Source organism: Lissotriton helveticus, chromosome 1_1, assembly GCF_964261635.1.
Source record: "Lissotriton helveticus chromosome 1_1, aLisHel1.1, whole genome shotgun sequence".
Lineage (NCBI taxonomy): Eukaryota > Metazoa > Chordata > Amphibia > Caudata > Salamandridae > Lissotriton > Lissotriton helveticus.
Window position 1 is genome coordinate 1,383,745,923 of NC_136057.1, and position 144,179 is coordinate 1,383,890,101.

The 144,179-nt window shown below is 47.5% G+C and overlaps 1 protein-coding gene across 4 annotated transcripts; it reads left to right on the plus strand.

Moving 5' to 3' along the window:
- The first annotated feature begins 26,925 nt into the window (after positions 1-26,925).
- On the plus strand, positions 26,926-101,512 carry CDC42EP1 (CDC42 effector protein 1). Of its 4 annotated transcripts, none has more exons than XM_078684027.1 (3): positions 26,926-26,958; positions 41,425-42,649; positions 95,522-101,512. In XM_078684027.1, exons 2-3 carry the CDS (start codon positions 42,205-42,207, stop codon positions 96,418-96,420), a joined length of 1,344 nt encoding a protein of 447 aa, XP_078540153.1. In that variant the 5' UTR covers positions 26,926-26,958; positions 41,425-42,204; the 3' UTR covers positions 96,421-101,512. The 4 variants fall into 4 exon arrangements, with proteins under 4 accessions (XP_078540153.1, XP_078540141.1, XP_078540135.1 ...); XM_078684015.1 differs by having other exon boundaries at positions 26,937-27,040; XM_078684009.1 differs by lacking the exon at positions 26,926-26,958 and adding an exon at positions 28,033-28,183.
- Positions 101,513-144,179: the final 42,667 nt, after the last annotated feature.

A 144,179-nucleotide genomic window follows, 5' to 3' on the forward strand; every position in this document is an offset into this window, starting at 1 on the left:
CTTTTCCAGATGGATAGAGGCTTACCCCCTAAAGGATAATACTGCCTTGTCTATAGCCAAGGTTTTTCTCAAAGAGTATTTCCCCAGATTTGGTTTGCCGAGAATTGTATGGTCGGACAATGGGAGTGAATTCGTGGGTCAAATCATGAAGAAAGTATGCATTGGTTTGGGTATCAGGCAGAAGTTCCACGCAGCGAATCACCCCCAGTCTGCTGGACTTGTTGAATGTTACAATGGTACCTTGAAGCTGAAATTAGCTAAGGTACAAGCGAGCACTGGTCTTACATGGCCAGATGCCTTGCCGTTGGCTCTTTTGTCAACAAGGACGACAGTGCATTCTCGTGTGGGACTTATCCCATACTAAATAGTTTTTGGTCGTCCAACGAATGTTTGGGGTGTGCCTCGTCCAAAAGAATACAGCAGTATTGAGAACCCTATGTTGGTGGATTACTTACATGACTTGACTGCTAAATTACGTGTTCTCCACCAACAGGTCTATGACAGTTTGCCGACAGCTACTGCAGATCCAGGCCATACGATTCAACCTGGAAACTATATTCTGACCAAGAATTTTCAGCGCACCAAGAATTTGGAACCAAGATGGACTGGTCCCTACTTAGTTCTTCTGGTCACTAGAACTGCTGTTAGAGTAGCTGGCAAAAAGAACTGGGTGCATGCCACCCACTGTAAAAAAGTTCCTTTGCCCTTACCGTATGATCAGTGGGTGAGGGATGGAATAGCTGACTTAGATTGTGAGAGAGTTCCTAGATTTGTGCCTTTTAGTGATGCTCATTTGACATGGACACGATCAGAGCGCGAGGATGATGATGTTCTGCAAGCTGCTGTGCCTCCTCATCTAAAGATCGACACCACCAATCCAGAACTTTTATTTAAGGATCCAACTGTACCTGGTAAAGAACGCTACGATTTGAGGCCAAGAAAGCCTATTGCTATGGACAAATAAAGATTGGAATTTTTTATGTAGTGAATTACACCTTGTCAGATCAAGAGACTTTTTTACTTTTTCCTTTTTCGAGTCACCATCCGACTCAGCTGCAGGGTCGCGGTACAGCCGTAAGGGGTGAGCCGCGTATTGACACAAGGTCTGTGGTTCAGGATCGTTAGTGCGATCTTGGCGCACACTTAAGTGAAGAAGGTAATAGCCGTGAGCAGCACGTTAGAGGATGGAGTCTTTTGAGTCCGACAAGGGTGTTAAAAGAGTTAATTTTAGAGCAAAAATGTGTACATTGATCCGCAACAAATGTTTTTTAATACTGTGTTTTCTAATGCTTTTGAATGTTACGTTAGCGTGTGTGGGTTGGATTTTCTATGTCACACAACAGACACTTGCATCTACCTCCCAACCTACTCTTTCTTTTTCTACTGTTTCTCCACACGAGTTTCATACGTTGCCTGAACATGAACAGACACGAAGATCAGAATTTGTAAACAATTCGTTCATACAGATGTTGCATCAGCATCAGCTAGTCATAAATACCACGAATTGTTGGGTTTGTGGTCTTATGCCACATACGACAGTGAGGTTCTGTGATTTTGCGTGCTTTTAAAGTGCACGACTTTCTTTTCTAAACATGGGTTTTTGCCATGCGTCGTGACTGCCATCTGGTGTTGCCTTTTACGTAGGACTCAGAAGTTAGTCTGCGAGCAAAGCAGTCTGACCTTTTGTGGGTCATGTGTACATTAACTAAGGTTTCCTTCGTGCGCTGGAGTTAATTTCAGAAGCTGGCCTTTCACCTGGAATTGACCCTGCCAAGCCAATTTCCCTGCTAGATCGTTATCCACTTTCCCAATCACCATTCAAGACATTTATTAATTTTTAAGTTTCTTTACGTTTCTGTTATCTTGCACATTATCTGAAACTACTTTTCTTTACTGTTTCTTCATTTCATGGGTTACGCTTTCAATTAAGGGTTCGTCCGGGCCTTCCAGATTATTATTTAGATATGCCTAAATATTAACTTGTGGGTTGGGACACTGTAAAATGAGCTTTACTATATGATGCTGTGTGATGTCATGTATTTTCTATTGGTTGAATTTTGGTGCAGGGGCGTGCATTTTAAATGTACCTTTTTATGTATAAATAGGGATGTCTCGCCTTAGTAAAATTGAGCAGTTTCTTGAGTTGTACACCGTGTTGTGTTACTGGGATTTCTGCTACTAGCTGCAGCTAATAAATTTGATCTCTGATGCCACCTAGAAGTATTCCGTGTCTCTGTATACCAAGGCAAGGGAACCCAGAGGACTTTGGGCGTGTCCCTGGCGCCGCTGGGTACTTGAAAACGCAGTTCTTCAGTTGGCGCGGCCAATGTGGGACGACTTCAGTGGTACCGGTCCATGCCCGAAGATTGCGAGGAGCCACGTGAGGAAATTCTGGAGGAGGGCCCCCACTTCATCGACCCCTGCATGTCGACGTGGACCAAAGGTCTTTTCTGCGAGGCTTCCCGCTTTCCAACGGCTATGAAGGACTGCTGCCCTGACTGTCGCCTTGTCTTGGACCCTCCAATTGATGTTTGTAAAGCGAGACGATAGCGTGACAGATATTTGGTTAAGTATAAGTGGGTCGCTCCCACGACTTTGTTTGTTTTCTTGGTATTGATTTGGTTGCTGCAGTACCCAAAGCCGAAGGGCTTGTATATTTACGAGTGTATCATTTTTTTTTATTCCCTTTGAAACCAGACTAGTGAGCAAGATGCCTGGTCTTGGTAAATTTGGTAATTGGTTTGTTTGTGGTAGTAACAGGGATTCCCGATTGGAGGATTCATGTCCGATACCTCCGGTTGGAACTCCGACTTATGAGCTCTATTCAAAACACGGAGTGGTGCCTATTACTTATAATGAAGTATGGGTCCACTACACTAAAAAGGATGGTGTTATGCAATGGCCCCACATGGTAGTTTTGAAACAGAGATTTTAGACAATCTAGAAGTTAAGCTATTTAAGAAGAAAGCCCGGCCGGCAATGTTTGACTCTTTCCGCCTTTGGCGTAAGGAAGCCAAACAGAGAGAAATTAAACAAGCAAAGAGAGATAGGAAAGATAAGAATATGTCAGTACTACAAGCTGCTAGACAGTTTAAGGAAGATGGAGAAGAGCGTGCGAGTGAAGTTTTAGATAGACAGCGTTGTATGGCCATAGATAAATGTTATCCGGCCTTGCCGTCTTCTCCTCCAAAAGTGATTGAAGACCTTGAAAAAGATCCTTTGATCTCTCATTTACTGAGATTGCCACCTCCCTATGTGCAGGGTGCTACTGCGCCTCTATTACCCCCGGTTGTTCTACCCTTTGTTGTTCAACCTCCTGCTGTTGTTCAGCACCCGGTGCTCCACAGATGGTTTTGCTTCCTCCTGCGCAACCCATTCTAGGGTCGCCAGCCTTGCTACCAGCTTTGCCTCAAACTCCATTGCCTTCTGCTTCTGCATCTTCGATTTCTACTGTTCTTGTCCCTACACCTTCCTTGTCTCAGAATACTTATTCTCCTGTTCTTATGTCTGCTTCTTCTCCTTCTGCTCGAAAACGTATGACTGAGACTGTTGCTAGTCTTTTGTCACCATTGTTTGGGTCACTGAATATGACCCCTGTTTCGGAGCGTAAGCAGAGTCGTAGTCAGCTTCCTGGTTCTGAGGAACGGGCTGTGTTGGATTTGTTGGCTCGAAAATGGATTATAAATGCCTCAAGTTATAGTTTGCCAACGGTTATGGATGTTTTCTTTCAGTGGGAGGCGCCTAAGCAAAGGTATGTTTTTAATATGATGTGTATGTTTTTGCGTCAGGAATGGGAAGATAATGACTTGGGTTTGATCCCGCAGGAACTACTTGATGTTCAGTCGGATTTTGCTAAAGGGATGATAGTAGAATCTGATATTACAGATGCCGTAGAGACGATACTGGCTTTTAGATCTAGCCTTCCGCCTCAGACATTGTACGAACCTGATTCTTCTGTTAGAAGAAAAGCGAGACAGTATCCAATGAGAGAAGTTCCCCCAATTTGGAAGGAAGGGGACCCAAACGCCAATCCAGTTATTCTGCCGCATTTTCAGCGAATATGGGTACATGTCCCTTGGAAGAGAGCAGAGGTCTTGGCTCTTAAGCAGACCTTACCTGACCCTTGTAAGAATCCTGCTGGTTATTACAAGGAGTTGTCCCAGACAGTTGAAGCTTGTATTATGAATTTGGCTGACATCGATATGTTGATGGGTAATGTAGTCCCCCAACCTTTGTGGGCGAAGATACGTCAAGAGAATCATGCTGCTGAATTAGGTGATACCTGGGCGAATATTGTTGCCGCAGATGGTAGACAGGAGGGAGGTGCTAAACCTGAACCTCTCGTTTCAGAATTACCAGGTAGAATTATTAATCTTATGAAAACGCTGATGCCTGCTTTACGAGTAAATTGGGATAAGTTAGCAGCATGTAAGCAGAAGAGAGACGAGAGTGTATCTGATTTCTTCACTAGGTTTGAAGAGACGTTTATTGATCATAGTGGTCAGGATATGAGTACGGAGGGTGGTCAAAGGTTGTTTGTGGATAAATTTGTCTTTAATTTGCTTCCCGAACGTTCTAATAAGTTAAAGGACCCTGAGAGTTCATGGGCTGTCTCTTCGTCGGCCCAGATATTGGCTACTGCACAATATTACGAGAATAGGGATAAAGATGAGAAGGATAAAGTGGAGAAGAAAACTAAAGAGTAAAAGACGAAAGTTCTTTTGCAGCAAGCTTATCCGCCTCGTCAGAATCAGCCTCAGTTTCAGCAACCTCCACAATTTCAGAGATTGTTACAGAAGCCTGAGCCTTATGTTCAGCGATTCTTTCCTGGCCCTAATCAGTGTGCTTATTGCAGAGAGGAAGGTCATTACAAGAATAGTTGCCCGGCTTTGTTACAGCGTGCGAATGGTGTATCTGGTCAGAGAGGTCGTGGTAGTTTTCAGCAAGCTCCTAGGGGTAGGGGACATGGTGTGTTTCCTCAGAATAAGCGTTCCTCTTCCCTACAGAATTCTGCGAATTATTTTGACAGACAGAATGTTCCGAGCGGTCAGTCTGCCCAGTACTATGTTGAGGATTACTGTGTTGAAGGTGAGAGTGCTGGTTATAATGATAACTAGGACAGCCAAGGACAAAGAGAGGGAGTAGTGTCAGTTCCAGTAGACCAGAGTGGACCTTATGTTGAAGTGTTTACATCAGGTGTGGTAGAACCTTTTCTTTTGGATACTGGTGCGATGAAGAGTTCTATCATGCACTCTAAACTTCCTGGCGCACCTTTGTCTGGCTTGACCAATCTTTCAGTAGGATTTTCAGGCGCCCCAGTTCGTAATCCGGTTTCTAGTCCTTTGTCCCTTTCTATTGGCCCTTATGAATTGGAAGCTCCACTTATTTTAACGACTGGTTGTGGTGAGAATCTGTTGGGTTTGGACTTGCTGAAAAGATTGTATGTGACATTACATTGTTCTCCTTCAGGAGTACAACTTACCCTTGGTAAGAAAGTGATTTCCCCAATGTATTTGTCTAAGGATTGTTTGCCACTGGAATTGCGTTCGCTTCCTGATACACTTTGGGCTACAGGTCCAAATGATGTTGGTCTTTTGCAGATTCCTCCGTATGTTGTTACTCTTAAGTCGAATGCTAGGCTACCTCGTATTCCCCAATACAAGATCTCGAGTGATGGTGAGAGAGCTCTTTTAGCGATTGTCTATGATCTGGTTGAGAAGGGTGTAGTTGAGGAAATGAGAGGTAATGTGTGTAACAGTCCTGTTTTGCCTGTCCTTAAACGTACTGATGCTTCTCAGCCACCTGTGTACCGGTTTGTGATCGACCTTCGAGAGGTCAATAAGATAGTCGTGCCACAGTTTCCTGTGGTGCCTGATATCACTGCTTTGTTGACTGTGATTCCTGCTTTGGCAGCTTGGTTTTCTGTCATCGATTTGAAGAATGCTTTCTTCAGTATTCCTATTGCTGAGGAGAGCAGGGATATTTTTGGCTTCTCATTAGGAGGCCGAAGCTTCCGGTTTAAGAGAGCTCCTCAAGGTTATTGTGAAAGTCCCTCCATTTATAGTCAGGCGTTGAAAACTCAGCTTGACGGTTTTGTGTTACCTGTTGGTGCTACTCTTATTCAGTACGTCGATGATTTGTTGATTACTGCTGATGATGAAAAGATTTGTAAAGAGGCTACTCTTTCTTTGTTGCGGTATTTGTCTGACCTTCATCATAAAGTGTCACCTTCAAAGTTGCAATATTGTCACCAAGAAGTGACCTACTTAGGTCATCTCTTATCGAAGGAGGGAAGGAGATTGACCCCAGAACGAATTCAAGCGATTGCGCAAATGAATGTACCATCCACACAGAGAGAAGTGCGTGCCTTTTTAGGTATTACATCATATTGTAGACAGTGGATCCCCAATTTTTCCTTGCTAGCGAAACCTCTGTTGGCATTGACTCTGAGAGATACTCCGCATCCTCTTCCTTGGTCTGACGAATGTCAGAAAAGTTTTTCTGAACTACGCGATGCATTGTGTTCGGCTCCTGTGTTGGGTACAACAGACTATAGTAAGCCTTTCACATTGTACGTGCACGAGAGAGAAGGTTGTGCGTTGTCAGTGTTGACACAACCATTTGGGGACAAGCAGCGTCCATGCGCGTATTTGTCAGCAACGTTAGACCCAGTTGCTAAGGCGTTTCCGAGTGGTCTGAGAGCTACAGCTGCAGCGGCTGTTTCTATCCGACAGTCTGCTGGTTTGGTATTGGACAATACGTTGATTGTGATGGTCCCACATGCAGTGGATACCTTATTGAACAGGACTAAGACACAGCACCTTACTAGTGCACGTCTGTCAGGTTACAAGTTGACATTGTTGGCTAGTCATGTTCACATTAAATGATGTAATGTGCTGAATCCAGCTACTTTGTTACCGACCTCTACAGAGACGGATCCTCAGGAACAGCATGATTGTTTTCATCGTACAGAGGAAGAAACGAAAGCTAGAGTCGATCTAAGGGATACTCCTCTTACAGATGCTGATGGTACCCTATGGGTAGATGGTTCGTGTTTTAAGCTTCCGAATGGTGAAACGACTGCAGCGTATGCTATTACAACTTTACATACAGTTGTTGAGACAGCACGCATACCACAGAATTCTGCGCAAGCAGCAGAGTTGATTGCATTGACGAGAGCGTGCGTGTTGTCAGAAGGAAAGCGAGTGAATGTTTACACCGACAGCCAGTATGCGTTTGGTGTTGCCCATAGTTTTGGACGTTTGTGGAGAGAGCGTGGGTTCCTTACTTCGCATGGGACAAAAATACAGCATGGGCAGTTGGTGAATGAACTTTTGGAATCTCTCACTCTCCCAAAGCAGATTGCAATTATGAAGTGTAGTGCCCATAAGAAAGTTGTGGACGATGTTGGTCGAGGGAATGCGTTTGCAGATGAAGTTGCGAAGGAAACGGCGAAAGACATGATGAGCCGTATGTATGTTGCAGGCCCAGCTAATTGGGTTATGGCTGGTGGAATGTGTGAAGACACAATAGAAAGTGTGAAAACGATTCAGGCTGAAGCGACTGAGAAAGAAGTGAGTGTTTGGAGAGAAACTACGGGTATGTTGGATTCGACAGGTTGTTGGGTTGAGTTGACAGAACACCAGTGATGGTTGTTGCCTGATGCGTATGTGCTCCCAGTGGTTACAATGGCTCATGGAATGGCTCACATAAGTTCGAAGGGAATATGCAAGTTGTTGGCTCCAGTTTTTCAGAATGTTGGAATTCCGAAATGTGCAGAGAACGTGGTGAAACATTGTATGATTTGTCTGAAATATAATCCTGGTAAGGGAACTCCAACTCCAGCTGGTCATTTTGCTCCTCCAACGTATCCGTTTGAAGTGATACAGTTAGACTACATTCACATGGAGAGATGCAATAATTTGAAGTATGTCCTTGTGGTTGTTTGTGCCTTTTCCAGGTGGATAGAGGCCTACCCCCTAAAAGATAATACTGCCTTGTCTACAGCCAAGGTTTTGCTGAAAGAGTACTTCCCTAGGTATGGTTTGCCGAGAATTGTATGGTCGGACAATGGGAGTGAATTTGTGGGTCAAATCATGAAGAAAGTGTGTGCTGGATTGGGAATAAATCAAACGTTCCATGCAGCGAATCACCCCCAGTCTGCTGGACTTGTTGAATGTTACAATGTTACCTTGAAGCTGAAATTAGCTAAGGTACAAGCGAGCACTGGTCTTACATGGCCAGATGCCTTGCCGTTGGCCCTTTTGTCAATAAGGACGACTGTGCATTCTCGAGGGGGACTTAGTCCGTATGAAATCGTGTTTGGTCGTCCTGCGAATGTTTGGGGTGTGCCTCGTCCTAAAGAATACAGCAGTATTGAGTACCCTAAATTGGTGGATTACTTACATGACTTGACTGCTAAATTACGTGTTCTCCACCAACAGGTCTATGACAGTCTACCGACAGCAACTGCGGATCCAGGACACACAATTCAACCCGGCGATTATATTCTCACGAAGAATTTTCAACGAACAAAAAATTTGGAGCCGAGGTGGACTAGACCACATTTAGTTTTGTTAGTGACTCGAACTGCTGTTAGAGTAGCTGGCAAGAAGAACTGGGTGCATGCCACCCATTGTAAAAAAGTTCCATTGCCCTTACCATATGACAAGTGGGTGAGGGGAGGTATAGCCGATTCTGAACGTGAAAAAACTCTTAGATTTGTTCCATTTAGTGATGCTCATTTGACATGGACACGGTCAGAACGCGAGGATGATGATGTTCTGCAAGCTGCTGTGCCTCCTCATCTAAAGATTGACACCACCAATCCAGAACTTTTATTTAAGGATCCAACTGTACCTAATAAAGAACGCTACGATCTAAGACCGCGAAAGACTGTACATATGGACTGTTATGGTCCGAATCTCGCCTCACTGTGAAGCTGCCGGGGCATGTAACTACATTGCCCAGAATGCTTAGCGGCAGGAGGCGGGGTATATAGGCAACCACTTCCTTGGCCCGGTGTCGGATATCCTGAATCTTGACCCGGATGTTTCTTGTTCGACCTGGTTTCTGCTGAGGAGTCTGGCCATCCCGTTGTTCGTAGTTCATATTCTGGTACCCAGGAGGAGTTGCAGAGGCTTTCGGAGCGCTAACAGAGCAGGCGGTGAGGTAACCGCTACTCCGTGGAGCTATTTACTTTGCATGCAGTCAGGCGCATCATTCCCGTTCCCTCCGTTGGCGAGCCTCTTTCCTCGGCTCTTGCGGAGGGGAATTATTGCTTAAGTGTGCGCGAGGGGAGTCTTCCGTTTCCGTTGGCGAGCCTTATTTCCTCGGCTCATGCGGAAACGGGGTTGTCACTTCACGATTCCCTTACCATTTCCGTTGGCGAGCCTTCTTTCCACGGTTATTGCGGAAGTGGTTCCTTGTTTGTTATCCGTCATAACTGTAACAAATCCTCTGTTGGCGAGCCTTCTTTCCACGGCTATTGCAGAGGGTTTGCATCGTCCGTTTCCATAGGGGAATTGGTCTTGGTGCGGTTAACCAGGCGCCCTCTTTCATCTTTCGGAGGTTTCTGGCAAGAGTCTCCAGACGAAAAGGTACTCGTTTTCTTTTCATTATTTGGGTGACGTAACCCCCACCTCTTTCTGGACTTCTGTTAAGGCATTGTTCCTAGAACCCCATTTTGTGACTTGAAGGGAAGGAACGAAGGGTAGGTGTGTTACAGTTCTAGACTTACTTATGGTAGATGGTAGGGTTCAATGCGCATGTGTACTTACATATTGAATCATTCTTGTTTGTTTCAGAGGGGAAGATTCCGTTAGGCTGCCAAGGCCAGCTCTCAGTAGAAGAGAAGTATCTCCTGAGTATAGCAGCCATTCCTTATTTTCAAGGTAGGGAGAGTATAAAACGACCTTACCTGATAGAGCAGATTATACTTACAAGAAACGTTTCCAACCTCTTGTTCTTTGTCTTACAGCTCTCCCTCCCCGCTGTCCCCTTCCTTCCCTTCCCGTTTATTCCTTCAGCCCTCATCTGATCCTTCCTTAGCCCAAGGCTGTCATAGCACGCTGGGTTTGGATAGATCTGGAGGGGGCCTTTACATCTACACGCTGATCCTGAGGAAGAAGAAGTTAACAGAATATCCGACCCACGGTTACACGTCCTCCCGTTCAGTGTGTAGATATGGCCTCTCTTGATGATGTGTTGGCTGCGTTGATAGCAGTACAGGCTGAGCTGCTATCCTCTAGACAGGAAACCACTGAGTTACGCAATCGGTTAGACACCATCCAGAGAAATCCCTTTAATGCAGGGGCTTCTGGTTCTAACCCTCCCAGTCCAGTGGTAATCGAAATACCGGCCAGCGTCCCACTTGCCAACCCAGAACGGTTTAAGGGGGATGCCGGTACAGTACAAGTGTTTCTGACACAAGTTATGATGCATTTCACGTGCAAGCCGCGCTCCTTTCCCATGAATCAGTCCAAGGTAGCGTTTGTGATATCGTACCTAGTGGGGGATGCGGCTCAATGGGCGGTTCCTCTGATTCAACTGGATGATCCCTTGATACACGACTGGGAGGCTTTTAGGGAAGAGTTCGTCAAGGTGTTTGACAGACGGGCTGACACCTATACAGCAGACAAGGAGTTATTGGAACTCCGACAGGGAAATCAGGACATTTTGACATACCTGAATTCCTTTCGGAGGTTGGTTACGGAGACTAAGTGGCCCGAGGCAAAGCAGGCATCTCTGTTTCATCAGGGGTTAACAGAGGAAATGAAAGATGTTATTGCTCAAATCGATCCCCAGCCTGCGTCCTGTGAAGATTTAATAAATTTGGTGTTACGCTTGGATCACCGACTCAAGAATAGAAAGGGGGATTCCAAGGCCAAGTCCAGAACCATACCAGTATCAGGCCCTACTAGAGCATCGGATAGCCCTCTTGCTACCAACGTAGAACCGATGGATATAGGTGCAGTACGTGCCGCTCTTACACCCGTTGAAAAAGAACAGAGACGCAAACTGGGCCTTTGCTTGTATTGCGGGAAAAAAGGACACTTTGTTAGGGAATGTCCTGTAAAACCCAAGTTCTCCAAGTTCCGATTTGGCAAAGGGGTATCCGCTGCATTGGAAAGACCGGCGGAAAACTGACAGACTCTAGGGTGAATGAAGGGGTTCCTTGGAGTCGCGTTTGTATCCCTTCCATGGTTAACAACGTAGTGGGGGCGCATCATTTGTTCATAAACATCATACTGCTGATCAGCATGGTATAAGTCCCTACTTGTGCAATGGTGGACTCAGGGGCCACTGGTATATTCATGGATAAGGAGGAGTCGGAGAGGATTGGGATTTCTCTTCTTCCTACCGAGAGTTGTGATGCGGTATATGCAGTCGACGGTAGAAAATTGGACTTAGGTCCCGTTTGTTATCGAACAGCTGAAACGGAAATGAGATATGGGAGGCATTGTGAAAGGGTCACTTTCAGCATCATATAAAAGCCCCCCAGTATGGTATAATCATAGGCTTACCCTGGTTAAAGAGGCATAACCCTGAGATCGATTGGGGTAAAGACACTGTATACATGAACTCGGATTATTGTAGGGAACACTGTTTCAGTAATAATCAGAGTCCCTCTTTTTCCCTTGCTAATGGTAATTGTGTGGCCACCGCGGCTGAAAAAGAGGTGGTATTACCTAAAGTCTATAACGAGTACCATGAAGTATTTGACGAGGTGCTGGCGGAAGAACTACCCCCCCATAGACAGTACGACTGTCAGATCGATCTAGTGCCTGGGGCGGTGGTGCCATCAGGACGCCTGTACGCCTTGACCGAACCCGAGAACATCCATCTGAGAAAATACCTGGACAAACTGTTGGAATTGGGGTTCATACGTCCTTCCAAATCACCTGCTGCATCTCCTCTTTTCTTCATTTCAAAAGCGAATGGGGAATTGAGGGCGTGTGTGGATTTTAGGGCCCTCAATGAGATAACTGTCAAGAACCGATACCCGCTACCCTTGATTAATGTGTTGTTGGAACAAGTAAAGAAAGCAAAGATATTCACTAAATTGGACCTAAAAGGGGCGTACCATTTAGTGAGGATGAGGTCGGGAGATGAATGGAAGACGGCATTTAAGACCAGGTATGGGCTATTCGAATACCTGGTCATGCCGTTTGGGCTATGTAACGCCCCTGCAGCGTTCCAGGTTTTTCTCAACGACGTGCTGCGGGAGATTCTCGACCGGTACGTCATAGTGTACATAGATGACATTCTTATCTATTCTGAAACAGAGGCCATGCATGAAATACATGTGAAAGCCGTCTTGACAATTCTGCGTCAACATAGATTGTATTGCAAACTGTCCAAATGTGACTTTCACGTGTCTACCGTAGAGTTTCTGGGGGTCATGCTGAGCCCTCAGGGTCAAGAGATGTCTGAGAGGAAGGTACAGGCGGTGCGTGATTGGCCAGTGCCGAGGAACATTAAGGATATTCAGTGCTTCTTGGGCTTCGCCAACTTTTACCGCCGCTTCATAGATCGGTTCTCTGGAGTGGTGGCACCCCTTACCAGGTTATTGCGTAAGGATCAAGGATTCGTGTGGGATGAGGAAGCTCAAGAGGCCTTCGTAAAGTTGAAACAAGCGTTCGTGTCCGCGCCAGTGTTAATGCACCCTGACCCTGTATTGCTGTTTATCGTTGAGGCAGACGCTTCCGAGGTGGCGATAGGGGCTGTTCTGTCCCAACGGAACGAACAGACAAGGCTCTTGCATCCTGTGGCATACATGTCCCGGAAACTTAATGGGGCGGAACGTAATTACTGTATTGCGGAGAAAGAGCTTTTTGCTATCAAGATCGCCTTCACCGAATGGCGTCACTTTCTGATGGGTGCCAAACATAAAGTAACAGTCTATTCTGACCACAGAAACCTGCAATTTATGTCTGCTGCACGACATTTGTCCCCAAGGCAGCTTCGATGGATGCTTTTCTTTTCAGAATTCAATTTTACCATCACCTTTCGTCCAGGAGTGGATAATCGAAAGGCGAATGCACTCACTCGCCAGTCATCCTCGAAGACCCCCATAAAGGGAATAGACACCTCCATAGTGAATCCAGCTAGGGTGATTGGTGCCATCCAACCTGATGCCTTTCTGCAGGGGATACGCAGGGGCTTCGATTCGGAGCAGTGGAGGAAATGGTTGCAGGTACATCCGGAATGGCAAGTAAGGGATGGATTCCCTGTCAAACAAGGACGGCTGTTGATCCCTACAGAACCTCTTCGAAATCAGTTGTACTTGTGGTGTCATACCTCACCTAGTGCTGGACACATGGGGGTGGAGAAAACGGTTGAACTGATCACTCGCAAATGTTGGTGGCCGTCTGTAGGGTCAGATGTCAAAAGGTGGATATCGTTATGTACCGTTTGTGCCACCGTAAAGGCAGATCATAGGCGTCCCGCTGGTCTTCTTTGTCCCATGCCTACCCCCTCAGTCCGGTGGGAACGCATCTCTTTGGATTTTGTGGTAGGTTTGCCCAGAGATCAGGGATGTACTGCAGTGTTTGTGGTCATTGACTTCTTGACTAAGATGGGTAACTTCATCGCCTGCCCTCAGGTCCCCACAGCAGGTCAGTTGGCACAGTTGCTGATGGTTCATATAGTGCGTTTGCACGGTTTGCCTACAGTCATAGTCTCGGACCGAGGCTCTCAATTCACCGCCAGGTTCTGGAAGTCTTGGTGTTCCTCACTGCATATTGAGACGGCTCTGTCCACAAGCTTCCACTCACAAACTGATGGACAGACCGAGCGGCTCAACCAAACTTTGAAGCAGTATTTGCGGTGCTTTGTATCCCAAGGGAAAGACAACTGGGTGGAATTTTTGTGGTTGGCTGAGGTGGCATACAACAACGCCACGCATTCGGCCATTAAGGTATCCCCTTTCTACTGCACGTACGGCCGTCATCCTAGGTTTCTACCTTTCTTGCAGCCGGTTCGGGATGATTCGGTGCCGGAGGCAGCTATGAGGATTGCAAAGCTAAAAAACATACTGGTGAGAGTCAGGGATGATCTGAAAGCGACCAAGGTGGCGTATAAAGCCTCGGCGGATAAACGACGTCGTCCAGGCCCGCTGTATCAGGTGGGGGACAGAGTGTGGTTGTCGACCAGAAATTTCCGATTTAAAAGATACAGTGTGTTCAATCCTCGTTACATTGGACCTTTTCCTATCGTGCAATGCATTAGTCCGGTGGCCATGAAACTAAGACTGCCTCAACATCTCCGGATTCATCCTGTGTTCCACGTGTCTTTACTGAAGCCTGCAGCTGTTGTCGTACGTCGGCTGCCTCCGCCATTGGTTGTTCCAGATGGGGTGGAGTACGAAGTGAGTGGGATCCTGGACTCAAGGTGGCGTGGAAGGGGTTTGAGTTATCTGGTCGCTTGGAAAGGATACGGGCCCGTGGAGAACTCTTGGGAGCTGGCGTCCGGAGTGCATGCTCCCCGTCTGGTGAACGACTTTCATAAGTTGCATCCATTGCGTCCTGGTCCTGTTCGGCGCTCTAGGTGAAGGGGGATGCACTGTTATGGTCCGAATTGCGCCTCACTGTGAAGCTGCCGGGGCATGAAACTACATTGCCCAGAATGCTTAGCGGCAGGAGGCGGGGTATATAGGCAACCACTTCCTTGGCCCGGTGTCGGATATCCTGAATCTTGACCCGGATGTTTCTTGTTCGACCTGGTTTCTGCTGAGGAGTCTGGCCATCCCGTTGTTCGTAGTTCATATTCTGGTACCCAGGAGGAGTTGCAGAGGCTTTCGGAGCGCTAACAGAGCAGGCGGTGAGGTAACCGCTACTCCGTGGAGCTATTTACTTTGCATGCAGTCAGGCGCATCATTCCCGTTCCCTCCGTTGGCGAGCCTCTTTCCTCGGCTCTTGCGGAGGGGAATTATTGCTTAAGTGTGCGCGAGGGGAGTCTTCCGTTTCCGTTGGCGAGCCTTATTTCCTCGGCTCATGCGGAAACGGGGTTGTCACTTCACGATTCCCTTACCATTTCCGTTGGCGAGCCTTCTTTCCACGGCTATTGCGGAAGTGGTTCCTTGTTTGTTATCCGTCATAACTGTAACAAATCCTCTGTTGGCGAGCCTTCTTTCCACGGCTATTGCAGAGGGTTTGCATCGTCCGTTTCCATAGGGGAATTGGTCTTGGTGAGGTTAACCAGGCGCCCTCTTTCATCTTTCGGAGGTTTCTGGCAAGAGTCTCCAGACGAAAAGGTACTCGTTTTCTTTTCATTATTTGGGTGACGTAACCCCCACCTCTTTCTGGACTTCTGTTAAGGCATTGTTCCTAGAACCCCATTTTGTGACTTGAAGGGAAGGAACGAAGGGTAGGTGTGTTACAGTTCTAGATTTACTTATGGTAGATGGTAGGGTTCAATGCGCATGTGTACTTACATTTTGAATCATAGTGTGTGTTTCAGAGGGGAAGATTCCGTTAGGCTGCCAAGGCCAGCTCTCAGTAGAAGAGAAGTATCTCCTGAGTATAGCAGCCATTCCTTATTTTCAAGGTAGGGAGAGTATAAAACGACCTTACCTGATAGAGCAGATTATACTTACAAGAAACGTTTCCAACCTCTTGTTCTTTGTCTTACAGCTCTCCCTCCCCGCTGTCCCCTTCCTTCCCTTCCCGTTTATTCCTTCAGCCCTCATCTGATCCTTCCTTAGCCCAAGGCTGTCATAGCACGCTGGGTTTGGATAGATCTGGAGGGGGCCTTTATATCTACACGCTGATCCTGAGGAAGAAGAAGTTAACATGGACAAATAAACGTGAAACTGGAATATTTTATAGTGAATTACACCTTGTCAGATGAAGAGACTTTTTTGCTTTTTCCTTTTTCGAGTCACCATCCGGACTCAGCTGCAGGGTCACGGTAGGAAGTTCTTAAGGGGTGAGCCATGTATTGACACAAGGTCTGTGGTTCAGGGTCGTTAGTGCGATCTTGGCGCACACTTAAGTGAAGAAGGAAAATTTCCGTGAGCAGCATGTTAGAGAATGGAGTTTCTTGAGTCTGAAAAATGTATTAGGAAAGTGGATTCTAAAAACCGAATATGTATATTGGTTCGTAGCAAATGTTTTTTAATAATGTGTTTTCTTATGCTTGTGAATATTACGTTAGCTTGTGTGGGTTGGATTTTCTACGTCACACAATTGCCACTTACATCTACCTCCCAACCTACTCTTTCTTTTTCTACTATTTCTCCACAAGAGTTTCATACGTTACCTGAACATGAACAGACACGAAGATCAGAATTTGTGAATAATTTGTTTATACAGATGTTGCATCAGCATCAGCTAGTTATAAATACCACGAATTGTTGGGTGTGTGGTCTTATGCCACATACTACAGATAAGGGAATGCCATATTTGGTTTTGCTTTTTCACCTAATGGGTCCGTTTGGGCACTCCAATCGATGTTTATCTATGCGAATGAAGCCTCTTCTGTACGTTCTGTCAAAGATAATGCAAGTAATAATGCCTTGATACGGGGAATAGTTGATATGATTAGAGATATCGATGCGTATAACGCAATCCCTAGAGATGAGGTACGAGCATATGTCGGTTGGAATAAGACGACATATAGTGTTAGCTTGACGGAGAAAGAAAGGCAGCGAAGGTCTCCTCCTATTTGGATCATACCCCACCAAGGTCATCTTTGTTTGCAAGGTAATGGTCAGAATCCGAGAGCTCAGCTTGGTAAAAGTGTGTGTGTTCACACATACGTTTATACGTCCCAGAAATCTCCTCCGTTCGTGCCAGCTAAAGGCACGTATTTTGTCTGTTATGATAGAGCATACACATGGTTGCCATCTGATTTTTCCGGCACATGTTACGTGGCATTTTTGCTTCCACCTACATACACTGCTGTTTCCGATTACCATAAGACAAGATATGGTAGAGGTGTAATCGATGCGAAAGATACTGTCGCACAGGAAGCTGGAGAATTCTTTAAGGGTTTCCTACCCTTTTGGGGTCCTATGGCTAATAGTATGAATATTCGTCAGCTTACGAGAGTGGTTGAGGCCACTATTAATGAGACTGCAGGTGCCCTTAGCAATATTACAGCTGAGCTTCAAGCGGATCGCCTTATGACATTACAGAACCGTTTTGTTTTAGATATTATACTTGCAGATAGAGGTGGGGTATGCAAATTGATTAGATCTACTTGCTGCGTTTTCATACCAGATAATGCCCCGACAGTGTACCAAGCCATCTCTAGACTACATAAGATCTCTGAGTCTATTCATGTGGACGAAGGAGACTGGTCGTTGATGAGATGGTTATGGGAATTGTTGTCCAAATGGGGATGGAAGATTCTGATGTTCCTTGGTATGGCGTTAGCTATCCTTTTCTCGTGTTGTTTATGCATCCAGTGTGGTCCCGCCATTTGTAGTCTTTGTGCTACGATCTGTGTGAGAAGACCAGTCCCGAGAGAAGTGAAGGATAATAAGATGATGTTACAGCAACACCTTGATGACCTGATGAGAATAGATATAGACCTAGATTCAGATTGACATGAGTTTAGGTTATTGCCTACGTAATGGCAAAAGGAGGGTCTGAGGTTCTGTGATTTTGCGTGCTTTTAAAGTGCACGACTTTCTTTTCTAAACATGGGTTTTTGCCATGCGTCGTGACTGCCATCTGGTGTTGCCTTTTACGTAGGCCTCAGAAGTTAGTTTGCGAGCAAAGCAGTCTGACCTTTTGTGGTTCATGTGTACATTAACTAAGGTTTCCTTCGTGCGCTGGAGTTAATTTCAGAAGCTGGCCTTTCACCTGGAATTGACCCTGCCAAGCCAATTTCCCTGCAAGATCGTTATCCACTTTCCAAATCACCATTCAAGACATTTGTTAACTTTTAAGTTTCTTTACGTTTCTGTTATCTTGCACATTATCTGAAACTACTTTTCTTTACTGTTTCTTCATTTCATGGGTTACGCTTTCAATTAAGGGTTCGTCCGGGCCTTCCAGATTATTATTTAGATATGCCTAAATATTAACTTGTGGGTTGGGACACTGTAAAATGAGCTTTACTATATGATGCTGTGTGATGTCATGTATTTTCTATTGGTTGAATTTTGGTGCAGGGGCGTGCATTTTAAATGTACCTTTTTGTGTATAAATAGGGATGTCTCGCCTTAGTAAAATTGAGCAGTTTCTTGAGTTGTACACCGTGTTGTGTTACTGGGATTTCTGCTACTAGCTGCAGCTAATAAATGTGATCTCTGACGCCACCTAGAAGTATTCCGTGTCTCTGTATACCAAGGCAAGGGAACCCAGAGGACTTTGGGCGTGTCCCTGTCGCCGCTGGGTACTTGAAAACCCAGTTCTTCAACAGATAAGGGAATGCCATATTTGGTTTTGCCTTTTTCGCCTAATGGGTCAGTATGTACACTCCAAGCAATGTTTATCTATGCGAATGAAGCATCTCCTGTACGTTCCGTCAAAGATAATGCGAGTAATAATGCCTTGATACAGGGAATAGTAGATATGATCAGAGATATTGATGCGTATAATGCTAGCCCTAAAGATGAGGTACGGGCATATGTTGGTTGGAACAAGACTGGATATAGTATTAGTCTGATAGAGAAGGAGAGACGAAAAAGGTCTCCTCCTATTTGGATTGTACCCCACCGAGGTCATTTTTGTCTGCAAGGTAATGGTCAGAACCCGCGAGCTCAGCTTGGTAAGAGTGTGTGTGTTCACACCTATGTCTATACATCCCAGAAATCTCCACCGTTCGTGCCAGCTAAAGGCACGTATTTTGTTTGTCACGACAGAGCATATACATGGTTGCCTTCTGATTTTTCAGGCACATGTTATGTGGCATTTTTGCTTCCCCCTACATACACAGCTGCTTTCAATTACCATAAGACAAGATATGGTAGAGGTGTTATCGATGCGAAAGATACTGTCGCACAAGAAGTTGGGGACTTCTTTAAGGGTTTTCTGCCCTTTTGGGGTCCTATGGCTAATGGTAGAAATATTCGTCAGCTTACGAGAGTGGTCGAGGCCACTATAAATGAGACTGCAGGTGCCCTTAGCAATATTACAGCTGAGCTTCAAGCGGATCGCCTTATGACATTACAGAACCGCTTTGTTTTAGATATTATACTTGCAGATAGAGGTGGGGTATGTAAATTGATCGGGTCTAGTTGCTGTGTTTTTATACCAGATAACGCCCCGACAGTGTACCAAGCCATCTTGAGGTTACATAAGTCTGCTGAGTCTATACATGTAGACGAAGGGAACTGGTCGTTGATGGAATGGTTTTGGGAACTGCTGTCCAAATGGGGATGGAAGATTCTGATGTTTCTTGGTATGGCTTTAGCAATCCTTTTCTCGTGTTGCTTATGCATCCCGTGTGGTCCCGCCATTTGTAATCTTTGTGCTACGATCTGTGTGAGAAGACCAGTCCCGAGAGAAGCGAAGGATAATAAGATGATGTTACAGCAACACCTTGACGACCTGATGAGAATAGATATAGACCTGGATTCAGATTGACGTGAGTTTAGGTTATTGCCTACGTAATGGCAAAAGGAGGGTCTGAGGTTCCGTGATTTGGAACCAGACTCCATTTTGTTTGAGTTGTTCAAGATGCCATTTTTGTGTTGCCCTCACGTAGGCCGTGGAGGTAACCGAATGAACAAAGTTGCATGGGCCTCATTGCTCATGTATGCATTAACAGGCCCTTTTCTGACTTGTGAGTGAATTGCAGAGAAACTGACCTCTTCACCTGAAACTGACCTCGCAAAACCAATTTCCCTTAAGTTTGATTCTTGTCTAAAATTGCCAATCGATGTTCAGGATATCGTTAACTTTTAGTTTCCTTGCACATATCTTATCCTAATCAGCATCTGAATTGTTTCTTTCCTTACGACTTTTCATTATATGGGTAGTGCTTTCAATTATGGGTTTGTCCGGCTTGTGCAAATTGAATTTGGGACAGTCCTAATAATTAACTTTTGGGTTGGGTTACTGTAAATTGGGTTTTTGTTAATTTGATACTCAGTTAGAAAATGTGTCCTATTGGTCAGAATTTTTACGCAGTGGGTGTACATTTATAATGAGAATATGGTGTATAAAAAGGGATGTCTTGCTCTATGAAAATTGAGCAGTTTCCTGAGTTGTACACCGTGTTGTATTGATTGATTTACTGTTACTAGCTGCAGCTAATAAATTTGATCTCTGACGCCATCCAGAAGTATTCCGTGTCTCTGTATTCCAAGACAGGAGAATCCGAAGACTTCGGGTGTGTCCCTGGCACCGCTGGGTTCTAAGAAAACCCGGCTCTTCAACCTGACCTTTCATACACTGCATTGCCTGAGGGCCTGACCTTTCATACACTGCATTGCCTGAGGGCCTAACCTTTCATACACTGCATTGCCTGAGGGCCTGACCTTTCATACACTGCATTGCCTGAGGGCCTGCCTGTTCTCCTAGATACCAACATTTGTAAGCCCTGTCCACACATTTAGTAATCTCTGCGTTCCTGTTCCTTCCTCATTAATTTATTTTGAGGATCTGGCCCCGTTTCCTGATGGTGATCTCTAAGTGCATGGACCCCTGCTTTTAGCCTGAACCCAGAGTGTCTGCTCCTCTCTTGGACCGTACACTTCAAGGGTTTCATTAATATTGCATTTATATAGCGGGTATTATCCCTAGCAAGGCGTTGAAGCGCTCTACAGTAAGTAGCACGCTACTTGGAACCAAGTATCGTGGTAAATCCAGTGGTATTGTTGGCTATTGGCATTAGCCATGTGCACTCAAGAAAATAATGCCAGGGTGTTCTAGATTGTAATCTGTTATCTCCTTTTATAGTAAACAGTAATGTTGGAGAATCTAGCCACCTCCTCATAACCTGTAATCTCTGAGGGCCTACCCTCCCTGTTTAGCCACTCCACTTTCTGAGGGTTTGACCGCCCCCTTCCCCGTGCACTGTAATCTTTAAAAGTCTTGTAGATTTCCAATATTTTAGGGCCTGACTCACTCCTCATACAAAGCAACCGCTGAGGGTCGGTCTCTTCTTCCAGACACTAATCTCCGGTATCTTTTCCCCTTCCTCATACATTGTAATCTCTGATGGCCAGGCCCCTCCTCAACACAGTAATCGGGGAGGACCTGTGTCACTCCTCATATTCTGTAATCTCCCACGGTCTGGGTCCAACCCCCTCTTTATACACATTAAACACAAGGGGTCTGGCTCCACTGATAGTAATGTCTCAGGATTGGGCTCCTCCTAATGTACTGTCATCTCCGAAGGTTTTATCCAGGACCCCTGGATTTATGCGGTTTTGCAGGTGCGACATCTTCCGCATAATTATGGATATGTCACTTAACCCATTATATGCTGCATAATTTGCAGATTTTAACAAAAACAATTGTTTCTAGCTCAAACTAATCAGAAATTACTAAAAGTGCAGCAAAATGTGTTTGGGCTGTGAAAGGCCCTTCAAAAAGCTTGACCAGTTATATTTCTATTGCCTACTGCTGTATTTATTAGACTCGTTCTAATGATGTGAACCCTTTTCCCAGATAATGTTAACATGTGTGAAAATAATGACAAAATAATAAGGCAATGCCACAAAACGTGATGCGTTATGCCACATAATTTGACTTTCCGTGACATAATTTAGTCAAACCTGCCACATAATGTGGTTGTCCTCTGCCTCATAATTCCAATGGCCTCAGCACTATAATCTCTGATAGCCTGTCCCTGTTTGTAGGTAGTCATCTCCGAAAATCGACACACCTCCACATCCTCTCAAGTCTTGGAGGGTCTGAAGGAAGACCTTCCATTATAGAAAACTCTACCCTCCATGACTATGGAAGTGCCTTCCCCAGTGTGTTCTTGTGGTTTGAGTGTCTGCCATTTATTGCAGTATGATCCTTCTACCTGTGTTTGGTACTCTTTTGTAACATGCACACGCCACTTTTCTCTTGTAACACACTGTTTGCTACCTCTTACATTTTGTTTGCTTTAGATACTTGCACAAGTGCCACCTTTGCCTACGTAACGTTTGTTCTTGTGTTTGAGTGTCTATCATTTATTGCAGTATTATACCTCTATTTGTACTTTGTACGCTTTTGTAACCTGCACACATATCACTTTTTCCTCCGGTAATGCACCGTTTGCTACCTCTTGTATTTTGTTTGCTCACAATTGTCACTTACCTCATGTAACTTACGTTTGCTTTTGTAATTTGTTCACTTGTAATTTTCTCCTCATGTATCAGTTCTGTTCCTATTGTGAAGCGCTCTGACACCTTCGGGTAACGTCCGCGCTATATAAAAACGCATAATATAAATAAATACATAAATAAATGACCCACCCTCATGCACTGATGCACTGTAACTAACAGCTGAGGGTCTGACCTCCCTCCAGAAGTGTGGTATTTTCGGGTTTCGCACCTGGCCACTCTTTGGACAGTCTTCGCAGAGGGTTTGGTCACTCCTCGTGCACTCTAATCTCGAGTGCTGGCCGCTTGTCATGAACTGTCATCCCTTCGCGTCTGGCCTCCTCCTCCGTCACTGTAATCTCTGCGAGTCGGGCCTGTCTTTTAGCCAACAATCACCGAGGGGTCATACTGTGCGTGTGCGGGCTGACACTGTGCTCCAGGGCACAAATCCTATAGAAAGAAGTGGGGGGACTGTCTGTCTGATAGTATGCAAATGACCTCATGACGTCACGTACTAAACGTGTCCCGGTGTCTGAAATTTACACCGGGACACGTTCAGCATATTTCTGCGGACCCCATCTTCTTGGCAGGGGGGACGGCGTTCACCCTGTGAAAAGAGTGGGGGGACGCCGTCCACCCGCGTGGACCCCTGACTCGAGCCATGGTGTGCTCCCCTCTGGGTAGTGCTTGGAAGCCGATGCTCATCAAAGCCGGCCCTTGCTCGAAAGTGCCAGCGGAAGAGCGCTGGGAGCATGCTCAGAGCTGAATATGCTCACTATAAAGTGAATGTCAACAAAAGCCCCGGTAGCGGCGAGGGTCTGTCTGGCGTTCTCGGCCCGGGCTGTCTTGGTTCATTACCCGGCGCCCTGGGCGGGGTCTCTGCAGTGTTGTGGGTGGAGGAGGGGCGGGTGCACGCCAGACTCGGGGTCACAGCTGGGATAGATTTGTGCTGCATTTTTAAAGCGCTGCCTCTCCCCTCTCCTCTTACAAAGTCTGGAAAAAAGCAGGGATTTGAGGTGTGAGACTGCAGAGGGAGCGGGCGGGGAGACTGCTGGGACGGGGGAGGAGCGTGCTGGCAAGAGCTATGAATGTATGCATCGTGCCAATAAAACACGGGGTTGGCTGAAAGAAAAAGAAAGTGGCATACATAAAGAGAACGAAGGATGAACGTGCGTCGAGTGAAAGAGAGGAGAGGGAGCTAACGACTAAAGGAGAGAGAGAGAGAAGCTGAGGGCATACAGGGAGAGGAATAGATACAAAGAGAGGGAGTGACAGAACAGATAGGGGGTACAAAGGGTTGATGAATGGGGAACGGGTACGGGGAAGACCTTATGACACCATGGAGAAGGATATTGAGCCAAAGTTAAAGTACGGGTAAAGGTAGGGCCACTGGAATTATAGGGCAAGAGAGGATCAAATTATGTGACAGGGTTGACTAAACTATGTGGCACATTTTGCCACAGTCTTCTTTATTGTCATTGTTACCCATGTTTAGACTGTCTTAGCAATGGGTCTGCCTTATTAGTACCAACACAGTACTCTTTCAGGCTTAGAGTGCCACATAAATGAGGCACAAAAAGAAGAAGGGAACTCTGGGTAGTATGCAAGTTTTAGGTAGAGAGTAGCTCCTTTATATGGAACACTACAACACCACCACACCATGCAAAGCTAGGAAAGTGACAAACTCCTTTGTCATTTTTGCAGCAGTCTTTAAGCATAGGATTAGCTAATGTCATCCATGATAGGACAAACTCCTTTTACCACTCCAGGCACAGTATTACAAGCTTTGGCACGTGTTTTGCTCTTATTAGAACTAGATACTGCACACACAAGGGAGCACCCAGTAAGCATCAAAGCAATACCATTTCAAGCTTAAAATGTCACATAAATTAGGGAAAAAAGGAAGGAGGGAACTCTGGGTAGTTCCCAAGTTTAAGGTGGCGAGCTGCTCCTTTGTATGAGACACCCAACACTGACACTCTAAAACTGCTCATCTCAAATGTCAGTTTTTCTAGCTGAATGTTTTTTAAAAAATATATTTTTATTGGCAGTTTGCAATTAACAAAACATGGCATTATTAGCAAAATTTGCAGTTGTGCATACATGCTGTTTCTTTACGGTACTTATCAAGTGCGTGACAGTTAGTTTATTAAATAGGGTACTTAGTGTCCATTCTGGGAAGACAACAGGGGATCTCGACTCTGTACATAACATTTTGTATTAATTACATCAATCACTTGTCTCCAGCTGTAAGTTCATTCATGGGGGTTCACAGATATGCCCACGGTAAGCATTCCACCTGCCCCATATTCAAATCCATTTTTTGGGGCAACCTCTATGGATATACACCGACTTTTCCACAACCATTATGCTGTCCATGTCGCGGCACCATTGAAAGAGGGCAGGGGCCTGTCTGGATCCCCAGTGTTGAGCTATGTTTCGCTTCTCCGTCGTCATACCGAGTGTCACCCATTCCTGAGTCATGTGGTTGAGGTCTGTGGGTTCCCAAATGTTGAGAATACAAATCTTTGGTTCTGGGAGAACTCTGACTTCCGTGACTTGCGAGATTGTACGCATAACCGCCCCCCAATATCTTACAATCTTTGGACATTGCCAGATCGTATGTAAGAATGTGCCTGTTTCACCTCTAGCAGAATTGTTAAGCATAGGATTAGCAAGTGCTAGCCACGCGGAGGTGAAAAGGAGAGTGGAGAGATCGAGCTAAAGACAAAGAAAGGGGGTATATCGTGGGAGGAATACAGAGTAAGAGACAAAACAGAGACAGGAAAAGGAATGGATAGATGAACGTGAAACGGATAAGGGAAAGAGCGTATGACACAGTGGAGAAAGGTACTGAGCCAAAGATAGGTATGGGAGTAGGGCAGGCCACTGGAATTATGCGGTAAGAGAGGCTCAAAATAGGTGGCTGGCAGAGTTGACTAAATTATGCAGCACATTTCGTAACAGTCTTACTTCATTATAGTAATTTTTCTCCAAGTTAACACTGTCTTAGCAAAGGATTCACCTCGTTAGTACCACTTTAACACTCACATGCAGCAATATGCTACTGAAAAGTGACTAATGAACCTTGTGAAGGGCTGCGCTGCAAAACATATCTCTGAGTTTTTAGTAAGGTTTGATCTGTTTGAGCAAGAAACAATTTGGATTTTTTTTCTTAAAGTCTGCAAATGTATATATTTATTTATTTATTTATTTATTTATTTATATAGCGCACTACGACCCGAAGGCAAATGATGCAGCCTTTGATGGATTCTGTGGCAGAATCTTAATTATGAGCAAAAACACCACAACTGCAGAATCACATCCTTCCAGTGGTCCTGGGCGAGGGTGCAGAAGTTGAGAAGGAAGGGGAAGAAGAAGAGAAAGGAAAGGGAAGCAACAGAAAAGGTGGCAGGTGAGAGGAAGGAGGGGAGGTGGAGAGTGCTGAATAATCGTCGCGTGTATTGTATCACTAACCTGTGGTACTCCAATGGCTTTCAAACCTGTTCCTTCTCTCACCCTCGCCTCTCTCCAAAAAACATACAAGCTTCTCTCTGTGGGACCACCTCCTCTCCCATGTCAGTCCTTTAAGTGGGATGAAAAGGTGGTGGGGTCTCCAAAAGGGGCATTGCCATATAGGTGTAATTCGGAAACTTTGGCAAAATTATGGCTGTGGCCTAAACGCACCTAAACACTGCATGCCACCTGACAAGTATTCGAGGCACCTTTATGTGTGTTGTCTGGTAGTGCTTCTAAAACCATCATACATCAGCTCAGACAAACACCTAAAACAGGCCCGATCCATTAGCTGTACCAATGCTTGTTAGCACTGATGTTTATTCTATGTCTCAAAAAGGAGTAACTCACTTTCTTCCTGTCACATCACTCCTGCTGCAGGCCCCCTCTCTCTGTTATTCACGTACACTCATCTTTTGAAGTCTCTCTATCTACATATTTCACACCATCTGCACCACTGTCTTTCCCTCTCTCCAACACATCCTTCCTTTCAACTCCTCCGCGTCAACATCGCCTCTCACACGCCCTGCATTTTCATTTCCATTGGCCCTGTCCCTATTTTGACAGCTGCTTACCACCATGCATTCCCCCATAGAATCGCCGTTACACTTGGCACACATGTGGCCATCGTCCTGGGCGCCCAGCAGAGAGGCCAAGGATTGGATGCGCGTTTAGTAAGAACACCTTTATGCGAGGCCCTGTCAGAAAGTGGAAGTGCCTTCAGCCTCAGCTGCAGTTCTCAATCATGCCCAGTCATGAACAATCACCCACACCCTGAACTCGCACAGACACCTCGAGGTGACTGGGCTTGCAGTGCGGTTATGCAAGATTCGTGCATTGCGTGAAAAACAACATTGCTGAAACCCATCTGAGATATGAACATATTCTTAGGAAATAGAGGCGCGCACATAGTTCAGCATTAACTGAAGCGAACGAACTTTAACAGGGACTTAGTCGCTGACTTGGGTCACCTTAAAGGTTCCTGCACACATTGTCAGAAATCGGTGTTTTCCTTGAAAGTTAATGGCATGAATGATGGGTCCGGGGGCGGGGGAGGCCTTTTCATTCACTGGGAGTGCCGAGCACTGGCAGGACCCGCCCAACTTAAAGCCATGCCATGCTCTTCTTCTTCCTACTTTTTTTCGGTTACCGGGCCCCTGGGTTGGTTCCAGCCACAGCAGGGGACAGGTGTGTGTGCCCTACGCTCTCACTCGGAGAATGCAGCGGTGGGTACACTCTTTGCACCAACTGGGGGCATCTGGAAGGGCGGAGGACTGCTACAGCGCCACTCGGCCTCTAGGCTCTGAGGTGAGGCGGGTGTAAACCCGGGACCCCCCTCCCCGCACCTGCTATCACCCCATACTCTCACCCTGGCATCTCTTGGGTGACTCTCCCATGCCAGTTTACACGTGCCCGTGTTGTTAGCGGAGGGCTCGCTGTACCGCACCATGTCTCCTAGCAGAGCCAGCCTGGGCTTGGGGGCATAATTAGTCGTGTGCTCTGCGCCAAACCGCAAAAGGGGCATCGGTGCCAATTTACAGTAGGCGCGAGTTGGGGGGTATGATAGCAGTTCATTAGTGGCAAGGCGCACCTGCTCGCAGGATTTGCCCACGCCGGCATCTCGTGATGACTTCACCCAGTTTAGAATGAAGTACCCCGCGGGAAGAGTGGCACATGTGAGCTTTTAAAGTGCCTCTTGCAGCACGCAGTGCATACGAAGAGTGGGAGCTGGTTCACTGCCCTTTTGAATTTGCCCTTCACTGCCAACTTTGTACCACGGCACACAAAGCAAAGGGTACCTCCTCACAGATTCGAGCGAGAACTGGGTAGGTAAGGTGGCTATAGCAGGCCTTCATTTCCTTATACGTGCCCATTGGCACCGCCAGTACCCCGGCACAAGAATCACAGACGTGCCAGCTGATCAGTTATTACTTCGGATTGTCAGAGAAGCTGTAGGGAGGGGCTCCGTCTGTGGGCCCCCTTGCCCATCACTAGACGCCTCTGCCAGCTAGAGACGTGTCCCCCTTCAGGGAGCTGGCGCCTGGGCTGCCGTGGTGACCCCGTGCCCCAGGCTCGTGGTTCCCGAAGCCTGTGGTCGCAGGCTTGTTCCAGCCACGGAGCTGGTGGGCACTTGTGCACGTCCTCCTCGGCGGGCTTGGTATCCGCTGGGCCCTGGCACTGGCCCACACCCGGCTCTGGCGACTGCAGATTGGCCCGAATTTCTTGGGCTGGAGCCGGGACCGCTCTTCCCCCTCAGCATCCACCCTCCTCCTCTTCCTCTCCTCCCCCTTCCCTGGCTCCCGCTGCTGCACAAACCAGGACTGTGCACAGCAGCCAAGCGGAGCCCGGGCACAGGATCCGGGAGCGCGGGCTGTGCAGGGTGGCAGGGCACAGCGCGAGCATATGTCAAGGACTGGGCAGAACCAGACGACCCCCGCCCTCCGAGGACAGGTGAGGGGCCCTGCTCCGTTCGGAAGACGTCTCTGCATATTCTAGGCTGGCACCGCTATATTCTCAAGTGCCGCGAAGCAGCTCCCGGCTGCACGTGGCACTATACCGAAGGAATGATATCAACGGGCGCAGTAAGGGAAGGGGTGAAGTGGTGATCTGGCGGGTCAGATGCTCCGTGACTTTGTGTCTGTGCGTGTGGCAGTGCTGAGGGCACCCTTTCCTGAAGGTGGGTCTCCGCGGAGAGGGCAGAGGCATCTGCGCCAGGGTTACGGGGACCCCAGGAGTGGGGACCTGAGCTCCCCACTGACGTCCTCCGTTTTTGCGACTCTTCTTTAGTTTTTGGCCTCGCTGTTTCTTTTTAGGCGCTCGGAGGCCACCCGTGCATCATTTAACGCTATGTAAAATTCAATGTGGTTATTAACATGTTGCTAATGCCTGCCCGTGCCTCCTTGAGTGACTCCACCTTTCTCTGCCTCCTTTTCACGAAAGGCAGCGAAGTGCCCACCTAGTTTTATGTGTCTCTCCCCTGTGCGCAACACGCGCCTTATTGGGCGCTATAACAATACTTTCCCCCAGATGTATCCTCTCTTTCTCTCCTTCAGGTTAATCATTCCTCTCCTCGCTAATTATCCTCCCTCCCCGCCTCCACCTTTCTTCCCCGTTCCTTCCCTTCTTTCTCACACCCCGTATCCCGTTCCCACCTGCACTGCTTTTATTCCCCCTCTCTCTACCGTTTTCTCTCTTCTGTCTGTCTTGGTCAGACCCTCTTTCTCATTGATTCTGTATCCATTTCACTCGCTGACACCCCTCTGCTACTCTCTTCTTCCCCCATTCACTCCTCCACCCCTGTCTCTGCCTTTCTAACTTTCTTCTTTCTCTCTCTTTTACTTTCCATATCTCCTCTGTATAAACTCTGTGCCTCTTCCAGTCTAAGTTTGGAGTTAAACATATTTTGTGGGAAAGGGCCCCGTTCCGGAAGGAGCTGTCGGGAGACGAACCACCCGCTGTTGGGGCCTTGGAGACGCAGGGCCCACGCCAGCGAGCGGTGGGGGCTGGTTGGGGGTAGTGGAGGGAAATGTGTCATGTAAACACCGCCTGCCCGCGCGGCGTGCGCCTCTGCTGTACCTCAGGGCGCGTCCCCCTCACAGCGGGCAGCGAGCTGTCGAGGGCCCCGTCTGCCAGGCTGTCGCAGTGGCGTAACGCAAGATGACGGCTCCCCCATGCAGAATGAAATGTGGGCCCCAGAGTCTATCACACTCAACAGATATTCGTGTGTCTTGGGCTCAATAGCCCCCCCCCCCCTCCGAAGGAGTGAGGTCCCCTCTAAAGGGTTGGAGGTCTCCACGCGCCCTGCCCGTGTAACCCCCCCTTCCAGGCACTTTCGCCGGGCCTCTGTCTGCCCGCAATATTTACTTACCAGATTTGTAATTCTGTTTGTTATTGCTCGGGAAAGCAGAGTGGCTTTCCTGAGCTCTAAACTGTTTCATATTGCTTGCCATTGTACGCGTTCTGCCGGCATGCAATGGCAAGGAAGGGCTGAGGGGGGCCCTCTCCAACACAAGGTACACTAGGCCCCCCTCCCCTCGCACCTCGGGGGCTGCAGAGGGGTCTCCATTATGCCCCTGTGCTGTCGGATCCAAAGCCCTGTCAGCGCTTGTGAAAACAACGTAGGCCACTTTCGTTTGACCACAGGCCTTTCATCCTTGTATTTTCCTCTTAGGGTGCACCTCGAAATGATCGCCCAAACTTACTAGCTAGTAGCACGTTTTTTTTCAAGTCTGGCTTTGAAACTAAGACAGATACAGACTACTGATCACCCCTAACCCCCCAAAAAAACATATAGAGGAGTTTTTGATCAACAGGCCTCATCCATTGGTCTGTTGAACTGCCATTGCACCATTCAGTAAAAGTGACTGCACAAAGTCAGTGCACAATGTTCACATCTGCCTAAAACTATTTTTTTCCAGTGGCATAGGCGGTTCAAAGTGTGCTTTTATAGTTTATTTTAACTTTAAATACCAGCTATTTATTTTGCCTGCAATTCGTGTGTTCAGTTAGATGGTGATTTTTTATTTTTTTTTATTGTTGTTATTATGTCATTAAGTGACATTGAAACATCGTAGACGCCCATGATTTGAATCCTTGTCTTGGTGGGGGCGGTTTATTCTTGACTTCTTCTCAAATAATGATAATAATAAAATGCATGGTGCAATTGAAAGGCTTTGTATTAAATCCATCATCACCAGTTAAACAGCCACGCTACTGGTTTTTAAAAAAAAACAGTAATATTTTATTGCAATCCTATAGCTGCCACACTTACCAGGCAGTATGTTTTTTTTCTTTTTGAAGCCAGTGCTTGTAATGAAAAATAAAAATATGTGAGCACTGCCTCAGCATGACAAGGCCACACCTATTGGCTTTACCAGTGAGTGTTTTCCTAAGTAGCTAGTGGGTTTTGGATTACACAAAGGGCTTGGGTTACACCAGTGTTGTGTCTTTTCCGGAGAAGCCTGAGAAAATATTGACTGAGAAAAAAAACGATTGGCAAAATATAGACTCCAAAAGGCAGACTGCCAAAGCCCTGAATTTACATAAATATGCTTCAACATTTTTGACTTGCTCTTAAGCGCTTGTCCGCAAACATGCTGCGACTGGAGTCAGAACTGGAAAATGAGCCAGTCCTAATGCACACGAGAATAGGCTTTGGCTGGATTTGGAAATTAAATACAGGTTGCATTTTTTGCAGGGAGTGGTTTAAGGCTGATATAATAAATTATCTATAATTTGGAGCCAGCTTTTTTTTAAAATATGTTTTTATGGTCTACGCTTACACATGGGATTCTTTCCTAGTACTTCACCCCTCCCCCTTATCTCTCATCCTACTGGTTTCCTACTCCTCCCCCCCCCCCCCCGTGCTCCTTCCTGCATACTGTCTCAAGTCCTACTTCTGTTGCTGCAGCCCCTGGCCCTCCTTACAGCTCTTATTCATGGTTCTCCTTTCTACATCTGGTTCCCTTCCTCCAGCCCGAATCTCTGGTTCTCCTCCTTGTTCTACCCCCCTTTCTTCTCTACCCCCCCCCCCCCCACACACACACACACACACTGTTGCTCTCAATCCTGGTTCTCAAACTAACTTTAAGGCTCAGCCATCTGTTTCTATTGCTCTTTCCCAAGGTGCTCCATTCTGTCCCAGGTTCTCTTCCTTTCTCTTATTTTTATCCCTGGTTCTCCCCCCACTGTCATGTCTTTACCCTATTGTGGCCGCTATTATCATCATTCACCCTCCTTAACATGCCCCCTCCTCCTTTTATCCCTGATCCTCTGTATTCCCGCCTCTCTTGTTCCCTCTGCTTCTCCTCCCAGACCCCCTTATTGTGCCTCGTCGTAGCGCTTTTCCTGGTATACCCCCATTTTCTTAACCCCTTCTTCTCTTCTCCAAGTTCTCCTTTAGGTTTCTTGTCTACATTCTTCGCTCCTTTCTACTTTTTGGTGGTCCTCATATTTGCCTTGGTCTCTATCCAGACTTCTCAACCCACCCTCATTTGGAGGGTGTCATCCTCGTCAGACTCACCTTCACCCTTCAAGCAAGCAAGGTACCTGCCTTAGACTTCAGTGGTATGATCACCCGCCCTGGAAACGTTCCTCAGCCTACAAAAACTGTAGTGTCTGTATTGATTTCAATGGGATCACACTCCAAAGCCCCTTAATCCCAGCCTCCTGGGAGGCAGTAATGTTTGAGAGGGGTGCTCTATATCGCTCTTTTATGCTCTTGTTCTCCTGACCCCATGTTCTCCCCAGTGCCTCTTTTTTGAAGCCCTTCTGCCTAGGGTGACCAGAATTTCAAAGCCAAAAACCATGACATTTCACAGAAATAGAAGAAGGACTACAATTTTACTTCAAGCGATGAGAGCGCTCCTCAGCAGCGAATTAGAGAACAGACAGTAAGAACATACAAAAAAAGCAATTTTTAAACCCACTAGCTTTCCTGTTAATTAAATTGCTTTCTTGAAACAACTGCTAACTATCCCTGCTTTGCAAAACATAAAAAACACCTCCCACCGTTTTCAGTCGACCCTCTTTAAAAACCGGGACATGAGCTACATTTCTTGAAATTTGCTGGGACAGCTGGTTAAAAACTGGGACCGTCCTGGCAAAACGGGGACGCCTGGTCACCCCAGTCTTGCCTCTTACCCTCTTACCCTCTTACTCACCTTACCCCCACCCCCAGTCTCCCCCCAGCCCCAGTCATTAACCGTTATCAGGGCCCGGGGCTGGCACGAGGCGGCCTCAGGCGGTGCTTTCGTCACACAGAGAGGGAGAGCTGGCTCGGACTGCGCCACTGTCTGATAACGGAGGGGGAAGGTGTGTAAATATCAAATAATGGGTAATCCGGGGCTCAGGGCTCAGCCACGGAACTGGATCCTGGGGAGGAAAACGTGCTCTGAACAAGAGCACCTTTCACTCGGCGGCTTCCCGAAACAAGGCCTTCCAGGGACTGGCTTTTCCTGCGCGCGTGCCAACTTTCCAGTGCTCCATACCCAAGTGCCTGGCCACCCACAGCCTGGCTTCCACGGAACCTGTTTCGCCAGGGAGTGACTTTCCAGTGCCAAGCCTCTCACAGTGTGGCCCTTCGAGTGCCTGTCGTTCCAGTGCCCAGCTTCCTATAGCCTAATCTTTCAGAGACTGACTTTCTAGTGATCAGTTCCCCAGTGCCCGCTCGTTAAGGGCCAGGCTTTCCTGTGCCCATACTCTGACAACCTGGCCCTTCAGGGACTGACTTTTCATTACGCAGTCGTGCAGAGCCTGATCTTCGAGGCACTGGGATTCCAAAACCGTCACTCCTGGTGCCTGAATTTCCAGTGCCCAGTTTTGCTGAGACTGCCCTCCAAGGAATGAATTTCTTGTGCAAGACTCTCAGTAGCTGACGTCCCATTGCCCAGCCTCTGGGAGCCTGATCTTCCGGGCACTGACATTCCACTGACCAGCGTCGGAGGACCTAGCATTCCAGTGTCAGCATCTGAGAGCTTAGTTGTCCAGTGCCTAGCCTCCCAGATCTTGGATCTTGCCTGGCATCCCTGGGTCAAACATTACAGTTTTCTGCAACACAAAGACTGACCTTCGAAGGAGTGACTTTCTAGTGTCAGGCACCCAAGGGCTCCAATTTCCTATTCTCCATCTCCTAGGGGTTCCACCTTGGGGACAGGTCCTCCCAAGGGACTGGCATTCTTCTTTCCAGCTTCTCAAGGCCTGACTTTCAAGTGTTTGCCCACCCCGTGGCCAACATTCTGAGACCAGGCCTTCCAGTGCCTGACTTTTCAATGTCCGGCCTCTCAGGTCCTGGCCTTCTAGGGGAGTCCCAAGGCTAAAGGGGGTAAACTCCTTTGTGCATTGTCTCCAAGTGCCTAACTTTCAAGTGCTTTGACTGCCAGGGCCTGATATTTCAGAAGCCACTTTTAAAGAGCCATGCCTCTATGGGCCTGATACTCTAGGGACTGAATTGACAGCGCCTGGTGTTATAGGGCCTGGCTTTCCTGGGATTGGCTTTCCAAGGCCCAGCCCAGCCAGTGACTAATCTCCAAGTGCCTGCCCTCACAGGAATTGTCTTTCCAAGGCCCAGCTTCTCAGGGCCTGCCCTCCACACTCTTACTTTCTAAAGTCTGGCCTTCCTTCCTGGGCCTGGCTTCCACCCAGGGCCTGTCCTCCCACACCCAGACCTCTATTACTTTTCAGTGTCATGCTTCATTTCTTCTTGGACACAGACCGGGCTACCTCTCGGGTCCTGGCCATACAGACTCTTACTTTCCCGTGTCCGGCCTCCCAGGGCCTGACCTTTCTGGCCTCCTATGCCAAGACTCTCAGGTCATGACTTTTGGGTTGTCTGCCTCCCAGTGCTTGTCTTCCAGAGACACAGACCAACATTCCTCTCAAGATCTGGCCTTCCAGTGCTCGTCCCTCCACGAGCAAGACCCTGACCTTTCCTGTGGCCTCGCCTCCTTCCATCCCAGGATTAGAATTTCCATTGTCAAGCCATCCAACACCAAAAGTCAATGCCAGAGCCAGTGCCTCAGCTCACTACGCCAGATTACCAGCCCCCTCGGTTCACTGCTTCCGAACTGGAACAAGATAAACACAGTTTGACATGCTTGGTGTCATGCAGCTTAAGTCTCTATGGTACATCAATTCCAAACACATTCATGGGTAGCCTGGTTACTTACATCAATCTGCCAAATACTATTGAACAATGGAAATATTTGAATAAATATGAACTACTAGGAATTAATTTGGGAAGCATTCCTTCATTTTTAGGTCGAGCCTGGGCAGCACATGCACTGCTCTGCAAGGCATGCTGTATTTAGGTATGGACTTGAAGCTCCGCCCACTCTCCGCCCATATTTGTCATTCGCTTGTGTAACTGTCCTTTGGAAACTGTAGCTTTTCATTGGTCAATAGGCTGAGTAGTTCCTCCTTAATACTGCCTTGTCTCATTTTGTAACCTCCGATGAGGACACCCCCTGTTACATGTGTTGTTACTCGGTAGGCTTTAATTACAGCCTCTGAGCAGTATTTGCTTAAATTGTGTTCTCCTGCCTGCTGGACACACTTTCCCACATGGCTAGAATATTTTTTGGGGTTTATTTGCAGCGCCGAAAGCGGCATCATGTTTTCTTTTTTACTATTTCTTAACTTTAACCCCTTGAACGCTCATGACGAGCTCAGTTCGTCATGAGCCACGGAGCTCGTGTGCTCATGACGAGCTGAGCTCGTCATGACCGTTAGAACGCTCGCACGCTGGGGAAATTCCCCTGCTGTGCGAACGTTCTACACAAACGGTGTGGTCATGACGAGCTCAGCTCGTCATAAGCACACGAGCACCGTGGCTCATGACGAGCTGAGCTCGTCATGAGCACCGGAGCGCTGTGCACGCCCCCCCGCCCCCCAGCACAGCGGGGGAATCCGCCCTGCATACAAGGTGTTAAAAAAAACTCCCATATGTCGTGCTTTCACATCTACGGAGACCGCGCCCCTTTCTTTAGATGAGCTGCATCTAAAGAAAGAGGCACTGCCGCAATTAAAGTGAAACTGTGGCACAGGCGCCGGTGATAGGAGCTGTGGCGCTCTCTGCCCAGAGAGAGCAAAAACATGGCGTCACTAGGTGGGTGCGGGGGATGCGGACCGCACCGGGTGACACCAATACATGGGGTGACACCAATCTGCACTGCAGCCTCGCCTCTGCTCTCACCTTTACTGTCGCTGCCTGTGCAAGCTTGTTCCTCATGCTGTTCACACTCGCCAGCGTCGCGCAGGAGATCTGCAATGCTTGACTGCAATTTTCTTTGCTCACAAGGCAACTCGATAGCAGCCTAGCTCATCTGAGGGTGCATAGTTTCCTATTTTTCAGTAACTTGCAGTCTTCAGTTTTCCAGTGAACCAGTTCCAAATTTCAGCTTGCTCTTCACTACAGTGCCACCTGTTGCTCGCACTCTTGTTTATACAAATCCAGGGAAGACAGATGGAGTAAGAGAGAGAGGGAGACAGAGGGAGCTAGAGGGAGTAATACAGAGAGAGGGAGCTAGAGAGAGCAAGACAGAGCGAGAGGGAGGAAGAGGGAGTAACAAAGGGAGAGAGGGAGCTAGAGAGAGTAAGACAGAGAGAGAGCTAGAGTGAGAAAGACAGAGAGAGAGGGAGCTAGAGTGAGAAAGACAGAGAGAGAAGAAGCTAGAGGGAGTAAGACAGAGAGAATGAGACAGAGGTAGCTAGAGGAAGTAAGACAGAGAGAGATGGAGCTAGACAGAGAGAGGGAGCTAGAGGGAGCAAGACAGAGAGAGAGGGAGCTAGAGGGAATAAGAGAGAGGGAGCAAGACAGAGAGAGAGGGAGCTAGAGGGAGTAAGACAGACAGGGAGCTAGAGGGAGCAAGACAGAGAGAGAGGGAGCTAGAGGGAATAAGAGAGGGAGCTAGAGAGAGCAAGACAGAGAGAGAGGGAGCTAGAGGGAGCAAGACAGAGAGGGAGCTAGAGGGAGTAAGACAGAGAGAGAGGGAGACAGAGGGAGGAAGACAGAGAGAGAGGGAGCTAGAGGGAGTAAGAGAGAGAGGGAGCTAGAGGGAGGAAGACAGAGAGAGGGAGCTAGAGGGAGTACGACAGAGAGAGAGGGAGCGAGAGGGAGTAAGACAGAGAGAGAGGGAGCTAGAGGGAGTAAGACAGAGAGAGAGGGAGACAGAGGAGCTAGAGGGAGCAAGAGAGAGGGAGCTAGAGGGAGCTAGACAGAGAAAGGGAGCTAGAGGGAGTAAGACAGAGAGGGAGGGAGCTAGAGAGAGTAAGACAGAGAGCGAGGGAGCTAGAGGGAGTAAGATAGAGGGAGAGGGAGCTAGAGCGAGCAAGACAGAGAGAGAGGGAGCTAGAGGGAGTAAGAGAGAGAGAGAGGGAGCTAGACAGAGAGAGGGAGCTAGAGGGAGTAAGATAGAGAGGGAGCTAGAGCGAGCAAGACAGAGAGCGAGGGAGCTAGAGGGAGCTAGAGGGAGTAAGATAGAGAGAGAGGGAGCTAGAGCGAGCAAGACAGAGAGAGAGGGAGCTAGAGTGAGTAAGAGAGAGAGAGAGGGAGCTAGACAGAGAGAGTGAGCTAGACGGAGCAAGACAGAGAGAGAGAGGGAGCTAGAGGGAGTAAAACAGAGAGAGGGAGCTAGAGGGAGCAAGACAGAGAGAGAGGGAGCTAGAGGGAGTAATAGAGAGAGAGGGAGCTAGAGGGAGTAAGAGAGAGAGCGGGAGCTAGAGGGAGTAAGAGAGAGAGAGCGGGAGCTAGAGGGAGTAAGACAGAGAGAGGGAGCTAGAGGGAGTAAGACAGGGAGCTAGAGGGAGTAAGACAGAGAGAGAGGGAGCTAGAGGGAGTAAGACAGCGAGAGAGAGAGAGGGAGCTAGAAGGAGTAAGAGAGGGAGCTAGAGGGAGCAAGACAGAGAGAGGGAGCTAGAGGGAGTAAGGCAGAGAGAGAGAGGGAGCTAGAGGGAGTAAGACAGAGAGAGAGGGAGCTAGAGGGAGTAAGACAGAGAGAGAGGGAGACAGAGGGAGCTAGAGGGAGTAAGACAGAGAGAGGGAGCTAGACAGAGAGAGGGAGCTAGAGGGAGTAAGACAGTACCTAGCGCCGTACTTTTCCGACAGAGGTGGTCCATGCGGTAAGTCATGAGGGGGTGACACCATGAGTTACCCGCACCGGGTGACACCAACCCCAGTGACGCCACTGCTCCTATTCCATTGACGGACAATCCCACACAAGACTGGAGCCATGGTACCCCGTTCCCAGTAACCCATCACCCAAAGAGAGGGGAGCCCAGGCACTCAATCCTCCATAGCCTGGAACAAGGGCACTCCACTCCTCTCAAGCAGACAGGAGTTGATAAATAGGTGTCATCTAGCAATCCTATCCGAAAGGCCGTTTGGTCAGTTTAAAGGCAAAATTGCTCATAAGTGCACCAAAGGTGTTGATGCTTTCATCAATCTTGGCATCACATTCAGCTAAGCGTCAGTAACATATTTGATGCTGAGAGATCCGACTCTTCATTGCAACAAGAGCTTACCCAAGAGTCGTCATCAATGTTGGGACGATTCTAGGACAAACCTACTTGTCTCAAAAAGGGTTGGCTGCTAACCTTGGATTCTGGAGCAGTGTGCTGCATACCATAAGGGGCTTAAGTGTTCCATCAGCTACAGTAAGTGCTATATAAATGCAATTACAATACGATAATTCAATACCGAGCAGCTTTACAGGAGTCCTGAGCTTAGCTTGTTTACTGGATCTGTCAAGGGCTATCACTTAGGGGCAACTAGATGGCATTGACTTGTGTCTCACCACCACGTTGAGAGCCAAAAGGAAGGAAGGACTGCACCTGCCCAGTTTTGAGATCATCCTTGATGGGCCTTCTTTGGTGGTTCTGGAAGCAGCTGGCATGAGCAGACTTTGAGAACTCTTTGCTTGGCAGTAGCTCCAGTTCTGGAAATCATAATTTCACAGCAGGAATAAAACCATCGACAGCTCCGTTATTGTTCAATATCCGCACATCTATAATCTTGGGGCAGGTAGACGTGGTGGTGTAGAACCAGGGCTATGTGAAACAAGAACCCAGCAATTGCCAATAAGTGTTGACTGTTAAGCTCGTTCACACCAAAATAAACTTTACTGCAGTTTTTTAGGTTGACCTGGACTTCATTTAGAGTTTGGAGAGAAATTTGAGACCCCCAACTACTGGAAGAACCTCGAAATATGGAGTAGAATTCACTGGTTGAACTTTTTCCACCACAGAAATAAATGTGGAGTAAATTCAGCCTTTAGATTCTACCCAGAATGCGGCCCTCGGTTTCCACTCAATTGATAGTCTAATTCCTTTTGGAGCAAACACCAAGCCAGTCAATGTCCTTAGCAGCATCATCGAATACTCTCAGCCCAGGTCCCACATGTAGGCGCTTTCATGCATTCAGTTCACTAAGATTCCTAATGTGACCTGGGCCACAAACTACAGAGAAAAGAGGCTTAGCTGGGAACACCAGTAGCAATTTTTTATTTATTTAATTCTCGGACCAGTAATCTAGGGGAAATCCAGCATAAACATTGTTGCGGCTAGTTAGTAATGCCGCAGGCTTTCCCCAGCAGCACTGTACTGCCAGACATATCTCTTATAATTACCAGCAGATGATCTGTACCACCTGCATAGCTCCCAGTGTAATATTGCTGCTGATGCGTCGCTCAGCAATAACATGTTTTTATAAGAGAAAAACATGAAAAAAGCACTGTTACCATGATGACTACACAATTTGGCCACTACTTTGCCTACCAAGTGTATTTCAAACCATTGTCTAAGTCCAAATGTGACTTTGCGGTTAAAGACTGAGGGGCATATTAGCAACAAAGTGGCAAAAAAAGATGTTAGCCGCCTTGGCTTAACGCCTCTCTTCGCCACTTCGGAAACGCTAGGCTGCACCATATTACCTAGGATATGGTGCAGTCTAGCCTGCGATGACGATAAGTTTTACAACTTAACGCCAGCGCAGGCAGGGAAGGTTTGTTTATGTACAGGAAGGTGTCCCTTCCTGCACATAAACAAAGCTTTAATGCCATTTTGTAACTTACATGTGTGCTGCTTTATGCTGCTTATGCTGGAGCTGCCCTTACATACCTATTATGGTCAGTGAGTATGGAGTTCACCTTGTCTTCCCCTCATGGTCAGTGAACCTGGAGCTGCCCTTGTCTTCCCCTCATGGTCAGTGAGTCAGGAGCTGCCCTTGTCTTCCCCTCATGGTCAGTGAACCTAGAGCATAGCTTGATAATAGCTGACAGCGTCGAAATGAATGGGTGTTGCGGTGGAACGCCCACCGCAATACCCACTGCACGCCCCCTTTCATGATGAGTTTATCGTGAAAGGGGCCCTATTACCAAGGCAGCGTTAAGTCAATTAACGTGGCTTTAAGCCACGTTAATTGACTTAACGCTGCCTTGATAATAGGGCGATGCAGATATCGCCGCGTTATCGGCAGAAAAGTGCCAATAACGCGGCGATAAGGGGCTTGTTAATATGCCCCTAACTTCTACTGCTAACTAACCAAGTCCTAGCTCTGTATCCTGTGATCCAGAGATTTTCCCCATTAAAATTCACCCAAACAGAAATTGTAATTTTAAAGTCATTTTTTAAATATAGTAAAAGGATGGTCCCAAAAAAATCTAAGACTATAACTTTTAATCCTGTTAGTCCGTTCTTTGTTTGTGTTTTTCATTAGAGAAAGATCAACTCGCCAGGGGTACTATCTAGTAATACATTTGATGTCACGTTAAGAATTTCCGCTTTATGTTCTTCTTCTCTGACTGTTTTGTATTGGGTAGGATTCAAGTTTTTATTCCATTACCTACTGCAGTGTACTCAAAGAGGGTCGGTTCCTCTCTGACTGCGAATAGCTGGGCCCAGATGTGGTCGAACCGCAAACATATGTTGTGAGCCTGATTCACAAAGGCATGTCTGAGTTTGCTTGCTGCTGAATATGGCTTCATTTAAATCTGTCAAGAATTCACAGAAAGATTCCTGACAGGCATAACTGGTTTTACTGCTGCATACGTCTGTCTCTGCCAGCGGTGTACAGAATTACCCCCACGCAAGGGGTGGGGAGTGAGCGAACACGCCATCATGTTGCTTCGTAAGTTTGTGGATGCCAACAAACTTGTGAGTTTGTGTCCATTCACAAACTACGATCTAGCTCTTTTCCACTCTACAAAGGATCAGGGTTTTACTCCTGCAAAGGGAGAGTGTAACTCCCATTCCAGCTTGGGAACTGGAAGGATCACATTCAAGCTTGGAGAGGATGTAGTGGGAAAGGTTTTTGCATGAGTGGAAATGTCTTCATGTGCATTTCCACAGTGCATAATATTAGCTTATGGACAATTATGCATTGTGGGAATGGGAGCCCCGACAATACGTCACATGGCATTCCCAGTAGCAGTTTTGGAAAGCTGCGCCTGCCACATCTTTCCAGACATACTGCTGGGAATGTTTAAGAATTCCCAAAGGTTGTAAAACTGCCCCTATTCATAGGAGCAGCACTACAGGAAAACCGCCCTTCCAAAGACACCAGGTGTCAACCACACACCATCCTCAAAGAGACAGGAGCCGGGGAAGTCCAGTTCCACAGGACATTTCCTAAAAGACCAGAGCAGAGTAAATGCACCCCTCCTTCACAAAGAAACAGCATTCCATCCCCCAAAACAAAAGGGCATGTGCTTGTTATCCCCCACCATTAGAGAGAAAGCGACCATGACAGTCCATTTACCCAAGAGAGCAAGAGCAGAGCTTTGGCCCTGTGTCTAAAAAGAGTCATTGGCCCGGGCAGGCCTCGTGCTCCGGTGCCTCCCCTGCCTCCTTTGCTGAAGAGCACATCGGTGGCTTGTCCTGTCTCAGCCTGGATTCACTTTGTCAATGCCCAGTCTCACGGAGCAGGGACAGTCAGACTCCTTTCAAGTTTTTAACCAATGCCCATCGGCAGAGAGGTGCAAGACTCCCATCGGCGCCCCCGCAGCAGGATGCCACAGCCCCCCCCCCCCCACACAGATTCAGATCTTGGGCCCATACAGACTTTGATTCTTAACAGGTCGATTAAAACCAGCTGGGTAAAAAGGAAACTTGTTATTAAAACCAAAGAATATTTCATTTTTTGTTGCACTCCATCTAAAAGCTCAATATTGTAACTAATGTGCCTCTCTCTTTTATTCCAGGTTGAACAGTGGCAACAGGTGCTCCCTGCCTTATAACCTCTGCCTCTCACTGGACTGGGAGGGTACCCCATTGTGGAGGTTTTCGAATCAGTCTAAAACCTAATCTTTGCTGAATGCCTCTCAAACACTCCATTGAGCAAATGAAAGACTCCTGAGCAGCAAAGGTTAGCGGTGGACGTCTACGTCTTGCAGGTGCTGCACCCCCCAGCCACCAGACAGCGGATTAACATCAACAGTGGGATGCAGCACCCAGTATTTAAAGGATATCTAAAGTTTTAAGCGCTACACAAACAACTACAGACAATACAAGCGCCCCTTGCCATCCAGAAACACCTTGCAGTCACGTGGAGTTGGGTACATTTGTGGCTGGCTGGGGCAAACACTACCCAAGGGACAGCAAGAGCCCCAGAAACACTCACCCTCGCCTCCCTAGAGCGCCTTGCAGCCACGTGGAGTTGGACAACAGTGCATTGAACCCCTGCTACCCAACAGTGTGCTTCGGTCAGGGCTGGGTGGTGCACACTCTATCTCAGAGATACCAGAACCTTCAAAGAACAGTCTCGAGTTTGTGGTCATGTAGAGTTTGAGGGCCGGCCGTGTTTGTGTCCTTGGAGCCCATTAACCACAACAGTGAATTTTGTCTACAAGGGGATCTTATCTTGCCAAAGTTTGTTTGTGCCATCACAATGTTGGTATAATTGGTCCTCAGAACCAAAGAAACTTGTGGACACTGGGAAGTGTTTCTTTTTTTGTTCTGATTGGTGGAATTAAACTGGGAAGATGAGTTTGGGGAAGCTACCCACTCTTAAGAGCCTGGTGTCTGGTACCCATCCCAAGCGGCGCCAGAAACATGACCTGACTCTGGACATGATTGGCCCGCCATTGGGCGACTTCCGGCATACCATGCACGTGGGCCGAGGGGGGGAGGTTTTTGGAGACACCTCCTTCCTCAGCGAGCATGGTGGACACCAAGCTGAGTCGCCAAGCAAAGGCGGCTTCTTTGCCCGGACGCTACGTCACGTACGGAGGTCACCGCTGCGGGGCCGGAACGGGAGCATCAAGAGCGAGACGGCAGCCACAACCTACCCACCACCCCCTGTCTCGCCCATCATCAAGAATGCTGTCTCGCTGCCTCAGCTGAACGAAATTGCAAATGGCTGCTCAGAGAGGTTCACGTACAAGAGCGCCCCAGTCAACAGAACATCTGAAAAAATGCACCCTTACGGTGAGTTCTGTCCGATGTTATGTAGAAAGGGTGTGTGCCCCAAGGAAATACACATGTAACAAAATGCAGAAATGGCAAATGGCTCACAGTACAGACTGGTTGCAGGCGAATAGGTTCTGTTGGCCTTAGAACATCATCTCAGTCTAATTCTTAGGATCATTTCAAGTTTGCCTTAACATCATTTAATTTGTTTTGGAGAAAGGTGGCACATGCTGTTTCATTTGTGGCAGTTTAAAGAGGTCATGTCCAAAGTGAATTCAGTTTGGGAGGACAGGACTTTATGGTGATGGCTGCACGTGCATCACTGCATTGCTAGCAAGCATTTGCAATACAATAGGTCTAACATTTACGAGAGTTTGAGCTATTGGCATTGTAAATGACAATGCCTTTTATTTATGTGTTGTTTTTAAAACAGATAAATAAAAGACATTGTCATTTACAATGCCAATAGCTTAAACTCTCGCAAATGCGAGACCTATTGCATTGCAAAGGCCAGCACCTCTGCTATAAACATTTTTTTAAAGCATTAGAAGAGTGCATGTCCTTCCTGTACCAACAGGCAGGACAAAGCTATTTGAGAAAATAATGCTCAGAGGCTGTAATTAAAGCCTACCAAGTAACAACAGACGTAACGGGGTGTCGCCATGGGGGGGTTACAAAATGAGACACAGCAGTACTAAGGAGGGACTACTAAGCCTTTTGACCAATGAACAACCACAGTTTACAGTGGCCAATGACACAAGCCAAGAAGCAATATGGGCGGAGCGTGGGCGGAGCTTCAAGGCCCTACCTGATAACAGCATGCTCAACCTAAAAATGTTAATAAAAAAACAAGCATTGAAAATGCAATAGGTCTCGCAATAGAAAAGTTTGACCTTTTGGTGTTGTAATTGTAAATATCATTTATTTTTTGTTTATGTTTTGCAAATTATAAAAGTATTAAATTTGTTATTTGAAAATTGAATAGTTATAAATTTAGCAAATGTTACATTTATAGCATTAGTAAAGGGTGTGAGGGTGAGGGTGTGTGAGGGTGAGAGGGTCGTGAGGGTGAGTGAGGGTGGGTGAGGGTGTGAGGGTGAGGGGGTGTGAGGGTGAGGGGTGTGAGGGTGAGGGGTGTGAGGGTGAGGGGGTGTGAGGGTGAAGGGGTGTGAGGGTGAGGGGGTGTGAGGGTGAGTGGGTGTGTGAGGGGGTGTGAAGGTGGGTGAGGGTGAGTGAGGGGTGTGAGGGTGAGTGAGGGGGTGTGAGGGTGAGTGAGGGTGAGTGAGGGTGAGTGAGGGTGTGTGAGGGTGTGTGAGGGTGTGTGAGGGGGTGGGGGTGAGGGGGGTGAGGGGGTGTGAGGGTAGGTGAGGGTGGGTGAGGGTGTACTAATGCTATAAATGTAACATTTGCTAAATTTATAACTATTCACTTTTCAAATAACAAAATTAATACTTTTATAATTTGCAAAATATAAACAAAAAATAAAAAATATTTACAATTACAACACCAAAAGGTCAAACTTTTCTATTGCGAGACCTATTGCATTTTCGATGCTTGTTTTTAAAGTGCTCTATAGTCCTAGGCGCAAGTGGGACAATTCAAAGCTTCCAGTAAAGGAGAACAAGGGTGCTACTAAGGGGAACATATTTGAAGTATGAAATGGTGAATGTCGGCTAGTCCTCTGAAAACTTGAATCTTTTGGAGAAGCATCCTCAACCAGAGAAGTCCTCAGAAGCGTATGATAGTTGGCCACAGCGCAACATTCACTTCCAATACTCAAGTCTGACCAGATACATATAGTTTAGCATCCATTTTTATTGGTTTAAGACAACAGCCACAGTATAAAAACAGACATCCAACAAGCTCACAAAATAAGCGTCTAGTAGTAATCTGTAATCACAAAATCTCACAAACAATGGCTTCAACTCTAGACACTAACAGGCTGCAGCAAAAACCGTCATGTTAGAAATTTAGGATAGATATTATGCCCACTGCTTGAAGGATGCAATAGGTTTGTCTAGTAGGGCATCAAGTAAACTTATTCTGCTACATTACACACGTTTACTAGATTTGAGCCTTCACATGAAATTAAAAGAAATACAAATTAAAATTCACATCAGTTGCAGATTGTCACAAAGTAGAAATAAGAGATGTGAAGTAACTTAAGAACCTAAACAAAATCGATGGTAAGTGGACTGATAAAAGACCAGCAACACTTGCATCGAAGGGTGGGTGGAAATGTTTTGGAAAGTAAGCAAAATTAACCCCATCTCAACCTTCGTGCAAAGCTGAACTTAGATATAAACTCACAAATTCACCCCACGGGAGAACTAGAGGTTAATGGAAAATGTCAGGCATTTTGTGAGGTTTTCGCTTGCCAGTACAAAAATATATATATATATTGTCCAAGGAGAACCACACAAACTGCCTACAAACCAGGCAGGCCGTTTGCTACCTACCAGCTTATTTTGATTCCTGGCAAGTGGTTGTTAGGCTGCCAGTTCGTAGATTCACGTTGCAACACCCTTAAACGTCAATACTGCCATGTATGTTAGATACTGTGTCACTGACATGGTCTGCATAATTAATCCGGAGCTGAAGGGAAATAGAAGGAAGGGCGCAAAATCACCAAAACTAAGCTAATGTAATTAAAGCAGGGGGCGGATACCTTTGAAGCACTGCCTCGCGGCCGTGAAAGAAGTAAACAGTAGGGATGTAATTAGGGGGGAGAAGTCACGCTGGGGTGAATGCCTGAGGCCAAGCTGCCCGTCGGAGGGAGGCTGATGGCTGTGATGTACGGCCGGCCAGCCGTGAATAATTAGGGGATGAGAAATGCGCTGGGAGGAGAAATACAGAGTGCACGCTGAGAAGCTTGTGGGAGGGAGGCTGGGCTGCCTTTGATGTGGTAATGCGAGGCAGGCAGGCAGGCGGCTGGTGGCATTGTGCACGCGCTTTTTAGGGCTTGCGCTTGCGCAATGACCTAAAAAGCGCACATGCACTGCATGGAATCGCCAGTGGTTAAACTCTGGATAAGCCACTATAGAGCTTCGCCAGCTATGCGCAAGCGCATCAGCAGGCGAGCCCTAAAAATCTGGAAAAGTTCATTCATGTAGATTGCCAATTACTACAAGCAAGATATGAAAGGAATTAACACCACATATTTGCGGGTCAAAATTCCCCTCACAAGCGGGCTTGCGCTTTTTTTGTTTCTGTAGATTCCGATTGACAAAAGGGACCTAGGGTCAAGCTGCAGGTGCCGTTGCTGCGCTCACACCCTGTGGTCCACACAGTGTGCATATCACAGCGATGTGTTCCTGCCTATCGCCCTAATATGCTTTGGCTCAAAAGTGCCACCTGGGTATAGTTAAAGGGCCCTATTTATGTCAGCAGGCTGGGTCCCTATTTCAGGTTACCCATGGGAGTGGCATTGACATATATAGTCCTTAAAGGAGTGGATGCGCTGAATTGCCTTTTTACCCTTAAGTTAGGGCTTCCATCTTCAGGAAAGATTTTCTGACATTTTCTGTCAGGTTTACATCACAAAAGTGATGCAAACCAGCCCAAAATATTTATTCGGAATTTCTTTTCTAATGTAAAAAGTTGCCTGAAAGTAACACAAAGCCTGCTTTGCATTACTTTGCACCAAGGGGGTATTTCATGGTTGGTACATGGGTGTTCCCATGCAAACACCCATAGTTTATGAGCCGAAGCCATATCTGCTAACAATATTAGAAAAACAAAAAACAACACCTCTGTAGGGCAGACATTAAAAAGGCTAAATTGTTTTATTTCTCCAAATGTTTCCGACTTTACATGTCTGCTGCACTGTAAAGCACACATACCAGGTAAGCAGAGTTTTAAAGTTTGTCTAGGCATAATATTTTGAACTCAAAGGCTGCTCTTCCAGTACAAAACCTATTATAGATATGATGTATACACCTTTCCACCATGATGCAAAGGTGTGTGAGTGGCGCTAGGCAGCATGATTGTGTGATAGTGCAAGGAGGAGAGTGGGACAGTGCCATATCATTATAGATATAGCGCTGTCCTGTTCTATCCCTCTCACATATTCAGATTGAGTGTTTAGTAAATGTACTCTTTCCTCTCATATAATAGAATAGCAGAAGTGCTATAAGGCATAATGTAAGTTAGGAAAGTGGTGCTATCATTCTGAGGACTCTTTACATCCCTGGGTCCTGGTGAAATGCACCTGCTGCCCTATTGATAGCTCTACACCTGGTCTTTCCAGGGCAGTGCACTACATGGGCCTGCAAGACTGGATGAACATTTCTGTTCAATATCAGCATTGTATTTTGTCTCTCCCAGTCCAGCAGTAAGCAGGACAACCATACTGGAACAAGATGTGGGGCAAGCACCTATCCTGGTGCTTTCTTTTGGATATTAAAAATACAACGAGATCTGCATCTGCCGCGCACCGCGCTCTGTCCCAAGTCCACATTTTGCATTGCAGGTACCCGTGGTACAAAAATACAGATTATGTACCTGCAGCACATTTCACCTATGCTCAGATTTATTTTATGAATCTGCATTCCGTGATGCACAAAATCCATTTTTCATTCCACATCTGCATTAGTGCTAATGGGAAAATAACTATGATGCTTTTGCCCATGTTTCTAGGCCTAGCCATTTATTGAACAAAGCAGTGTATTCTGGGATTATAGTCTCTGATTCACATGCAACACTTCTCAGTAATGGTTCATAAAATGAAAGTCCATGACTTTGTACATGTTATTCGGTGTAATGGAGCGAACTGATAACTCTGATAAAGGCTATAGGGTCCCAGTTACCGAATTACAGTGCTACGAATGCATGTGCATTACTGTGTGCGTGGGGGTGTGGCGGACCGGAATACCAAGCGCGGAGGCCGAATATAGTGGGCAATGTTTGATTTATTTCCGTATGGTTGCTCAAAACAGGGTGATTAGCAAGAGTCAATGATCCAGAAATGAAAGGCACAGCTCCACGGGAGGGATCCAGGTCCGGTATCGATGTCAGCGGGCTCTCCGGGTCTTCTACTCTTGGGGATGTCCTCGGAGGTACCGGGAGAAAACAAAGAAAAGAAAGGAGCCGTTAGTCCTGCCGGACTTCTCTCGTCAAATCCCTGTTACCGGCACCGGGAAGTGTGAGGGGTAAGAAGACGATAGTGAGGAGGGGTCGGAAGGGTCAGGATAGGGACGGACACAAGCAGGGTATCGAGAAGCAGTAGGGGTGTAGGGTGGTGGGACGTGAGGATTAAAGGGTTTATTTACAAAGTGGGGGAGTGCTTTACAAATTTTACACAGTGCTCCGAGTGACGACGTGAGCCTAAAGGGTAGTTCAAATATACAGAAAGGAATTATTTACACTGCACCTAATGTGCTATCAGAGGGGTTCCGTGTCACTCACCCGCTCCGCCGCAACTCTCCAAGTTGAGTTGCGGCCGCTCCCCAGCAACCTCCGGTGGACTCCACCAATCTTCGGACCAGTCTTCTTCCTCTTCGGTCGCCGTCTCCTTCGCCTCTCCGGTCGGGGTCTCCTGCCACAAGCTCAATCCGACGTCGGACTGTTTCCTGGTTCCGGCATTTCTAGTGTCCCGGTCACGTGAGGGGGAGGTACTTCCGGGGTCACGTGGTAGTGCTTCCGTGTTTCTGCCGTTCCGGATTGGGTCCTGGAACAGAGGACAGAGGGTTGGACATTTGGTGGGTTGGGTTGCTACTATGGACGCTCTGGCCGGGTTCTCTGTCGTACGGGAAGGACTGCAATATCGTGGTGTGTGACGGGTAGGTGGGGCCGCCGTATCACAATTACAAAGAGGTCAAGGATGAAATTGGCCTGCAGGGTGCAGTGTATTGTTACCGACTGGTGACCACTCCAACAAGCACTGGCAAACCCAACACGTAATGCTTTAATTCGCTAACACATGCACAAATGTGCACAGAGTATCTGTCATTTTTTTTCTGTGTAACTTGCTGCATGGCATCACAAGCTTGGGGAATAAAAAACATGACACATACATATAAGGTACAGGATAAGGCTGGTTGGCCACGTAGGAGGCCCAAATTTCATCATGCCTCTCTTTGCATGCCTTACTTAGCACATTAGAGCCAGATCTAGTTGCTTTGCCAGTGCTTCTTTTCCTCAGTGAGGTGCTCTAAGTACAACAGGTATGCCAAATGCTGTTTGCATGCTCTTTGTGTCATAGTTCAAAAACTGTACCTCAGCGATAAGACAAAAAAATGCTGAAACCAGTCTGGGGCTGCTTGTGAACCAGTTCAGATGGGATTTCGCTTAGCAGCTTTGGTGGGCAGTTCATATTGGAGCAGGTTGCACAGTAAGCAAACAAAATGATACACTGGAATGCGGCCCAGAATAATTAACAGTGACTGAGATGAATAAAAGCATTCCACTCATCTCCTTTTTAAGGTCCGACATTTTTAAGGACCTTTTCATTTCACTAAAGTTATATGCATAATATGCTTGCGGCACTTTATCCATTGTCGTGTTGCTGGGTCACTCATTACAGGAACGGCAGGCAGCAGTGGGTCAGCCCCGGCCCACTTCATCCACTAGCTAACCTCACAGAGAGTTACAGGATTTTGCTCTTTCACAAAAAGTACATCCAGGAGTAAATTAGTTCCCCTCAGTTTAAGGGACTATTATTGGCAATGCTGCCAAACATATATATGTTGACTTTTTGCCAAAGCTTTTTCAATATTGACAGGCACATGGTAGCTTCCCCAATAATAATGTTTCACAAAAACATGGCAAAGCAAGCTTTGACAAAACAATAAGGCTGGCAGCCCAATCTAGTCCTGGTGGTTTTGCCAATGCTTGTTTTTGTCAGTAGTTGTAACAGTGGCCAATGAAGTTGTCCTTGTCATGTTGTCTCGCCAATGGTAGCAACTGTGTTTGCTGCAGTAATCTCTGATGTGGTCACTCCCTGGTCACTTTCACTACTGTTGCAGCATCTGTGGCTGATGCTGTTGTACTAACGATTGTTTCTATTGCAGTCTCTGCACAGATGTGGTTGCTCCTTCAGTCTCTCATGTGGTTACAGCTGTGATTGCTGTGGTCTTCCCTTCTATTACAGATGATACTGAACTTGCTATGGCGTCAACTGTGTCTTTGCTGTGGCCACAGCTGTGGTAGTTTCTATTGTGCACGGTGGTATATGTGGTTACTACTCTGGTCCCTGCTGTTGTTGCCGCTATGGTGGAAGCTGGTATCACTGCTGTGGTCCCTGCTGTACTTACAACTATTGTTGCAACAATTATTGCTGCTGTGGTGCTGGCTGTGGTCAAATATACTGTAGCGAATGATGTGACCCCTGTTGCTGCTGTAGTTGTTTCTAATGTGGTAGAGGCTATTGCTGCTGCAGTCACAGCTGTCGTGTAGGTTGTTTTACTTGCTGAGGATGCATTTGTAGTCATTGCTGTAGTCCATGCCATAGTTGCAGTTATGTTTGCTGCTGCTTTCTGGGTTGTTGTGACTGCTGCCATTGCTGGAGTTGTCCATGTTGTGGTGGTTATTGTGGTCCCTGCTCTAGTCCCTGCTGTAGTTGAAGCTATGGCCACTGCTCTGGTCCCAACAGTGATGGTAGCTATGGTTCCTTCCGTCGAGCCTGTTGTGATTATAGCTGTGGCGCTGCAGTACCTGCAGCAAATACTGCTCCACTTGTGGCTATTATTGAAACTGTTTTATGCAGGTTGTTGTGGGAGCTTGTTATAACAGTTGTTGTGGCAGGTGTTGCATTAGCTATGGTTCATGGTGTGGTCTATGCTTTTATGACTGCTGCTGTTTCTTGCCCCTGTTATTGTTACTATTGTGGTCACGGATGATGTTATTTCAGTTATTGTTCATGTCATGGTGGAAGTTGTGGTTACTTCTTTCACTCTGCTATGGTCACTGCAGATTTGGTCACTCCTGTCATTGCAGCTTCAATTGTTGATGCTGCCCTGGTAGTAGTAGTTGTAGCTGCTGTTGTCTTTGGTGAAAGCTGTTGTGCCTGCTGTGGTAGCAGCTGTGATCTTTGCCTTGTTATCAGTTATGGTTACTGCTGTTTTCCTTGTCATGGTGGCAAATGAGGTTGCCTTTGCGGTCAGTGGGGTCACATTAGCCCCTACTGCCACCATGGTGTGGGGTGGGGTACCCCCTCCATGTACTTTGCAGAGGGGTCCTCACTTTTCCTTACGCCACTGTCTGTGGTCCCTGTGACACAGCAGGTGGTGTTGCTCCTGAGAGTCCTGCTCTTTCTGCTGCTATCACTGCTGTGAGACCACCACTATTGTCACTACTCTTGTCCCTGCAGTGATGGCAGCTGCAGTCTTTGCTGTGGTCGCAGCTGTAGTGGAAGTTGCTGTCACTGCTGTGCTTGAAAGCAGTGTGGCACATGTTGCAGCTGTGGTGTTTGCTGTGGCCTAAGCTGTTGTGTCTGCCTTCTTATGACCTGACCTCTGGTAGGCATCTTGAGCTGTGAACAGCTTCAATGAAGAAAAAAAACAGACAAGTTGCCTGGCCATGGAGACTAAAGCTACCCTTTCCAAGGAAAGGCCCAGGACTGAACGGACATTAGATACCAAACCTTTCTCCACTTCAAGTGCTTTCACCTCCTTTGAGGGTCTTAAGATGTAGCCTTCATCCATCCACTCACCTGACACCCGCCAGTCCTTCCATCTCTCTGTTCTGCCTTTCGTCTTGCCCATCATTTGTGTCTGTATATGCGTTTGTATGCCCGAACTTGCTTCTATACGTTGTTTGCATTAGTGTGTTGATAATTGATGTGTCAATCTGTGTATATCTGGCTGTGTATTTATTTGGGTGCCTTTGAGCACGCATCCATACATGTATGTTGGCCCCCTTTATCGCTGTTGGTCTTTAGCAAAAATACTTGGATATCTGTTGGCCTATGTGTCTGGGTGTCTATGTTGTGTATGTGTGTGCCTGTGTGTTTCTTCCTCCCCGCACATCAGTCCATCCATGTGCAACTGTGTTGTATGTGACTGCATGTGTTTAGGGTGCTACGTGATTGTGGGTATATGTGTACCACTGTCTTGTCCTGTGTGATTTGGTATGTATGAGTGTGTGGACAGCAGCATGTCTGTTGGTCTGTGTACGGGGTTGCCTTTAAGTGTGCATATTTCACGCATGGGTGCTCGTCTGTGCGAATGTGTGTGCAGGTGTTTTATCACATTTTATGCTCGTAAAACAAGGTTCAGGGTGAGTTGTTCTGACTTCCTCACCAGTTGCCTCCATCACCCACCAGGCGTTATCTTGTAAAACCTCACACTTCCACGCCACTTAGTTACTTTACAGGTCAGATTTGATACATATAATTCACACAAAGATACAAGTAAGTGTGCTGATATGTAGGATCTAGGCGTGAATGGGTGCGCGTCTCTAGACGCATGCGCTGTAGAAAAGCTAATGATTTTTTTTATAGATCTAACACCCCCCCTCCGAAACACCACCGAAGGAAACACCAGCAAACACATGGACTTTGGCATGGATACATTTCACCCATCTGCGAGTAAGAACACAGCACACAATGACACAAGCGCCGCTCAGAACACAGTTTGAACTGTCCCCGAGAAGCGCGTGGAGTCTTCGAACGTACTCTTCGAACCAGAGGACAGACGGGTTGTGTGAGGCGGAAGCCCGCGGGGGCTGAGTGAATGCACAAAACATTTTCCTAAGCAGAACAGGCCAGGGGCAAAACCCGGTTAACACGTTTTTCAGGACTCTCAAGATTCCCAGGGCTGTTTACGCGTAGCTCATCCAGTCCAGGACTTTGCTTTGCATTTTGGGACAGGTAGTCATCCCTAACCCATTATAAAATCACGACTAAAAGTTTCGAAATGCGTAGTAAAATAAATATGGACTGAGTGAGCTGCATCCAGCACCCGCCTCGGGAAGCTTGAGAGCCCTGTTTTAGGTCTGGCCTTTCAGCTTCTTTGTCTCACCAGACACTTTAGTTTGTTAAAGAAATTATACGTAGTATAGAGGGGCTTTTAACCAGTATGCTTCATCCATTGGTTTGTTAAATTGTCGTTCACACTTTGCTTCCTCCTACCGCGGTGAGACAGCACGGGACAGTGGATCAGCCCACTCTATCTACTGGTTCCTTTCTCTTTGAGTGACTGCACAAAGCCAGTGCACATTGTTCACATCCTTTTCAGTGATAAACCTGATTCTAAGTGGGCTTTTTCAATGTAAACAGTTTTTTTATCCTGCACTTTGGGGCCCCAGTTAAATCGTGATTTATTGTTTGTTTCATTTTGTAAGTGGCACAACTGAAAGGCAACTATAAAAAATAATAACTAGTAACACAGACACATCAGTAAATGTCTTATAATTGTAAAAAATGTAGTGCAAGCATAAGGTGCCTTGTATAGATAGTCACATGTTTTCTTTGTTCTTTTTGTGGTTGCGGCACATTCTTCCCAAAAAAAAAAAAATGTGCACTAGCTCGCTAAGGCCAGACCAATGCTTGTTTCAAAAGGGGGCTTGTGACTGACTGAGAGTAGTGACAGTTTTCAGAAGGCTGTTTTAAGCCTGGACCCCATGTGGAGTCCATGTTATCATAGATAGGCACGATTTGTTAAGCTTGCAGTAGTGTCTTGCAAGTTAGCAATGACGGGAGTTTACTACTCCATGAGACCATTTAAACGTAGGGGTTACTCGTGCTTCCTTGCTACGAGTCTATGAGGAGAATCCCTCTTCGCTGCCCCTTACGCCTGCTCCGTTGGTTGTGAAGCACGAGTAACCCCTACGTTTAAATGGTCTCATGGAGTAGTAAACTCCTAAACAAAACAGTCAGCTAAATAGCGGTTGTTCAGTAGGTACATTACAATTCCTGCACTTGTAAATTGCACTTTTTAGCATATAAAAATCTGAAAAAATAGAAAAACGTGAGTAAGGTGGGGATTTGTGTACCCCAGTCCTGAAGAAGGTGTTTTCACACCGAAACATGTTGACACACACATAGGAGGTGGTGCACAAAGGTTACACCAATACCTCCTCTCTCACCTTTTATTAGTACCAGCCCGGGGGGCCAATTAAAGTTTTTTCTTGCTACCCCACGAGCCAGGCACTTTTTAAACTCCACTCACTTTCAAACGCCACCCCAGCACTCACTTATAAAATCCCTCACCCACACCACACATAGCCAATATAAGTGCTCATAAGCAAACCGTCGGTCGCAGCACGCCGCATCCCGTAGAGGGGTGCGAGGACCCCAATGATGAAGCATGACACCAAGGGGCCTGTTGGTGTGTGAGGGGTACCCAAAAACAACTAGTGTGTTCCCAACCATTGTAGGGACACCTCCTTCCCACATTAGGAGACAGCCTTAATTCCTGAAGGGGACAGTAAGCATGTTACCCACACCATCAGGAATTTTGATGGTTATGGGGCTACTGTGGTCCCTATATTTTGGCCTACTAAAGGAGGGATTATAGGTGGAATCAGAACCCGAAATACCAACTTTCCCAGCTTTCCCAACAATTCATCATTACTTGGGGTATTTCCAGGGATTAACCTAGAAATCCTAATAATGACTCACTCTGGAGTTATTGGGGAACCTAGTATTGGTAGCTCCATCAATGCAGAATTACCAACATGCATTTAGTGTCCAGTTATTTACCTTTAACCTTCATTACTCGAAGTCTTCCCCGATACAGTCCTTACATGCGAGGTGTCATCTCTGTCCTGTAGGACCTGTTTCCTAGCTGATCTAAAAAAATTCACCCAACATGGCTGCTTGTACCTCCTCATCCATCTTCCCCTATACAGTCCTTGCCTGCGAGAGACTACTCAAGCAGCATAGGGCTGATTATAGAAGAGAATATCACCCTTCAAGTGACTGCAAAGATCAGTACTTTAATAAATTCAATATAGGCAAATGCTTGCATAAATTAGGTGTATGAATCTAGCTGACCAGAGACATTCCCAAAAGAAGTAGAAAAACCCTCGCCCAACTGCACTCCATAATGGGAAAGGAAGTTATGAGGAAATTGCCACGTAGCAGAACAGCTGTCTCTCAATGAATCCCCTTTAAAAGAAGCCCAGGAAGTTGCCAACCCTCTAGTGGCTCTTCCCTCAATGACATATGGGAGAGGAATGTTAGCTAATTCATAACAGAAGACAATGGTGGACCTAATCCATCTAGAGTGAGATGACTGAGATGGACTAGACCTTTATTTATTAACCCAAAGGTCACAAATAGAGCATCCACCTTGAGAACAGCAGCTGCCCTGGACAGATAAACCTTCAGGGCTCTATGCACGTTCAAGTTATGAAGAACTTCCTCCTCAGTCAAGGGGGATTCTGGGAAAAATACAGGTAGGAAAATATTTAGGGAGCAGGGACAATCAGGTGGGACTTCTGGCAAAAAGGAAAGTCTGGGCCAAAGGACCACCTTGTCCAGAAAAATAAAATGAAAGAGGAAACTGACAGCAAAGCAGCCAAATCCCACACTCGTCTTTCTAAACATATGGCAACCAAAAAAACACTCTTTGTGTTAGCAACTTGAGAGACACTGAGTCCAAAGCTTCAAAAGGAGGAAGGGTCAAAATGAGAAGAAACCGAGATCTGTGAGACAACTGAGGTTGCCTCAACGGAGATGGCTGTGGAGGGAAAACCCACTACAGCACTACATCCATATTCCTCAACATTGGGAACCATGTTCTCCAAACCTTCCTTGGTACAATCAATAGCATTTGAGCCTGATCCTCACGGATTTTCTGCAACCCCCGAGAAATTAGAGGAGTAGGAGGAAAACAATACAGCAGACTCTGAGGCCATTTCACTTATAATCTATATATCGCCCATGCTTCCCTGGTGAGTACCAGAGAACAAAAGCGAGGCAGAAATGCATTCTCCCTGGTAGCAAACATGTCCATCCATGGATGACCAAATTTAGACAAATATGCTGAAAAAGTGCTTGTAGCAGCAGAGGAAGACCGAAGAAGGAAACTTGCTGCTCAACTGGTCGGGAGGGCCATTCTCCTTCCCAGGAAGATATACTGCTCTGAGAGATTGCAGATTGGATTCTGCCCCAGCACATATCTCGCTGGAGAGGAGAAAAAGGGAAAGGACCATCCCTCCCCGATGATTGATAGAGGCCACGGCCACGTGATTGCCTGACTGGATGCACCCCAGTTGACCTCTGATTTGTGGAACATAGGAAACTAGAGCTACCCTGACCTCAGCTAACTCCCTCCACTTGGATGATGACTGAGCCTCCTGGTATGACCATTTGCCTTGTGCCTTGGATGATCCCAGAACTGACCCCTCCCCAGCTTGCTGACATCTGTAGATATCACCACTGGAGTGGTCTGACTCAATTGATGTCCCTTCTCCAAATTCACCAGATTCATCCACAATTGAAAATCTGCCAATATCTGTGGCGTGACAGGAATCAGAGCCTCATAATCTTGAGAAAGAGGGTTCCAATGTGTAAACATAGTGTACCAATGGAAAAAGATGTAGGCAACTCCAAGGATCGATGACCAGGAGTGATGCCATATCCCCCTGACTCCTCAGCCACAGTCTTACCGAGGCCTGAGGTAGGTCTAATAAATCCCTCACATGATACACTAACCATTTGGAGAAAGAAAATCTTCTCCAATATCCATGCAAAAAAGGGCTCACATGAATTGAAATCTCTGCGCAGGTGGAGTGACTAATTCTCAAGATTGAGGAGAAACCCATACTGTTGGAGAAGGGAACACACCTCCAAAACATCTCTCTCCGCCATAGAAAAGAAGGAGAACTTATTAACCACTCTTCAAGATAGGATTATACATGAATACCTGGAGAATGAAGGATACCCACCAAAGGTGCCAAGAGCTTAGAAAATAACTCTGGGGCTGGGGTTAATCCAAATAGGAGCACTTGAAATTGGAAATGCTGGTGGCCCACAGCTAACCGTAGAAACCTCTGATGAGATGGAAAGATGGCCAGATATAGACATGCATCACACATATCCAGAAAAGTCAGGTAATGTCCCTGTGTTAGCAGCAGAAGGATACTCTGTAATGTAGTCATCTTAAACGTGCAATGCTCAATGAACTTGTTGAGACCTTTGAGGTTTAGCAACGGGCAAAACTCGCCTGAAGGTTTCTGGACCAAAAATAGAATAGGATAGAACCCTGTGCTTTGCTCCGGAGGTGGGCCAGGGCTGTAGGTTGGTCAGTAAGATATTTTCTTTTCGGGGGGAGCATCTTATTTTCCAAAAAATTACACTGGCATATAATGTAACAATACATTATACGGGGCAGGGCACATTAGAGGGAATCCATGGGCAGTGGAAATGACGAGATATGTAGATTGGTAGCATTACTAAGTGAGGGAAAACAGTATGTACGTTTTTGACACTGCCCCTAGTTTACACAATTAAGTAAATGTAGGGGAACGTCAAAATCCATTGGCGTTGCATGTGAAAACCCACCCCAACACCCATGGAACGCCTCCTTGGCACAGAGTCAGACAACGCAGTTACTTGCGCTGCTTTGTCTTACTCCATGTCTATAAAATCATGCAAAGCCACGCAGAGTGGGTTTGCATGGCCTCGTAGATAGGATTGAGAGACTTGCGCTGCTGGACCGTCAAAAAAAGTGACGCTCCGGCAACGCAGGCCTGTCATAAATAACCCCCATAGTAATTTGTACTGGAAGGCTATCCCTCCAGTACAAAACCTATGCTAGACTAACAGACAGTGGTGGCTGGTATCCAAAGGCGTTGGGGAGGCAGGTCGCGGGGGGGTTGAGGAAATGAGAAAAATTAATATAAACACCTACCTGTCTTCTCCCGCCACCGCAGCCACTGCCTTCTCCTCCTCCTCTTGTTCCTCTTCGCCCGCTTCCAGGACAGGAAGCACCAGGCTTGCAGCCTCCTGATAGACAATCACAATGCTGCAATGCAGCGTTGTGATTGGTCTGAGCGCAGTGTATTAGCGCTCAGACAGAGAATGGGAGGCTGGGCATGTTATTACATACCTGAATGGAGAACATACAAAGTGCGCATGACTGTTTGGTCGGACTGAGAAGGCCGACCAAAGCAGCATGCGCACTTGGAGAGGGCAAACCACTCCTCCCCTCCCCTGCCCTGCAAGCAGAGCAGCCTGCCCCTACCCAACTGAGCAAGGGGAAAATAAAATGATAATAACAATGAGCTATTATCATTGTATTTTTTCCTTCTTGACGTGGTCAGTGGGGCGACGTTCACAGAGACACCCTTGCACTATGTTAAAAAGGTGTGTTTGTGGCTCCCAACAGCACCTTTCTGCGCCAGCCCTAAGGAGAGGGGAGGAGAGTGCCATATTTCTGTAATATGGCGCTGTCCTGCTCTCTCCTTCTCACGCAGCACAGCATTTGTGGCTGCTGTGCTGCATGATTATCTAGTAAATCTGGACACAAAGATGAATTTCGCACGAGAAAAGCCTGGAAAACACAATTGCAGTAATGCCATTCTGGTAGTTTGTGTTGTTCTGTCGCCATAAATTTGCCGCAGGTGGTCTCGTAAATGCGTGACATACATGGCACAATGATGTAATTTGGGGAATTTCTCATAACAAAGGTAAAGGGGAAATTTTGAAATTGTGCGAATTGCACGGTGTAATTTAAATTTCCTCAAGGGCTAGTAATGTATGCTAGGGCTAGTAAACATAGCAGTTTTAATTTTTTTTTAAAGGTTTAATGTTTGGTCTCCGGTCAATCATGAGTACACAAGGAAGTGATAGTTAATAACATTTGTCACATTCATTTCTGTAAATTAAAATCCAGCTTCGCTGACAAAATCTTTATTTTACGCGCTTTCAATATTACAAAATGGTGATTAATTTTGTTCAATCACACCTCTGATAGAATTTTCCGTAAAATCAATTTGGGTGAGAAAAAAAAACAGCAAGAAGTTTGCTTTGAAATGTGTGCTCTTTTTTCCTTAAACAATTTTAAAAAGTTGTCTTGCCACTAATAGAAATAAACCATCCTGTTGAATACATACCATAACTTTGAGAAAGTAATAATGCTGTTTTTTAAAATACTTTTTTCGTGATTTTGGTGTGCACTGGGGCATTATCAAACATCCTGAGGCAATAACATTACGGGATTTAGCAAACAGCAGTAGGTGGGGGTTCTTCCTCAGAGAATGTTTGTTTTAAGAAATTCCATGAAAAACTGTGGTAAGAATCTTGGTAGATTCTTTTTACACTCAGTTGGCACATTGTGGCCAGTTTCGGTTACGCCCATTTATCACATCACATCATAGTTTGCATTATGCTCAGCTAGCACAGCGTGACCTACTCTATTCAGGCCTATTAGAACGTGACTGCCTTTTTTCATGATGTTTCGCATACCCTGGGCAGATGCCAGTATGTAAAGTTATTAAAACATGATCAGTTTCCATTATGTCTGGCTAGCACATCACTCTCAGTTTCCAATATGATAGCACATCACAGCCATCATTACCATGCACATCTCGCGACACCTTTTTGATTGCGGGATCGCAGTGCCTTTCTCAACGGCCATGGCACCTGAATACAGGATTGCATTGCCAGCATGCTACCCTGGATTGACAACCATTGCTTATTTAATATGTTAGAAAAGAATGAATACTCCTTTTATTATGATCTAAATGCGCAAGAACAATTCCAGCCTTGAGGAAGCCCCAAGCCCTCCGTTTCAGGGGGTGAAACATGTGCCGACAGGGTTAGAAGGTAGAATCTTTAGTAAACTTTTGATGGCTTACTAAATATCGCAGTCAATCTATGTACTCTGTGATACTATGAAACCTGTTTTAATAAATTGTCTAGAAGCTCAAGAAATACAGAATCTAAACCAAGGAGTGATGGGAAATCTTAGTACACTCCTGAAAACTTTTTGCACACAAGAAACAGCCAGCATCACTGTTCACATCCCAATCCCAGCAAACAGTATTTCTTTGCCCCAATTCACTTTTTGTATTTCTACAATTACCACAGCTCCCCTACCAGACAGACAGCGGACGTCATTTTCTGTTAATAACTGTCTCAGTGTCCTTTTACACTTATCTACCACTCTGCTAACAGAGTGAACCTCATTTTAGTATTAATAACTGAGTGTGATTGTACCCTTACCCTCCAGCTCCCCTACCAGAGTAATATTAAAAATTAATAGTTGTATCTGAGTGTGCTCACACACATACTCACCTACCGGAGAGTGTACCACATTTTAATAATAATAACCGTTTGTGAGTGTGCCTACACATTTACCCCCGTCTCCAGTACGGAGGGTGGACCGAATTTTAATATTAAACGGTGTCCCCAAGTTCTTTCATACTTACCTCCCTCACTCCCCCTACCAGAGAGCAGCTGTTTGATGATACAACCCCTGCCTTTTCCATGCAGCTTTTACCACTGAAGCCTTTGCCATGCAGATGCCTTTTTTACAGTGCTTAATTTGTACAACAGGTAGTGCCTGTGCCTAAAGCTCTGCTCAGAAGCCCATGGTCAGTTAAGGTAAATGTATGTGTGTTGAATGCCAAGGCTGCATAGTCTTACATTCACCACAGGTCTCTCTAATCCACTGCCAGACACTCCCAGCTCCTCTATCTTACTCGTGCATGTTCCTTCTTTCTCCCTTTGTGTAAGTTTTCCTTCTTTCTCTTCTTCAGTCTTTGTGCTTTCTTTGATTTCCCTGTCTTGAGTTCAGTAAATGTCTAATGGAAAAAAATGTGTTGTACCTCAAAATCAGTGCTGGTGGTCCCCACTGGCAATCACTGGTTCAAATTAAGGGCTGCCTTTTCCTTGTATGCCTTTACCACTCTTTACCCCTACCCACCGCTGGACCCTAAAGTTAACCATACCAACCCTAAAGTTACCCTTACCACCCTTTAGCACTACCCCCCCCATATTTAATTACTTTACCAATACTTACCATGGTTGTTAATGGCACAAATGCTTACCTGTGTGGTAAATGCATGAATGATAAAGGATGCGTTATAAAGACAGCGCTTTAAAGGCTGTTTCCCCCAGAGATAGACCACATTTTGATATTAATGACTGCGTCTGATTTGTTTGCACGCTTACCCTCCAAACTCTCACACCAGAGAGCCAACTGAATTTTAATATTCATAACTGTGTCAGAGTATGTTTACATGCTTGCTACTGCTGTGCAACCGAGTACCATACAACAAGTTTTTTATGATTTATAATTCAGTGCCAAAATTCACCCTCATGCAACTATTCTAGGAGATGGTCCCGGAAAACCTGGTAACATCTGGGCCTCTGTGGAGACCCATAACCACAAGACTCACAAAAGGAGGAAACGTAAAAAATGAGGTATACGCAAGTGAGAAATTTTTACCCGCGACCCCGTCCCGGCAGAGAATGACTTGAACATAGGGCGGTGAGGCAGCTATGGAAAAACAAGAGGCCAAAATGGCCCAGGACCAGGTTACTGTAGCGTAGTGTAGTTTAAATAAGTGTTGATTTACTGTTCAAAACTCTGCATCTGCATACCTTGATGCTATACCTAGATCGGATCATCAAGGTAGGCAGATGTGGACATAAGAGCAGAAAATCTACCCTTACCTTAATGATATAGTGTTTGTCGATACTGAGGAGTTGATTTTTTTGTAGGTCGATGTTAAAAACTAAATATTCTGATTGCTGCTTCGTGTGGTCAAACTCTGCTATCACTCCTGAGCTGTCTTTTCCTGATCCTATGTGGTTCAGGCTAACCAGCACCCCTGGCTTCCTTCACATTGCTGCAGGTGTCTCCCTTAGCCGTCTTGACCAAAATAAAGGCAGCAGAATCCTCGCTGCCTGCCCCTGCATCATCCACCCAGACTTTCTCTTTAGAATCATTCTTGTACAGTCTTCCTGCCTGCCAACCATCCTAATCTACTGTTCCCCAGCTTCCTCCAGAGTCTTCCTGAGCTCCTCCTCTAACTTCCTCTACTCAGGGTCAACTCCTTCCAACTAGTGGTGTGTGGAATCAAAACTCTGCTAGTAAGCTTCCTAAGTTTCACCGCTCTGTAAAGGCAAGTTGCGAAGTTTATGAATTTGGCACAACTTGGCTTGCGGCACAGTGTTCCACCAAAAGATGTTCTAGCTGGAGAATTTGCAAAATTCTCGCACTAAAAGTACATTTTTGTGGGATGGTTTGCTTTCTTTTGCGCAAACTCTGTGAAGTTCACTAAGCTTTTCAAAATAGCTGTGAAATTTGTGAAAAAGAGTCTTGCGATTTCCTACTGCCCTGTAACCTTAGAGCAGTGATACTCAAAGTACAGCCCCAGGGCCGTATGCGGCCCTCCTGACCTTTACATGTGGACCCCTGGTCAACAGCAGCACTGGGCTGCTGTTTACCCGACTCAACAGTAACATCAAAAAGGTGTTAAATAAACAAGCAAGTCTTTATTTAAAGGTTAATTAAAGTTAAAGAAAGGAAGTAACTAGGGTGTCCTGTACCGCACTAACTTAAAAAAAAAACGGTTTTAAAGACATCTTGCAGCAAAAGTGTAATAGTATGACGAAGTCAATAAACATTTCAAAAAGTGTATTTTATTAACATGCAGAACTGTTTCACCTTAGTACATCAGATTATATCAGTGGATTGAGATATTTTTTTAAGTGATCGTTGTCAAACACGAATTTAGAAACATTCGTTCTTCCCCCACACCCTGACAACAATGCTAATATTAAACTAAGAGGCAAGGCAGTTGTTATGGGCACTCTTTGGGTGACCTGGGTTTCTTTTATACATAAACAACAATCGTGTTTATTAAATCAAACCCAGGGGAAGGTTTAGTATAGCGCACATCCTGATGTCCTGTATTTTGAGGTCCTCTTATATGTGATAACGAAGAAAAAGGAAGGAAAGACCCCCAAAAAATTGCCTAGGATCACACAGTGTGGTTAAGTGGAGAACGTGGAATTAATCCCAAGTTTTTGGTTTCATATTGTGCATTTCAGACACTATTCTTTGCTTCCACTAAACCCACATTACAACCAACTCCTCCCTCCTGGCCCTCGGTCGCATCATAGGCCAAGTTTTTGTGGCCCCTGGGAAACATTTGCGAGTACCCCTCCCTCGGAGTGACCTTTTCCTAGTGATTTCAATTCTAGGCTATACTGCAGTTTCTTGGGAATTCTACAGATATCTGCCCATGGTCATCTCTCCCCCCTTCCTTTCATAACAATGGCCGTGGTTTCAACCTCCTTTTCCATAAGACGAATTTCCTTAGCTCTCAATGAGGCTCTTCTCTCTTGAGCAACATGAGGTCCACGCACACCAACCCTTAGGTCAGGACACGTCCAATCCCAACGCTAACGCATGCGCAGGCCTCTACTTACCTTTGATCTACAAACAATCCACATAGATGCCAAACCTAATTTAAGAGAGGCGGGAGACTCCCGGTTTTTGAAGCCAAAAACGACTTTATTTTGGCTGTCTCCGCCTGAAATTGCCAATGCTTCAATAGAAGTCAGTGGGGGAAATACATTCTCTCGATTATGTTTTTTTTTTTTTTTAAACCTCCCACTTTCCGCTGCTAAAATGTTGGCATGCACGAGTCCACAAAAATGAAAACCGGATCCCTCATTTGCGGTCCTGGGTTGGCCAGACGTGAACTATAAGACTTCACTGGCCAGTCTGCCACGCTTGCATTTTCCCGCCGGACCACCGGCTCGGGGGCTGCTTTCAGGGCACACAATAGGCCAGCCACCCTGACCCATATCCCGGTAGAAGGCAGGCTCGGGGGATGCTTTTAGGACACAATAGGCCACCCTGACCCACATCCGTCAGGCCCGGGGGCTGCCTTCAGGTCACAATAGGTCGCCATGACCCAAAAATAAAAAGCTGACGTTGCCTCATGCTAGTCGCAGCCTTCTGCAGTGTGCGTCAGGTTTTAATTTGTTTGCATGGGTTGGTATTGGTTTCCAGTCTGGCCCTGGTGGTATATATAAATGCCCATGCGCAATCATCACTCACGTAACGAAAAGTGAGGGGGCCTCCCTGCACGGTACTTAGAGGGCCCCCCTCCGGGCTCAATCAGGAGCTCTCCGGCCACAGTGCAGTGCCGAGGGGGCCCCTTGGAGCTAGGGCTCCCCCCCGCACCACGTGGGCTGCGTGGGCCTGTGTTACACCCCTGCTTGGCATAGCCATGCGTGAACTAAGGGCTGAGCAGACGTAAAACGAGGGCTAGGGGTCCGCGTGTGTGCCAATCCGTAGTTAGAGCATGTATAGCTCTGGGTTTCCCAGGTCTCTGCCTTCAGGCACTAAAAATGGCAAAGGCCGGAAAGGTGCAACATTTACATTAACCTGCTGTCACCGCTCCAGCAACAATAGAATCAGACGAACCAAACAACTTCTATAGAAGGGTTGTTGATGAAGGAAAATGGGTGCATAACAAGGAATGGGGAACATGTGTGCATTGAAGGCCAGGAATCGGGAAGCTGCATGTGGGAAGGAGCCCAGTAACTCCAGGACCTGCATGTTTTACAAGACTCAGTGTCCAGATCTCATTTTGACCGTAACTATGGGGCGGACACTAGAGGGAATCGTAATCTAAGGCCCTGGTTTTTACCCCTCTGATTAACAGGCATCACTTTATTAGACCCATAGTAGGCAGTGCTTAATTTGAGGTGGTGGTTGCAGGTGGGGCCCACCGGTACTCATTTTTGGGACCTGGAAACTTATTTTTCTCAACAGGCTCTTATCCTGAGCTAGGGAAAGTAATTCCCAAAAGAAGGAATGGAGGAGAAAGACAGACAACAGTGACAAGGTGAGAAAACAGAGATGAACAAGCATTGACAAAGCCAAAAGGTCTCAACTATGCAAGAGCTGTTGGCTTTGCCAATATGTTTTAGCCTTGTTGTAGACCAGAGTAGCTGCTGTTCAGCATGGCTAAAAGTTAATGGGGTAAAGAAGAGTGGAGTGGAGTGTCATGGAGTAGTGTACATTGTTGTGGAGAGTCGTTGAGGGAGTAGAGTGTTGTAGAGTGGAGGGGCATAGAGTGTCATGGAGTAGGGTAGAGCAGAGTGGAGTGGCATAGAGGGTGTTGCGTAGACTGGAGTAGAATGTTGTAGAGTAGAGTGGCATAGAGCGGAGTAGATTGGCATAGACTGGAGCCGCTTGCAGTGAAGTGGAGTAGTGTGTAATAGAATAGAGTGGAGAAAATTGGCATGGAGTGGCATGAAGGGAGTTGCGTAGAGCTTCATAGAGTGGAGAAGTGTGGCAAATGGCACAGAGTGGAGTAGAGTGGAGTGGCATTGAGTGCAGTAGAGTGTCAGTAGAGCAGTTTTTAATGGAGTAGAGCATCATAGAGTGGAGTATTGTGGAGTGGCGTAGAGTGGCCTAGATTGAAGTGGCAAACGTACAGTGGTCCAGAGTAGATTGGTGTAGAGGGCAATGGTGTAGAGTGCATTGCTTGTCAGTAAAGTGGTGTATGGTGCATTGGCGTAGAGCGCACTGACGTAGAGTAGCATAGAATGCAGTGGCATAGATTAGAGCAGTGCAGAGTAGATTGCAGAGGCGTACAGTCCAAAGGGTGCCAATTTGTGTCGCAAAGAGTAGAGTATAGTGACATTGAGTGAAGTGACATAGAGTGGAGTGGCATAGAGTGGATTCCTGCATTGTAGAGTGGAGTAGTGCAGGGTAGAGTGCAGAGGAGTAGCATAGAGTGATGTAGAGTGTAGTGGCAAAGAGTGTAATGGTGTAGAGTGGCATAGTTGAGTGGTGCAGAGTAGAGTGTAGTGGCATGGAGTGTAGTGGCATAGTGTGCAGTGGCATAGAGTGAAGTCATGCAGTGTCAGAGTGCAGGGTCGTAGAGCGCAGGATTGTAGAGTGGTGCAGAGAGCAGTCACATAAAGTGCAGTGGTACAGAGAAGAATAGAGTGGTGTAGAGTGCAATGACGTAGAGTGCAATGGTGTAGAGTGACATAGAGTTCAGTGGCTTAGAGTTCAGTGGTTTAGAGTAGAATGTTGTAGAGCAGTGGTTCCCAAACTGAGGACCCCCATTGAGTCACCACTGGATGCCGGGGACCCCCAAGCAATTTGTATGAGTTAAATTTCAAATATTAAAACAGTAATTCGAAAAAAACACTTGTGCACACAAACCAAATACTCAAAGTACTAAGGATTTTGGGGCCAGATGTACAACCATTTCGTTTAGTGCCTCGCAATTGGTGACACATTGCGAGTCGCTTAATGAAATGTACAACAGTGTGTTTAACACTATTTGGGATTCCCAATGGGGTCGCAAATGGCAAGGCTCATTAATATTAATGAGCCTCTCGCAATTTGCCAGCCCATTGGGAATGCCAGCCCTCCCAGGGATGGTGGCCTGCTAGGCTCAGCAGACCACCATGTCTGGGACTGCTTTTAAATAATGCAGTTTTCTTTTTAAACATGCAGCCCGTTTTCGATGCATTTAAAAAAAATAGAAAATGAAACGTTTTTGTTTCATTTTTTAAGGGCAGGGAGTGGCCCTTGGGACCACTGCCTGCTCTTAAAAAATAATTTTGCATACATTTGCAAAGGGAAGGGGGTCCCCTGGGGACCCCTTCCCATTTGCGAATGCATTACCATTTTCTTGAAGTAGGTGGTAATTGAGAGTGTTTTGCGACCGCAATTGCAGTCGCAAACAATTTGTACATGGGTTTGAGACTCGCTATTTGGAAGGGAATGTCCCTTCCAAATAGCAAGTTGCAAAACCTGTTTAGCGAGTCGCAAAAAAATTGCGACTCGCGAAATAGGCTATGTACATGGCCCAATAGGTTTTTGCATGCTCAAACGGGTTTGCAAACCCGTTTGCGCATACAAAAACGGGTCGTACAGCTGGCCCTTAGTATTTTATTTTGAAGGAATAGCCCCACTGTCACATGTATTTCATTTGTTTTATAGCATCTCTCATACCATTGTAGGATGTCAGTGCACTTTACATCACGCATATATAGAGACAATGAATCATACATGTAAATCAGTGTATAGAAAATGTTACATAATGTAAAGGGGACTACAAGGTGTAGTATTCACATGTCATTCATACTGGTAGGCATTGTTAAATAGTGCTTGGTCTGGAAAAGTACAAAACTCAGGATTCAGAACATAACACAGTGACTAGCACGGACTTTAGCATTAAAAATGTATCTGCACCCAAATAAATCTTTTTAGCAGCATCAGGATAATGAATGACTGGGAAAACATAAGTTACTAACTGGTACCATGCAGTTTGCAAGCAGCTCTTTGATGACAGTTTATAGGTCCCTCTGCTAGATTATGATTGTCACTTATGAAGTGCACAGTAACAAAAGAATCTCTGTGACAAAAGCAGTAACAACGGACCTATGCACATAAAATACTGCTTTTTAAAATGCATTTTACACGTTCTTTTCAGTAGGCACATTAACCCTCTGTGCTACATTAGTTAAGTCAAAGCTGCCATTGAACAAAACTCTCATCCCTCTACAGCAGGTACATTAATCACTGGCATTATCTTGACACTTTTATTGTTGCTTGAAAGATGCTAATTATACAAGAAACTTTTCATTGCTTTTAAAACTGGTTCCTACGGACCCCCTGGGAATGTGTCACGGACCCCTGGGGGTCCGCGGACCCCAGTTTGGGAAACACTGTTGTAGAGTATAGTGGCGTAAAGTGCAGTGGTGCAAAGTAATTGGTTTAGTGTGCATAGGTTTTGAGTAAAGTGGTGTAGAGTGCATTGACGTAGACTGCAGTGGTTTAGAGTGTAGTGGCATAGAGTAGAGTGGTGTAGAGTAGAGTGGCAAAGTGTTCAGCGGCACAGAGTACAGCGGTATATATTGTTTCAGGCTAGAATAAAGTGGTGGTTTCGGAGTGGAGTGGTGGAGAGTAAAGTGGAATTGTGTAGGGTGGAGTGGAGTGGTATAGAGTAATGGCATAGAGTGCTGTGTTGCACAGTGGAGTATGTATGTGATTTCTAGAGCGCAACTGTTATTCCAAGTAGTGTCCTGGCTCTAAGCACTAGAGTGGCCTAAACTGGAGTGGTTTAGTGTGCAGTGGTGCATAGAGTGGTGCAGAGTAGAGTAGAGAGGCGCAGAGTAAAGTTGCAAAGCGAGCAGTGTAACAGAGTGCAGTGGTGCACAGTAGATTAGAGTGGCGTAGAGTGCAGTAGAGTGGTACAGAGTAGAATGCAGTGGCAGAGAGTTCAGTGCTTCAGAGTAGTGTCATTGAGTGAAGTGGTGTAGAGTGCATTGGTGTAGAGTGCCGTGGTGCAGAGTGGTGCAGAGTAAAGTGACAGAGTGCAATGGTGTAAAGTGGCATAGAGTGCTGTGGCGTAGAGTATAGTGGTGTGAGATGGTGCAGAGTAGATTGGCATAGAATGCAGTGGCCTAGAGTGTATTGGTTTTGAGTAAAGTGGTGTAGAGAGCATTGGTTTAGAGTACTGTTGCATAGAGTGCAGCGCTGTAGAATTGAGTGGCATAGTGTGGAGTGGCGTAGAGTGGAGTAGTGCAGGGTGGACTAGAGTGGCATAGACTGCAGTGGCAAAGAGTAGATTGTTTCAAAATAGAGTGAAGTGGCATAGACTGCAGTGGTATAGAGTAGTGTCGTAGAGTGCACTGGTGTAGAGTTGATTAGAGAGACTTAGAGTGGATTGGCATAAAGTACAGTAGCGTAGAGTGAAGTGATGCAGAGTAGAGTGCAAATACGAAAAGTGCAGTGGTGCATAGTAAAGTGGGACAAAGTATACCACATAGAGTTGAGTGATGCAAAGTAGAGAGGTATAGAGTGCAGTGGCATAGAATGCAGTGGTGCACAGTAGATTAGAGTGGCGTAAAGTCGTGTGCAGTAGAGTAGCGTAGAGTGGCATGGCATGGAGTTTGGTGGCAGAGAGTGCAGTTCTGCAGAGTAGAGTATTGTAGAGTGCAGTGGTGTACAGTGGTGCAGAGTAAAGTGACGGAGAGTGCAATGTTGTGAAGTGGCACAGAGTAGAGTGGCACAGAGTAGAGTGGTGTAGAATTCAGTGACAATGCAGTGCTGTGGAGTAGAGTTGTGTGGAGCGCATTGGTGGCAGTGCAATGGTGTAGAGTAAAGTGGCATAGAGTGCAGGGGCATAAAGTCAAGTATAGTGCGTACACTGCAGTGGTGCAGAGTAGATTGGCTTAGTGCAGTGGCGTAGAGTGTATTGGTTTTGAGTAAGGCATAGACTGCAATGGCATAAAATAGAGGGAAGTGGCACAGAGTGCAGTGGTATAGAATAGAGTGTTGTAGAGTACAGAGGGGCAGAGCAGATTAGAGTGGCTTGGCATAGAGTGGCATGATGCAGAGTTCATTGGTGTAAAGTGGCATAAAGTAGAGCAGCATAAAGTAGAGTGGTAGAGAGTGCAGTGTTGCAGAGTATACGGTCATAGAGTGCAGTGGTGTTTAGTAGAGTGGTATGGCCTATATTGGCGTAGAGTAGAGTGGCGTAGAGTGCAGTGGTGCTGAGTAGAGTGGCAAAGAATACAGTGGTGCAAAGTAGAATAGACTGGTGTACAGTGCAGTGACGCAGAGTAGAATAGAGTGGCATAGAGTGCCATGACGGAGTACAATGGCATCATGTGCAGTGGCGTAGAGTGCTGTGGTGCAGAGTAGAATGGCATAGAGAGCATTGGTTTTGAGTAAAGTGGTGCAGAGTAAAGTAGAGTTGGGTAACGTGGAGTATGCATGGTATGGTAACATACTGCCATTACAGACAAGACATCTTCAATTTAAATGACCATTACATTTGCACTCACATACAGTTTTACTGATAAAAGTATACAGCGCACAAACGATAATGTGAGGAAATGTCATCACCCAATGTATTGATTTGATTGTAAGCACAGTTAATTTACAGACATTTAAATGTTATTGTTTACTAGAAGGAGAAAACATCTTACAGCCTTCCTCAAGCAGACCCCAATTAGCCACCAGCATGGTTGTCACATAAAACTTCTGACTTTAAAGTCAGAAAAAGAAAAAGAAACACCAAACTCCCTGAAAGACACAGCCTGACATTTGACCTCTGTCTTTGAATGCACAGCAAAAGTGACAAGATAAGAACAAGATTTAAAGGCCGGTTTACAGAAAGCGAGTTTGTGGAAGAATAAAGTAAACAAGGTTTGGGCAATGGGAGGGAGGTATACCAGCAGGACAGCCTAAACCAAAGCCAGCAAATCGTAAGCCAGAAATTGAGTTACACATCACAAAGCCAATGTTACAGAATGCCTAGGTCAACTTTCTGAATGTCCCCAAGATGTCTTTAGCCAACCAGATAGCTACTTGGTAGAATTCCACTTAAAAAGCACCTGCAACAGTAAGATAAAGAGGTCCAGAGTGTTTAATAGTGGATTAAAGCAGTGGCAGCTGGTACGTTTTGGAGGGAGGGGGACGGACGGGACACACTCTCACACACACGCACACATACACATAACACTTAAAGCAATGTATTCACACATGCACGCACGCACACAAACACATCCATTCACAATACTCTTCACCAAACATTCATACATACACGCACACACACAAACACATCCATTCACAATACTCTTCACCAAACATTCAGACATACATGCCCACACGCACCAAACAGTTTAAAACAAAAAGAAACACTTACCTGCAGACAGCTCTGCCTCGGAGGTTCCAGAAATGAGGTCAGCCAATGAGGGAAAGCAGTAGTCCTAACGTCATCACAGGGTGGGATGGGGTCAGTGAGACTGCTGATCCCACCCCACTATGTGATGAAGTGTCACTGATTGACACTCGACCCTGGGCGCTTCAGGGCTTTAAACTGAAGCGGCCAGGTGTGAGGCAATCAGTCACGCTACCCCTCGTCACTGAGGGGAGGGCCTCAGGGACCTGTGCTAATCTGAAGACATCGTGCCCATAGAAACTGTGACTTCCTCAGCCCAGCAAAGTTCAGCTCAGGCAGCCAGGAGCCTGCACTAAATTCCCTGTTTGGCTCCTGGCTGCTTGAACTGTAAGTGAACAGTGTCCACCAGGCTGACCTTTGTGCAGCCTGACAGACACTGTTCATGAGGGGCGAAAGGTGGAGCGGCGTGGCCCCTCAGCCCCAATGGGCTGGCCGCTCCTGGATTAAAGAGACATGCGGTGGATCCCAATGGGCTGGCCACATCTGGATTAAAGAGACATGCGGTGGATCAAGACAACACAGCCTTGGTATTCAGCACACCATCATTCAGTAGTGCCAACCAACAGCGTCTGAGCAAAACCTTGGGCACTGTCACTTATTCTTTTACAAAGTAAACACTGGTAGTAGGTGACTGAACCACTGAGGCACGGAAAGGCCACTGTTGGTAGAGTTGAAAGGGGACAAGGTTGACCATAAGCCCCCTCAGAAAAGTTTCTGCAGAGGTTCCCGATATTGTGTTGGATGATTGTGGGGGGAGTGTACGCCACCTCTGAGGGTTCAGACCTTCTACCGAGCAGAACATTGCTACGTGGACCTGTCTTAATGCCTGAAACAAAAGACAGGCGTGATCGTGGCCATGCAGTGTACCTTGAACAGTGCTGACTCTGGAGATTAGCAACGTAAACCATAGACTACGAACAAACACTCCTATATTCGCTGACCTTGACAGAAAGGCAGTGGATAATGCAAACAGATAAGCAGTAACTACATACACATTCACCGTGGGTCGCGGAAAAGTGAACTTCAGGTGTAGCGCTCAAGCACTGTTGCTTGAGGGGAGAATTCCTTTTTAGGGGTGGGTAGGCCTCACTTTGGAGCTGAGGTCTCCTGTGGGGGCTGGAACGATGGGACATGGATCTGGCTGGATACATGAAACAAAGCAAGCCGGCACCATTCTTGGCAGTCCGCCCTACCATGAACAACATTCACTCTTTGAATAAACAACATGTCACATACTATGAACAAGTGCTCTTTTGTTCCTTGTCCTTGGAGAAAAGACAAAGGGTGCAAGTGGATAAGCAGGACGTTATACTGCTACTTCAGGGCCCGCTACACACACTCAGGCATGCCAGAAGTTGTTGGGCGGCCAGAGTCAGTAAACTGAAGCCAGCTCTTCGTAGGACAGACCAGGCCTGTTTGAGACTTCATTATAATTAAATGACCTTTAGGGAAATACACCAGATGGCAAATCCCGCATCGGGCGCCATCTAGTGGAGTTAGCAGTGTTAGACGCCTCGCCTTTAATTAATAGGGCAGCTTTGTTGCAAAATCTATAAATAAATAAGGCTTAGCAAAAGAGCGCAAGCCTTGGGAAATAATTACCCCTCTGGCCCCATCCCTTTCAGATAAACATGTACATATTGGTCGTAATTTCTCCAGAGTTGTAAGGTCTGTTGGCGTGCAGTTGGTGCAGATGATGATGATGTCCTGGGAGTAGAGCGGCTTTTTAGGCCTCTGAGCCCCTAAATTGTACCTTACTATGTTGTATTTACACGATGTTATGTATATGTGCGTGGATTTGCATGTATTTGATGTATAAAGAACTGAACTGACTGTATAGCGCTCTGATATCCGCAAGGATCATGTCCGTGCTCTATAAAACTTTCAAAATATAGTGGAGGGAGACGCACAGGAAAAGCTGCGTTCTGGGTGCTCACAATTGTGAGGCAGTCTATTTCCTTGCTTAGGGGTGGATAGCAGCTTGGGGCATGTGACACACAGAGGAAGAGACTGGTTAAGTTGACAGCCATAAGATGGGAGAAGGGTGCATGTGGGATTTGTGATACAGGCAAGAATCAGAGAGTGAAAGTAAAAGCAGCAACTTGTGGACCAGGGCCATGCACAATATTAATGATTCTCGAGAAGTTTGTGAGATTAAAAAAACGTTTACATTATGACATTTTTAATCATTTTTTGCTTGTGCAGAAAACGTCTTACTGAGAGATATTTCCTGCTCGAGGCTGTCTCTGGTTGCAATCTCAAATGACTTTTTTCCGTAAGGTATGCCCTCACAAGACAACTTCATGCTTTAAACCAGCAAACCAAAGTACAGGCCACTCATTACACTTCAAACATTTTTTGCAGAAAAAATTAGGCGATTTCATTCACCCTAAATACCTTCCAAATAATGCTCTGAGTGAAAACTACAGTTTCACCAGTCTATGGCATCATGTACCTTTTCTAAAGCCTTTCCGAGAGGTGCATTGACAAAGTCAATAGGTCTGCTGTCGGATACCAGCCTTTTAACTTTGTCAATGCTTGTTTTGTTTAGTCATGTTTTTTGTAAAACTTTATTATTGGAGATGTTGCATGGCCCACATCTATCTAATAAAACTGTAGCTAAAAGCAAAAATACTTCTTTGGTTTCTAAAAGCACACATTGCCATAGTAGTGTCTGGCTCTGAAGGGAACTGCTTTATGTGTGGATATGCTCCTTGTGAAAGAGCAGAATGCTGCCACTCACAATGAATTTAGCCAATGGCTGAAGTGAGCTAACCCATTGTCCCATGCTGTATGGTGTAGAGGATGGAAGAAAAACGTGAATGACAAAATAACAGACCAATAGATCATGAGGGCTGGCTGAAAGTCCCTCTAAGTAAATGTAATACACATATTTTATTAAAATCAAAATTGCTTGGTTAACACCAGACCTAAATATGGGTAAGAATGTCTCTCTTGGCCCTGCTTTGAAGATAGAAAGAAATCCAAACATCCTTACAGTCATCGATGAGCTGCAGTTGAAGTAGGCTGATTCGCACAGCAGCAGGCTGGATGGAAGAAAACGATGGACTCCTGGTTTCCCATCCAAAGGGGGTGTACTGGCAGGCATTTCAACGCAATCCCTTTCCACCCGAGTCACCCTTCAGGATACTGTACTTGCAGCACGAGGTAGGCCTCCAAGTGTTGATGGGAGCAGTACCACAGCACACCTCCACCTCTTCCTTGGTGTACAGTCGCAGAAAGAGAATGCATGGTTCCAGGAATCTATTACATCCCATTCTTCAAGTGATTACCAACGGTAACAGCAAGTCTTCCTTGTCCATGGAGTTGAGGTAATTCCCTGGAAATTTCCTTTCCTGAGGCGAGTTCTTAACTACATGCGCGCTGCGGGTTTTCCCGCTGTGCACTGACATTTGCGAAAACCCGCGTATCATGACGAGCTCAGCTCGTCATGAGCGTACGACAGGCGTAACTCATGACGAGCTGAGCTCGTCATGAGCGTCGAAGGGGTTAAGAAAAATTGAGTGATCTAAGTGGGCACTTGATATGAGTAGCTTATCAGGGCCAGTCCCCATGTCTCCTTTCCCTGTCTATTCTCTGCCCACACCACAGATCAGGGTTCTTTCCCACTCCAAAGCCCCCGATAAATGGCGTCCCCTTCGAGAGAGCAACATGGTGGGAGAATGGGTTCCATTCCCAATGGCTGTCAATGCAAGCTGCACCAGAACAAGAGCCGGCTTTCGCGTTGGTGGCGCCTTGTGCGAAAACCTCTGTTGGCAACACGTGCAGTGACCTTCTGCTTCATGTATTCCCACACTCCCACTCTCCAGTGGGGGCCTCATCTCTCCTTAGCCCCTTTTTGCATTAATTTTATTGTGCTTCTCATTCCAATGCAGAGTATCGGGGTGATTTACATGACAAACATATTATAGAGAGACAATGAGTCATACAAGAGTGTAAATCAGTGAATAGGAAATCTTACTTAGGATAATGAGGACTACAAGGTGTAGGATTCACATGTCATTCACACTGGTTGCCATTATATAGTAAACGTGCTTGGTCTGGAGAAACTATGGGGCATTTTACTAAGTTTTCATGCAGTGTAGTAAAAAAGTTGCTATGCTGCATGGTGTAGCCCCAAATCTACTATAATGTGGTGCTGTTGCTCTCTCCTCTAGTGCTGGCGTACCTGAGGCAGCCTTCCGCCAATGCACATACCCTTGCACCGTAGTTCAAGGGTCTGCTTGTGAGGTCAACCATAGGTTTATACCAGAAGGGTACCATTCCAGCACAAAATTCTATGCTTTGACAACGTTGAAAAAGTTACCACGTTGTTTGTGTGCTGCACGGTGCAGCACACATGCAAAGTTGGAAAGGTTTATTCCAACATCTTTTTATTAAGTCTCAGTTTGAGACACACATAATAAAAGGGTCACATTGACACAGTGATAAGCCTACAACCCTCATGGGGCCGGCCGCGTGAATGAACTCATGGTGTGAACTCTGCGTGGGTCGGTATCTCCAATCACACTTGTCGACCTGCACATCAAGATCAGTCCAGATCCCATTAAGTCGCTCAAGAAGGGGGTCCAAAAGCGCAGTCCAGTACACTCCAGTGATACCCCGCCTTATACATCATCCCGCGAGGCGGGCAGATACAAACAGATCAAACAGAAACAAACAACCGGCCCTAGGGGCCTAACACTCAACCAGAGGCCTAGTAGTAGGCAGCAAAAAGAGTAAAGCAGAGGTTAGAGGGAGCAGAGAGGAAGAGCAGAGGAAGCTAGGGGGGACAGTCACAGCTGCGAGGGCGAGAGAGCCCGGGGAGAGGGGGGGGGGGCCGTAGCCATCGGAGCATCCTTCAGAGGGTCCATTCACACGTCACAGGTTGCGAGGGGTAAAGGGGAGCACCGCATCTTTCACAAGTTGCAATGCTCGCAGCGCCGGGGGCATATTCCTAGCATATTCGCTCTTGCAAAGATAGGTCACTAATGGCCACCAAGCCTTTTCAAAGTGGGTCGTGCGAGACTGTAGCCTAGCCGAGAGTAATTCCATAGTGATGACCTGCCACAATCTGCCGAACCATACAGCTATAGGGGGGGCCTCCACCTTCTTCCAATACAGAGCGATAAGTTGTCTGGCGGCACCCAACATTTGCATCGCTAAGGTCCAGTCACTGCGGGTCAGGGCCAGCAGGTCAACAGGTTTGAGTCCCAGCAGTATTGTACTAGCAGCATCAGGCAGAGGAAATCCCAGCACCCCCCGAATGTGGCTCAACACCTCCTTCCAAAAGATAGCGATCACAGGGCAGGTCCACCAGATGTGCAAGAAATCACCAGGCACATGATGGCATCTCCAGCAACCGGGCGGTACAGAGGGGAACATCCTGTGCAGGCGTTGAGGCGTATAGTACCACTGCGTCATTACTTTATACGCGTTTTCTTGTTGCGGCACGCTGCGATACACCCTAGGAACATCCCTCCAGAGGCGGGTCCACTGCGCATGTTCAACATCAGCGCCCAGAGTCTCCTGCCAATGTCGCTGATACGGGTGAGCAGGGGGAGTAAGAGGATGCTGCAGAATCTGATAATTTTTCGATATAAGGCCCTTCGTGCCCGCACCAGAGCGGGCCAGCCTCTCGAACGGGGTGAAGGCCCGAGTGGCCCCAGGGTATATCGCGTCCGATAGGGCCCAGTGACGCAACAGCAAAAACTGCAGTTCGGACTCCGGGGGAAGATGGAACTCCTCCCGACAGTGAGCAAAGGACTTAATGGTGCTTCCGTCAAAGAGATCCGTAAGGACTTTGCAGTCTTCTCGTGTCCACCTGCGAAAGGCGGGAGTGTGGTTGGCCGGCGGGAACCATGGATTATCCTCTATGGGGGTGTGCGGTGAGGGGAAAGTCGTCAAGCCTTTCCGCACCGCCACCTTGTCCCACACGTCCAGGACCGTCCTCGTGGGAACCGCCAAATAAGCACTAGGGGACCGTCCCGCCCTATGGGTCCAAGCAAGGTTCCAGATTGTGCGACCCATGACCGCCCGATCCAGATGTAGCCACCCCTTCTCACTCCGCCTAATACCCCACTCTATTACAAACCGCAAGTGAGCGGCCCAATAATAGTCCACCAGATTCGGGCACCCTAGTCCTCCACGATCTCGCGGGGCCATAAGGAGTGACTGAGAGAAGCGGGGTCTCTTGCCCCCCCAAATGAATTTAGTACAGTCCCTTTGCAAGGCTCTAATCTTCGGCAGAGGGATAGGTGTAGGAAGGCATTGGAACAGGTAGAGTATTTTGGGTAATATAGACATTTTGATCGCGTTCAATCTACCCAGCCAGGAGGGGATAAGAGGCTTCCACCGTTGTAGATCAGTGAGGATGGATTTGCGACATTCCGCCCAATTGAGCGCCGACCAGCCTCCCAAAGAGGGAGTCAGGGAGAGGCCGAGGTATCGGATATGTTGGTCCGTCCACCGGTAGGGGCACAGCACTTCCAGGGGAGGAACATCGGCTTGAGGGATCGTGAGGTTAAGCACCCACGACTTATCGTGATTAATTTTCAAGCCAGAGGCGCCTTCGAAGGAGCAGAGCACCTCATGAAGCGCCGGCAAGGACTGTCGCGGTTCCGTCAGAGTGAGGATGAGGTCGTCCGCGTATAACGCCACCTTATGAGTTTGCCCCCCCATCTGAACGCCGCATATGTCTGGGTTTCGCCTGATCAAGTCCGCCAGCGGTTGAATCGCCAGGGCGAACAGCAATGGCGAAAGAGGGCAGCCCTGCCTTGTCCCTCTGCCAATGGCGAACGGTTCTGTCAACCTCTCATTCACCCTGACCCTCGCCCGCGGCGCCTTGTAAGGTGCCATGATCCTGGCAATCATCCTTGGGCCGAGCCCCATCCTACAGAGGACTGCTTGGAGAAACCCCCAGTCTACGCGATCAAACGCTTTCTCAGCGTCTAACGACAGGAGGCACGCCGGAATGTGCCAGTGATGCACCTTCCCCACCAAATGTGCCAGTCTCCGCACATTATCTGCCCCTTGACGGCCCCGGATGAAGCCCACTTGGTCAGGGTCAACAAGGTCCGGCATGTGGGGATCAAGTCTCTTAGCCAGCACCTTCGTGTACATTTTAAAATCAGTATTAAGCAGCGCAATCGGGCGGTATGACGAGCAAAGCGCCGGATCTTTCCCAGGCTTAGGGACTAGAGCTATTTCCGCCATTCCCATGTCCGGAGAGGGACCCTGGCCACCATCGAAGGAAGCAAAGAGTCTGAGAAGATAAGGACCTAGCTGTTCCCGAAATAGGCGGTAAAAGGAAAGCGGTAAGCCGTCAGGGCCCGGTGTCTTTCCCAAATTCAGATCCTTGATGGCCTCAGTCACCTCGGCAAGCGAGAGTGGCTCCTCTAACCTTTCCGCCGCCTCGGAATGCAAGCGCGTCCCGCCATAGTGCTCCAGAACCTCCTCCGGCGGGGTAGCGCCCGGCGGAGCCGCCGTGTACAAGGAGGCGTAATAGTCTCGGAACGCCTTCATTTTAGCCTCCATCGCCGTTGCCTGAGACCCGTCTGGGAGCTTCACGTTCGCTATGTGGGATCTGGCCGCCTTGATCCTCAGCCGTCTCGCCAAAAGCTTCCCCACTTTGTCCCCACCGTCAAAATGCATGCGCTTTAGTACCAAGAGAGATTTCTCCGCCCGATTCGCCCGTAGCATGCGCAATTGCCCCCGCAGATTCGCGAGGTGTCTCCGCGTCTTCAGAGTGGATTCCTCTTGATTCTGCGCCTCTGCCCCCCGCAAATCCGCTATCAAGCCCTCCTCCACTGCCCTCCGTTCACGCGCTCTCGCAATCTCGAGGGAGGTGATGTGACCCCGAATTGTAGCCTTGAAGGCGTCCCACACCACCGGGAACGGCGTTTCCGGCAAATCGTTGAACTCAAAGTAGGAGGTAATGGCCGTGCGGATGTCGTCAACCGACGCCGTATCCCTGAGGAGGTGTGGGGGCAAATGCCACTTCCGTTCCCTAGGGGGACCACTCCGTAGATCTCTAAGGAGCAACTCCACATGCGCATGGTCCGAGATGGATATGTCTGACATTACCACATCGACCACATCACAAAGCAGGTCGTGCGAAACGAACAGATGATCGATGCGGGAATAAGAGCGGTGAGCACTAGAATAAAAAGAATAGTCCCTTTTGTCGGGGGAGAAGTAGCGCCATGCGTCGAAGAGACCCAAATCGCCTATCTGTTTGCGTAGCGCCGAGGACATCGCCCCTGCCCCATGAAAGGAGCTCGCACTCCGGTCCATCGTAGGGCACCAGACCAGGTTAAGGTCGCCCCCCAGAACAATCGAGGGCCCACCCCGAAGGACGTGAGCACGCAAAAGATCCCGAAGGAAGCGATCTTGTGCCAGGTTGGGCGCATACACATTGCACAATGTAAGACGGCGGGAGCCCACCTCGACCGATACCTTGAGGAAGCGACCGTCACCACCCCGGAAGAGCTTGTCAGAACCCCGCCTGATGCCAGCTTTGCACAAAACTGCTACCCCTGCCGTTTTCGTATCTGCTGTAGCCCAGAATTGGAGGGGGTATCTAGGGTGCGCCATGCGCTTCGTATCTGCCTGAAGAAGGTGGGTCTCCTGTATGAAAATGATGTCCGGGTCATGTTGCAGGAAGTAATGCCAGAGCTGTTGGCGCTTATTAGGTGAATTAAGGCCTTTGACATTGAGTGATAAAATCTTAAGGGGTCTGGCTATATCACTCGCCATCGTGGGGGTCCCTAAGGTTAGTACGCAAAGTTACGCGCGGCAGAGCACCCCCCAGCTCAGAGCCCCACCCAAAGGGCCCGCCTCTGCTCCCCGCACCATCCCCCATCCCCAGCCCCCCATAGTGGACAGAAAAAGGAAGGAAAGATAGAAAAAAGAGAAAAAAGAAAGTCAAATGTGAAAGCCAAACTTTCAGCAGCCTGAAGGGCTGACGGCCTAGGCCGTAAAGACGTGGCCAACTGGGCCAAAGTACACTGTCTCCAGAGTAGGGCATCCTACACCCACGGGTTCGAATGTCCATCGGGATGTCACTCCCCAGGAGACAGTCTCGGTGGGACATAGCTGGCCGGGAACACTAGAAGGTATGGAGCCCCCACCTGCCTAGGCCCAGCACAAGGGGATCAGGAGTCCAAGCAACTTCCTTCCCACCCCACAACTATCCCCCCACCCTCCGGAGGGGTATAAGAGAACAGTACCTCAAGTAGAGCGACACATGTGTGCTGTCCATCTCACGGTGTGGAGGACCGTCCCGCAGGGGAGCGGTCTGCACGGTCGATCTCCGCCTCCTCCAGCGCTCTAATGTGGGCGATGACCTCCTGCCTGGCCTGGCTAGTCGTTGGCGCGTCAACAGGCGTCGCACGCTGTCTCCTCGGCTCCGTGGTCCAGTCCGGGGTAAGCGGTGTCCTCTTGCTTGGAGGGTGTCTGGAGGGGCTCCCCGGAGGAGAGCCTGCAATGTTGAGGAGTCGCGCCGCCTCATCGTAGGATCGCAAGGATTTACGCTTACCCTCCCATTGAAAAATAAGTGCAAAGGGATGGCCCCATTGGTACGAGATGTTCAGGGACCGCAGTTTCTCCGTTACTGGGCGGAAAGCGCGTCGCCGCTTCAGGGTGTTAGGCGCTAAATCCTGGAAGAGCTGAATCTTGTGGCCCTTGTACTGCAGGTCCGGCTTGTCTCGAGCGCGCTTCCAGATCTCCTCTTTTTCCACAAAGAAGTGCACCCGTGTGATGATATCCGGGAGAAGCCCCGATCTCCCCGCAGGCACCGCTACTCGATGAGCCCGGTCTAGTGTGGGAGGCGATACATCCTCGTCGCCCTGCACCTCGTGGAGGAGTTGTGCCACAAAGTCCATTACGTCCTCCCCTTCTTCTCCGAGCGGCACGCCGCGGATGCGGAGGTTGTTCCGTCTACCCCGATTCTCCAAGTCCTCCTGCTTGATTTGGAGTTCAATGTTCTGTTGTTCCAGGGCTGTTAAGCGCTGCCATAGATGTTCCTGGTCCTCGGTGCGCGTGTCCGCGGTTCTCTCCAGGCTGTCCACACGGTCCCCCAGTTCCGTGACTTCTTTCCGAAGCTATGTGACACATGAGTGGACCTCCGACCTCAGGGATCCGATCTCAGTCTTAAGGTCAGTCATGAAGGCGGCCATGAACGCTTGTGTGACCGGGGGGGAATCCGCCATCTCTGCAGGTGGGCCACCACTGGCCGCCGGCGCTCCCACTTTGCCCCACATGGCCGTCACCGGGTTCCCCTTGGGGGTCGGCGCTGGTTCCGCCTTGCTGTTCCTGTTCGTGCGCGTCATCCTCCGCGTGGTCCACAGGGTGTCGCCTAGGCCGCGTCAGGGCCCTCGCCCGATGTAGGCCGCCTGGGTGAAAGCACAGAGGGGGGGTGGTGGGAAGCACCGGCGCGAAGACACAGCGCACTCAGGGGGTCCGGGCCCCGTAACGTCACTCCCCACAGCAACGAGCTCCCAGTACACACCCCACGTAGCAGAGCAGGCAGTTCAGGGATCTCTAGGCCACGGTGCCTCCGTTCCCAATGCGCGGCCAGCCAGGCCAATGAGCAGATCCGCTCGTCCCCAGCGGGGGCCACTAGTTCCCTAGAGGGGGGGGGTCAGCACCAGAGAGTGCCACTCACAATAGTCCCAGGCCTGCACTCACCCCCAAGGAGGAGCCGCTGTGAAATCGCGCCGTCACGGCGTTTCCCCGCAGGCTGTATCTCGTCCGCTCTCCAAAGTGCCCCAGGGGCACCGTCCACATCAGATCGCCGCTCCGACCATCCCCGCTGTTTTCCGCTGCGGTTCCGCAGGGCCGTTCTCTCTCAGCAGCCCGCCGGGGAGGTGAGGCTAGCAGTGCCTCCGATCCTCACTGGGGCCAGATACCGGGTCTTGCCGCCTCTCAGCTCCACCCCGGAGCGCGGGAAACGGGGCGCTCCGGACCCAGAAGCCGCTCAGGGGCCCCCGCCCAGTCACCCCGCCACACCACTGCGGCCACAGGTAAGGGCGCCGCAAGTCTTCCGTGTGGGAAGGGCGGGGGTCGCTCTAGCCAGTGATCGCCCCAGACCGCCTCCTCCAAGGTCTCAAGATGGCGGATGGACCGGGCGGCCCCTCTCGTAGCGAGCCGGCCGCTCGTTTCCGCCGTCTATCAGCCGGAGCACGGAGGCTTCGTGTCCGGATACGTTGCCCAGCTGGTCAGGGGCACTAGGGAGGTGTGTGGCGGGTCTGGACTCCTGAATCCCGCGTAAATAGCCAATGATGGGCCCAACGGCGACGGGAGCTCCGCAGTCACGCGTCTGCTCACATCGCCAGCCAAGCCACGCCCCCCAGTTGGAAAGGTTTAGAGAAAATAAATCGTTTCTCCAACTTTATACCTGCCTCAATGAGGCATAATTTTCTGATGCAAATCCCTTTCAAACAAAGTTAGTAGATAAGGATTAGCATCAAATCCATGGATGGGAGCATGGGAACGTCCAAGTACCCCTCATGGTACGCTTCCCTAATACAAAGTAGTACATAGTGCTAATTTGTGTTAGGGCTACTTTCCACCACAATTCAGGTTTAGCAGAGGAAAGTAAACCCCAAAGCAACACTTTACACCATGTTTGTGTATCCATGTTAATAAACCCACCTCATAATCTCAGTATTTGAAACATAACACAATGATTGGAGGTGTCCTACTAACAAAATTGTATTACTACCTAAAATAATCATATTTGGCAATCTTAAAATAACAAAAGATTGAGGAAAAACAATAAGATTCAAAACCTGATCTTGCAGTTTGCATGCAGCACTTTGATTCCAGTTCATAGCTCAATGTGCTATGGTAGAAGGGAGGATTGTTACCTATGGACTCCCAGTAACAAATAGACAAAAGCAGTTACCCACCAAACTGCCTACATAAAAAAAAGGTTGCTGCTCATGCCGTTCTCCCCCGATAACGAGGTCCGCGCTATTATGCCTGCATCTTGGCTTACTTGGAGACACTCTGGGGAATATTAACTGACGATAACTCTTCTATGGGGACGCCTCCTTTCTTATTTGATTAATTATAGGTACTCTGAGACTTATTCTAGCACGGACGTATACTACACTTTGAAAGAAACTCACTTAGAAGCGCGATGGAGTTACTCTAGATCTGACACGGGAAAGGTAGAGTATGACTATTCCCTCAGGAGAAACATATACTATACGCAGGTGTTGCTAGATGAAATAGACGTGATATGAACAGGGCTGTCAGAAAAAAGATCTTCTTCACGGCTCCTTAACTACTTCCGTCACTTAGAGACTGCCAGAAGGAGACGCCTACTCAAATTATCCATTGCCTATCTTTATCAAATAGCATTGGGAGATACAGTCAGGACATTCCCTTATAATGGAATATCATCTGTGTTAGGGATTAACGCTCATTCATGGGGACGTGGGTTTTCGGTTCATTCTCACTTCTTCTTAAGTTACTTCAGGACCATCGTTTCTTTAATATATTGCCCTTAATGGGGTACGACGACCAGTAAGATATCACACGCCCTACTGAAAACGATTGGATGGGTCTTTCCCACTTTATTCTCATGCCCTGAAGAAGTCCTGAATATGGACGAAACGCGTCGGCTGTCCGTTGTGTTAATTGCACTGTTTCCTCTGGAACAATAACAAAGAAAAAAGAAATAAGAGAAACATCAAAGAATTGTTGAATATGGACATTTGATTTATCTTTGCTGGTAGAACCCCTTGGTGGTGCACCTTTGCTTTGTTTTGAAAATTGACTGTGGTCCCATTTGGGATCTAGTACTGTGGCGGTGGGTACTATACAGTGTGCACTCCTTCCCCACCAGAAATAGTGGGTGATTATCAATAGAGTAGACAATCCGGGTAAGGTGCTGTCAGAAAAGAGGCTCCACTGTTTGTTCTTTTTTCTCACATAAAAAACAGATCTGTGATCTGCATGTTACACCAGGATTTTTGCAGCCCTAACATTAAGCCACTATGTTACTTTATCATGAGTCAAAACTGTGACTAGAATTACAGATTTACAGCAACCATTATAAGACATCCTCATTCCTCACCTCTACTTCTCATCCCTACCTTTCATCCATCATTGCTTCTTCTCATCCATCAACCCTATTTCTCATCCACTATCCCAACTTCTTATTCTTACTTTGAATCCATCATCCCTACTTCTCCTCAATCATTCCTACTTCTTATCTATCATCCCTTCTTCCCATCCATCATCCCTACTTTTCACGTCTCTTAACTACTTTTCCTCTGTCTTCACTACTTCTCGTCCCTACTACTTATCTATCATCTCTTATTCTCATCCCTCACACATGTGCTGCATCAAGCTAATGTATCAATGTCCATAGGTCTGGGTGAGAAAGTGTAATCTCCTTTATGTAAGGTAAGATTTGGTTTCAGTGCCTAAAAACTCAAAAGTGAGTCATGTCAGATTCAGCTGGATACGATGTTAATTTAACTGGGATACAAAATATCAACTTAATTCACAACTTTTAAAAAGTTAGCCAATGTCTTTAGAACATTGAAATAATGTTAGGATGATTTCGTTTCTTAGCAATTAGAAGCAGAGCACACTAAATTATGTTTAGGATTATTCTTTCATTTGTGTGCAACATGTAAGAGAATTTTTCCCCCATGACAACATCTCACATTTCAAAACCTTCATTTGCATTATTGCATTTTACAAAAATTTTACAAATGCATAATGCTGCTAGTATCTATGGTGACATTCCAAACAAGCATAATAGACAAAAACTGATGGTCTGAAAGCAGAAAAAAATCCATAGGCTTGCACTAGGGATTAGCTATTTTGTAGAATGAGCCTTTCAGCAATTTGCCTATATATCTATAATACGGTGCGTTAACGGTGGATTTTAAAATAATATGAAATGTCTCAAATAATGAAGAAAAGTGGTACAAAAGTTGAAGAATAAATGTATGATGTTATTTGAATTTAACATATTAGATCACCTATGGTATAATAGCACTGCACAAATACATTAAAACAAAAAAGAAAAATGATTAAAACTGCAAACTAAAAAAAAAGGTACATAATTTAACAAAATATACATTAACTGCATATAACATAACATTACAAAAAGTAACATAATCTTAAAATGATTAATAAGATGTATACCAGTATTGCTGTGGTAGTAATGAGTCATGGTGAATAGCCTTTTCTGTTTAAAAAAAGGGAGAATTATTGACACAAAGTGTCACACTACTTTACTACAATTTTACCAACCAAAATGTAAATATGTAAAAGCAATTGGATGCCATCAACGAGATGGTGGCCTACTAGTTTCATCAGACCATCATGTCTGTGTTTGCTTTTCAATAAAGTAATGTTTTAATGCATCCTCTTTTCCTCAAACGAAATGGAGCTATAGTTAAAAAAGAAACTTATTTTTTTAAGTTTGCTTGAGAGTTGACAGTTGTCCCCTGGATCACTTCCTTCTCTCCAACATACTTTTTTCTAACATTGAGAAAGTGGAAGAGGTCCCAAAGGCATCCCTTCCCTTTTGCATTTAATGGGTTAATACTCCATCTCAGGAATGGTAACTTCTCAATGTTTTGTGACCGGATTTCATTGTGAAAATATTGATAAATTGCACACCAAATTGGTATTTGGAGGGGATGCCTGCAACACGCCCCTTCCAAATAACGATTCGGTATAGGGTTGCAATTACTTTTGAGAAGTCAAAAAAAGTTCACTGATCCCTAAAATGGTATTAGTACATTTAAAAATGCCTTTTAACAGTAGCAAACACTGAATTGAAGTGTTTGCCACTGCTAAAATGCTTAGTACTTCTGGCCCTAAATTTCTGCTGAGCAACAGCAGTAAAGAGCTGCTGGTGGACAGAACAGCCTCTTAATTATGGCTTGGTGATTGTTTTAGTGATACAAGTAGATGTTTAGAGCACCAAAGAACATCTTATGTTGTCAGGCAGTCATTCAACATGTTTTGACAGGGGCTGGCGCCAAAGCTTGTCATGTGTGACAAAGATAGCGTTTAGATTTGTTTTCATACCATGGTTTTCAGATCTAATCAAAATTGAGCAGCAGAAACGTGGCCATTGGTAAGAGGAGCCTGAAATACCAGCCCACCTAAAGGTCTGCCCGGGAACCCAATTCCTGGTTTATCCAATGCGTGCTGCAAGTACATTACCCAGTGCTGTGGGTCAGGTTCCGGGAGAGAGGCGAAGGTTGGGGAGGAGAGATGAAGGGTAGTGGTTGAGAATGGATGTTGATTAAACTGGGTACATATGCGCCCTGACAGATAATGCTATTTTTATTGTAGTTTGACACAATGATAAGGGGGCGCCTCAAAGTTTCTGCCTGACCTCACCAGCCCTGCCCAGAGACTTTTGCAACAAAATAGGCACCCCTTTGGAGGACTTCTGCTATGCCTCGTTGGTCAGAAAAGAAAATTGTTGAAGGGAAAATAAACTTTGAAAAAAAACATTGGGGACACAAGCATTAAGGTATTCCTGGTTTTGTGTCTTCGTTGGAACCCTTGGGAAGCAGGATCTGTGTTTATATTGACAGCCCAAATACAATGTTTGGCAGAATAGGACTAAAGTTAGAGCAGTAAATTTGCCATCCAGTGCAATGCCAGCAACTGCCGCTTCCTAGAGTGCAACCAGTGCATAATTTGTGCCAGTGTTTTCCGGTGCTTGGAACTGGCACCTGTTTCTTGACACCAGCACTTTGATAGTCCACCATATGGTGTCGCAGTCTGATTATTTTTTAAATGGGCACATCAACAGAATGCTTAACAATTTTATACAATCGATAAATAACACCATCGCAACCAGGCCAGCTTTGGGTGCCGGAATAATCAAAACTGTCTCGTTTGCAGAAGTGTGATGGTTGGTAAAAAGCATTGTTACTGGCATTAGTCAGCACTGGCAGAGGCAGTGTTGGTGCAAGCTGCAGTTGCCGCCTGAGAAATATTTAGGGGCCTGTGTAGGAAGGTAGATCCCTGACTATGGTTGCCCCCAACTTTTTGCCTGGTGTTTTGCTGGTTTTCTGACTTAGTTGACCTGGGGCCCTGCTATTCAGGACCCCAGGCCTACTGCTCTCTCTGTAAAATGGATTCCATGTACCTTAGGTACATATCTAAATTGGATACTGAGTCACCTTATCAGTCCCTGTACAGTGTACCTTAGGTACCCAGGGCATAGGTGTACCCAGGGCCTACCAGGGGCTGCAGCATGTATTATGCCACCCCTGGCTGGCCATCCAAATCTGACACAACTGGCTGCTTGACAGCTGGGGCAAGGTGGTGTAATCACCCTTTGCTTTAGATATAGTATACCTATATCTAACCCTAAAATGGACACACAGATCTCCTATCAGTCACTCCTATGGCAGGCCTTAACAATCCTGAAGGCAGAGTGCTTGGAATCGTGTGAGATGGTGCTCTGGCATGAGCTGAGCCTGTCTGCGGCTTTCGGGATCCATCCCTTAGCCGTTTCCATGATATCGCATACCATATACTCTTAAGTGCATTATAATCCTCGCGGTTAAATGCCAACTCTGGTATCGCTTTATCAAAACATGTCGAGTAAGTTGTCATACGAATTGGAATACTAACCCCTCGCCAATTCTGGCGACGGGGTTAGCATTCCACCCTTCTAGAGGGACACGACATGCATGTAACCTATAACCCGGTTAAAAGTCAGACAGAGCCTTAGCATCCACAAAATGGATGCTGCCACCGAGACACAAGTCTGCCCTCCTGCTGCTGGGAGTCCTCCCAGAGCAGGAGATAAGGACAAAGGGTTTCCTGCCAGGGGCGGTGCCAGCACCGTCCCAGACAGGGTTTTGTGTATTGTAGGTAGGCAGGGCTTTAGAGGAAGGTGACTGCACGTGGCACCCCGGTGCTCACTGTGCATAGGCTGGCTGGAACCAGTTCCAGGGGCACTCCAGCCCCTGGCCTGGGGAAAGCCCGCCAAAGGAGAGGGGTGTAACCACCCCCCTCCTAGTCCCACCCATAGGGCAGGACTTAGTCGCGTGCCAGCCCCTTTTTACAGGATAAAGGTAGAGACTGGCCCCCTTCCAAATCAGATCATCTTTGAATCCTGAAACTACTTTCTGCGAAAGGAACTCAAGACTTCTTCCTAAGATTTCTCCCTTGTGACTAAGGAGTAGTCACCCTGCATCCGCAGGCACCATCTAAGAACACTGCGGTCTGCTGCAAGTCCTTCCTCCGGAATCCGACTGCCCAGCTCGACGAGAACCGGCTTCCCTGGCACCTCTGACCTCTACCCACCTCTACAGCCCAGCTGAGAACCGTGGGTGCGACGAGACCTCAAGGGACCGGCCATCTGCAAGACTGCACGACTTCTTTCCAGCAAGCCCGCCGAGTGAATTCCTGGTGAGTGCTTTGGGGTCCGAGAAGCCCCCACCCTGAGCAGCTCCAGCACCGAAGAGCAGCCCCCCAGCATCTCCACGATCTGCGTGGGACCCTTCTGCTTTTTGCTGCTCACCGCGTTGTTTGGCTACTAGCCCGCTGGCTTGTGGCCTTCCTGACGACGCCCGACGACATTTCTGCTGCTGGTCTGGTTGCTCCAGACTGGCCCTTGCTTCCCTCCATCGGAGAAGTACCCTGGACCCTCCTGGTCCACCCAAGACGCCATTTTAGGTCCACCGCGTGGGCCTTGCATTTGCCAAGACTTGTTGCCCAATCCTGGGTCCAGCGACGTCGACAGCAAGAACCTTCGTGGGACAGCTCGCACCTCCATCCTGGTCGCCGACAACGCCTCCTGGTCCGAGAGACTGCAGAGCCCAGCAGCGCCCACTCACCTGACTGCGGTGACTTCGCCCGGTGCCATCCTGGTGCCCACTTAATCACTGGCTAGTGATTCAAGAACTTGGTCCCCTCTGCTTTCAGGTTTTCTTCTTCCTTGATCCAGGCTTGGATCCATCGAACTTTCCTTCACTGGTCGCCTGCCAGCAACTTCCTTCTTCCAGGCTCCTGGTCCGGCAACGAGATCCCCGACGTCTTTTCAGACCTATGCAGCTGCAGCCCCTGGGCTAGGTAACTTCGGCACTTCGGTGTCCCAGCATAGCCTCACTATCCTAGGGTCAGGATCCACTGTCGTTTTCTTCCTACCAGGTCGGGTTCGCCCGTGAACACTAACTTTGCCTTTACTAGCTTCCATAGACTTTGTCCCGCATCCCGCGTGAGAGTGCACACTCTGCACCCGAGTCCCCTAGGTCTCCTAGAAGTAATCTAACGATTCCCTAGTCCAGTCCTAGCGATTCCAAAGCCTATTAGAACTGTTACTTACCTGCTAGTAATTCGCATTCCACTTTTAAAGTATATGGTTTTTCGTGCCCCTCGGGCATTTGTGTATAACGTGCTAACTTAAGTATTTTCGTAAGAGTTTTGTTGTGTGCCTAGCACCCGGTCCTCATAAAGAGTACAGGGTTGTTGTGATTCTAATAAATACACTGTTTATTTTCATAACACTTGTGTGGTGTCCTTTCACTGGGTGTTCAAGGGGTAATGTGATGGTAAAACAGCTGGCTTAACACGCCCTCTAGAGTCTTAGCCTTAGACTGCTCGTATCCATGCTACTAGGATAGCTGGTCTATAAGGTTGACTTACAACCAATCATCAATAAGGGTTGTTTGGACTGATATATAGTGATCACTAGAATAGTGAGCACTGCACATCAGGCCAACTTCTCACATTGGTGGCAGCGGTGGGATTTGAGCTTGCTGTTGTTTTACCACACATATCCTAAGAATATCTTGTGAAAGATCACATAAGTACTAAAGGTACATATAACTTAGCTTAGAATACTCTGAGTTCTACTGAACCAGCTGTTGTAGCTCCTAGGGCTTAGCACACCCTAAACTACAACTCTAGCAAGGGATCAGTAGGCAAACATATAGTGTAGGTAAGTGCACCACTTACACCTCACTAGAAAAGCATGTCTACCCAGGGAGATTCTACTGAGACTCCCCTGGTCAGTGTTGACCCTCCACAGGTCACTTCAAGATATGCAGCTCTCAGTTTCCAGGAGATGAGACAGATCTGTGTCTCCAGAAAACTGAAGCAGGGGTCTAACCCCACCATTCCCTTTCTGATAGGTCTCTTAGAGACATATGATGCCAGAAAGCTTTCTCAGTTACATGAGAACATGCCAGCCTTAGAGGGAACCTCTGGGGATCCAGATCTCCCCAACATTGCTACTGCAGTTGAGGAGGAGGATCAAGAGGAACTCTCTGGGGATGAGGTAGACAAAGGTCTTGAGGTAGTCAGAAGGCTAACCAGGGCCAACTTAGACTTACTTGGGCTAGGATCTGGGGGACCCCCAGTACTAACCCGAAGTGGGCCTAACCTTGGAGTTAGGAGAGATAGATCTCTTTCTAGGGACTCCAATAGATCTCTGCACTCTAATGCCTCTTCTCAGGGGAGAAGGAATCCTCCACAGAGGAGATTTACTTCCCCTCAGAGAAAAGAGCATGAAGCTAGAATGAGACAAGCTGAACTGAGGATTGAAAGGGAAGAACTTGCCCTGGCCAAAGAGAAGCTTGCCTTTGCTAGAGAGCAGCAGATGAGTGGGCTAGCTCCCACTGGTGGCAGCAATCTCCCAAGAGATAGAGAGAAGGGTTTAGACACTAAACACCTGACTAAAATAGTGCCCCCCTTTAAGCAAGGGGATGACATCCAGAAATGGATGGCTGCTCTGGAGAGGGCCTGCACTGTGCAGGGCATTCCCCAGAGTCAGTGGGCAGCTATACTGTGGCTCTCCTTTGATGGTAAAGGTAGAGATAAGCTCCTCACTACAAGAGTGGAGGATGCTAACAATTACCAGGTCCTGAAAAATGCACTGGTTGATGGGTTTGGTTTAACCACTGAGCAGTACAGGTTGCTGTTCAGAGACACCCAGAAAACTCAGTCTCAGGACTGGTCAGACTTTGTTGATTGTGCCACTAAGGCTTTGGAAGGCTGGCTACTGGGTAGTAAGGTTACTGATTTCAAGGGATTGTATAATCTAATTATGAGAGAGCAAGTCTTAAATAATTGTCAGAACCAGTTATTACACCAGCACCTGGTAGACTCTGATCTGACCTCTCCACAAGAATTGGGTAAGAGGGCAGACAAATGGGTCAGAACCAGGATTAGGCCCAAGAACCAAGGTGGTGACCAGAAAAAGGAATCAACCAAGCCTCAAGAGAAGGGTGGGAATAAATCTACAGATCAAACCACATCAGGGCCCCAAAAATCCTCTGAGGGGGGTGGGTCACAGAATCCTTCCAACAACCAGAAGAAACCTTATTGTTATCCCTGTAAACAGGTGGGTCATTTAAAAACTGACAGCAGTTGCCCAAAGAATAACAATAAGGAAAACATACCCCCAAGTAACATTCCCAAACCTCCTGTTACTACTAGTAGTAATCCCCCAGGTGGTGGGAGTGCCCCCAAGAATTTGGGTGCATTTACTTTGGGAGTTCCTGGGGACTCTGGCCTAACCAGATCCCCAAACTTAGATACTCTTGTCTGTGAGACTGGCATGGGGTTTGCCAACTTCACAACTTGTCCCAACACTTTGGGCAAGTACAGACAGGAGCCCCTCATCAATGGTATAAAAGTTGAGGCCTATAGAGATACAGGGGCTAGCATCACTATGGTGACTGAGAGTCTAGTCCCCTCAAGGCAACTTTTACCTGGTGCCACATACCAGGTGACCAATATTGATGGAGTACAGAGAGATCATCCCATGGCAGTGGTCAATCTCAGCTGGGGAGGTGTCACTGGCCACAAGAGAGTGGCAGTGTCACCAAACTTGCCTGTAGATTGCCTACTGGGGAATGATTTAGAGCTCTCAGCCTGGGCTGAAGTAGAGCAAGAAACCCATTCTAGAATGGTAAACATCCATGGTAAGGTTAGTGGGGCAGTGGTAGCCACAGCCCCAGTCCAAGATATCCTCCCTGAACAGGTCAGGAGGGTTGTGCCAGTCACAACCCAATCTCAGACAACTTCCTTCCCAGAACAGGTTGTCAAGGCTGTAATGGTAACAGCCCACACCCAAACTGAGCCCCCTCCTGAAAAGGTTGGGAGAGTTGTGATGGCCACAGCTCAAACTCAGACAGATGACAGTGTTGTGAAGCCTGAAACTATGGATCACTCCACTCAGACAGAGAGTATTGAGGAGGAAGAGAAATCTCCCTCCCACCAGACTTTAGGAAAGGATCAGCCTCCTCAGGGAACTGATCTGACCCCTTGTGAAGAAACTGCCACATGCCAATGCCCTGATGTCAGTGGACCCTTCCAAGGTGGGACCCAGTCTGGAGCAGGTAACCTGCCCCTCTCTACCCTGCCTCAGTCAGCCCAGGGCTGTAGAGGTCAGGGAGGCCAGTGTTGGACCCCAAAGGGCCCCCTGTCCAAAAGAATTCCCCAATCAGCAGATTAAGGGCACTGAAGCTAGTAGACCTAGCCAAGTGAAAATAAGACACACTCCTGAGGGATCCCCCTTAAAATTAGTTAGGGACCTCCCACAGATGGACACTGTTGGGCACAGCCAAACTTGGGACCTGAGGGCCCCAGACCTGACCTGTCCCTCCAGTAAGCCAAACAGAGGGACCCAACCTCCAGCTGTAGGTAGCCAGAGGTTGACCCTGAGAGCCCAAAACAACTCAGTCTTGGAAAGAAAGGCCTCTATGGTGGAAAATGATTGGAGGAAGCTGAGCCCAAAATTAGTGGAGCCTCACTTCAGTACTCCATTTCAGCACCAGCCTTTTACTTTGCCAAAACACACCACAGGTAGAGATTCCCTATGGTGGAGACCCTCAGACACCCTTAGGGTGAGGGATTGCTTAGTGGACCATGAGATAGGGGGTAACCATGCCAGTGCTGGTACTTCCTTATATGGCCACTCAGGCAATATAGGCTTACCTGGCAAGGCTAGCCTTATCTCCTTTCGTTTGGGGGGGGGTTATGTAGGAAGGTAGATCCCTGACTATGGTTGCCCCCAACTTTTTGCCTGGTGTTTTGCTGGTTTTCTGACTTAGTTGACCTGGGGCCCTGCTATTCAGGACCCCAGGCCTACTGCTCTCTCTGTAAAATGGATTCCATGTACCTTAGGTACATATCTAAATTGGATACTGAGTCACCTTATCAGTCCCTGTACAGTGTACCTTAGGTACCCAGGGCATAGGTGTACCCAGGGCCTACCAGGGGCTGCAGCATGTATTATGCCACCCCTGGCTGGCCATCCAAATCTGACACAACTGGCTGCTTGACAGCTGGGGCAAGGTGGTGTAATCACCCTTTGCTTTAGATATAGTATACCTATATCTAACCCTAAAATGGACACACAGATCTCCTATCAGTCACTCCTATGGCAGGCCTTAACAATCCTGAAGGCAGAGTGCTTGGAATCGTGTGAGATGGTGCTCTGGCATGAGCTGAGCCTGTCTGCGGCTTTCGGGATCCATCCCTTAGCCGTTTCCATGATATCGCATACCATATACTCTTAAGTGCATTATAATCCTCGCGGTTAAATGCCAACTCTGGTATCGCTTTATCAAAACATGTCGAGTAAGGTGTCATACGAATTGGAATACTAACCCCTCGCCAATTCTGGCGACGGGGTTAGCATTCCACCCTTCTAGAGGGACACGACATGCATGTAACCTATAACCCGGTTAAAAGTCAGACAGAGCCTTAGCATCCACAAAATGGATGCTGCCACCGAGACACAAGTCTGCCCTCCTGCTGCTGGGAGTCCTCCCAGAGCAGGAGATAAGGACAAAGGGTTTCCTGCCAGGGGCGGTGCCAGCACCGTCCCAGACAGGGTTTTGTGTATTGTAGGTAGGCAGGGCTTTAGAGGAAGGTGACTGCACGTGGCACCCCGGTGCTCACTGTGCATAGGCTGGCTGGAACCAGTTCCAGGGGCACTCCAGCCCCTGGCCTGGGGAAAGCCCGCCAAAGGAGAGGGGTGTAACCACCCCCCTCCTAGTCCCACCCATAGGGCAGGACTTAGTCGCGTGCCAGCCCCTTTTTACAGGATAAAGGTAGAGACTGGCCCCCTTCCAAATCAGATCATCTTTGAATCCTGAAACTACTTTCTGCGAAAGGAACTCAAGACTTCTTCCTAAGATTTCTCCCTTGTGACTAAGGAGTAGTCACCCTGCATCCGCAGGCACCATCTAAGAACACTGCGGTCTGCTGCAAGTCCTTCCTCCGGAATCCGACTGCCCAGCTCGACGAGAACCGGCTTCCCTGGCACCTCTGACCTCTACCCACCTCTACAGCCCAGCTGAGAACCGTGGGTGCGACGAGACCTCAAGGGACCGGCCATCTGCAAGACTGCACGACTTCTTTCCAGCAAGCCCGCCGAGTGAATTCCTGGTGAGTGCTTTGGGGTCCGAGAAGCCCCCACCCTGAGCAGCTCCAGCACCGAAGAGCAGCCCCCCAGCATCTCCACGATCTGCGTGGGACCCTTCTGCTTTTTGCTGCTCACCGCGTTGTTTGGCTACTAGCCCGCTGGCTTGTGGCCTTCCTGACGACGCCCGACGACATTTCTGCTGCTGGTCTGGTTGCTCCAGACTGGCCCTTGCTTCCCTCCATCGGAGAAGTACCCTGGACCCTCCTGGTCCACCCAAGACGCCATTTTAGGTCCACCGCGTGGGCCTTGCATTTGCCAAGACTTGTTGCCCAATCCTGGGTCCAGCGACGTCGACAGCAAGAACCTTCGTGGGACAGCTCGCACCTCCATCCTGGTCGCCGACAACGCCTCCTGGTCCGAGAGACTGCAGAGCCCAGCAGCGCCCACTCACCTGACTGCGGTGACTTCGCCCGGTGCCATCCTGGTGCCCACTTAATCACTGGCTAGTGATTCAAGAACTTGGTCCCCTCTGCTTTCAGGTTTTCTTCTTCCTTGATCCAGGCTTGGATCCATCGAACTTTCCTTCACTGGTCGCCTGCCAGCAACTTCCTTCTTCCAGGCTCCTGGTCCGGCAACGAGATCCCCGACGTCTTTTCAGACCTATGCAGCTGCAGCCCCTGGGCTAGGTAACTTCGGCACTTCGGTGTCCCAGCATAGCCTCACTATCCTAGGGTCAGGATCCACTGTCGTTTTCTTCCTACCAGGTCGGGTTCGCCCGTGAACACTAACTTTGCCTTTACTAGCTTCCATAGACTTTGTCCCGCATCCCGCGTGAGAGTGCACACTCTGCACCCGAGTCCCCTAGGTCTCCTAGAAGTAATCTAACGATTCCCTAGTCCAGTCCTAGCGATTCCAAAGCCTATTAGAACTGTTACTTACCTGCTAGTAATTCGCATTCCACTTTTAAAGTATATGGTTTTTCGTGCCCCTCGGGCATTTGTGTATAACGTGCTAACTTAAGTATTTTCGTAAGAGTTTTGTTGTGTGCCTAGCACCCGGTCCTCATAAAGAGTACAGGGTTGTTGTGATTCTAATAAATACACTGTTTATTTTCATAACACTTGTGTGGTGTCCTTTCACTGGGTGTTCAAGGGGTAATGTGATGGTAAAACAGCTGGCTTAACACGCCCTCTAGAGTCTTAGCCTTAGACTGCTCGTATCCATGCTACTAGGATAGCTGGTCTATAAGGTTGACTTACAACCAATCATCAATAAGGGTTGTTTGGACTGATATATAGTGATCACTAGAATAGTGAGCACTGCACATCAGGCCAACTTCTCACAGCCTGGCACTTTTTTTTCAAACAAATTAAGCACTGAACCCAACTAAAGGCAACAAACACAGTGCACAGTAAAATCATAAAGAAAACAGTCTTGAAATGTCACCCAGCTGTCCAAGGTGGGCACCTTTTCATAGAGATGGGGGTTTTGATCAAGGAAGCATTTGCTAAAGCTTGGAGCATTGTAATTTATCTAACTTGTGCAACACATCATTTCGTTCATTCAAAAAATTAACCATACTGATTGGGCACAACAAGGCCGAAACCAGTTTGGGTTGCTGTCTTGCTGTTCCCCTGTGGCAGTGGTCTGACAGTTCGGTCTCATCTGTCCCTTTTGTGTAAACATCAAGTCAGATGTGCATATAGTTAGGCTTTCTTTGTAGCACTGACAACCTAAAAAATGATGTCATAGATTGCACTTAAAGTAATTACGAGTGGTTCGGATTAATTTAAGCATTTCATCCATCTCTTTATTGCTGTTCAAATGTTAAATAGTTCATACATTGAAGCTCTTTTTCTTTTCCCTTGCAGGGCTGGAGTCTGGATTCTGCACCATCCCCCGGCTTTCCCGTCAAGAGAGGACCCCAGAACCTTCTTACGAGTTGGAGGACCCAGAGGATCCTGAGGAGGCCGAGTCAGAAGAAGACTCAGAGCCAGACACTGAGGGATGCGACTCCCTGCAGTCCTTCCACCTGGACTTTGGACCTTCGTTGATGAGTGAGGTCTTGGGGGGCATTGGATTTCCAGCCACCATCGCTGAAGAGGAGGAAGAAGAAGAGGAGAATGGTTGGGGTTACTCGCCCAATGGGAACCCCTGTGGCGCGATGACAAACGGCCATTTTGCACAACAACCCCAGGATGCGCATACAGAGCGACATGCAGAGCGTGTCGCAAACCACCAGGCGCCATGGGAACGTACTTCCCATACGCAGGACACAGGGGGCATTCGCTTGAATGGCCTGGGTAGCCACGCGACCCCTCAAGCAGTCTTAACAGTAGATCACGACAGTTTTAAAAGAGACACAGATTCAGTCACAAAGCCGACACCAAGCCCCCGCAGGCAGCGTGGCTTGTGGCAAAACGAGCGGCCTGGCCTGTCCAGGGACCAAGAGCCCCTGGGACCAGCTAACCCGGACTTCAAAGCAGAGGCCACGCCGCAGGCCCGCCCTTCCCCAGTTTCCAGGGTGGGTTTGAGGGCTGGCGAGATCAGCAGGGTTGCCCGAGTTTTGGATCACCAATTCGGGGCGACTCCTGGCGAAGCCTGCAAAGAGGAGCACGAGGAGGAAGTGGTTCAGTTACCACCGGAAGAGGAAGAGACAGACACTAGGGCTCCGGCGCCACAGGCAGCCAGCCGAGTCTACCTGGCCCTGCGGGGAGGGGCCTTCGCATATGCCGAGGAGGAAGAGGACGATGACGAGGTGAAACTGTGACCTCGACCCCCGCGCGGGACAAAAAGAGGGCCTGGGACTTTCATGGAACTTTGCAGCGCAGCACGTGACCAAGGGCGGGCTCTGGCTTTCTGTACGTTAATAGGAAACGCTAACAACGGCTTCTGAGGAGAGAGGGGGCGGGGAGAGAAAGGCAAAGAGAGAAGGGAGGGATGTGGGAGAGGCACGGTAAAGGTATAAAACAGGACAGAAAGTCAGTGGGAAAGATACATGGAAAGAGTGTCAGTAGAAAAGGGAGAACTGAGAATGGTGAGGAATTACAGAGACTTTCAGAGTGAGAGAAGGGCATGGGGGCTGAGAGGAACAGTGCCTGGGGAAGGATGATGGCGTTTGAGAAGTGAAGAGAATGTCACAAAAAAGGACACGAGAGGGGACCACAGACACAGGCATGAAGTAGTCGCCTGATGAGAGAGAGAGCGGTGCCAGAGAGACTCGAGAGAGAGTGATTAAAAGAGTGGCAGACGAAGAGACAGAGGGGCGAGATAGTGTGGAAAAGGCAGCGGAAAGGAGAGAATTTGAGAGGAGGGTAAAGATGATAAAGGGTGAGGACAAAATACAAGGATAGGGAAGAATGGAATGGTAGATAAGGAGTGAGACAGAAGATAGAGAATGGAGGTGTCAAGAAGATAAATAGAGAGCTAGATATTGAATGTAGCAGGGGGTGAATGACCAGTTGAGAGGGTATTTTAGGGGTAGAGAGATACAGCAAAAGAGGGGTGTAAGGATGAGAGGAAGGTGGAGCAAAAGAGAGCCTGGCAGAATGAGAAGGAGTGATCTAGAAGGGGTTGGAGGGTGGGGGACGAGGAAAGAGTGAGTGCAAGAAAATAGACTGTGTTCGAGAAGAAAGGGAGAACAAGACAGGCTGCGTGAGTGGAGTGGGATAAGGTAGTGGAAGCAATGAGAGGGGGAGATTGAGTGAGTGGGGAGAGAATTTGGAGAGGAAGGGAGATGGCGTAGTGTAGGAAAGGAGGAGGAAGAGCGTTCACTGCGTCTTAAAGAGTGAGCAAGATGCCCGCACAGACAGGAGAGGCTGTCACGCACACCGCAGAGACAATCAGAGTATAAACAGAGACCCCTCCACAGAGATAACTTTAAATAAACAGCATGCATTCTATAAAGAGACAATCACCAGACCAGCAAAGGAACCTGTATGCCCTCTACAAAGTGATATCGAGGTGTCATATAGGACAGTAAATGTACCCCAAAGAGATCACACCAAAGACAGGGTCAACTATCCCTAAGAGATAGTGCACCCCTCCAAAGACACGTCTCACATAACCCCAAGGAGACAGCTTACGTTATTTAAGCAGCAGTCAAGAGCACCAAAGCGACAGCCACATTGTGGTGCAGAGACGGACATCCTCGAGGCAGGCCTCACACAAACATAGGATACCAATGAGAGTGCACTAGATTGTCCAAAGAGACATGCAGCCATCCCAGGAGGCAGCTAGCACATAGTAAAGAGACACCTCAAAGATACTGTCACCAAAGAAACAGTTGCGAAATTAAGAGTGCCCTGGGGATTGATGCATACCAGAGATAGAGAGAGAGAGCTTTCTGTCCATAGTAGACCCCAGCAGAGCAAAGAGACAACCGTGGAGGTAGCCTAAGAGAGAGCCCAGCTGCACTACAAGGGTGAGATGTGCTGGGGTAGCAGCTTCTGCTCTTCCCTTCTAGGCCCTCCTTAGAACCTTTCAATTGCCCCCTCACTGTCCCTCTCCTAAGTTTCTGGGGGCTCTTCCCCTCTACTCAGGGCCACTGGAATTATACAGCAGGGGCAGACTAGATTACGCAGTAGGGTTGACTAAATTTTGTGGCAAGAAAAGCCAAATTATGCAGCATAATGCTGTATATTTTGTGATAGTATTACTTCCTTATTTTGTTATATTTACACAAGACAACACTGTCTGGGCAAAGGTTTCACCTCATTGCTACTATTTTAACACCCAAATACATAATAAGCAACATAAAAGGGGCCAGTCAACTTTTGCAAAAAGGTCTTACACTGCGCAGCAATACATGTTGCTGCGTGTTTAGTAACTTTTGATTCGTTTAAGCTATTTTTTCTGCTAAAATCTACAGATTATGCATCAGATTATGTATTATGTGCCAAATTATGTGCAAAATGATGCAGACACAAAATCATATAATTCATGTGGCCCTGCCTATACTCCTTGTGGGTCCCTGCCCTATCTTCCCTGGAGACCCCTCCCCTAGGCGTCCTCTCTCTCTCCCTAAATTGTTTCCAGCTGCCCCTTCCCTGTGCTTCGTGGGAGCCCCTACCCTAGGTGACCTGGAGGCCAGCCCTCAGTACCCCTCTGCTAGTAGCTCCCTCTGACCCAATGGCGCTTCCCTCCTCTGATGTAACCCTCTTTCTGTATGTCCTCACGTCCATGGCATTCCCTCTCCTCACAGTTTCCTTTCACTCCTTGAATCTTCAGCCTCCCTTCTACCACTCGCGCCGGGCCTCCCTCCCTACATCCTCCCCTCCTGCCCAGGATCCGGGACGGTCTCCCTGCCCACAGAAAGCCTCAGTGACAGGGAGATGCCAGGGCAGTGAGGTCACCCGCCTTCCCTGGCAGGACAATGCCAGGCAGTGTGCCAGGGACAAGGGTGGCGGCTGTGCACTTTCTCGCCCAGATGTCACTTCACCCTCGAGTCTGAGGCTGTGCAGGCCGTGGTACCCGTGCGAATGGCACGCAGCTGGTGAGGGTGCTGGGGCCTGAAAAGGGGCTTCTTCGACTCCTTACCATCTGGGAGCAATCATCTGTCCGTGCTAGTGCCAGTTGAGCGAAGCTGTTGCCTGCCACCGCAGTCTCATTTCGTGCTTCCCACCCTGCCCAGCAGCACCCTAGACCGGTGCCCAGCAAAGGGGCCCCCGGAATTACCCTCGGCAGCTGCGGGGAAACTTCTACAGGGAGCACCATACACCAGCCCCATCAATCTAAATAGCTGCCCTCACACCACAATACCCTCACCAGTTGCCCAGGAGGCAGCACCCCTGCTAACGCCTTCCTCAACTGCCCAGTGGGAGCCCTCACTACCCAGCACCCTCGTGAATTGGCCAACTTATGACTGGGTCCAAACGGAGGTGGTATTGTGGGCGAAAAACGATTGAATGGAATGCAGCCCAGCGAATGCTAGAGACTAATTCAAGCATTCCTTCCATCATCTTCTTGTTGGTGCAGTGGACTTCCTAAGTGGTGCAGGTATGCCCAGACGTGGGTCCTGCGCTTACTGTGCCACTGGAACCAATCTAACCTCAGCAGAGGAGCACTTATCAGGGCGAAACCAGTCCTCGTTTTTCTGTGTTCAGGGAGTACCGGGCCTGGCACTTCGGGCTGGACTGTTCCCATTGGAGCAGGATCAAGACTGATTTGCATATGGCTGGGTCCAAACTGAGCTGGCTTGGTGGGCGAAAAACGGTGGGCTGGTATGCAGTCCGAGCGATTGCCAGTGGCTGGGACTAATGTAAGCATTCGCTCCATCACCTTGTTGCTTTTCAACTTCTACAAGGAGCAACCTCTGATTGCCCCCCAATTTCATTGCATGCAAAACAGACACTCCCACCTTCTTCAACAGGACCCCGCAGCATCCTCAACAGGTAGTACCTGCTGCACGGCACCCTCTGCAGTAGCCCAGCTCCTTCAGGGAGCAACCTTGCCAGTCCAAGACCCGACACCAGTTGGCGAACATATAGAGAGCCTACGCACTGCCATAACCAGCAAGCCTCACTATCTGCCCAGCAGAGAACCCCATGCCTGCCTCAGCATCTTCGACAGCTGACCGGCATTAACAAGGAGCGTCCTAGGCCAGCATTCTTACCAGCTGCCCATCACATGCAGGTTCTTTCACCTTTCAGCCATCACCCGCACAACTGTCAGCCAGCAGAATCCAATTCCAGCCCAAGTATCATAATCAAACGCTCAGCTACTACAAGAATCACCCCTGCCAGTTCTAGTGTCACACCCATCTGCCCAGCTCCAGAGGTGTTCTTCCCGTACCAGGACATGTATCAACTGCTTAGCTCCTCCAAGAATCCCCCGTGCCAACCAAAGAATCCCCTCCATCTTCTCTATTCCTGGTACCTCCATCACCAAGGTTACCACCTTCTGTAGGAAGCACAGCGTGGTAGCACCAGCTGCCCAGCTCCCACAAAGAGTGCTCGCTGCAGGCCCATGCAATCTCACCAGATGATCATCATACAACTGCTGCCCTCCTGGCTCATTCGATGAGCAACAGATCCCGGCACCCTCACCACAGTGAGCACCCCTGCCAGCCTCCGGTTGCTGGCTGCGCCACTCTGGCACACACAGTAAGCACCCTCACCTGCAGACCCAGCTCTTGCTAAGATTACACCTGCCAGCCCTGGTACCCTCTTAGGCTGCCTGGCTCCTGCTGGGTTGAACCCCTGCCAGCCCAAGCTGTCTCACATTCTGCCATGGGTACTGTCGGGTACATCCCCTAGCAAGCCTCTGCATTCTTATCAGGTGCCCTGACTCCAGCAAGGAACTCTGCTAATCCGGTCCGGTTACCAGTTGATCTGGTACCTGCACGGTTCACCCTGCCTGCCCCAACACCTTCAGTTGCTGCCCGGGTTCCTGCTGGGGCATAATGCCAGGCCCTGCACCCTCGCCAGCTACCCTAGCTCCTGCAGGGTAGATCTTCCAGCTCCCTAACTCTTGCCAGCTTTCATTCCTCCTGCAATGAGCATTAATTTCCACCCCAACACTCCCTCGCAAGCTACCCCTGGAAGTGAGCTACCCCTCCCCACCAGGCCAGCACTCTCACCACTTGCCCTGTCTTCTCCCGGTAAACCCCTTATCCCTGGTACAAGAGATGGCTAACTCTCAATAGGCCCCCCCTAGCAGAAGGACCTGGGGCAGGTGTTTTACCTGGCCTTCTCTGGGGTGGACTAGTAGGCACAACGGTTTTTTTGAGGGTGAAGTGTATTTTTGGGGTAGCACATCTCGTTCTGTTAGAGGCTTATGGGGGCAGCCTTATTCAAGCTTTGAATGTCCCCCGAATATGTCTTTTTTGAGAACAAAATATATTAAAGCTTTTTTAAACATGTTGCATTTCCTATGATTGTTTTGTAACTGGTCGGTCGGAGGCGCCCCCTGCAGACTCTCTCTCAAGGTCAGATAGCGCCTTGCTGTCGCGGCTCCAGGTGAATGCGCCACCCCTGCCAGCGCCTTGACGGCGAGACCCTCTGCTGACTTTGCCTGTAGGTGAGAGAATGCCCCCCCTGTTCCCAGGGCCATTGGTGAGAGCGCCCCCTGCGGCGGCCAGTGCTCGTGCTTGGTGAGCACCTGCTGTCCCACGTGAACGCTCTCACCTGGCCGCGCGCGCTCTCAGCGGAGGAATGAGCAGCACGTGGAGCTCCAGGTGAGAGAGTGACCCCTTCCGGCCAGTGTAATCAAGTTAAAGCTCCTCAGCTGTCGGTGTTACCTCAGAGCGGAGAGGCGCCCCGTGCTGGCAGCGTCCGAGGCGAGGGAGCACTGACAGACAGCTGAGGAGCTTTAACTTGATTACACGGACCGGAAGGGGACACTCTCCCACCTGGAGCTCCGCGTGCTGCTCATTCCTCCGTTGAGAGCGCGTGCGGCCAGGTGAGAGCACCCCGTGACGTTTATACCACCAGGTGAGTGCGCCCCGACGTCATGTTTGTACCGACAGGGGAGAGGCCGCCCATGCCGTCAGGGCCACCAGGAAAGGCGGCGCCCTGCTATCCCCGTATGAAAGCAGCCCTGTCATCCGGATACTGAGGCGAGGGCGCCGCCCGCTGGGGTAGCCTGGTGAGAGAGCGCCCCTTCTGCAGGAAGTACCACAGGTGAGGACGGGTCCTGCTCTCTCCGTCTCCAGGTGAGAGACAGTGCCCTGGTGATTAAGCCCTGCTGCCAGCCCGGTAGTGGGTCAGAGGTCGCCCTTGCTTTCAGTGCTATCATATGAGAGCGCCTGCTGCTGTCGCCCCAGCTGTCAACATCCCTCTGTGACCCCCCCCCCCCCAACAGGTTGGGGTTCGTTGAAGCGTGGCACATTCTGCAGTGGAACTGCATGGGATGGAGGGCTTTGTAGAGGAGGTGCGTCACAGATGTTGGAGAAACGTCGGTCCAGTTCGACCCAGTGTTTGGTGTGATGTATTGTGCACAGTTCTTCTGATGTGACCCTGAAAGACACTGGGAGTCAGTGCAAGATCATTAGAGCTGCTGTTTTGGGCCCCATTGCTTCAGATGTAGGAGTAGCCTGGCAGCAGGTTTACAGTTGCTGTAGTATGTATAGGAATGATGTTCATGTCATGGTCCAGAACACAAGCACAGCTGTAGTTTTTAACTTTGTGGGGAAAGCCTAGGTTGAGAACATTTTCGTGAACATTCTTCTTGAGAACTCCCCTGCGACATTATTTGTAGGTCCAGAGTAAGAGCTGAGCCTACAAAGACTTCTAGACTTTTTGCGGTGGTTGTTTGTGCAAACACTTCTGAGTCTGCAGGCTGGGGTAAGATGGATCTCCTGTGTGGGTGGATAGTTGTGACATCTAAAAACTTCAATCTTGTCTGTGTTATATTTAAGTTGAATGGTGAGCATCCATTAATTTACTGCAACCAGGCAAGGTGCCTGTCTGGATGTCGAGGTATCAGCGAGGGTCAATATTTTGAGGATAATCTGTGGAGTCACTGGCATCCTTCTTAAAAGCAGGTGGTTTGATCCACTCCATGCAACTGGCCGAGGTAGATATTAAAAAGACGGGAGATGGTTAACCCTATGAAGATACAAGTATCTCAAGGTAGGGTTTGAAGGTAAAAGGTGGCAGAGAAATGATGTGATTTGACAGGAAAAACGTGATTCAATCCAAGGCTTTTCTGTGGATGCCCACATTATGCTCCCTGGTCAGTAGTTTTTGGTGGTGGACCGTGTCTCAAACATCAGAGAGGTCAAGGTCCTTAGCTCATTCATTGCAGAGATAGATTATGTACCTCTAGAAGGACAGAAGCCAGTCTGCGCATAAGAAAAGCATATTTTTTTGTTTTTATGTGAATTTTTTCACTTTGCTCAGTTATAGATTATTTGGCAGTGGTCTGTTGACCACAGGCTTCTTTGGGCCCAGACCAGGTGAAGAACCGGGTTTTCTTAGAACCCAGCGGTGCCAGGGACACACCCAAAGTCTTCGGATTCTCCTGTCTTGGAATACAGAGACACGGAATACTTCTGGATGGCGTCAAAGATCAAATTTATTAGCTGCAGCTAGTAACAGTAAACCAAGCAATACAACACGGTGTACAACTCAGGAAACTGCTCAATTTTCGTAGAGCAAGACATCTCTTTTTAGACATATTTTGCTCATTACAAATGCACACCCACTGCGCAAAATTCTGACCAATAGGACACATTTTCCAACTGAGTATCACATTAACAAAAACCCAATTTACAGTAACCCAACCCAAAAGTTAATTATTAGGAATGTCCCAAATTCAATCTTTGCAAGCCGGAAAAATTTATAATTGAAAAGCACAACCCATGTAATGTCAGAACATAAAGGAAACAGTAATAGATGCTGAATAAGATAAAACATGTGCAAGGAAACTAAAGGTTAACGAGGTCCTGAACATTAAGTGGCAATCTTAGACAAGGATCAAACCAAGGGAAATTGGCTTTGCGAGGTCAGTTTCAGGTGAAGAGGTCAGTTTCTCTGCAGTTCTTTCAGAGTCGAAAGAAACCTAATTAATGTTTACATGAACTCAGAAGGCCAGGCCACTTGTTCACCAGGCCTTTTTCACAGGCCTACGTGAGGGCAACACAAAATGGAGTCAGGCTCGAGAATTACAGAACCTCAGACCCTTCTTTTGCCATTACGTAGGCAATAACCTAAACTCATGTCAATCTGAATCCAGGTCTATGTTTATTCTCATCAGATCATCAAGGTGTTGCTGTAGCATCATCTTATTATCCTTTGCTTATCTCGGGATAGGTCTTCTCACACACATCGTAGCACAAAGACTACAAATGGCGGGACCACACTGGATGCATAAACAACACGAGAAAAGGATTGCTAAAGCCATACCAAGGAACATCAGAATCTTCCATCCCCATCTGGACAACAGTCCTCAAAACCATTCCATCAATGACCAGTTCCCTTCGTATACATGTATAGACTCAGCGAACTTATGTAACTTCAAGATGGCTTGGTACACTGTCGGGGCATTATCTGGTATGAAAACACAGCAACTAGACCCGATCAATTTACATACCCCACCTCTATCTGCAAGTATAACATCTAAAACTATACGGTTTTGTAATGTCATAAGACGATCCACTTGAAGCTCAGCTGTAATATTGCTAAGGGCACCTGCAGTCTCATTTATAGTGGCCTCGACCACTCTCGTAAGCTGACGAATATTTCTACTATTAGCCATAGGACCCCAAAAGGGCACGAAACCCTTAAAGAAGTCTCCAACGTCTTGGGCAACAGTGTCTCTCGCATCGATGACACCTCTACCATATCTTGTCTTATGGTAATTGAAAACAGCAGTGTATGTAGGGGGGAGCAAAAATGGCACACAACATGTGCCTGAAAAATCAGGAGGCAACCATGTATATGCTCTGTCGTAACAAACAAAATACGTGCCTTTAGCTGGCACGAACGGTGGAGATTTCTGGGATGTATAGACATAGGTGTGAACACACACACTCTTACCAAGCTGAGCTCTCGGATTCTGACCATTACCTTGCAGACAAAAATGACCTCGGTGGGGTACAATCCAAATAGGGGGAGACCTTTTTCGTCTCTCCTTCTCTGTCAGACTAATACTATATCCAGTCTTGTTCCAACCAACATATGCTCGTACCTCATCTTTAGGGATAGCATTATACGCATCAATATCTCTGATCATATCTACTATTCCCTGTATCAAGGCATTATTACTCGCATTATCTTTGATGGAACGTACAGGAGATGCTTCATTCGCATAGATAAACATTGCTTGGAGTGCCCATACTGACCCATTAGGCGAAAAAGTCAAAACCAAATATGGCATTCCCTTATCTGTCGTATGTGGCATAAGACCACAAACCCAACAATTTGTGGTATTTACTACTAACTAATGCTGATGCAACATCTGTATAAACGAATTGTTCACAAATTCTGATCTTCGTGTCTGTTCATGTTCAGTCAACGTATGAAACTCATGTGGGGAAACAGTAGAAAGAGAAAGAGTAGGTTGGGATGTAGATGCAAGCGTCTGTTGTATGGCATAAACAATCCAACCCACACATCCCAATATAATATTCAAAAGCATCAAAAAACACAATATCAAAAAACATTTGCTACGGACCAATGTACACATTTTCTTTTTAACATCAATTCTCTTAACACCCTTATCAGATTCAAAAGACTCTATCCTCTAACGTGCTGCTCACAGCTATTACCTTCTTCACTTAAGTGTGCGTCAAGATCGTACTAACGACCATGAACCACAGACCTTTCGTCAATTCGCGGCTCACCCCTTACGGCTGTACCGCGACCCTGCAGCTGAGTCCGGATGGTGACTCGAAAAAGAAAAAGAAAAAAAGTCTCTTGATCTGACAAGGTGTAATTCACTACATGAAAAAATTAAATTTTTATTTGTCCATCGATTCATTCCTTCTCGGTCTTAGATTGTAGCGCTCTTTACCAGACACAGTTTGCTCTTGAAAAAGGATTTCCGGATTCGTTGTGTCGAGTTTCAGATGGGAAGTCACAGCAGCTTGCAGAATGTCATCATCCTCGCGTTCTGACTGGGTCCATGTCAAATGTGCATCACTAAAAGGTACAAATCTAGGAATCCTTTCACATTCAGAATCGGCTATTCCATCCCTCAATCAATCAATCAGAACATTTATATAGCGCACTACTCACCCGGAGGGTCTCAAGGCGCTTGGGTGGGGTCCGCTACTGCTCGAACAGCCAGGTCTTGAGCTGCTTCCTGAAGGCGTGGTGGTCCTGGGTCAGGCGGAGGTGGGTCGGGAGGGAGTTCCAAGTCTTGGCGGCCAGGTAGGAGAAGGACCTTCCTCCTGTGGTGGCTCTTCGGATGCGGGGGACGGCGGCGAGGGCGTTGCTGGTCCATCGGAGCTGACGAGTGGGAGTGTAGAAGTTGAGGCGGCTGTTGAGGTATCTTGGGCCTTGGTTGTGTATGGCTTTGTGTGCGTGGGTGAGGAGGCGGAAGGTGATTCTCTTGTTGACCGGGAGCCAGTGCAGGTCTCTCAGGTGTCCGGAGATGTGGCTGTGACGGGGGATGTCGAGGATGAGTCTTGCTGAAGCGTTCTGGATCCGCTGGAGTCTCTTCTGGAGCTTGGCGGTGGTTCCGGCGTAGAGGGCGTTGCCGTAGTCCAGTCGGCTGGTGACCAGGGTCTGGGTGACCGTCTTCCTGGTCTCGGTGGGGATCCAGCGGAAGATCTTACGTTGCATGCGCAGGATGTTGAAGCATGACGAGGAGACCCACTTATCATACGGTAGGGGCAAAGGAACTTTTTTGCAATGGGTGGCATGCACCCAGATTTTTTTTACCAGCTACCCTAACTGCAGTTCTAGTGGCCAAAAGGACCAAATGTGGTCCAGTCCATCTCGGTTCCAAGTTGTTAGTTCGTTGAAAATTCTTCGTCAAAATGAAGTCACTAGGTTGAATCGTATGGCCTGGATCTGCAGTAGCTGTCGGCAAACTGTCATAGACCTGTTGGTGGAGAACACGTAATTTAGCAGTCAAGTCATGTAAGTAATCCACCAACATAGGGTACTCTGTCACTATACTTCTTAGGTCTTGGCACACCCCAAACATTGGCCGGACGACCAAAGACGATTTCGTATGGGCTAAGTCCCACACGAGAATGCACTGTCGTCCTTGTTGACAAAAGAGCCAACGGCAAGGCATCTGGCAATGTAAGACCAGTGCTCGCTTGTATCTTAGCTAGCTTCAGCTTCAAGGTGCCATTATAGCACTCGACAAGTCCAGCAGACTGGGGGTGATTCGCAGTATGGAATTTCTGATTGATACCCAAACCCGCACACACTTTCTTCATGATTTGACCCACAAATTCACTCCCATTGTCGCTCCATACAATTCTCGGCAAACCATATCTAGTGAAATACTCCTTGAGCAAAACCTTGGCTGTAGACAAGGCAGTATTATCCTTTAGGGGGTAAGCCTCTATCCATCTGGAAAAGGCACAAACAACCACAAGGACATACTTCAAATTATTGCATCTCTCCATGTGAATGTAATCTAGCTGTATCACTTCAAACGGATAAGTTGGAGGAGCAAAATGACCAGCTGGAGTTGGAGTTCCCTTTCCAGCATTGTACTTCAAACAAATCATACAATGTTTCACCACATTCTCAGCACATTTCGGAATTCCAGCATTCTGCCATACTGGGGCCAACAACTTCCAAATCCCTTTCGAGCTAATGTGAGCCATTCCATGAGCCATAGTAACCACTGGGAACACATACGCATCTGGCAACAACCATCGCTGGTGTTCTGACAGCTCAACCCAACAACCCGTCGAATCCAACATACCCGTAGTTTCTCTCCACACACTCACTTCTTTTTCCGTAGCTTCAGCCTGAATCATCTTCACACTTTCTATTGTGTCTTCACACATTCCACCAGCCATAACCCAATTAGCAGGGCCTGCAACATACATACGGCTCATCATGTCTTTCGCCGTTTCCTTCGCAACTTCATCCGCAAACGCATTTCCTCGACCTACATCATCCACAACCTTCTTATGCGCACTACACTTCACAATTGCAATCTGCTTTGGGAGAGTAAGTGATTCCAGAAGTTCATTCACTAATTGCCCATACTGAATTTTCGTACCATGGGAAGTAAGAAATCCACTCTCTCTCCACAAACGTCCGAAACTATGGGCAACACCAAACGCATACTGGCTATCAGTATAAACATTCACTCGCTTTCCCTCTGACAACACACACGCTCTAGTCAATGCAATCATCTCTGCTGCTTGCGCAGAATTCTGTGCTATACGTGCTGTCTCAACAACTGTATGTAAAGTTGTGACGGCATATGCCGCAGTCGTCTCACCATTCAGAAGCTTGAAACACGAACCATCTACCCATAGGGTACCATCAACATTCGTAAGAGGAGTATCTTTCAAATCAACTCTAGCCTTCCTTTCTTCCTCTGTCCGAAGAAAGCAATCATGCTGTTCTTGAGCATCTGTCTCTACAGAAATCGGCAACAACATAGCTGGATTCAACACATTACATCTCTTAATGTGAACATGGCTAGCCAAAAGAGTCAGCTCATAACCTGACAGACGTGCACTAGTAAGGTGCTGAGTCTTAGTCCTATTCAATAAGGTATCCACTGCATGTGGGACCATCACAATCAACGTATTGTCCAATACCAAACCAGCAGACTGTCAGATAGAAACAGCCGCTGCCGCTGTAGCTCTCAGACAACTCGTCAACGCTCTAGCTACCGGATCTAACGTAGCTGAAAAATACGCACATGGACGCTGCTTGTCTCCAAATTGTTGCGTCAACACTAACAATGCACAACGTTCTCTCTCGTGAACATACAAAGTGAAAGGTTTACTGTAGTCAGGAGTACCCAACACCGAAGCCGAACACAATGCATCATGTAATTCAGAAAAACTTTTCTGACATTCATCAGACCAAGGGAGAGGATACGGAGTATCTTTAAGAGTCAGCGCCAACAGTGGTTTCGCTAGCAAGGAAAAGTTGGGGATCCACTGCCTACAATACGAGGTGATACCTAAGAAGGCACGCACTTCTCTCTGTGTGGATGGCACACTCATTTGCGCAATCGCTTGAATTAGTTCTGGGGTCAACCTTCTTCCCTCCTTCAACAAGAGATGACATAAGTAGGTTACTTCTTGTCGGCAATACTGTAACTTGGAAGGTGACACTTTATGATGAAGGTCAGACAAATGTCGTAACAAAGAAAGAGTAGCTTCTTTACAAATCTCTTCGTCATCAGCAGTATTCAGCAAATCATCAACGTACTGAATAAGAGTAGCACCAGTAGGCAACACAAAACCATCAAGCTGAGTTTTCAACGCCTGACTATAGATGGAGGGACTTTCACAATAACCTTGAGGAGCTCTCTTAAAACGGAAGCTGCGGCCTCCTAAAGAGAAGCCAAAAATATCTCTACTTTCCTCGGCAATTGGAATACTGAAGAAAGCATTCTTCAAGTCGATAACCGAAAACCAGGCTGCCGAAGCAGGAATCAGAGTCAACAAAGCAGTGATATCAGGGACAACAGGAAACTGTGGCACCACAATCTTATTCACTTCTCGAAGATCGATCACAAACCGATACACAGGTGGCTGAGAAGCATCAGTACGCTTAAGGACAGGCAGAACAGGACTGTTACACACGTTACCTCTCGTTTCTTCAATTACACCCTTCTCAACTAAATCATAAATAATTGCTAGAAGAGCTCTCTCGCCATCGCTCGAAATTTTATATTGGGGAATACGAGGTAGCCTAGCATTCAACTTAAGGGTAACAACATAGGGTGGAATCTGCAAGAGACCAACATCATTGGGACCTGTAGCCCAAAGTGTATCAGGAAGAGAACGCAATTCCAGTGGAAGGCAATCTTTAGACAAATACATCGGAGAAATCACTTTCTTACCCAAGGTAAGATGTACTTCCGAAGGAGAGCAATGTAATGTCGCATGCAGTCTTTTCAGCAAGTCCAAACCCAACAGATTCTCACCACTACCAGTCGTTAGAATAAGTGGAGCTTCCAATTCACAAGGACCAATAGAAAGGGACAAAGGACTAGAAACCGGATTACCAACTGGGGCGCCTGAAAATCCTACGGAAACATTGGTCAAGCCAGACAAAGGTGCGCCAGGAAGTTTAGAGTGCATAATAGAACTCTTCGTCGCACCAGTATCCAAAAGAAAAGGTTCTGACACACCTGATGTAATCACTTCAACATAAGGTCCACTCTGGTCTACTGGAACTGACACTACTCCCTCTCTTTGCCCATGGCTGTCCTAACTATCATTATACCCAGCACTCTCACTCTCGATACAATAATCCTCAACATAGTACTGTGCAGACTGACCACTCGGAACATTCTGTCTGTGAAAATAATTTGCAGAATTCTGAAGGGAAGAGGAACGCTCATTCTGGGGTAACACACCACGTCCCCTACCCCTAGGAGCTTGCTGGAAACCACCACGACCTCTCTGACCAGATACGCCATTCGCACGCTGTAACAAAGCCGGGCAACTATTCTTGAAATGACCTTCCTCTCTGCAATAAGCACACTGATTAGGACCAGGAAAGAATAGTGGAGCATAAGGCTCAGGCTTCTGTAACAATCTCTGAAACTGTGGAGGTTGCTGAAACTGAGGCTGATTCTGACGAGGCGGATAAGGTTGCTGCAAAAGAACTTTAGTCTTTAGATCTTTAGTTTTCTTCTCTGCTTTATCCTTCTCATCTTTATCCCTATTCTCATAATATTGTGCAGTAGCCAATATCTGGGCCGACGAAGAAACAGCCCATGAACTCTAACTTATTAGAAAGTTCGGGAAGCAAATTAAAGACAAATTTGTCCACGAACAACCTTTGACAACCTTCAGTGCTCATATCCTGACCACTATGATCAATAAACGTTTCTTCAAACCTCGTGAAGAAATCAGACACACTCTCGTCTTTCTTTTGTTTGCATGCTGCTAACTTATCCCAATTCACTCTTAAAGGAGGCATCATAGTTTTCATTAAATTAATAATCCTACCAGGTAATTCTGCAACTAAGGGCTCAGGTTTGGCACCTCCTACTTGCCGACCATCTGCAGCAACAATATTAGCCCACGTATCTCCTAATTCTTGCGCATGATTCTCATGACGAATCTTCGCCCACAAAGGTTGAGGAACTACATTACCCATTAACATATCTATGTCAGATAAATTCATAATACACGCATCCACTGTCTGAGACAACTCCTTGTAATAACCGGCAGGATTCTTACGGGGGTCAGGTAAAGTCTGCTTAAGAGCTAAGACCTCTGCTCTCTTCCAAGGAACATGTACCCATACTCGCTGAAAATGAGCCGGTATACCCTGAATATCCTGATTAACATTAGCAACAACTTCCTCTCTTCATACAGGGGGAACCTCTCTCATAGGATACTGCTTCACTTTCCTCCTAACAGAGGAATCAGGTTCGTACAATGTCTGAGGCGGTAATCTAGACCTAAAAACAAGTATCGTCTCCACGGCATCTGTAACATCAGATTCCACTATCGTCCCTTTGGCAAATTCTGACTGAACATCAAGCACTTCCTGCGGAATCGGACCCAACTCTTTATCTTCCCATTCCTGATGAAGAAAAGTACACATTACATCAAACACGTACCTTTGCTTAGGCGGCTCCCACTGAAAGAAAACATCCATAACCGCTTGCAAATCATACCTAGAAGCATTTAAAATCCATCTACGAGCCAACAAATCCAACACTGTCCGTTCCTCGGAACTAGGAAGCTGACTACGACTCTGCTTTCGTTCCGAAACAGGGGTCATATTCAGTGACCCAAACAATGGAGACAACAGATTAACAACAGTCTCGGTCATTCGTTTTTGAGCAGAAGTGTAAAAAGGTAGGGCCGAATTCGACCAAGAACCCTTCAGTATTTGCCCGGCGTTAGCCGCCTCTCATACCATTCGAGATTACCAAACAAAGAGGCAGGCGCTGGAGACAGAAGGCATGAAACAGGAGTTTATTCCGACGGAGCAGAACACGTCAAATCAGACAACAGGGTATCTTCTCGAGGTGCTCTAACCGCATCTCTGAGGCCTGGCCTCTTATACACAAGTTTATGGCTTTATTACATTTATGACATCAGTAATGTTTCTTTGAAGGACAGAAAAGACATCCTCGGAATCCCCGGGCCAGGCCCGTTCCCACACACATCTACAGTAGAGTTCCCACCCCGATCTCAGCATGTGGTGGTTATCGCGCAGCTGGACATTCCGCTGGGAACGGGGATGTGTGTGATCAGTCGGATCTTCGGGGTGCGAAAGCATTGATTAATCCCCGCTCCTTTGATGCGAGGCGAGGTCCTACTGTAGGGGGCAATAAACTGCATCTGTTGGGCTAGGTGATGACCTGGGATCAGGCCGGACAATCGGGCAGGGAGGAAGAGGTTATCAAAAGGGCCTGTTCTTTGAATGAGATGAAAGAGTGAGGGGGTTCAGCACGGGATGTGGCTCGGAGACAGGGTTGCGTTAGAGGTGCGCTTATTTATTCATTTATTTATTTATTTATTTTATGCGATTTTTAAAGCGCGCAAATACCCATAGGGGTGTCTCGGCGCTAATGTTGCTGAACTCACTCTTGAGATGTGGGTGAATTTAGGATGAAAACAACCAAGTTTTGAGATCCTTTCTAAAGTTTAGTAGCGTGGGAGCGGTTTTAATGTGAAATGGCAATGTGTTCCACAGTTTGGCAGTTCCTAAGGTAAAACATCTGTGTCCCCAGTTAGTCCTTCTTGTCCGTGGAACCTTCAGCAAATAGGCTGAAGATGATCGTAAGGTCCTAGAATATTCCAGGGGACGGAGAGCATTTTTTAAGAACTGTGGGCCAGGATTATTGATAGCTTTGTAGGCTATACATAGGGCCTTAAATTTGATCCGACTCCGTATGGGGAGCCAATGCAGCTCTCTGATGTATGAGGAAGTGGGAGTAAATTTGGGGATGGCTAAAAGGATTCTGGCTGCAGCGTTTTGTACCGTCTGTAATTTATTGAGGACCTTTTCTTGAGCATTCAGAAAGAGGGCGTTACAATAGTCTGTTCTTGAAAACACCAAGGTGCTAATTAGGGTTTTGCCCGCAGACGGCGGTAAGTATGGAAGTAGTTTTTTGATCCTTTTTAGGATATAGAAGGAGGAAGATACCACAGCGTTGGCATGTTGGAAAAAAGTCATCTTGTTGTCAAAGATGACTCCCAGATTGCGTACCTTGACTACTGGTTGGGGGGGGGGGTCCCCCAACTGAGATGGCCACCACTGAGGGGACCAGACGGGCTGCAAGTTCCCGAATGTCATCACCTCCGTCTTATCGGAGTTTAGTTTGAGACAGTTTGATGACATCCAGGAACTTATTGCCTTCATTCCCTCTTGGAAGTTGGCTGCGACTGAAGTACCATCGTTGTGTACCGATAACACTAGTTGGGTGTCATCTGCATACGTTGTAAGGGCGATTCCGTAAGATTAGGGTAGGTGTCTTTCTGAAGCCTTGATATTTAAGACGGAATAACGATTTGCATCTTAGACCTCTGTTCTTACCAAATAGCTCAAGTTTGTATAAGAGGTAGGACGGGGAGTTAGAATACACCACGCTGTTTCATATAGAGTGAGGTTCACCATCGAAGGGCGATCCGTCTGCAGAGTAGAGGACCGCTCTGATTGTACAAGGCATGTTTTGGCAAGGCCAGTGAATAAGGCAGTGCCATATTCAGTTTGTGATATTACTAGCCCTTGTACAGCAGATTTAAGGTATTTCTGGAGAAGAAGAGTGTAATAATGCACAAAAGCTTCGGTTGGCGTCTCAAATTGTTAGTGACCCCTTTTGATATGAGTGTAAAAGATGAGGGACGTACATTGTGGAGAAGTGTGGCTCAATGGTTAGAGTGGCAGACCCTGATGCAGAGGTCTGGCCCGGTACCAGGGTTCAATTCCCGCCTCGGCGGGTCTTGGGCTCAATTTCCACAGACCTGATAATTCTCGCCTCGGTGCCTATTCTAAACATGGGTCCCACTCTGCAACTCTGGGCAATAGCTTGCTTAATCTCCACAGCTGCCCCAACAGCGCTGGGATGCCTGGCTTCACCTTAGGGGTGCCCAGGAGTGGACATTTCACAGGGAAAAGCCAGGAAGGGTTCCACAGCGTTATGCGTTACAGCGCCAGAACACCCATGGGTATTAGTGCGCTTTACAAGTACAAAATACATTCCCAAGACACCTGGCAGATGTCACAAATGTAGGGGGAATGTTGAGTTCCTGTAGGTTGGTGGGCCATCTTTCAGGGACTCCTTAGTGTTTGTTTGGATGTAGTAAGAGAAACTCGCATTTGTGAGGATTTAGTATTTGTCATCTGGGACATGTAGGGACCGTGTCAGGATGCGGTTTTCTATGCTGCGCTGCGACTGTGCACCAGTAGTCAGTGCGTTTCTTTTTGGCATCTTGAGTGCAAACATGGACTCAAAATATCTCAGCGATAGTGCTTGTTTTGCTGATAGCAGTGCTCGGTAACACAAAGAGACAATTACCACCCTCTGTTTCCAAGCTTTGTTAATGTATTAATAGAAGGTGCCAAGAAACACAGATCCCTCCTGACATTTGGATATAGCACCATGAGCTGATATTCTCGAGACACAAAAATAGCGATTTGAGGCATTCTGGGATACTGATCTTCATGTAGAGTTGTGTGTCATCCTGCAGACAGATGAATGGTAATGGGAAACATCGCATAGAATTCCACAAGGGATTCCACATAAAGATTTTATCGGGGTGTGGGCAAGGATGAATCCCTAAAGGAATCTATAAATAACATCAGAGAGTTCAGACATGGCATTTCATATATTTATACATTGTGATCTGTTAGTGATAGGATTTAAACCACTTCAGGACAGAGCCTCTAATGTCCCTTCTGCTGCAGATATTGTGAAAGCGGTTGTCAAATTCAGTGATTTTGATCACTGCATCTCTCATCAAAAATATTTAGGGTGTTATCAACAATTTTAAACATGGCTTTTTCTAAGCTGTGATTAAGTGTGAAGCCCGCCAGGAAGTGGAGGTGTATTATACTAGCTGAATTGCGACGCATCGCTCTCTTACTGTGGTGGTAAAAGGAAGCCCACTGATGAGTCTTTAGTTACGCACAAGCTCGCAGTCCTCATTTAAGTTTATCTATTTGTTAGAGTGTGATTTTCACCAAGGGCACCTTCTTGTTATAGTATGAAGCAGCTGCGACCACAGGGAACAGATGCAGAAAACTAGTTACGAGCAAAGGTGGGTACTAAGGTGTTTCATGAATGGGTATAATCTGTCATTTGTCTATGATGGTGTGGGAGAACATTCCATAGTTTCTTTGTCTACCACTCAAACGGCTATTACACTGCACCAAACGTTCTTAACCACATCAATGCTACAGCAATTCTCCCTCAGCGCTGGAACTCATTGATTCCCATTGTTCATGACGAGCTCTGCTCGTCATGGGCACAAGAGCAGTGTACTGCATGACGAGCTGAGCTTGTCATGAGCATGGAAGGGGTTAAAGCATGGTACCACCAGCAGGTTTTGGGAGTCAGATCTAAGGATTAATCGAAAGATATAGGGAACTTTGATATCCTAGTGAAACCTAAGACCCGATGCACAATACAAAGTTACTTGTACTGAATTGAAACTCAATGGGGAAACTGTAGTTTTCATGTTGCCTCCATCACATGATCAAATTTCAGGCAAGCATATATGAGGCGAATAACCAAGTCATTGAGTTTCGAAAGTGCCTCAGGTATGCTAAGGTGTTACCTTCCTGTAGCTGGGCATGTTGCTTCTTTAGGATAAAAAGTGGAGTTTTTTATGGGACCTAGGATCATCAAGCTAGAGGGCCAGACCATCTCTACCTGGGTCTTCGAATACAAGGTGGGGTCAAACCTTTCATTGAGAAATCACCCAAGCTTCACCTCCTATAACCTGAATATTGGTTTTATTGGAGTTTAATTTCTAAATTGCCGTCGAAGTCTGTTGACAAACACTCGTAAAGTCAGTTGATTCCACCCACCATCAGTATTATTTGAATCTCATCAGAATAGAAAAAGTCTTCTAGATTACAGCCACTTATCTGTCTGAGTCTAAGCAAAGATGTTGAACAAGATGCGGTACAATGCGGGATCCTGCAATCTATTGCCATTACTGAAAACCGAAAAAGGGGAGAGGTAGACTACGAGCGTCTAGTCTAGCCTCTGAATAACGCTCTACCCTTTTCCAGGGGTCTCTGACAGTCCAACTTTATTTAGCTCGTTGATCAGAATGACATGATCAAAGACTGTAGAGAGATCTAACAGCAGCAGCTCTGTTGGGAATCCCTGGTCTCTTATGGTGTGTAGTTCATCAAGGGCTGCTATTTGGACTGTTTCAGTACTATTCCCGGCCCAGGAACTAGCCTTTGACCAATTCAGAAAACTTTGTTTATTAAGGGTATTGGCCAACAATCTAGCCAGATGTTCCATAATTTTGGAAACAACTGGAAGTAAAATAATAAATTGGTCTGAAGGTCTTCAACTCTACAGGGTCAGAGAAAGAAAAGTAAACACTGGAACTCACTTCCTAGTGAAACCAGGCTCATCTCCTCCAACAAACTTTTTAAGAAAGAAGTAAAAGCGATCCTCATGGCTAAATACACATGATCTATTATTCTGTATTTCTCATGAATCCGCTCTGTACTACCTGCCTGACCCCTTGGTCTATTTGTATTACTTGTATTATCGACTTATTTGATTGTATACGTTCCCACTTTGCATATTTTATATTGTTGACGCACCTGTTTGACTTTGCACACTCTACCTACACCACCTTAACTATCCCTACTCTTGTACTACTGATGCACCTGTGTGACTATACACCCTGCACACACCTACCTCAACTATGCCTTTATGCTATCTCCAAAAGCATTTTAAGCACGCTTAAACAAGTATATGCTCCTTATTTTTGTACTTTTATACTATTGGCGCAACTGTTTGACTATGCTCCTTGTACCGACACTACCTCACCTGCGACCTACCTCTTGTATTTTGACCTACCTATGTAACTATGCACCTTGTACCTAATTACCTCAATTACTACTCTATCACCGCCTTGTACTTGTAAAGCGCTCTGATATCTGCAAAGATCTTGTTCGCGCTATATAAAACTTTCAAAATAAATAAAACAAAATAAATACATTTTATTACCCTCGCTAAGTCCGATACATAGATGTTAAAAAGCGTCGGACTCAGCGAGGAGCCCTGTGGTACTCCGCAAGGGAGAGAAAAGGTCTGGGAGGTGTAGTTACCCATCTTAACTGTCTGGGGACGATTGGCCAGGAATGAGGCAAGGAGATCTTTGGTTTTGCCTCTTATTCCTAAAGCCGAGACACGGTCGATCAAAGTGACATGATCGACCGTGTCAAAGGCAGCGGAGAGATCCAAGAGTATAAGAACTGCCGATCCTCCCTTGTCCATCGTGGCTCTTATTTCCTCTGCTGCTTTGAGTAGTGCTGTCTCCGTTCCATGACCTTGTCTGAAACCAAACTGGGTATCTTCGAGTAGATTGTTGTCGTTAATGAATTTAGAGAGTTGAGTGTTCATTATTTTTTCGAAAATCTTAGCTGGGAAGGGGAGACAGGCAATAGGCCTGTAGCTGGCAGGGAGGAGAGGGTCCAGTGTGGGCTTTTTTAAAAGTGGCCTAATAATAGCCTTCTTCCAAACAGATGGATAGGTGCCTGTTAGAAACATAGCATTGCAAATTGTAGATAGGGCAGGAGAGATTGCTTCCGGGATGCGATTCAGGATAGCAGGAGGGCATGGATCGAGGGGGGATCCTGATTTAGTGCAAGCTACCAGATGTTGAATATGCTGCTGCGTAGTCGCTTCGAAGAATGAAAGGATCGGAGGGTTGTTGATGGGTGGTGCCACGGGGGTTGGGGAAGAGGGGGAATGAGAAAAGGTCAGAAAGATGGAAGAAACCTTATCCTCGAGAAAATTGGCCAGAGCATCCGAAAGAGACTGTGATCCTTCTAGGCGTGGGGCAGGGGGGTTGGATAGATGAGTAACCACCTGAAATAATTCCCCTACCGAGTTTTTCGCCTGGTTGATTTGGGAAGTGTAATAATGACTTTTTTCTGATATTATAAGTTTTTTGTAAATGGAAAGAGCATTTTTATAGGTCATTTTGTCAGCAGGGCTGTAATGGCGGCGCCACTGCCTTTCCAGGTTCCTGCAGTACTGTCTCTGAATTCGTAAGGGCTCCGTAAACCACTGTGCTGAAGGGAGTTTCCTACTGCGGTAAGAGGTTTTGATCGGGGCTAGTCTATTACAGGCTGTGTTTAGGTTGGTCAGGTAATTAAAGGACGCTAAGGTGGGATCCTGTTCGTCAGGGATATGGCTGTCTTGCATTATCTCCGCTAAGTGATCAAGATTAATATGTTTCCAATCTCTGTAGGAGACTAGAGATGAAGATGTAGAAGTAGGTTTGCTAGAGTTAATTTCGATAGAGAAGCAGATCGCTGCATGATCAGTCCAGATCAAGGGAATTACCTGGGTGACAGCTATATGCGGATTGTTGGTAAATAGACCATCTAAAGTGTGGCCCGCTTGGTGAGTGGGTTCTTTTACCAATTGCAGCAGGCCGACAGCGGCTAAATCGGTCGTTAACTGCGCTGTGTCCGGGTCGTTAAGGGATTCAAGGTGAAAATTAAAATCTCCTAATAAGGTGAAATGCGGGGATCCTGCCGAAGCTTCGATCATATTCCCTATGTTGGCAAGAAACTTAGATCGTGACCCAGGAGGGCGGTAGACTAGCATACCCTTAAATTATGCTTTAGCCGAGAGGCCTATAGTGAAGAGAAAAGCCTCATACTCAGAGCAATTTACTTGAACCATTGTGAGTTTAAGTTGGTCGTTATAAATAATTGCTATGCCTCCACCCTTTTTTTTAAGTCTGTCCAGTCTGCAGACACTGTAGTTAGTTGGAGTGGCAGCTCTAAAGTCTGGCCCGGAGGATTCATCCCCCCATGTTTCCGTGATGAACAGCAGATCTAGTTTGTGTATATCGATCAAGTCGGCTACTTCCAACTTGTGTTTAGGAAGGGATCTAGCATTTATTAGTGCTGCTAACACTTGTTGTGGGACCGTCTTAGGGGGAGTTGGAGTAACCTTTATACAAGTTGGACATTTGTGCGGGCCCAAGATGGAATTGGTATATCCGAGTTGTGGTAGAGCATGGGATATTTCTACTCCATGTCTGAGGTTCAGTAATTCGGCAGAGGTGTAGGTGAGTCTCGCCGTATCGAAATCCGGACATGGGACCGAAGTGGCAGGGGGGGCGGCCCTGGGCCCGTCCTCGGCGCGGACGAGCGCAGACGAGCTTGCCTTATGCGCGCCTTCGGCGCGCATTCGTCGCGCCCGCTGCGCTCGTCCACTGCGCTTCCTGTTGCTGAACATGATTTATCATGCAGAGAGGTGACGTGGTAAGGGGGTGTGGTCAGCGTGGGTGGGCGTGTCCGCTAGTCGTGAATGGCGGCGTTGCCCTAGTAACACTCGGCCTCAGCAGCCTCCAATCGGCTGGGCGGGTGTCTGCGCGATGAAGAGGCAGTGGCCTGGTAGGTAGCTTTTTTAAAAACAAGTTATACACAATTTAAAACAAAATGCAGCTCCCGGCTAGTTCGCCTCAGAAGTAAGTTCAATGAACACCTCGCTCGTGTTCAGCGTGCGTTCATATACTGTGGCAAGGGGGCGTGGTCAGCGTGGGTGGGCGTGTCCGCTAGTCGTGAATGGCGGTGTTGCCCTAGTAACACTCGGCCTCAGCAGCCTCCAATCTGCTGGGCGGGTGTCTGCGCGATGAAGAGGCAGTGGCCTGGTAGGTAGCTTTTTTAAAAACAAGTTATACACAATTTAAAACAAAATGCAGCTCCCGGCTAGTTCGCCTCAGGAGTAAGTTCAATGAACGCCTCGCTCGTGTTCAGCGCTTATGGCCCAAGCAGGAGAGACCGGGGGCTGTCGCGGGGCGGGGGAATGCTTGCGAGGCCGGGGAGGGAGGGGGAGAGACGCGCAGGCTATTGGCAGTGGGCAGAGAGGCCACGACACACAAAATGGCTGCCACTTACGCGCATGATGGGGCCTAAAAGGGACAAGATGGTGTGGCCACTGTTTCACGATCCTCACTTTACTTTCAACAGTGGCTGTGGTGAACATGAATGAACGCCGCTTATATATACCTAAATTTGGTCATTTTCCACAGTCCCCAGTTTTTATCATAAGTTAGTTCATTCCTGTTCACGTCATAGAAGAGGATGTACAAGCTGACATTAGTTATACAATTCGCTTTGGTAGCCCATATGCATTACAGGCAGATGAAAATAATTCTGCTATCAATGCAGACAGAATCGTACATAACCATATGTAGTCAATGTGATGGGCGGGGAGACAGTGCACACAAAATTACATTAGCTGCGTCATACGTTAGACCTTGGGGGCGGGGACATTACATTAGACGATGTAGGAGATTCGTTCGAATACAAACATGGTGTCATACAAAAATGTTCTGGCAAGATAAGGGCTATTATCACTTGAGGTCTGGACTCCATGGGGGTCAAAACTAGACAGCATGTTCATGTGCATAACTGGTGTTCTACAATCATCAAGATACAGAGTTAACGCCTTCTTAGTTATCCATGTACAGTTGGAAGTGACCGATGTAAGGTTTCGAAAGCTCAATTGGGTGGTAATCAATACAAAGCGGTTGGGAGAGAAATTCAACTTGATACAAGGGACAGTCAAGGGGTGGCATGTTCAAAAAAAGGGTTTGTCTTTCCAGTGTCTTATTACAGCGAGCCATCACTGGTAGGCTCTCATTGTTTTTCTTCTTTCGTTGGCACTGTTAAGCACCGGCGGTGGAGCTATGCGTCCAGCTCGGATTCAGATTTCGCGTTGCAGGGTGTGGCCACTCTTTGCTCTCGGACCACAGTACTGTTTGTCCTGTTACCTAACTAATCTACCATAAGTACTTTAGTCGGGGGGTACCCGTATTCCGTTCTTCTTTCGGGACAAACCCTATTCTATCTTTTGTGCTGTGTTTCTTCTTTAAGTCACGTTCAAAAAAACTCCATATGGAAAAAAGGGGGTGATGGGGGCGTGCTTTGGGAGGCCGAGGGAAAAGAGGGTGGAGTGGGATCGGGTCTGAAACAGACCAAGGAGGGCAGAAATTTCAAGCAAGTGGGCCCATCAATCGGACACAATGGGCTGGGACCTTCGGCACGAGCTCATCAACATGCAGGGGCTTCTGGACAGCCCTTCTTTCCTTCACTTTCCACGTTGAGAATGGTGCCTTGTCCCGCAACTCTTTGCTCTGTGGCTCCACCTTGGTCGAGGTCATAGATATTCCCCGATCTGCAGCCAGGCTGTGCGTCACATCCGGCCCCTCTCCTCCGACGACCGCACGTTATGGTGGGGTCTTCAACATCTAGCAAATGATGATCCAAGCTGAGGTAAAGGAGGGGTGTCAGTCGGGCGTGCGATGGTACAATTCTGACTTTTCTATGAGGGTGGAAGAAGAAGGGGTAAATCTAAAAAAAATAACAATATCCCTAATATCTGGGCTGAGGGGGATTCTGGATGAACCCCAACCCGGGGTGCTCTTAGCCACTCTCCCATTCGCTAGCTCCAGAGAGAGTAGTTCCTAAGTAAGGAAAGTGCTACATTTTTTTATTCGTCTTTCACATGCAGGTACCATGTTCGGGCTTAATTTTTCTATCCCATTAGCCGTTCGATCAACGCCTCAATCATACACAAAAAGCATTCTTTTATTGACCCAGACGTGCGCCACACATACGCATTCATACCGTACAAATCAAGGCCCATGCGCACATTCATACCATACAATTTTTCATGCTCCCAGAGATAGCTCCTACATATAATGTACCGTCTCACAGAGCTAGCCTATTTTCCTCACGTGGAACATGGTGCGGTTTTAGGTCTTCTCCATACTTCAGCTGAAATTCCGATGTAACCTGCAAAGAGAAAAAGAGGGGGGGGCGGCAGCGTTCAAAGCACATCAGCGCGCATAAACACGAAAATGTTTTTACCTACCACATACTTGACTCATCTCTCTGGGATGCAGTCCCTTATGTCTCGGCATTGAAGCCCAGAGGAACTGGTAGTGCGGCAAAGATAACCAATGGTAGTCTGTTCATTACACAGATCGCCCGAGGGCAGTAGTACAGACCGCGTGTAGGAGAGGGTCAAAGGCCAGGGGTATTTAGTATAAGGTGGGGGGGTGACGGATTCATGTTTTCATTCGAGGAAAAGAAAAGGTTTATGGTGGTATAGGGTCGTTCCTGTTCGCAGAGCATGGTATTTAAAAAAACAACCCTATCAATCTAAATGACTGTTACGATGCTAGTTCCATATATTTTTCTTTTGAAACCTTGATTGTAAAAATGTCAGCATTCAAATACGGGCCTCCAACCATACAGGCCGGCCACGGGGCAGACGGGAAACGCATGAGGTAAGGAGAGATTACACTGTAGTATAGGAGTACGTAACGAGCGAGCCATTTAATTGGAAAAAACTAAACGTGACAAACGGTTGCAGGATCAGTGAAGGTTGATTTTATAATTGAAAGTAAAACAGGATCAGTTACAATAAAATCGTTCATACGCATACCATGGGCGAGTATCATGAGTAACATTTACTTCGGAGCTTAAATAATACAATAATCAATAGTAAATAAACCCGACATCAATAGGGTTGTCCGTATGCTCAGTCAGTACACTTCCCCACCCGCCATGTGCACAAAGACCGCATACATCCCCCATAACATCAAGGCTCAGTAACTAGAATCGTCATAAGGAGTTGCAAGTCCCGCCCATACTGGCGCCATTTTGGTCGAGGCCAGGCGGGTCCAGAGTATAGTGTGAATGCCTCCAATAACTAGCGGCCGGACCAGAATCCCTTTCGGCAGTTCAAAAAATTCCGTTAACGCCAGCAGAAGGGACAGGCGGCCTGAACCGCGACTTAAAGGCGAGGAAGGCAAAATCTTTCCTACCGGGTCACGCTGAGGTCCCACCGGAGCTGATCGAGTTGGCAGTCTACAGTGTCTCTTAGTAATTCGGACAAAGGCTGGTGTCAGCATGAGAGCACCACCATCTTGTGACAACGTTGTGGCCACTCCGGAGAGCGGGACAGCAGGCGTATCCCACCACAGATGCGTTGAATCAGTCTTTCCTTTGGCACCAGATGTGGATAAGGCTGCGGTCACCCGGGGCAGCGGCATATCCATGGGGGATAGTCGAGCAACAGTGGCGGTTGCCCCCACCGGAAGCCCGCGGGAGTCGAGGGCCAACGACTCTCGTCGAATCTTTAAAACTGAGAGGACGTCTTCAAGAGTGGGGCTCATGCCCGAGCAGGCAAGCATCCAAGTTCCAAGGTAGCCCAGAGCCATCCTAATGGACCAGGCCCAAATCCGGGGTGTCGGCCGCCATCTTGAGAGCCCCCCCCCAGCAGCTGCTTTTCACCACAGCCACCGGAGCGGGTCCCCCGGCCAGTCAACCGCGGGGGCTCGTTGAGTGGAACGCTAATGGCAGTCTTAGTGCGGGAGAGGAGCCTCCACCTGGGGGGGGCGAGGGAGAGGGGGCCGTCCGCGCCGCCTCTCCGCGGGCGCACCACGCCATCTGCGGGCGCCCCGCGCCATCTCCTGGCGCAGGTATAAGAAATGGCTGGACCAGGCAACAAAGGGGGGAGCCATCAGCAAAGAATCCCCCGCACACAACTTGCTGGACATCACCTCTGGATGATCCGGGGACGGGTCTTGGCGCGTTGGGTAGCCTCCGGCCTATTCGCACAACGGGCCGCCACCGACGCTACCTCGCCGGCTGACGGCTTTTGTAGACTTTCTATAGCCCAAAGCCAACTAAAAAGTAGCCCAAAGTAGCCCAACATTGAAGGCGGGACAGGAACAGCGTTAAGCAGACGGCGAATGCGTTGGGTTTGTTGTTGCAGCCGGCTGCCATGTAAATAGTTGTTTAATAAAAAGTTTTAACATGTTACTTTGCTGGAGTGTTGTATATATTTATAATATTTGCATAGGGTTTGTCGTTATTTGGGCGGGGTGGGCGATGGATCCGAGCTGTCTTGCGGCCATCATGGCGTCGAGCTCGGTTCTTCTCACTAGTTTCATTTTTCTCATGAGGGGTTGTTCCTAATGTTTCTATTTTAGCGGGGTCAAAAAGATCCCATCAGTGGCCTACTGATTTTGTTCGATTCCTTTTGTTTTCCCTAACGATTTTTATGTTATAGTTTGCTAGCACGATACAACGGCTAATCCGTATTTTTATATATATGTCCTTTTTATTAGGGGTGTCCTCCGGTGGAGCCGGATGATCTACCTCTAATAAGCGGTCCGGGCTGAACCAACTACCAACAAACGGGGCGAAGATAGGCATGACGGGTTACAAAGGGGACAAAAGTCTGCACTACCTATCCTTCACTATCCGCAAAGACTAAACAGAGTATTGCGACTCTGTGCTTATTTGTGAATAGAGAATAACCCAAAGAGAACCAATTCCGAACAATCAATGTGTTCGGATAAACAATCAATCAAATGAGGGATAAAAATAGGCACGACGGATTACAATGGGGGCAAAAGCCTGCGTTACCTATCCTTCACTATCTGCAAAGACTAAACAGAGTATTGCGACTCTGTGCTTGTTTGCAAATAGAGAATGATCCAAAGAGAACCAATTCCGAACGATCAATGTTCGGATAAACAATCAATCAAATGAGGGATAAAAATAGGCACGACGGATTACAATGGGGGCAAAAGCCTGCATTACCTATCCTTCACTATCTGCAAAGACTAAACAGAGTATTGCGACTCTGTGCTTGTTTGCAAATAGAGAATGATCCAAAGAGAACCAATTCCAAAACAGTAAATGCTTGGATAACAATCAATCAAATGGAGAGGGAAGCAGGCACGACGGATTACAATGGGGGCAAAGGCCTGCGTTACCTACCCTTCACTATCTGCAAAGACTAAACAGAGTATGGCGACTCTGTGCTCGTTTGCAGATAGAGAATCTCTCAGAAACAATCAAATGAGTAATACTAGTATTTTCAAACAATCAAACAATCAATTCGCAATTTGTCGTGTTACACGACCTTACCCGGACCGCATGGACAGTTTCTCGTCTTCCGCTTCCAGCGCCTGATCGTCCTCTATTCTCCGTAATTGCTGTGGCACTCCTGATGGTTCCCAGTCAGGACCGTAGATCACTCGAGAGAGGTCTGCTCAGAACCAGTGAAGTTCGGATGATCGGCTGCCAGATGAGGGTCTATCGGGCAGGTGCACTTCCCGATCGTTGCAGTCGTTCACTCTGTCGTTGGGACCTCTCCCACTGGATCCACGTGTCGCTGATGGGCCCCACGTTTGGGACGCCAATTGTAAAAAGGTAGGGCCGAATTCGACCAAGAACCCTTCAGTATTTGCCCGGAGTTAGCCGCCTCTCATACCATTTGAGATTACCAAACAAAGAGGCAGGCGCTGGAGACAGAAGGCAGGAAACAGGAGTTTATTCCGACGGAGCAGAACACGTCAAATCAGACAGCAGGGTATCTTCTCGAGGTGCTCTAACCGCATCTCTGAGGCCTGGCCTCTTATACACAAGTTTATGGCTTTATTACATTTATGACATCAGTAATGTATCTTTGAAGGACAGAAAAGACATCCTCGGAATCCCCGGGCCAGGCCGTTCCCACACACATCTACAGTAGAGTTCCCACCCCGATCTCAGCATGTGGTGGTTATCGCGCAGCTGGACATTCTGCTGGGAACGGGGATGTGTGTGATCAGTCGGATCTTCGGGGTGCGAAAGCATTGATTAATCCCCGCTCCTTTGATGCGAGGCGAGGTCCTACTGTAGGGGGCAATAAACTGCATCTGTTGGGCTAGGTGATGACCTGGGATCAGGCCGGACAATCGGGCAGGGAGGAAGAGGTTATCAAAAGGGCCTGTTCTTTGAATGAGATGAAAGAGTGAGGGGGTTCAGCACGGGATGTGGCTCGGAGACAGGGTTGCGTTAGAGGTGCGCTTATGGCCCAAGCAGGAGAGACCGGGGGCTGTCGGGGCGCGGGGGAATGCTTGCGAGGCCGGGGAGTGAGGGGGAGAGACGCGCAGGCTATTGGCAGTGGGCAGAGAGGCCACGACACACAAAATGGCTGCCACTTACGCGCATGATGGGGCCTAAAAGGGACAAGATGGCGTGGCCACTGTTTCACGATCCTCACTTTACTTTCAACAGTGGCTGTGGTGAACATGAATGAACGCCGCTTATATATACCTAAATTTGGTCATTTTCCACAGAAGGAGAAGAAGCAGACATAAGAACAGGAGAATAAGTATTTTGAGGCAAAAGAGGTGTAGGGACAAGAACAGTAGGAGTCGAAGATACAGAAGTAGAAGGCAAAGGAGTTTGAGGCAAAGCTGGTAGCAAAGCTGGCGACCCTAGAGTGGGTTGCGCAGTAGGAGGCAAAACCATCTGTGGAGCACCGGGTGGCTGAACAACAGCAGGAGGTTGAACAACAAGGGGGCGAACAACCGGGGTAATGGAGGCGCAGTAGCACCCTGCAAATAAGGGGGTGGCAATCTCAGTAAATGAGAGATCAACGGATCTTTTTCAAGATCTTCAATTACTTTCGGAGGAGAAGGCGGAAAGGCCGGATAACATTTATCAATGGCCATACAACGTTGTCTATCTGAGACTTCACTCGCACACTCTTCTCCATCTTCATTAAACTGCCTAGCAGCTTGTAGTACTGACATATTCTTATCTTTCCTATCTCTCTTTGCTTGCTTAATTTTTCGCTGTTTGGCTTCCTTACGCCAAAGGCGTAAAGAGTCAAACATTGCCGGCCGGGCTTTCTTCCTAAATAGCGCAACTTCCAGATTATATAAAATATTTAATTTGAAACTACCATGTTGGGGCCATCGTAAAACACTATCTTTCTTCGCATAGCGAACCCATACTTCATTATAAGTAATAGGACCCACTCCGTGTTTTGAATAGAGCTCATAAGTCGGAGTTCCAACCGGAGGTATCGGACACGAATCCTCCAATCGGGAATCCCTGTTCCAACCACAACTAAACCATTTCCTAATTTTGCTAAGACCAGGCATCTTATAGCTCACTAATCTAGCTTCAAACTTCAAGGGGTTATCAACTATCGATACACTCGTAAATATACGAGCCCCTCAGCTTCGGCTATTGCAATATCTGAATCAAAACCAAGAACCAAAACAAAGGTCGTGGGAGCGACCCACTTATACTTAACCAAAGTATCTGTCACGCCACCAGAAGACCGTCTATCGTCTCGCTTTACAAAGGATCAATCAAGGGTCCAAGACAGGGCGACAGTCAGGGCAGCAGTCCTTCGTAGCCGTTGGAAAGCGGGAAGCCTCGCAGTAAAAACTTTCGGTCCACGTCGACATGCAGGGGTCAATGAAGTGGCGGCCTTCCTCCAGAATTTCCTCACGTGGCTCCTCACGATCCTCGGGCTTGGACCGGTACCACTGAAGTCGCCCCACCGTTGGGCGCCAACTGAAGAACCGGGTTTTCTTAGAACCCAGCGGTGCCAGGGACACACCCGAAGTCTTCGGATTCTCCTGTCTTGGAATACAGAGACACGGAATACTTCTGGATGGCGTCAAAGATCAAATTTATTAGCTGCAGCTAGTAACAGTAAGCCAAGCAATACAACACGGTGTACAACTCAGGAAACTGCTCAATTTTCGTAGAGCAAGACATCTCTTTTTAGACATATTTTGCTCATTACAAATGCACACCCACTGCGCAAAATTCTGACCAATAGGACACATTTTCTAACTGAGTATCACATTAACAAAAACCCAATTTACAGTAACCCAACCCAAAAGTTAATTATTAGGAATGTCCCAAATTCAATCTTTGCAAGCCAGACAAATTTATAATTGAAAAGCACAACTCATGTAATGTCAGAACATAAAGGAAACAGTAATAGATGCTGAATAAGATAAAACACGTGCAAGGAAACTAAAGGTTAACGAGGTCCTGAACATTAAGTGGCAATCTTGGACAAGGATCAAACCAAGGGAAATTGGCTTTGCGAGGTCAGTTTCAGGTGAAGAGGTCAGTTTCTCTGCAGTTCTTTCAGAGTCGAAAGAAACCTAATTAATGTTTACATGAACTCAGAAGGCCAGGCCACTTGTTCACCAGGCCTTTTTCACAGGCCTACGTGAGGGCAACACAAAATGGAGTCAGGCTCGAGAATTACAGAACCTCACAGGTTTCTTTAGAAGTGGTTTGATTGGTGAACATTTGCACTCTTTCAACATGATACTTGTAGTAAGCAATGAATTGATATTGATTAGGGTGTTTTCTGCAAAAGAATTGAAAGATATTTCCTCGAAAATATCAGAGGACATGTGTGAACTGGTGATCCAGACGTTTTTGCTGTGCAACACTAGTTATTTAAAATATTAGTCCTAAAACGGGAGGACATTTTAAAGGTGTTTCTTTCAGTTGTTTGTATATATCCAGCTGTGTTGGGGTGATTGCTGTTTCTTGGTATCTTTGAGCTGAGGGTGTATAAATCTTCTGTTTTTTCCCATGAAATCAGGGGCAGGAGCATCACGGGCATGTGAGAGGCACCAGATTAAATGGAGCAACCTGTAGGGTCTTTACATTATTTTGAAGGGCATCATGCAAAGGAGAGGCAAAAGGAATAATATTTATTTTCTCATTTATGATCGGGTGCTCTGTGGCTTTGAGTGTTACGAGCTCTTTGGTGAACCATTTTGCCGACCTGGTGTGAATCAAGTGTGACCCTCTATTCGTTGGATGGTTTGTGTCAAAAGCTTTAGACAGACATTCACTGAGTTTTGAAATGCAGCTAAATGTTTCTGGGTGGGTTTTAGTTGTAATTAGGGTTTGTTTCCAAGGCGTTAGATGCTTTTTACCCCCAGGTTTTTAGGTTAGACAGTATTTGGATGCTGCTGCCTTCAGTAGTTGCAAAGCTTTGGCATTGTAATGTTGAAAGGATGGCAAGAGGGTTGCTCCATGTTAAGAGTAGAGGATTGGATGCAGGTATGTTGCTTGTGTTACTGAAGGTTTCATCAAGGGTGTGTCTTGCAAAGAGCATTTAGTTTGTGAAGGCCTGTGTCAGGTCAAAATCTCTGAAGTCTCGTAGTAGTAATTTTCTTTAGAGTAAATATGGTTTGTCGAGCCAGGTATTGGTTACCAAACATCAGTACAATGATGTTTGTTTGCCCTAAGACTGAGGCTGGTGGCAGTATTACAGAATTTTGTTGTGAATGAGGTGCTTTGTGGTGTTGAACTCTTGATGGACGATTTAACAATGAGAGATTCAGATTCTACCACTAAGCAGTCATGTAGATGCAAAGTATTTATCGATTTCTTATGCACAATAGTGATTCCTGCCACCCTTTAGTTCAGATGTTTTTCATAGTAATTTTATATCCTGGTAATATTTCTTTCTGCAATATGAGGGATTTGTCATCTGCTTATATCAGTTATGAATAACCTTTCTTATTGTGAGTCTGTTATTAAGTTTAGTGTGTTTTATATTTAGTCTATGATACATATCTTACATTGACAAGCATGCGTTTGTACTTTTTGTCCCTAATGGGAGATTGCTTTGGGTGGGACCAGCTGTGGTGCTCTGGTCCTCAAAGACTTCATTTATTTACAATTCTAATGCGTTTGAGTACATCAAGGTCCTTTTTAAAAAAAAGTGTTTATTCAGTTTTCTGTCAATAGAAATGCAAATAACAGTGCAGCTCAAAACATTTCAATACAGCATTCATATTTAGCAATGTGCAGTAAGTGTCATGGCCTAGCAGGGGGTTCTCAAGATACAGCACATATGGGATGAGGGGACAGTTCCCTCAGTCATACATGTTACATATATGCAGAGTTTCATATGTGGTCAACAGAGTGGGTCTCAACTATAAGCGTGAACCTGATTTAGTGTCTATTAAGAGACTAAATCATCAGACCGCATCGGGACCAATGATCGTTCACTGTTTGGTGACACGTGTGCATCTAATGTAGCCTCCAGCTTGTGTTCCCCATCTGAAGCAGTGTATCCCTTCTCATCACAGCCATTTTGATCCTCTCCATCTTCCCGCTCCCCACTACGTTCCCCAAGTGCGTCCAACATATTTGACTATACTTCAAGATCCCTTTCCGCATGCTCATCCGTGCACAATCTCCTGAGCCTACATTACTCTGCCACCCCCCATTCCAAAAAATTCATCCTCCATTTAGTGAGTGCTAGGGGGACGGGCTGGCCCAGTGCATAGCTATACAGTATCGTGCCAACAGGAGGCCCAGATGAGTAAACTTATTTCACATTTTCTTTCCTTTTCGGGGCGGGGCAGCAGTCCCAGAAAACAGTGACGGATTCAAATTTCCACAGCTACCCTTGTCACCCTATGCATTTCCCTGCGCACTTAATTCCATCCAGTACGCGGTAATTTGCGTGCAATTCCATGCTATGTGGCAAACATCTGCAGGTGTTATCCCGTATCAGGTACACCCTGCTGACCTCGTCAGGAACGCCATATGTAGACGATGTGGAGTCAGATAATGCCTGGTAAATAAAAGTTCACCAGTTTGAAGCGGGCATTGCTAGCCACCTCATGCACTTGGGCTCAAGCTCTGCGTCATTCATTGTCAGAGAATGGTGCTTCTAACTTCCTCTGCCAGGGCTCCCACTTCAGGGCAACATTCACTATTCTATCATATTTCAAGGCTATGTTTAGTCTGTAAATAATGCCCCAAAAGGAACTAGGGTCCAAAGTTACCCGGAGTACCTGGGACTGCTCCCGCTCCTCTGGGAGAGTGGGCCAGATTTCGCAGACAGTACATGAAATACTCTCAATCGGCAAAAACTGTTGATTATCAACTCCATAGTGCATTTCCACTTCCTTCATGGTCATAAAACTACCATTAAAATACAAGTCTCCTGCTGTCCAACAGCCCCCATCTATCCAGCCCTCGATATTCATAGAGTCACAAACATGCAGGCAGGGGCGCAACCACCAAAGTGAGAGAAGCGGGTGTACAGTGCCTTCTTGATTACTTTCCTAACAGTCAAGTCACAGGCCTGTGCGACTGTAGCACAACAAAAGAGGTCCCCGGTGGTAGTGCCCTGCCACACATCAGCAAATGGGGGAGCCGAACAGTTCCAGTGGACCCCGACATCAAACTCTTTTCCTAGTTGGGGTCAGCAGCATCTCACCACATCGCCGCATACTGCAAGAGACCTGCTAGGGAATACAATTGTAAATCAGTGAGTCCCAACTCACCCCTAATTGAGATCCACCTTCAATATCTCCAGTCGAACCCAGCATCTTTTGCCCGCCCATATCAGACCTACTAATAGTGTATCTATCTGATGAAACATCGCCAACTGTAGGGTACAAGAAGAGTTCTGCATTGCATAAAGGCAACGGGATAGGAGGACCAATTTTCTCAGAGCCACTCTACTCATCACCCGCAGGAGCAGTGTGGACCTGAATAGGACTGAGCCCGTGAGACTGTCCAGTGTCCTTCCCATATTTAGTTCATATTGGAGGTGACGTTTTTGGGTAATATGGAGTCCAAAATACCGGAAGCTTCGCGTTTCCCATGGCATTCCCACTGCTGGGAGCTCTGCCTCATCATTAACCACCAGAGCAGCCAGGGGGTAGAAGACAGTCTTGTGTTGGTTGATCTGGAGCCCCAATGCACTGCCAAAATGCTCCAGTAACTGCATGAGAAGTGGAATCGAGCGTTCAGGATCCCTCACATATACCCATGTGTCACCCACGTACATTGAGACAACATGATTATTATCTCCTACTGGTCTGCTCCAAAATTGAGATTGGTCCCTTAAGATATATTGCAAGTGGTTCCATTGCCAATGCGAACAAGAATGGTGACAATGGCCAGCCCTGCCGGGTATCCCTTCCCGCACTAAAAGCCTCGCACACACTGCACCCAACCGCACTCTCACTGTGGGCTGTTTATAAAGCAACTGGACCGAAGACAGATACACGGTCACATGTGACAGTCGCTGCAGATTCATATGGGAACCCCTACCCGGTACAAAACCATACCTAATTTCCCACAACAAATGCACTATAACCTACCCCAGCCGAAGAGCTAAAACCTTTGCGAGCACTTTTAAATTAGCATTTAGCATAGAGAGTGGCCTGTATGACCCCGGTTCCACAGGGTCCTTGCCCTGCTTTGGAAGCATGAATATAACTGCTTCTCTCATATGTAGCGGGATTTCACCCTACTCGTGTGCCTCCAAGAGAGTTTCAAAAGTGCCAGGAGCAAGGTGGCCGAATGTGTCTGGTAGTACTCAACTGGCAGTGCATCGGGGCCCGGGCATTTCCCCCTCGCTCAGGGCACCTCCTTCAGTTCCTCAAAAGTTATGACCTCACCCAGTCCCTCCGCCTGAGCCACGTTCATCGTGAGAGAGTCACCCGATCCAGGAACCCGTCAACTCCCATATGCCCTGCCTGCACTGGTGCAGTATAAAAACCGGTGAGGTGGTTGCATAGGAGTTATGTAATAGCTATCTGCCACATAACCAGCACACCATCGGGAGCCCACAGAGTGAAAATAGTTGGTGGAGGGTGTTCCCTCTTGAGCAACTATGCCAGCATGCGCCTGACTGATCTGCCTCTCTTTGAAGCCATTGCTGGTAATCTTTTTGGAAGTGGCAGTCTAGCCTATCCCATAAAGTTGCCACCTCTCTGTGTGCCTCCGTCAGTGCTGTCTCGTCCCACTCTCACCCCTGCATCTGTCACTGCAACCCAGCAAGCTGTGTTTCCTTTTCTCCCAGCTTCCTCCTAATACCCTATATCTTACCAAGACTCGCCCTTCTAATAACTGCCTTCAGTGTCTCCCAATCTACCCCGCGGGAACACGGGCCGCAGGGTAGGTCAGAGTCCTTGGAGCGATTTTATCGCCGGACCCATTCGCTGTCCTTTTACCGCCGGCCACTGTTGCATACATACAATTTTGCATACAGTTTAGGTCTACTATGAAAACAATGGGGTATGTAGTTTTACACCTTCCTACCAGTGTAGATAGTATGACTTCCTGATCCTGAAGAAGTGTCTTGATCTTTAATGACTTTAGAGACACGAAACATGTCGATCATCAGATAGTAGGGCCCTCACAACTAGACACATCGCAACTAGGTTTTGGCCCCTCTCCACCTTTTTAACTAGGCAGTTTACCTACTGAATAAAATTGGTTTAGGACTAACTGACCTATTTTAACTCACTCACCCCTACATCTACACTCACTAGGCCCCTCACCCCCACTGCACCCACTGGCAGGAACAAAGGATCCCCGATAAAGAGCCCCGGTTTCGAGTGCCCGTCAGGTATTGCAGCGCCGACCTGACGAGGGGCAGGCTCAAATAATGAAGCATGACACCTAGCTTGCTGGGTGTGTGAGAGCCCTAGTTCTGAAAGGAGAATTCCCCCTCCTTCATGCACACACCAGTGGTCTCTTTTGAGACCCTTGTACCGGTTCCTAATACCCATTTTAACTACTAGAGAGGAACTCCGTACCATTCTTTGCAATAAAACCAGTAATAAAACCATTGATCAAACTGGGTATAGAAGAGCAAACAGGAAAGGAAGACGGAATTAAAATAAGTGTTCTGAGCCAGCAGTCGAGGGTGAGGGTCAGTACGTCGCCACTGTTGCTCATGGTGGGTTTGTACTACGCATGTGTATTTTGAGAATAACCTCCGGAGCATAGCATCAAGCCCCCAGTTGTTATTCCTGCCCCAAGCCCTCCAAAACCCCCTTGTCACCCTCGCTTACCTCTTCCCTTCCTTGGACCCACAACTGTACCTGTTTGCATGTGAGGCTGTGTGAGGGCGCCATCTTGAGGGGCTGGAGTAGGCTCAGGTACTGCTGGACCTGAACCGCTAGTTCAGAGCGATCACCTGCTCATGCATGAAGCACGTCCATGCCTTCACTTTTGTATTGTATTGTAACAACATTTCTCCAGTATTAGGGGTGTCTTTCATAGATTCACATGCTTGAATATCCCCCGTCGTCGAAGTGGGAGTCCCACGGTACATAAAATAGCAGTCATATATGCATGTATACATGAAAAATATAACTAATAAAAATATACATACATATAGTGCAGTAAATTGTAAATTCTAAAAGTACCATAGAACATAATAGGCCCATTGAAAAGCCTAAGGGAGAACTCACTTTAGTAGCATATCAGAGTCATTATGTGTTGGATCACATTCCAGCCAATCAGGCTGTAGCCTCCTCTAGAACCTTCTCCTCAGAAGCCCAAGTCCTCAGATTTTCTACCGCACGTCGTGTGAAGGGAGTCTCCCTGAGCTCTGCTCAGTTTTTCTTCAACTTTACCTGTTTTTTCTTCAAGAAAATGTCTTCAAACAAGAAATCTCTGTTTAAAGCCTGCCCTTCATGTGGTAAACTGCGCCTTTTCCACGAGGATCCACACAGTAAATGCATTTACTGTCTCTACCCAGACCATGAGGTGAAAAACTGTAAGTACTGTCGCACTTTCCCTCCTAAGACTCTGAGAGATAGAGAGGCCCGTCTCCTTCTGTGGCTACAGAAGTTGAAGACTTCGGAGTCTGTGGTTTCTGATGTGGAGAGCCTGTCATCTTTTGCTTCAAAGTCCTCTCAGAAGCGTGGGTCTGAGACCGAGGTTCCTTCTCCTTTTCTCAAGAAGAGTAGACTGTTGGAGTCCTCTAGGATTGTCTCCCCACAGGATTCGCTTCAGGGCACGTCTACGGGACCTGGTTCTCTGACGTCTGCGCCCAAAGCCTTACCTACCAGTAAGAAATCTGGTTTTGGGTCGTCGACGGGCTCGTCGACGCGCCCGTCGACGTCTTCAGCGTCGACGAAATCCATTTCTACCACCTCCACGTCGACGACGACATGTTCCATGTCCACCGGCGCTACGTCGACGACGACCACCTCGTCGACGGCGACCTCGAAGGTGAGACCCATCTCTTCAGTGGTGAAGATCTCGTCGACGGCCGTCAAGGATAGACCGTCGACGACGAAGCCGTCGACGCATACACCGTCGACGAAGACCAAGGCTCCACTCAGCGCCCCGTCGACGACGAAGCCGTCGACGCATCCATCGTCGACGAAGACCAAGCCTCCACCCAGCACCCCGTCGACGGGCCCGTCGACGGTGCCCCCGTCGACGACGTCTCTGTCGACCAGCATTACTTCGTCGACGGCCTCGTCGACGACTCTCATACCGTCGACGCCTTCGTCGTCGACGGCCAAAGCTCCACTCTCGTCGACGAACAAAGCCCCGCTCCCGTCGACGGGCCCGTCGACGGGCAAGGAATCCTCGTCGACGAAGAAAATCCCGTCCAAGTCGCCTCAGGGTGTTGCTGACGGTGCCGCATTTACGCCAATGGGCTCGTTGGCGTCGCACCAACCTCTACCAAAAACGGCTTCCATCTACACAGTGGTTACTGCTTCTTCTTTGCGGACCATACCACTCATCCAACTGAGTCCTGTGAGGAGTGGTGCTCGTCTTCCAGACAAATTATTCCAGTCTGGTGAGGAAGAATCCGGAAACGATTCGGAAGTGGAAGGATTATTTAAACAGGCAACAAGTCCTTCGGATTTGAACATTAAGTGCCAGGAATATAGTGACGAGGGTGATGTGGTGGACAATGTCGAAGATGGGACTGACTTGTTTCCTGTTGATACGTCCGAACCGGTGCCTTCAGAGCCTGTTACCCAGATACCTCTGTCCTTGGTGATGAACCTTCAGCACATGCTGGATGATTATAACCGCAGGTTTCCTTCTTCTACTCCTGCTTCTCCAGCACCACTGCCTCCTCCGCAGCCTCAACCGCAACTTCCTCAGGCACCTACACCAGTTTCACCGGCTTCACCGGATGGTGCTCGCCCTGACACTGGCGACGAGGATCCGGATCCTCACAACACAGATGACGACGACAATGACGCCGACATGGCTGAGTGGGACGATTATAGGGCTCAAACACCTTCCACTCCGCCCACCTCGCCTCTACATTCGCCCCCAGTGGACATGGCACATTTCCACAATTTGATGATCCGGGCTACAAAACGGTTTCATCTCAAAGTCGAACAACAACAGCATGAAAGTGATTGCTTTCTATATGACTTTAAAGACATCTCACAAAGGCAATCCCACACTATACCAATCGTGGAATATATTTGGAAGGAAGGCCTTAAATTGATGGAACGTCCCAATTCTGTTCCTGCGGTCTTACCCAGATTGGACAGGAAATACAAAGCACCGGCGTCTTCTCCGGCCTGCTTGGTGTCTCAACCGAAGGCAGATTCGGTAATTACTCAGGCTGCGCAAAAAAGATCGCGCAATCCTGCAACGCCACTCACGTCTCCTCCTGATCAGGAAGGCCGCAAATTGGATTCCATAGGAAAGAAATTCACGACCATGGCGGCTACTACAGTGAGGGCGGCAAACACTCTGGCTATACTGGGCCGTTATGACCGCCAGATGTGGTCCGAGATTGCTGCATTGATTCCTCAGCTGCCTGAGGCAATCCGGACAGAAGCACAGGCGATTATTCACGAGGGAGAGTTGATTTCTTCCGAAATCATTGATTGTGCACTCGATATTTCCTCCACGGGATTTCGACAATTGGCGGGGGCTGCAGTCTTGAGGCGTCAAGGCTGGCTGCGCTCTACCACTTTCCGTCCTGAAGTACAGGCAAGAGTCCTAGATTTACCGTATGACGGAGAATTATTGTTTGGCAAACATGTGGATGATGCCCTTGAGGCGATAAAAAAGGACACTGACACTGCGAAATCCTTGGCGAGCCTACAATACAAGAAACGGCCTTTTCGGGGTGCACGGGGTAGAGGCGGAGGCTCCTCTACTTTTCGTGGCTCAAGTCAATATCGTTCATTCAACACCTACAACGATAACAGACAGCGGGGTGCCTATCAATCTCAAACTCGACAGTCCACCTCCAGGCCTTACCAAAGGAAATCCACTTATAGAGGTGGATCAAACACCAAAAAGCAGTGACTGCCTCAGACCCTTCCTTTTGCCGACCGTACATCTTGGAGGTCGCATCTCGAAATACTTTTACAAATGGTCCACAATCACCTCCGACCAATGGGTCCTGGACGTTATATCCAAAGGACATACCCTGGAATTCACAAAATTTCCACCCAATCATCCACCTTCGGGGCCACCTCCCCCTCATTTCAAGGACCTTCTGGCCCAGGTGAATTTAATGATCAAAAAAGGAGCCATCGAACTAGTGCCGCAAGATCAACGCGGCAAGGGGTTCTATTCCCGCTTTTTCTTAGTCAAGAAGAAGTCGGGGGAATGGCGTCCAATATTGGATCTACGAGCTCTAAACAAATTTCTAATTTCGAAAACTTTTCAGATGTTAACTCTGATCCAAATTCTGAATTTTCTCAATCCAAGCGAGTTCTATTCCACAATCGACCTTCAGGACGCTTACTTCCATGTGCCAATCCACCCCAGACACAGGAAGTATCTCCGCTTCACGGTCGGGCAGCTACACTTCCAATTCAAAGTCCTGCCATTCGGCCTCCGCTCAGCACCAAGGGTTTTTACCAAGATCTTGGCCCCCGTAGCTGCCTTCCTACGTCTCCAAGGTATCCAATTTTACCCATACCTGGACGACTGCCTCATCAAGGCAAGCACTTTTTACCAGACGGAGCAGCACACTCAAGTTTGCGTCTCCCTTTTCCACGCCTTGGGGCTTTCAATCAATTGCCAGAAGTCACACTTTCAACCATCGCAACGGAGAAATTTTCTCGGAGCCTTGCTAGATTCTCGGCAGGGAAAAGTGTTCGTTTCCCAGGAAAGACAGGACCGCATGTTAATGATGGTGCGCTCCCTCCAATCAAAACTGTCCGTTTCTGTCCGAATGTTCAAATCATTCCTTGGCATGGCATCCTCGTGCATCCACCTCATTCCAAATTGCAGATTGCACATGAGGACTCTCCAGGAGGAACTGGACAGGCAGTGGAAACAGGTGTCGGGGTCCTTCGAGGACAAGGTCCTTTTAACACCTCGCATACAGAAAGCGCTGGAGTGGTGGGCTCACCCTCCACACATATCTGCGGGCCGTTCATTCCAGGACGAACCCCCAACTCTGACGCTTACGACAAACGCGTCTCTCGAAGGCTGGGGAGCGCATCTCGACGGCATGTCTGTGAAAGGGAAGTGGACGGCAATACAACGAACTTGGCACATCAATCGTCTGGAACTCTTGGCGATTTTCTTAGCCCTCAAATCTTTCCAGAGGTTAGTGCGGGGACACACTTTGCTGGTGAGGACGGACAACACCACCAGCATGCACTACCTCAACAAGCAGGGCGGCACGAGGTCTCTTCCACTTTCTCAACTAGCACAAGAAATATGGGATTGGGCGATTCAACGTCAAATTCATCTCACAGCCATTCACGTGCCAGGTGTGGCCAATGTTCTGGCGGATTCACTCAGCCGAGCGTCATCAGACAATCACGAGTGGGAACTCAATCAGCCCACGGTCGAGTACATCTTCCGGCGGTGGGGCCAGCCACGGATGGATCTTTTCGCGACTGCTGTCAACAAGAAATGCCCACGCTTTGCAAGTCGGCATCCCCACAGAGAGTCGAGCGGGAATGCATTTTCGATCGATTGGTCGAACGATTTCATCTATGCTTTCCCTCCACTTCCTCTGATCCCTCGATTGTTACACAGGATGAGGTTCCAACCTTGTCGCATCATCCTGATCGCACCCAAGTGGCCGAGACGTCCATGGTTCACGGACCTGCTCCTCTTCTCGCAGTCCGATCCGTTGCCACTCCATCCTCTGCCGCACCTCCTCACGATGCAGCAGGGACTAATTTGTCATCCGGATCCAGCATACCTTCAACTCCATGCCTGGAACCTGAGTACAATGAATTTGCACGTTTAACTATTGACAAGGACTGCAGGGAGGTGTTAGCGCGGGCTCGCGCACCCTCCACCATAAAAACGTACCAACTCAAGTGGAAACGTTTCTGTGTCTGGTGCCGCACCAAGGATTTGGACCCAATGACTGCAAAACCTGAACAAATTTTACCTTTCTTTTTATCCCTGGCAAAATCAGGTCTGTCCCACTCAACTCTTAAAGTGTTTCTGGCGGCGATTTCCCGTTTCCGCCATGATGGTTCCACATCTTTATGTTCTTCAAGGATCATTAAACAATTTTACAAGGGCCTTTTTAGGATGTTTCCACCTATCCGTCGCCCTCCGCCTGCCTGGCGTTTGAATTTGGTCTTGTCTCAACTACTTCTACCACCATTTGAACCTATTCACTCGGCAACTCTTAAATTTCTCACGTGGAAAGTTGCTCTTTTACTCGCCTTAACGTCCTCAAGACGTGTCAGTGACATCCAGGCGTTTACCATACAGCCTCCTTTCCTAAAATTCTCCAAAGAGGCTGTGACATTACGAACTAATCCTAAGTTCATCCCGAAGGTTCCCAGTGACTTTCATCTCAACGAACCTGTAATTCTGAAAACTTTCTTTCCTGCTCCGCAAACTCCAGCTGAGCGGTCATTGCATTCATTAGATTTGAAACGTTGTCTCAAATTCTACATTCAACGAACTGCACCTATCAGAAAATCGGATCAATTGTTTGTGGCATATGGTCCAACTTGCAAAGGACAACCTGTTACCAAGCAGACTATAACCAGGTGGATCTCCTCTACCATATCCTTCTGCCACCAACGGGCTGGAAAGCCCCTTCCTGCTCCTGTTCGAGCTCATTCAACTAGAGCAGTGTCTACTTCGGCTGCCCTTTTTGCGGGGGTACCCTTACGCCAGATCTGCAGAGCTGCTACTTGGTCGAGCAGCCATACTTTTACTAAGCACTACTGCCTGCAATCAACAGACGCCGCGGATGCGGCAGTGGGTCAAGCGGTGCTGCGGAATCTTTTCCAGTAAAGGTGAGCCTCTGTTGCTACCCGCCTCCAGTCATAAAGGTTTTTTCATAATTATGTTTTGGTATTTAGTGCATATTACCATATATATATTTATATTTCCCTTCTTTGCTTGATGTATTACCTTTATGACTCCTGTGAGGTTTTTTACTGCTTTCTACTCTATTCAAGCATGTGAATCTATGAAAGACACCCCTAATACTGGAGAAGAACTATAGTTACTTACCTGTAAACTGTGGTTCTCCAGTATTGGTGTCTTTCATAGATTCACATGCGACCCTCCCATCCTCCCCTCAGAGGCTCTCTTCTCCTCAGGCACTTTTACTTACTCTGTGCTACGAAAATCTGAGGACTTGGGCTTCTGAGGAGAAGGTTCTAGAGGAGGCTACAGCCTGATTGGCTGGAATGTGATCCAACACATAATGACTCTGATATGCTACTAAAGTGAGTTCTCCCTTAGGCTTTTCAATGGGCCTATTATGTTCTATGGTACTTTTAGAATTTACAATTTACTGCACTATATGTATGTATATTTTTATTCGTTATATTTTTCATGTATACATGCATATATGACTGCTATTTTATGTACCGTGGGACTCCCACTTCGACGACGGGGGATATTCAAGCATGTGAATCTATGAAAGACACCAATACTGGAGAACCACAGTTTACAGGTAAGTAACTATAGTTCTTATACAGCGTCTACCACCCTCAACGAAGTGCCGAAGCGCTCCATCGGCGAGCAGCACACCACTCCGGAACCTACAAAGGACTCGCGGTGAACTAGTGTAGTGAAAGAAGAAAGCGATTACAGCCGTGGACACGTTAGTCACCCGTAACGAGAAGGACAGTGGAGGGACAGAGAAGGAAACAAGCATAAGAGCCAGAGCATGCATGTGAGTCTCCACGGGCACTAGAAGAGCAAGGGCAGGTGTAAGAACAAGTGCATGTACAGGGGAAAGTACAGGAGACAGAGTAAGAATTGAAGGAGAAAGAGATTGAATCCGAGAAAATAAGAAAATAAATCATGAAAACTAGAGTACGCACCAAAACACGAACAAAATGCTCCAAGCAAACTTCCACTCTGGAAAGTGAAATCGCGCCAGGTTGAAACGGCGCGTGCACATCAGCTGTCCGTAGGCGAGCACATCTCCTGTCCCCCTTCCGAACAAAAATCGACAACAATAGATCTCGCCAAGGCGAGTAGTGCATGCGCTGCTTCGCTAGGCGAAACCTAAAAACCTTGAAGTACGTCCTGTATGTTAGTGGTATATTTGTGGACTCCTAGAGACTCAGGTCTGAACCTACACCAAGAGATAACAGGCTGACGACTCCTCACCCTACATTCCAGGATCAGAGGGGTGTAGTCAGAGAGAACCCGCATCTGATAAGATGCTTTCACAATGTCGAGAACTCCCTCCCCAGCAAGAAGAAATCTATTTATCTACTGTGGGTACCATGGGTTGGGGAGTAACAAGAATACCCCTGCGCTGTGGGGTGAAGCTCCTGCCACACATCTACAAACTAGTACATTGAGTTCCTTAATCAAGTTATACTCCTGTGTTGAATGGAGGCAGGGTGTCTGCTGGCATTCTTAGGGCAGGGGTGGACTTTATTTTTGTCGCTACTTTGATGGTTGGAGTAACCGATAGCTTGCTTTGGGAATGCACAAAAGGTGTGGGTTGAGTTGTAGATCTGATCCATGCCATTGCAGGAATAGATATTCAGGAAGAGGAACGATTTTTGCTGGTGGTAGTTTGGCTCTGTTTTGGTTTAACGTTAGCCAAAACAGTTTAATTTGACTAAAACTGTATGTGTAGTATTCTTACTTCTGAAAGCTTTCTGCCTGCTGTCTTCATCCATTGCTCCATTGTTGGGTGATTCTAATCTTTCTTCTGTCTACTACAACATATAGCATGAGGTAATGGGGCGGCCCTCTCAGCCAATGGCCAACTGTAATGTGAGTAATGGTATTCTGCCCTTTCACAAGGAGCACGTTCACACAAAAAGTAGTGCCCATGCAGGGCCAGGGTCTACTACTATGGTGAAGTGTGTTTTTTGAGACCAAAACAATATTTTTGTTGTTAGCCAATCTGTTTTCAGACATATATGGGCCCGATAGCTTTCTGCAACATGAAGCTTTGCATAAAATAAGACAAACCAAGCATTGGCAAAGCCAAGAGGCTGGCAGCCAACACCAGACAATGCTTGCATATTTTAGGATAGGGTGTCTCTGATTGTTGACAGGTCGTTACACGGCAATTTCAGCCATCTGGGGCGCTGTGAGGGGGGATTGGGGTCTGTTTGTTCATGTGCCCAGGTAAGAGCCCCCTCAAGCAAGAATGTCAACTGTTGTCATCCCCTGCAGGTGGAAGCACTGCGCACGTGTGGCGTATATACATTACACACATTTTGTGCACCAGGTTATTGCTAAATGTTTAGGAGGCTGAAGGTAGAGTGAGTAGGGGTGAGTAGGTCATCAGCAGGCGCGCGCATGTTGGTGGGGGTTATTTGAGGGCTAGACTGGGATTTCTTGGGGTTTCTGAAGGTGCACCGGGTATAAAGAGGCGAAGGCTGAGCTGGGAGTGCCATTGGACAGGTCACTAGAGGTGGAGCTGAGTCATGTGGAAGGGTGTTGTGAGCTTGGTGGATTTCGCAGGGGTGGGTTTAGTTATCAGCCTTCTTAAGTGATAGTCTTGGTAGTGGGAATGTTGAGGGGTGTTTGAAGTCTTTTATTTTTCACTGTGGGCAGAGGGCGATGGGTTGATGGTGGCAGGGAGTGAGATACTGGATGAGAGCCCACCTTGCTGTCAGTGAGTGAGTCATCTGGTGAAAGGGTCCCAAGCTGAGAAGCTTCTTGTTGACAGTCACCAGTTGAAGGCATCCCTGCAGTCAGTAACCTAGGTGAGTGCCATCTGCTGTCAGTGAGCTATGTGAGAGATTCCCTGTCAGTGTCCTAAGTTAGAGATTCCCTGCTGTCAGTGTTTAAGTTAGAGTGTCCCTACTGTCAGTGCCTCACTTGAGACCATTGCTGCTGTCAGTGCCCTAGGTGCGGGTTGTCCACTTTCAGTGAGCCGAACGACAGCTTTCACTGCTTTCATTCCCATACGTGAGAGAGTCCCAGCTGCCAGGGCAAGTGTTGGCTGCAGCAGCCTGCTTGCCAATGAACAGTTCCAAGTTTAAGCTAGTGGCAGAAACATTGCACAAACAGTGGCAGAAACTTTGCACAAACAGTGGCAGAAACATTGCACAAACAGTGGCAGAAACATTGCACAAACTTCACTGGCTGCCTGGAATGAAGAGATGTAGGTTTAAAGCCCTATGTCTTGCACATAAAACACTGTATGGAGATGACCCAGCCTACCTGAAAAAAAGACTTTTGTGGAACTGCCCCAGAAGAACACTGCATTCAACCAACTCTAGAACAGTGATGCTGATAAAATTAGAACAAAGAAATGGGGAGGCAGGTGCTTTACTTTTTCTACAGCTCAACTGTGAAATCATCTTCCAGGACATCTTACACATCAGTCCAATCTTCTCCTTTTCTTGAAGCAGCTCACAACATGCCTGTTCTGCTACCCAACGTAATCAGCAGTTAGTCCTGAGAAGCTGTTTATTTTCTGGTTGTGCAATCAGCTATAGGTTCTTTCTAGCATAAATGGTCTTTTAGCCTAGGCTTATCCTTCAATTCTGTGCAGTAGACATTAGTGCCAAAACGCCTCTGGCATTCGTGCGCTGTTCAAATGTCTCAATATCAGTATATCTGCTGTCAGTGCACCAGGAGAGAGGGTTCCCTGCTGTCAGTGCTCTGGGTGATAGTGTCTTTACTTTCAGTTGCCTAGGTGAGAGTCACCTGCTGTCAGAGAAGCAGGTGGGTGTCCTTGCTGTAAGAGCCCTGCGTGAGAGCA

What these genes read in the sequence shown, in the direction of transcription:
- CDC42EP1 (XM_078684027.1), top strand. Translation starts at nt 42,205, where the DNA reads ATGAGTTTGGGGAAGCTACCCACTCTTAAGAGCCTGGTGTCTGGTACC. An exon ending in TGAAAAAATGCACCCTTACG is followed by an intron (nt 42,650 to 95,521) that starts GTGAGTTCTGTC and finishes TTTCCCTTGCAG; the next exon opens with GGCTGGAGTCTGGATTCTGC.